The sequence below is a fragment of the Magnolia sinica genome, unplaced genomic scaffold (genome assembly GCF_029962835.1).
Source record: "Magnolia sinica isolate HGM2019 unplaced genomic scaffold, MsV1 ctg348, whole genome shotgun sequence".
In the NCBI taxonomy this organism is placed as follows: Eukaryota; Viridiplantae; Streptophyta; class Magnoliopsida; order Magnoliales; family Magnoliaceae; genus Magnolia; species Magnolia sinica.
In genome coordinates this window covers 46,343-168,070 of record NW_026682814.1, presented here as the reverse complement: position 1 = coordinate 168,070, position 121,728 = coordinate 46,343, and the positions used below count along the sequence as shown (strand labels likewise).

General features: G+C 40.1%; 6 protein-coding genes and 2 pseudogenes across 8 annotated transcripts; 7 read left to right on the top strand and 1 right to left on the bottom strand.

Moving 5' to 3' along the window:
- The first annotated feature begins 10,372 nt into the window (after positions 1 to 10,372).
- On the top strand, positions 10,373 to 14,826 carry LOC131236262 (probable LRR receptor-like serine/threonine-protein kinase At3g47570; annotated as a pseudogene).
- Positions 14,827 to 18,607: 3,781 nt separating this feature from the next.
- LOC131236261 (signal peptidase complex subunit 2-like) lies at positions 18,608 to 19,241 on the top strand. Its single transcript, XM_058233384.1, has 2 exons — positions 18,608 to 18,868; positions 18,975 to 19,241. The coding sequence occupies exons 1-2, from the start codon at positions 18,764 to 18,766 to the stop codon at positions 19,239 to 19,241; spliced, it is 372 nt and encodes a 123-aa protein (XP_058089367.1). The 5' UTR covers positions 18,608 to 18,763.
- LOC131236244 (signal peptidase complex subunit 2-like) lies at positions 19,242 to 24,880 on the top strand. Its single transcript, XM_058233372.1, has 2 exons — positions 19,242 to 19,359; positions 24,429 to 24,880. The coding sequence occupies exons 1-2, from the start codon at positions 19,306 to 19,308 to the stop codon at positions 24,759 to 24,761; spliced, it is 387 nt and encodes a 128-aa protein (XP_058089355.1). The 5' UTR covers positions 19,242 to 19,305; the 3' UTR covers positions 24,762 to 24,880.
- Positions 24,881 to 25,459: 579 nt separating this feature from the next.
- Positions 25,460 to 43,563, top strand: LOC131236245 (probable LRR receptor-like serine/threonine-protein kinase At3g47570). 2 transcript variants are annotated; one of them, XR_009166648.1, is made up of 2 exons: positions 25,460 to 25,657; positions 27,492 to 27,989. XR_009166648.1 is itself a non-coding variant. In XM_058233373.1 (2 exons), exons 1-2 carry the CDS (start codon positions 25,621 to 25,623, stop codon positions 43,041 to 43,043), a joined length of 291 nt encoding a protein of 96 aa, XP_058089356.1. In that variant the 5' UTR covers positions 25,478 to 25,620; the 3' UTR covers positions 43,044 to 43,563. The 2 variants fall into 2 exon arrangements, 1 of the variants encoding a protein (XP_058089356.1); XM_058233373.1 differs by lacking the exon at positions 27,492 to 27,989 and adding an exon at positions 42,790 to 43,563 and having other exon boundaries at positions 25,478 to 25,657.
- Positions 43,564 to 56,396: 12,833 nt separating this feature from the next.
- Positions 56,397 to 62,154, top strand: LOC131236260 (LRR receptor-like serine/threonine-protein kinase EFR). Its single transcript, XM_058233383.1, has 7 exons — positions 56,397 to 56,598; positions 58,248 to 58,377; positions 58,514 to 58,789; positions 59,753 to 59,839; positions 59,927 to 59,987; positions 60,362 to 62,051; positions 62,132 to 62,154. Exons 1-7 carry the CDS (start codon positions 56,397 to 56,399, stop codon positions 62,152 to 62,154), a joined length of 2,469 nt encoding a protein of 822 aa, XP_058089366.1.
- On the top strand, positions 62,048 to 64,576 carry LOC131236248 (receptor kinase-like protein Xa21). Its single transcript, XM_058233376.1, has 2 exons — positions 62,048 to 63,042; positions 64,050 to 64,576. Exons 1-2 carry the CDS (start codon positions 62,193 to 62,195, stop codon positions 64,430 to 64,432), a joined length of 1,233 nt encoding a protein of 410 aa, XP_058089359.1. The 5' UTR covers positions 62,048 to 62,192; the 3' UTR covers positions 64,433 to 64,576.
- A 48,701-nt stretch (positions 64,577 to 113,277) lies between these two features.
- LOC131236252 (uncharacterized) lies at positions 113,278 to 119,358 on the top strand. 2 transcript variants are annotated; one of them, XM_058233378.1, is made up of 6 exons: positions 113,278 to 113,409; positions 117,618 to 117,832; positions 117,920 to 118,222; positions 118,308 to 118,487; positions 118,587 to 118,868; positions 118,942 to 119,358. In XM_058233378.1, the coding sequence occupies exons 4-6, from the start codon at positions 118,452 to 118,454 to the stop codon at positions 119,212 to 119,214; spliced, it is 591 nt and encodes a 196-aa protein (XP_058089361.1). In that variant the 5' UTR covers positions 113,278 to 113,409; positions 117,618 to 117,832; positions 117,920 to 118,222; positions 118,308 to 118,451; the 3' UTR covers positions 119,215 to 119,358. The 2 variants fall into 2 exon arrangements, with proteins under 2 accessions (XP_058089361.1, XP_058089360.1); XM_058233377.1 differs by lacking the exon at positions 113,278 to 113,409 and adding an exon at positions 116,924 to 117,478.
- A 608-nt stretch (positions 119,359 to 119,966) lies between these two features.
- Positions 119,967 to 121,728, bottom strand: part of LOC131236251 (FACT complex subunit SPT16-like) — a 2,198-nt pseudogene continuing 436 nt past the window's right edge.

The window sequence follows — 121,728 nt, the reverse complement described above, 5'->3', positions numbered from 1 at the left end:
TTAAAGCTTGAGAAGAAAAATAAGATGCAAAAAGCAGTGGGGCATTGAACGTCTACCATCGAAACTCTTTTTGGGGTCACAGAAGTTTTAAATCAATATGATTTTTTTTCCCTCTTCATACAGGTATTTGTGACCTTATGAACATATTGGATGGAAAATAAACTTAAATAGGCCTAGGAAGTTTTGGATCAATATGTTTTCACTTCATCCAATTGGGAATGACCTTATAAACATTTGGATAGCATACAAATATAAAGTGGGCCTTATATGAAGGTTTTGTTGCTACCGGTGTTCAATCCTATACAACACATAGTGACAATCCTCCCGCTGAGAGGAATTGAGTGACTTATGATGATATTTTAGTTTTTTATTAAGTATTTTAGTTTATTTCAATTAAATATAATAATTTTATTTTTATTTAATAAAAAATAATTTCTTTATAATATAAAACATTTCCAAACGAGAGATAGGGGCAAATGTGTCCAATTAACATATTTCAAACATTTATAATGTTTGTTAACAAACAGTTTGTTTCAGATTCAGTAGTTAATTTTTAGACTTCAACCATAATTATCAAATAAGTTTTTTTACTTCAAATTTCATATTCAAACTTTAGATTTCAGATTCTGGCTTCAGATTTTAGATTCAGTCTTTAGACTTTAATTTTAACAAATGGGGACTTTTTGTGAGAATTGGTGGGAAGCACCATTTCCCATTTCTTTTTTTGTTGAAAAATCAATAGATTTATTTTCCCACCTCTGTTCATAAGAAATTCCAATTGAATAGAAATGAATTTTTCAAGAGTTAAACCACTCATCACTAATCAACTCAGATGTGTCATATATGCAAATACACCGTCATCTTCTTTTTTGTCACATATGTGCCAATGTGCCACATGTGCCAATATCTATCTTCACTTGAACCCCACGTGTACAAAATGCCTTGCATGTGTGCATATGCCGACTTTTTATTGGTCATCTGCCACCATCCATCCTTCACTTGTGCCCCAAGTCCCGTTATACCACATGGGACATTGTTTATCTCCAATCACTCTGTGTACTGTTATATGTCACAACATATATACCACATGTGCCCATGCGCTTATGTGCACATGTGCCACCATTACCTTCAACTACTAGCATGTGTGAAATATGTCAATATGTCAGCTTATGTGACATGTGTCTTCTTACAACTTCAAGCTCAGCTCATGTGTCATTTGTGATATGATTAAGCTTTAGCACCTACAAGTGCCCGATTTAATCTCTGAGCGTTCCATGTGTCACATTTTAATCTGGCACATGCCAACAACTACCAAGGAAAATAAATTATTGACCTAACAATAAACTAAAATATATATTGCAAATTTTATTAGTAAAACTTATTTAAAAACCAACATTGAAAACAAAATATCATTTCCTACAATTTTCTAAAAATATGGTTTCTCAGAAAATGATATTTTCTTTCCCATGCTTTCCACACATCCAAACCGGTATTAAGAGTATTTTGGTCCACACCATCTTCCATGAGCTTTCTATGGTTGGACGAGGAGACTGGAAGAGGCCACCTTCTCCACACGACAGGGTTCCACTACCAAAGAGATTACATGTTAAGCTATGATTGGAAAAGGAGATTGTGGACCCCACATTAAGATCCTACGCGCCAAGCACTTTCACACCTCCATTTCTTTCATCCTAGGTTGGATGGTTGTTTTCTTAATTTTGATTTGTTCATATGATGTGTGGTTTTGATTGTCTAGTTAGTTTAGTAAATTTCCTTATAGTCATACAAGGTATGTCAAATTACCTTAATGACCCTTTTGATCTCGATCGCACAAGGGAAAAAAAAAAAAAAAACCGGTGGTAAATGGTAGGTGACCTCTTTGGTCAAAAGCGCGTGGGTGACTAAAGAGTAAAGACCAGACAGAGGAATCACGAATATGAGCTCAGTGCGGATCCTCCGTTCCCAGCACACCCTGGCTACCCGTGTCCTGTAATTTAATTGGTCCAAGTCATTTGTACTGATGTACATCAGCATATTAATAAAATAAAAAATAGTTTACAAAATACCGCTTAATTTGGAAGAAAGGTTGGGAAACGGATTGGCTGCTCCCCCTGCGGGCTGGTGGTCAGTGCTCCGTGGGACCCACCATGATGTATGTATTTCATCCATTCCGTTCATCCATTTTTTTCAGATGATGTTAAGGCTTTATTCCAAAAAACGAAGGTATATAAATCTCAGGTGGACCACACCGCATGAAAACAATAGTGATTGGATATCCACCATTAAAATCCTCCTAAAGCCTACTGTACTGTTTATTTGACATCCAATCTGTTGATTAGGTCATACAGACCCAGATGAAGGGAAAAAACAAAGATCAGCTTGATCCAAAACTTTTATGGACCCCAAAAAGTTTTTAATGGTCCATGTTCATTCAACACTGTTTCATGTAATGTGGTCTAGTTGAGATTGGGATATATCTCATTTTTGTTCTCATGTAATAAAATGATCTATAAAAATAGATGGACGGCATGGATGAAACACATACATCATGATGGGGCCCACAGAGCACCAACCATCAGCCTTTGGCTGGTGGCAGGGGGTAGTCAATCCGTTTCGAGAAAGGTTACGTCTGGAAACGCAGATTTCCTGTGCAAGACTTTCGTAAGAAGTTCCTACGTTGCGAACCAGGTGAGGCCCACTGTGATGTTTGTGAGAAATTCTCCCCGTCCATCCGTTTTGTGAGTTCGTTTTAAGAAATGATGCCAAAATTAAACGGTTTCCAAAGCTCAAGTTTTCATGATTTAGTGGGGCTACTACTATGGGTTTCTAGGGAATCAAGCCCTTTAATCAAAATATCCACGATGTGTTGCCCCAAGAGTTAAAATATAAAGCAGGTCCGAGCTCTGGGTGGGCCACACCATCAGTCAACGTGAGGACAATGTTCACACTTAAACGGGCTTTCGTGTGTGGGAAGTCAATTGCGTCTTTGCATGAATTTCTTGGTTTAATAGGTGACTGAGAAAAGGTGGGGTCTGACATGGTGTTTGGTATTTCTGGAAATCTGTGCCCTTCATCGGCTTTTCAAGGTCATGTTAGGCCATGGGTCCAAATATGAAGTAGATCTAAGCCCTATGTGGACCACACGATTGATTGCAGTGTTCCCACACCTACGGCTAAAATAACTTGCATTGGTTGCCCTACATGGTGGTAACCATATTTACAAATTTGTCATCTAATTCTCAAATAACTTCTGTTATTCATTATATCGGAATGCACCATCTAATTGTCTTGAAATTGGGCAGATATTCCTCGTTTTTCGTGTTTTTTCTGTCGGTCAAATTTGGGTCCCGATCTCCCAAAGATGTCCAAGATACTCTTTTAACTGGCTAACACACACCATGCTTCAAGACCGAGGTTGCACACATCTGGTTGAAATATTACCCGGTGGTTTGATCATATAATCTAAGATCTTTATAGTGATTGAATTATCCTAATATTCTGATGGCCCATTTGGGGAATCCAAATATGATGGATAGTCAGATGACATGCTAAAAATAGGAAGACTTGATAATTGGTATTCTAGTCATGTATCTAGGTGATTGTACAGTCAATATTATAAATGGATGAACACAATGTGGGTTTATGGAGTTATTAGGGGGTAAAATATGTGTATCATTAGGTTTGAGTGTCTTGTTCACATGCGTAAGTTTCTCATATTATAGTTCTGATGGTGGGTTAAGCATATTCATAGGTGATGAGAAAGATGAACGGATCAGAATCTTAACTTGATGTGTGTACGAGCAGATGTAGAGATCAAGTAGCTAGTTTATTACGATCGGGTTGTCCAAAATCAAAGTGGACGATTAGATGTCTCTATCTAGCAGTGCATCTTTGACTGAGTTGTTGGTTATGATGGACAAGTATGAATATTTGGTTATATAATTATCTTGTCTTAAAATCAATGGTCAGATTGCCTGATCTAGAACTGGGCATCGGTCCGGGTCGGACCGGATTGGGCTTAACCCAGTCAGATCCGAAATTCTAATAGGATGACCCGAAATCGATCTGATCCGAGACCGAGTCCAGGTCATTTGACTCGGACAGATCCGTTGCTTGATTAACTTGACCCGATCCGAGTCTGACTCGATCAGAGAAACCGAGTCGAATCGGGTTGGGCACTATTCAGATCATTTGATATGGTGTAGTCCACTTCAGTCGTCAATGTATCGTAACTTTTTGTTCAATGCCTAAAATGATATGTCAAAATGGATGAACGGCTTAGATAACATATATACATGAAGGTGGGCACCACATGACTATAAAAAATGCATATCACGCTTTCTCTGATGTATTAATGTATTACGTTAACATGCATGCAAAGACTTTCTTTTCACGCTAAGTACGTTACTTGCTTTCTTGAGTTTAGTAAGTTATATGGGTCTGATCATGGGATGTGTTATATCCAAATCGTCCATTCATCTGGCGAGCTCGTCTTAAGGCTTGAGACGAAAATTAAGACAGATCTAACTATCATATGGACCACACAAATTGTTTAACGGTGAAAATCATTCTCTGTTGCTATTTGTGATGTGGTCCACATGATCGCTAGATATTATTCATTTTTTGAACAATGCTTTATAATGGTCTCTAAAAGTATATGAACAGTGTAGATATAATAAATAGATCACTGTGGGGCCCATATAACTTTGATATCCTTTGAACCGTTCGTACAACTCGGAGCTTGAGGAGCGCCAGTGCTCGTATTGGCACAACACGTAACTATAGCTAGCACCTGCACACAGCTAGCGTCTACAGGCTACAGCTAGCTACATAGCTGTGTGCAGTACACCGACAAATTTACTTGTCATTGGACACAACAAACTCTGTTGGGGCCCACCTTGAATGCTTATGATTTATCTACACCATCCATTCGTTTTTGCAGATTATTTTAGTGGTTAAACTCAAAATTGATGCATATCCAAAGCTCAAGTGGACCATACCATAGGAAAAAGTAGAAGGATTAATAAAAACTACTTTGGATCGAGTAGGGTCGGATCTGTCTGGATCCAATCGGATCAAGTTTTCGGGTCGGGTCGGGTCGGATCAGGGCCAATCCGAACCTGACCCGAAAAACTATTGGATCTGGATGATCTGAATCGATCAGGCCCGATCAGACCGTTGGTTCTGTTTGGAACGATACCGAGTCAGGTCTGGCCAGGTCAGATCCACCAGATCGGGCCCAAGTTGCCCAGAATGGGGATTATTTCCAACGATTAGATTCGTGTTAGGGGATAAATGTAAGGTTATAATAGCTAGATTGGTATCGTACATATATACATAATAAGTTACATTTTATAGTAACACTCGAGAACTTTCAATACTCGGGTATTGAAAACGGGGTGTTACACAAAGTGACGAAGTTCCACTAGACAAAATGACAGGATTATGGGTCAAAGTGATGGAGTTCTACTAGACAAAGGGATGAGGTTTTCATACAAAGTAACATGGTTCCACCAGACAAAGTGATGAGATCTTATTTGACAAAGTGACAAGATTAGATGACAAAGTGACATGATTCACTAAACAAAGTGATGAAGTTGCTAGACAAAGAGACAAAATTCTACTAGACAAAGTGACGGGATTATGAGATAAAGTGTCGTGGTTACAGTAGACAAAGTGATGAGTTTTATTAGAAAAAGTGATCGGGTTGCATTACAAAGTGGTGAGGTTCTACTAAATAAAGTGACCAGGTTGCTGGAAAAAGTGTAGTGGCTTCATAAGACAAAATGATAAGGTTGTCGAACAAAGTGACGAGATTCAACTAGACAAAGTGACGTGATTATTGGACATAGTGACGGGTTCCACTAGACAAAGTGATGGAATTGTAGACAAAGTGGTGTGGTTACACTAACCAAAGTGATGGGGTTTTATTAAATAAAATGACGAGGTTTTACCAAACAATTTGAAGGGGTTCTATTGGGTGAAGTGATGGGCCATCCTCAGGGTCAAATAGAAAATTCAGATCATCTAGTCCGACAGTGTAGATGGGTCACCAATCGAAGAACATAGACACTATACGTTAAATTTCTACCAAGTGGAAATAGGGGAGAGGAGAGTTTCCTCTTTGGGCGGCATTAGGTTAAAACCGGTTTGACCACGGGCTTGGCTCGGTGAGCCGCGGGATCACGCAAGCTGTGCACTTGCAACCACTGTGTGGTGCCCACTACGCTGTCTTAAATTCAGACTGATCATTGGGTTTTTCTGGGTCTGCTAGGACCCCAACCCATTCGTCAAGTAGAACCAAAATTTAGGTGGGCCATACTGTTATGTTTTGGGTCGCGGATGTTGATTTCTTACAATTTGTGAATCAGATGTCGTTCCTTATTGATCTCGATAGTTATAAGATCTCCTTGCCTGGATGGAATGGACACCAGTGATATCCTCATTGATTAGATGACCTAGTAATTACGTGTTGGATTGCTTAACCCCACTTGTGGGCCTGATGGACTGTGGATACACCAACGCAAAATTTGGGTTATGTGCATAAATTTTCAGGGTTCTTGAGTGTAGTGGGGAGTGTGCGCATTTATTTGTGTCACTAATAAAATAAAATTATTTGATGATGTTCTAAGATATTCGGTGCTCGAGTATTGGTAGCCCAGAGTGTTAGAAGAGAACTCCGTCACTTTAGCTAGTGTAACCACACCATTTTGTCTAGCAATTCCATCACTTTATCTAGTGGAACCCGTCACTATGTCTAGCAATTCCATCACTTTGTCTAGTGAAACCCGTCGCTATGTCTAGTAATATCATCACTGTCTTGTCAAATTCTATCACTTTGTCCGACAACCTCATCACTTTGTCTTATAAAACCATCACACTTTTTTTGACAACCTCGTCACTTTACTTAGTAGAACCTCGCCACTAATTTGTTAGGCAACCTGGTCACTTTCTCTAATAAAATCCGTCACTTTGTTTATTACAACCACGCCACTTTATCTCATAGTCCCATCACTTTCTTTAGTAGAATCTTGTAGTCTAGCAACTCCATCACTTTGTCTAATGAATCATGTCACTTTGTCAAGTAAGACTCCATCATTTTGTCTAGTGGAACCACATTACTTTGTCTCATAATCTTGTCATTTTGTCTAGTGGAACTTTGTCACTTTGTCTAGTGAAACCTTGTTACTTTGTCCAACAACTTCGTCAATTTTTCTTGCAGAATCTCGTCACTTCGTCTGGTAGAATCTTGTTACTTTATCCGCTAAGCCTGTCACTTTATCTAGTGGAATTCCTTTATCTAGAAATCTAATCACTTTGTCCAGTGGAACCCACAGCGTGCGTGTGTAGGGTGTGCATGCGTGTGTAAATTTTTATTTTTTTAAAAAAAGATAGGGCCCACCGTGATGGTTTTTGCAAGATCCACTATGACTATTTGTTATTAAGTCTCATATTGGGTATAAAGACAACAAATCGGATCGAATTGTGATTGTCATGGGCCGCACTAAAAGAAATGGTTGGGAGAGATGTATACCCTTAATTTTTAAAGGCTCCACCTTGATACTTGTATGAAATCCACTTCAACCACTAAATTGAAAAAAAAAAAAAAAAAAGGACGACACTTAGGCCTGTGCCCTAAAATTATCTGGACATGAATCGCTTGGGCCACACCAATGGAAATAGTTTGGCATAGCCCTTTACATTATGTCCAAGTCAACGTGAATCATAAATGGAATTGATTTTTGGGCCCATGGCCTAACATGGGGTGAAAAACCCAGTGGTCGGAGTTTATTTTACATAAATATCACAGTAAGTCCGACCTAATCCACTAATTAAATATTTGCTCTTGCAGGTGACTGTAAGAGATGGCATGCATGTTGCCTAGGGTAGCATGCATTGTGGACAGTTGTGCGCTACTGGAAAAGCTTTGTAGGCCCTACCATGATGTATGCTTATTATTCATACTATCCATCCATTTTTATAGATCATTTTAGTGCATGAGAATAAACTCGAGGTTGATCAGGATATCAGGTAGACCACACCACAAGAAACCAGTGATTGGATGCCCACCGTAAAAAGACTTGGTAGCTATACAAACGTTTTGGATCAAACTCATGTTTGTATTTTTCTCTTCATTCATGACTTTCTTTCTTTATCAAGAGGTGGGATGGCAAATAAACATTAAAGTGAGCCTTAGGATGTTTTTAATGGTGAGCTTTGAATTACATAATGGTGTGATCCACTTGAGATTTGGATCTACCTTATTTTTGTGCTCATGCCCTAATATGATGCGAAAAATGGATGGACAGCATGGATAAGATACGTCTATCATGGTGGTCCCACGGAGATTATTTAGTAACACAATACCAACATGAGTGCTGCTTGCTACACTGTAATTTGGTTTTGAAAAAGTAATGCAACTTTGTTGCAACCCCGGTCCAAGATGTGAGTGAGACCTGAGCATGGGGCATACTTTGATGTATGTATTATATATTTACGCCGTTTATTTATTTTGATAGCTCATTAAGGAATGGAAAGGAAAAAAAAAAATACTCGAAATTGATGCAAATCTCAAGTTAACCACACCGTAAGAAATAGTAGTCACTGTTAAAAAATTTCCTCGGGCCACAAAGGTTCTGATCTAGCTGATATTTGTATTTTCCCTTCAAGTGCTTTGTGTGACCTCATCAGCAACAGGTTGGATGACAAATAAACATAGCCGTGGACAGTACGAAGTTTTTGATGGTGGCCGTTCGGTGACCAATGTTTCCTGTGATGTGGTTTACCTAAGATTTGTATGTTCTTCAATTTTTTGGACAATGAATGTTAATAAAAAAATTTGAAAAAAAAACACGGATTGAGGGCATGGATATATAAACCATACATCGAGGTGGGCCACGATCAGGTCCCGCTGAAGTCACCGATTCTGGGTGGCAGCCACATGTCCTGGAATCAGCTAATGGAAACGAGCGCGGATTAGATACTGACAAGGTCAGTTGCCAAATCACTACTGAAGTAACGTCAGCAAACTCTGTGGACCCCACCATGATGAATGTATTGTATCCATACCGTCCATACACTTGGAGAGATCGTTTTATCGCATGAGAAAAAGAATGAGATAGATCTAAAGTTCAAGTACACCACACCATAGAAAACAGTGGGACAGTGACATCCACCGTTCAAAACTTCTTGAGGGCCACAAAAGTTTCCGATCAAGCTTATATTTTTGTTCTCACTTCATATATCTCTATGTTAACTTATGAATAGGTTGGATCCAAAAAATACATCATGGTGGGCCCTATAAATGTTTCAGGTGTGACTCATCCCACAGTTCTCTGTAGTGGGTCCACTTGAACTTTAGATCTATGTTCTAAAATGAAAACGGTTCATTTTTGGCATTATGTTCTAAAATGAACTCACAAAACGGATGGACGGGTAGAATTTCTCACAAACATCACAGTGGACCCCACCTGGTTCCCAGCCCAGGAGCTTTCTGCTAAAAGTCTTTCGCAGGAAATCGGCTTCCCGGAAAACGCAACCTTTCTGACTACTGGAGCGGTATATATATACTGGAGCGGTATATATATATATATATATATAAATAAAAGAAGTGTGTCAGTACTAGACGTGGACCAATTAAATTCCAGTGTACGGGGAGCCAGCCAGGACGCGGATTGCCTGCTAAAGGTTTTCACAGGAAGTTCTTGAGCAAGGATGGTGAGTGGGACCCACCGATAATTTTTTGAGAAATCCACTCCGTCCATCCGTTTTGAGATCTCATTTCATGACATGAGACCACAAATCAGGAGAATTCAAAACTCAAGTGGGTCTCACGAGATGGAAAATTGGGGAAAGAAATTCCCACTGTTGAAATCTTCCTAGGCTCCACCTTGTTGTTTATATGTCATCCAAACCTCTTTTAAGGTTATTCCCATTTGGATGAAGTAAAAACACAACAAATTTAGGCTGATACAATACTTTTATGGCAAGTAGAATGTTTCAACGGTGCTCATTGAAAACCGACTGTTTCTTCTTGTGCGACCCACTTTAGTTTTGAACCCTGTTGATTTTTGGTCGGATGTCATGAAATGATCTCGCAAAACGGATGGACGGAGTGGATTTCTTACAAACATAGCGGTGGGTCCCACCCAGCATCCTTGCGCAGGAACTTCCTGCGAAAGGCTTTCGTAGGAAATCCGCCTCCAGCCAGGGTGCGCTAGAAACAAAGGATCCCCACCACTCATATGAGCTACTAGAGCTACAAATATTGTAGGTGAGTACAACTCATCACTGCATTCCTGTTTTTTTTTTTCTTCATCATCCCATCTCCTATCCACATAATGGAATTCCCACCTTCCAATATCAGGGCATTATGGTTATTTATCCTTCCATCAACCCCTGCTCACCCTCGGTATTTACATTGAAAAATGAGACAGATATACTCGCATTCAAATATGGTATTTCCAAAGATCTCTCGGAATCTTGAGTTCATGGAACGATTCTCTCCATTTCTGCAAATGGGTGGGAGTCACCTGCAGTCGCCGCCATCATCAAAGGGTCACGAGCTTGAACCTTGGGGACCACAGCTTGGTAGGTCATTTATCACCTCACATTGGAAATCTCTCTTTCCTGAGAAGAATCGATCTGTCCACCAACAAATTCCGAGGCAAAATCCCTCAAGAAATCGGCCGTTTGTTCCGTCTTCAGATTCTCAACCTGACTGATGATTCACTCCAAGGAGAAATTCCATCCAATCTGAGCCACTGTTCAGAACTCGTAGCCATTAGCCTCAAACGGAATCAGTTGGACGGAAAACTTCCCACTGAGCTTGGCTCTTTGTCAAAGCTCATCTCTTAACGTCTACACCAACAATCTCAGTGGAAGCATCCCACCTTCGTTGGGGAACCTTTCCTCTCTCACTACTCTTTATCTAACATATAACAATTTTGACGGGCAAATTCCAAACCAGCTTGGTCAATTGGCACGCATTATCACTTTTGAAATAGGTCCAAATCAGTTATCAGGTGCGATTCCACCATCGATTTATAATCTCTCATCCATCCAAGTGTTTAACGTGGCAATTAACCGGCTACATGGAAGCATTCCCCCCAACCTAGGCCTTTTGTTTCCACACCTGCGTGGGATTCTTGTAGGTATAAACCAATTCACTGGAACGCTGCCAATTTCATTGTCCAATGCTTCAAGTCTCAAATTAGTTGATTTTAGCTACAACAGTTTTAGTGGACATGTGCCTTTGAATCTAGGAAGTCTTTCGCGTCTCTACGCTTTTAATATCAAGAAAAATCAGCTTGGAAGCAGGGAAGGTGATGACCTGAGCTTCCTCACTTCACTGACCAACTGCACCCATTTAAAACTCATATCTGCTTCTCGTAATAATCTCTCTGGTGAGTTGCCCAGCTCCATTGCTAATCTCTCGACACAGCTAAAAACTCTGTTTTTAGGAGACAACAAGATATTTGGAATCATTCCCAAGGAAATCGACAATCTCATCAACTTGTATGTTCTGGATCTGGGAGGGAATTCTATGAAGGGTACCCTTCCAGATGCTGTTGGGAAGCTTAACAAGTTGCAAGCCTTGAGTTTCCGTCGAAATAAATTTTCAGGGCAAATCCCACCTTCAATTGGCAACATCACAGGATTAAGCTTTCTTAGGTTGGATGGAAATGATTTCCATGGAAACATACCATCTAGTTTTGGAAACTGGGGATTTATGGAAGAATTTCTCATTTCTCAAAATAAACTCAATGGCACGATACTCAAACAAGTCGGCGCAGCTCAAATCAACCTGTCTCGTAATTCATTCACTGGGTCTTAGAGAAATTAGAAAACATTCGGGAAAAGGACGTCTCAGAGAACAAACTATCAGGTGAAATTCCAGATACGTTGGGAAAGTGTCAAAGCATGGAGTTGCTTTATATGCATGGCAACTTGTTTCAAGGAACCATTCCAGAGTCTCTAAAGAATTTAAAAGGAATCAAAGAGCTAGATCTTTCGCACAATAACTTGTCTGGGCAGATTCCCAAATATTTTGAAGAATTTCATTTCTTAAGAGTATTTGAATTTGTCATTCAATAATTTCGAGGGTGAAGTGCCCAGAGGAATCTTTAGAAATGCCAGCGCAATTTCAGTTGTCGGAAACAGCAAACTCTGTGGAGGTATACCAGAACTACAATTGCCAGGGTATCTTAAGCAAGCTTCCAAGAAACGAGGAAAACCTCTTGCTAAAAGAGTAAAAGTCACAGTTATTACAGTGGTTTCATCTTCAATTCTCTTGTCGTGTATCATTGCAGCTCTTTATTGGAGAAGAAATTCTCCAAAGAAAGCTTCTTCTCCATCTTCCACACAGAATCAGTGGTTACAAGTTTCTTATGCAGATCTCCTTCAAGCAAAAGATGGATTTTCTTCAGCTAATTTAATTGGTGTGGGAAGTTTTGGTTCTGTGTATAAAGGAATTCTAGAATGCTTTGAAACACTTGTTGCAGTGAAGGTACTCAAACCTTCTACAGCAAGGAGCTTTTAAGAGTTTTGCAGCTGAATGCGAAGCATTAAGAAACATCCGGCATCGAAATCTTGTCAAGATCTTAACGGTTTGCTCGAGCACCGATTTTAATGGCAATGGTTTCAAAGCTCTAGTGTTTTGAGTACATGCATAATGGTAGTCTGGAGAAGTGGTTGCATCCAAATGTAGATGAACAACCACAACTGAGGAGTTTGAATCTTACCCAGAGGCTAAATATAGCCATTGATGTGGCTTCAGCATTAGATTATCTTCATCATCATTCCAAAATACCAATTGTTCATCGAGACCTAAAACCAAGCAATGTTCTTCTCGATGATGATATGGTTGCCCACGTGGGTGACTTTGGTTTAACAAGGTTCCTCTCTGAAGTTGCAGAAGGTTTCTCCCAAAATCAAACTACCACATCTGGGATTAAGGGATCGATTGGGTATATTCCTCCCGGTAAGGTTTTCAATCCATTTTTTTAATTCATTCATCTTGCAAAATGATTGGTAATTTCCATATAATAATATTATGTTGAAGCTTGTTGATAACAATATGCATAAATTAATCTAATCGATGGATATTTTTAGGTACATTAGTGTGTGCCTATATATATAGTTATCTAATGTCTTGAATTTTTTTTGCAATAGAGTTTGTTGATGCCAATAACATATGCCATACCTTATTGGAAAATTTTAGAAAAATTCTTGTTGATTGTTGGATAATTTTAGAGGTTGCTACTCGATGGTATTGAGGGTTCTTCGATGTCATCGACTGGTTATTGATGGTTATCAATATCATCAAAGGTCCGATCAAAGAGGTGTGCAGAATTGCTTAAGTGTGCCATTTGTTTCCTATTTCAGTTACGGTAGTATATATACAGGATATGATTGGAATTAGGGTATAAATTAGGGTTCTCTAAACATGTTTAAGGGTTTGAGAGGATTTTTAAGAAAAAAGGTTTGACCATTCTTTCTTGGAGCTTTGATTACTAAGATTTCATCTCTTGTAATTTTGTTTTTTTTTATAGCGCATTGTCGCTTTGTGCCGTAATTTTTTCCCCACTTCAATTCGGATTGCTTTATAATTGAATATGTTTGTACAATCATGATTATCTTGTTAAATTTCTCCTTGTGTGCTTGATGTGAACCGAAAATCTGAACGGTCCATGTGATGTAACACCCATGAAACTCTTAGTGCGCAACTTTTACCTTGATCCAAACTTTTGGTGGGCCATGGCAAAAGAAAACAGTTTCCTCTCTTGATTTACATCTCTCTTTGCTATGGCCCACCAAAGTTTTGAATCAGGGTGAAAATTGGTCCGTAGGGGTTTCATGGGGTGCTTCATCACATGGACTGTTTGGATTTTGAGCCCATGATATGTGTGTAAGCGGAAATGTTAATTATTTAAATGAAATATTTCCTTTCTCCCTCTCAATATCTAACCACTATTTTTATCTTTCTTTAAATAGATGCCTAACATTCAAATATGTGATATTTGTAAATCGTAGAGTATGGGATGGGCGGTAAGGCATCCACACATGGAGATGTATATAGTTATGGGATCCTTCTACTCGAGATGATCACTGAAAAGCGACCAACCGATGACATGTTTAAGGACAATCAGAGCCTTCATCACTTTGCAAAGTCAGCTTTCCCTGAACAAGTAATGGAGATTATAGATCCAAGACTTCTCTTAGAAGATGCTGAAGCAATTCAAGACAGTGAAAATCGTAACAATTTGATAAATAGAACGCATGATTACTTGGTTTCATTGGTCAACGTTGGTGTGTTGTGTTCTGCAGAATCACCAAAGGAACGAATGAAGATGAGAGACGTTGTTATGAAAATGCATGCAATTAGAGACTTATATCTAGAGGTTGGGATTCACCGACAGAGAGAAAATAGGCCCCTATTGTTAGGTGAGGGTTCATCTTACCTCTGTAACTACTAATATTAGATTAGTAGTTACATTGAAGAAGATTCCGACGTAAAATAAAATAGTTTGATATTTTTCTTAAGAAACTCTAGATATATATTGCTTAGTGTTTGAAGCTAAGGGGAAGATGTTTTCTTCTTCTTCTTCTTTCTTTTTTTTTTTCTTTTTTTTTTTCTTTTATATATCTTGTTTTAGACAAAGGATGATTGTATTAGAAATATAATAATAGAAAATGCTTATAAGAATAAAGAGAATATTGAGTACTAAGATACTGAATCCTCACAAAATTTTATATAACCTATTCCAAAAATACCATTATAATCTTACCAAGTATTCATCAATGGCTTTGCCTGTTGATCTGGAAGGTGTGTGTGCATGAAAGAGGTGGATATTGAAAGAAATAGTATCATTAGCAGCCCATAGTGTCCAAGCTGTTTTGGGCCTAGCCTACTTTTGTGGGCTTTAAAACCTTGATTTGGGCTGGGCTTGAGCTTTTCATATACCATTGGGCCAAATCTAGGCTCAATTTTTGGTCTAATTAGTGTATGGTTGGACTCATGCCTAGGAATGCAACTCGATTAAAGAATGGGCATTGATGGAGACTTTGCCCATTCCCACTTGCCCTTGCCGTATTTTCGGTCCAAGGAACATTCGTGGTAGGAGAACCCTATTTATGAACTAACTCAATGGGTTTGAATCCGTAGCTCAATGGCATACAACTTGTGTTTCAACGTTGAGGTCATGAGCTCAAGTCTGGCCTATGAACTAGCTAGAGCAGTAATTGGCCCAGTGAAACATGTCCAGATCTAGCCCATTAGCCATATATCTATGTAAATGCCCAAAAAGACCTAAATTAGGCTTCAAAAATCATTTCAGTACATGAGGTGGCTAATTTAGTACATGAGGTAGCAGGTTTAGCTGATCTAACATGATAGAAATGTATTAAATGTTGGGAATATTGCAGAAGCAAACTCGAATTCAATCCACCAAGAAAAAATCAAACGCAAACAAAAACATACTCAAAAGACATAAATTTTACCCGGAAAAGCCTTCTTAAGAAAAAATCACAGTACAAAGTGATAAACAATCAACCATGAAATAATATTACAGGTAGAGTTGTACACGAGTCGAGCCGAGCCTAGTATTGCCTAGCTCGTGCTTAGCTCGCACTGCCCGAGTCCAGCTCGTACTCAACTCGGTTCGGGCATCGAGCATGGATGCCCTGCTCGTGCGCTACTCGTCCGAGTACGAGCCGAGTTCGAGCAGATATCGAGCCGAGTCGAGTCTGGGTTTTTGAGTCGAGTTTGAGTTCGAGTCAATTTCTAACATATATTAACATATTAACAATTTCTATATTAACATATTAACAAATTCTATGTTAACATATATTAGCTACATTAACATATATTAACAAATTCTAGCTATGTTAACAATTTCTGATATCAACCTATATTAACAATTTCTAGATGTATTAACAATTTCTGATATTAACAATTTATAGAAAAAAATTAATAAATCAACACCACACAATATTCCAAAAAATAAAAATAAAAATCAATTTCTAACATATATAAACAATTTATACAAAAAAATAAAATAAATCAACCCCACATTACCGGGCGAGCTGCACCAGGAATGACCGACACCATGCGTGCAGGGCAGGGATGAGCGGCATGGACGACCTGCGACAGGGACGAGCTGCGGCACCGGGTAGGCCGCAGGGACTAGCATCGGACAGGGGAGAGAGAGAGAGAGATAGAGAGAGAGAGAGAGAGAGAGAGAGAGGGAAGAAGAAGGATGAACCGGACAGCACCGAACAGGGGAATGAGAGGAGAGAGAGCAAGAGAGCGAGAGAGAGAGAGAGAGAGGGAATGGGTTTTGGTTTTGAATGGGCACTGGGAGGGAAGGAAGGGGCGTAGGGTTTTTTCGAACGGGTGAGCTGAAAGCGACTAGAGTAAGGGGCGTAGGGTTTTTTTGTTTTGGGTATATATACGAGTCGAGTACGAGTCGAGCACCGAGTCGAGTAGTGAGTCGAGTATTGCCCAGCTCATACTCTGCTCGAAATCAATTCGAGTATAAAAAATCAACTCGTGCTCGACTCAAACACATGCCGAGTCGAGCAAGTAACCGAGCTTACTCTACTCGTGTACAACTCTAATTACAAGAGCTATAGAACTTACAACAATGAGAACTCTCTTCAAATCACTCAAAACCCTAACTTTTGTTCTATATAATCCTTAAGAACATTTTAACATTCACTAAGAATACTCTTAAGTCCCAATTGCACCTGATATATATTATCACAATTTGAATTGAAAATAAATTGCTCACTTATACAGCTCTACACGCGTCGTCAATTTATTGACATCGATCAAGCAATCATTTATTCGATTAAAGATGCATATTTGATCAATTGAACAGGCCAAAAACATTTCGATGAAATTGAGATATTTTTCTAATTACTATTGATCGATCGACCCGATCATTGATGAACATGTCCAAAGTGTCAAAAGAGCAATCTATCTAATTTTAGAGAGGTTAGATTGATCGAGTATTACTATCAATTGATCAATGTCTTCTACATAAATTGAAGGCATCCATTCAACATCCGACCGCTAATCTTGAAGCCATGGTTTGACCATACCTTAGATTCGAAGCGGCGAGCAGCACAAAAGGGCATATTATAAGGAGGCCTCCCTTTAAGAAATCCATAAAGTTAGATCACGTCTAACCAAATCTAAGTTGACTCTGACAAGTCACATCAGACTCGGCCAGATCTTAAACCATTGGTCAAGCCTAGCCCATAAGCTAGCATTGCAAATGGGCCAACCTATAGCTTGTCCAAGTCCAGCACCCCATGAACCATTAACCCATGTCATTTCCTGCATGACCTGAGTCGACTTGGACCAGGCCTGGCTTATAGGATCAAGTCGGATCAAGTTCGAGCTGACTCGGACGAATATCATAGGATTCGTCCAAGTCATAAAACCATGGTTCGAGCAGCCATTGTGCCAGCATCTAAAATGGGCTAGCCTATATCATGTCTAAGTCTAGCCCATGGCATGGATCAAGGTCCATGCCCTACATGACCCAAGTCAGGCTCAAGTTAGGAACTACGAATCTCAGTCACCAATGCCAAGCTAGTCGCGCCAGGCCATGCATAACCCTCAAGCCCGCATCCAACTAACAAGCCACAAAGATCAAGGCAAACCAAACCCAAAGCTAGGTGGGCCCATTTCCAATCCGGCCAGGTAGCTGATGTCAAAGCCCTGTAGTCCCCATCATGATGTATGTGTTTTATCCAAGCCGTTCATTCATTTTTCTAGCCTATTTTAGGACATGAGCAAGGCATGTACAAAGCTCAAGTGCACCCCACTACAGGAAACGGTAGGGATTGAATTCTTACATTCATAAACTCCTTAAGGCCACAAGTGTTTTGGATCAAGCTCATTTTTGTATTTTCCCATCATCCAGGTCTTATCTGACCTTATGAACAAGTTGGATAGCAAATAAACTTTATGATGGCCCTAAGAAGGTTTCAATGTTGGCTGACCCCACTATTTCTTGTGGTGTGGTCCACATGAAGATTTGGATCTGCCTCATATTTTGGGCTCATGCATTAAAATGAATATATAAAAAATGGAGGGCCAACATGGAAAAAACACATACATCATGGTGGGGCCCACAGCTTTCACACCAACTAATTGGCTGGTAATGAGGTCACTGGCCAAATCAAATCTTTTATCGTACTAAGTAAATTCTGTTGGGCCCACCGTGTATGTTTGTAATTTATCCATTCCATTCATCCATTTTTTCAGCTCATAGCAGAGGTTGAGCTTAAAATCCAAGCATATTTAGACCTCCAGTGGACCACACCACAGGAAACAGGGGAAATAATAATTTCCACCGTTGAAACCTTCCCAGGGTCTTTATTTATCATCTAGCCTTTTTCTCTCTCTCTCTTTTTTTTTTTTTTCTAATCACATAGACATGGATGAAGGGAAAACACACTTATCAGCTTGATGCAAAACTTGTGTGGCCCCCAAGAATTTTTCAATAGTAGGAGTTCAATTGACAATGTTTCTTGTGATGTGGTCCACCTACGCTTTGGATATAGTAAAATGGATGGACGGAGGGGATAAAATGCATAAATCACGGTGGCCCCACAGAGTTTACTCAGTACACAATCCGCTTCCCAGCCCTAACGCGCTCCTTCCTCCGAGCATTGCTTGCGTGCGAGTATTCCGTCTTCGGACAGTGGAAATAGGAAAGGCTAGAAAGAAGGAAGAGGATAGAGAGAGATGGCGAGCAACGGCAGCAATTCATCTCCCAAAACCAACCCTAAAAAAGCTAGTCTGATGGATCCTCATTCCATCAAACACCTTCTCGACGAATCCGTCTCCGAGGTTCCAAAACCCTAGACCTCATCCCTCTCTTTATCTCGATTTCTCTCTTGCATTTCTAGGGTTTTCAGAGACTTTAGATGAGGTTCTAACTCTTCTCTTCTTGCAGATCGTCACCGGCCGAGGACACACCGAAGACGTGCATCTGAGCAACATCAGATTGCTTGTGGGAACGGTCATCATCGCCATTGCTCTCGTCGCGCAGTTCTACCTTAAGAAGTTCCCGGAAAACAAAGATTTCCTCATCGGATGCATCGCATTATATCCTTCAAAACCCAATTCTTGTACATCGCTCGGAGAACAAATCATCTTATTTTCAATGTTTTTGCAGTGTAATCTATCTATTGGAAATTGGATTTTTTTATTTTTTTTTTAAATTTTATTTTTGAGATCTTTGGCTCCTTTTTGGCAAGTATATCGTCTTCAGCGGATTGTTGCAGATGATCATCTACAAAAAGGAAAAGAATGCGATCCTTTTCACTTATCCTCTTCCAGTGAGTTCTTCTTCTTCTTTCGGATTTTAGGAATACGTCAATTTTTTTCTTCTCTGTCTATTCTCTGTTCTTTTTTTTTTCTTAAAAAAAAAATTATTCTAACAATGGGGAAATATGCAATTTGGGTTTGAATTATAGTAGCATTTTCGCATGGGTAGACCGTTCATCTGGTGGGTCTTATCGTAGATGCTTGACGCTGCAAATGTACCTCTATTGGATAATTTGAGCTATTCAATAATTGACTTGCAAATGGATGGGTAAAAGGAACATAAGAGAAGGCCAAGGGGCAATCTGCAATAGACAATTACCATTAATGAGACGGATGTAATTGTTTGATGGGGGTTTGATCCATCACACATCCATGGTGGGGCCCACCAAATGGAGGCATGTTCTGCCGAACATTGTGTGATTCCACCATTATCTTCTAATTCAATTGTGAGATTGATAGAGTAGAACTTTGTTTGATGCAACTTATACAGTATTCAGCTATTATATATAAACTAATGAAATCAACTTATTTTAAACACTTTGATTGTTATCAAAGCAGTAAGATTTCTAACACAGGTTCAAAGCTTCTAGTTGTGAAAGCTCCCATGGTTCATGCTCTAGTTAATGCTATTGGATTGGTGAGGCATGCTGAAAAGCCCAAGTTTTTGACATAAAAATCATGTCGACTTGGGAAATTGGATGACTGAATTTTGTAGACAAACTGATGGTTGTGGTGTAGAAATTTACAAAAAGCAAGGCTAGGAGGGTGATTGGCATCAATCAAGAAGATGATTGTAGTGTTCAGATCAGGGAAAGGTTAATTCAAGAGATTCACAAATTTTGGCTAACCTACACATTGGATGTCCAAGCCAACCCAACTCTACAGAATCTTGTTTTCCTAGTTCTGATCGACAACAAAGCTTCTCAAGATGTGTTAAGACAAATGCAACTCCAAGAGCAACTATATAAAGTATTACGTACTTGCTTCCAACAACAACAAAACAAACTAGATTCCTTATCATATTAACCAACCAATAACCCAATGGGAGCAATTTTACCAAAATCACGAATCTTCCTATCTTTTCAATTATGAATCTTGCTATCTGGATTATGGGTCATTTGCAATCCCAATTGCTATTTCGACTGATCCACAAGTATGGTTCTATTTTGACTGATCCCTGGTGATCTCGATCTATATTCACGGTGAAGAGATTTATATGTTGATTTATGAAATAGAATGCATATATAATATTACACATGTGGGCCTTGTAATAATAATATTCCTTATTTCATCTATAAATTGCAGTATTGATTCTTGTATAAAACTATGTTATATACCGAGTTATGTGCCGGAGCAACCCACATGATGCCACCCCTAGCATACAACCATTGGAGGAAGTAGTGTACTACTTGCTTGTTCCTATACCATGTACCGAAATGAGCCGTGGTCTAGCTAACACAAAGACACTTGAAACTAGGCCCAACAACTCAATAACTTGTATTAACATAAACTTGGTAATGACTTTTCAAAAGGGAGGTATATTGATTGTTTCAAGTTTTGTGATTTGGAAGAAATCCATTGTATTGATATCCTTTTGTGTTTCGTTGTTTGGAGTGCGTTGATTCTTGATGGAAGGTAGATTGTGAAGTAAAAGAATTTTCTTTAATTTCTTAATTTGATAATGGATCAAACTTGTGGTTTAAATGCTCAAACTCAATTCAGACTTGTGCTTGATTCCATGCTGCCTCGAACTTGATTCATTACTCAAATCAATTTATTTCAAGCTTAAGAATTGTTAGTGTGAAGTTGTTGCCTTTGCAAATTAGACAAAATGCTTGTACTCTATCTCTATGCGAATTAGCCATGGGTAAACAAAGTCTCTAGCCTAAAGGTGATATCTTGGATCTCCGGTGCAACTTGGTTATCAAGTCAATGAGACATTGACACTTGAATCGTAACGACATGGACAAGAGTACACCCACAAGAATATTTGAGTAGACAGGGATACTTTATTGATATCAAACTTCTTCTTACAATACTCAAGCAAATATCACATAGGGAAAATTTTGGAACGCCTACCTCCTACCCCACCCCCTCTTTTGTATACCCTAAATGAATCTTCACTGAGAATTCCCCTAAACTAAGAGATTCATTTCAAACCAATCTAATCTACCTAAGATGGTTGGACTTGTACTACATCTACGACGAATCTTCTTCTTTGGCGAAAGCTGGTGGTGCAACCCTATGCATCATCTTGGCACAACCTTTGTTGGGAGTCAACTGTAGATGATGTCTCTTTTGCTTGCACTTTTGTGGGTGCCAACTTATTTGTTATAACTACAAAGTTCTTTGTGGATCCTCAAATATTTGCCTCACTTTTCGTGCCACAGTCATCTTTTGCAAAAGTGCTTCAATTCAAGTACTGAGACCTATTTGCATGTTTATCAATGTGGCCGCCACTATCAATGGATCCACCTATCAATCCATTAATGAATCTAAGTGTAGGTCCAACGTTTTTGCATCTTCAGATGTCAACTTTTCCTTTGACTCTATAGATCTCTTCATCATTTTCTACTTCAATTCTAGATTATTTGTCACATTCCAAGAATCAAAGGATTCAATCATTGGTGTCTTCATAAGCTGGGGTCACTTGTTATTGGTTGGGACCTTGGTGGGGATGTTCCCTTACGTGTCCATGTACTCCAACTTCGGTCCTTGAATTCCCTCCACACCAGAACTCTACTACTTGAATAGTGAGATTGCCTGCCGCATGCACGCCTATCCCACATCGAAGCTCCTACCACTTTGCGTATATGTAATATTCTAGGGTTTTTTTTTTTTTTTTTTTGGGGTGTAGCATTGTTTAGGTTCTTAGTCTGTGCAAGTGGGGCCCATGGGAACTCTTGGATCCGGGATCCAAACCATTGATATTAGGGACCGGGGGCCCCACTAGAGATTTCTGATACACTAAAAACTCTGAAATGGAAAAATCCTAACCCTGCAATGTGTGGCCAAAGAATTGACAGTTAAGAAAGAAAAAAGAGCAATAATTCGCATTAGACCCAAGAAACGGCCAAATATTCTATTGGTAAGACCCTCTTGGGAGTGCAGTCAATGCATTCTAGGTGCATGCCTAGGCGCTTTGGCCCTATTGCACCCTGCCTAGACTCTGGGTGAGGCGACTGGCTCATGTATCAGCCTAGGTGCACCTAAGCATGCCTGCTGCACCGGTGTTTTTTTTTTTTTTTTTGAAATGTGAGATACCCTTATGGGCACCTCATAGGTATGGTTTTTCACCACCCAATAAGGGTGTGAATAGAAAAGAAATGGCTTTTAAGCCCTTTTGCAACAACTTATCTCCTTTTATGTTAAGGTCATCGCCTTGGACTTCTTGAAAGCAGGTTGAGCTTTAGTCATTGTCAGACAAGAGATAAACTGAATTGGGGATTTCAGGAGAATTGGAAAACATAGGTTATTTGGGGATTTTGAATATTGGATTATAGGGTTTCAAAATTTTAGGGATTTTGGCAAATTGTAATTTTAGATTGGTGAATTTGGGTATTCGGGGAAAGTGGGAAATTTAGGGTTAGGATTTGGGAAAGTTAGGATTTAAATTTTGGGAATTTGGGGGAAATTGGGAATGTGGGGTTCCAGGTTAAGAGGAATTCATGCATTGACTTTTGATTATTTCAAAAACATTAACTTATGTCCATAAATGATTAAATATCAATGTTTATATATAAAATTAAAAAATGTGCCTGGAATCTCTAGGCATGTGCCTAGGCCACTTGGACATTTCAGGTGCTATAGGGGCAGGTGCTCCTGGCGCCTTCAACTATACTGCCTCCAGTTTCAGGGATTTTCTGGTGCATGGGCCATGCAGAGTTCGACCCATCATATCAACAATTTGGACAACTGAACGATGGCCCTAAGGCTCCGCCTCTACAATTCACCCATATATTGATAATGCCTCATTCCATGAACTATATAATAGAGACGTGCATGTATGTCCCTTCACATGTGTATCTCCAGATGTGGCATTCCTATGGCTGTTTATGAGCAAACACAGGTATGTGAATATGTAACATGATGCCAATACCACTTTTAAGGGGATTTTCTTCTACTAGAATCCACCATGTCAAGTGGGAGCCGCAGATGACTCAAACTCATAGAAACAGTTGTATAACTGTCTCCAGCGTGGTAGCCCCAGGAGGCACCATGATAAAGTTCCCTTGCATGTGTGAAGCAAATGGGGGCTCCCATAGAGCGACTCCAGAAAACGGCCTTAAAAATTGGCAACCATGGAGTTACCCCGTGAGCATTTTGGGTGGTTTTGATAATTGATCCCTAATAAGATTCCAAAAAGAAGTTGATAATTGGTACCAAGAAATAGATGGTGAGAGGTGGGTCCAGCTCCATGGCTTAGTGGTGGACAGACTCTATTTCGACATTGAGACCATGGGATTGAGTGCCCATGAGGGGTGTGTGTGTGTGTGTTAAAAAAAAAAAAACGAAGGCAGGGCAAGAGCTCAACACCAAAGAGGACTTGAAACACACTAAAACACTGAGATCAAGGTACCACTTGTAGTACCACACCATGTTTCTGCCAACATGCCTCCAGTGGAGGACATCGGTACCATGAAAATGGTAAACCCCACCATGAGATCACCTGGCACAAAAATCAGGCTCGGTCGCTCAGGTGGGCCACACTGTTGGAATCAATGGACAACCAATGGTATAACTCAACATAGAGTTGTGGCCTACCTAGTGATTGGATCAGCCTTTATTTTTGTAAAGGGCAATCGTCATGGTGGGACATAATGTTTTCATGGTACTGACTTTCTAAACAAATGGTATGTGGCAGGATAGATGGTACAGTGCCCCAAGTTGTGGTATTGTTGCCTATAGATGATCAGATCTGATATGTAGGATCCTAAGGTGGAACCATTTGATGAAATTTCAGAGGTTCTAGGTGTCTTGGATTCTCCATGAAACTATGTTGCTGATGCTCTCCCTCCCTCTTCTTCTTCTTCTTCTTCTTCTTGAGATTTGAATTTTCAGTTGCAATTGCTGTGTGCAGGGATCATTCAACAGCACTGGACTGGTAGTATCTTCCAAGCTGCCAAGATTCTCTGACTTGTATACACTGTCTGTTGCCAGTGCAGATCCAAAATCTGTTTCTTCCAACAAAGCAGTCCATTTCACAAAGAGTTTTACCAAGTGGTTAGTTCATTTGATATATTTTCAAATTTCTCCTTCCAGGGATGGAATGCCAGAATCCTCGTTTTGGCATGGAGCTATTGTACTACGCATGAGGTGTATCTATTGTAAGCTTGGGTTTTCAGTTTGTACAAGTGGGGATGCACGTCAGAAAAGAAAAAAGATTGTACAAGTGGTGATCACAGTCCAATGATTCCAAACTGTTGATATTATGGGTTGTATTGTGAATTCCACGTGCACCAAAAATTCTCCCAAATTGGTCATGACCGTTGAATCTTCCGTCATTGCTCTGTTGTATTTTTGTATGTGGACCATTTCTTCTTCTTCTTCTGCTTCTTTCGTTTTCTTTTTTTTCTTTTTTTCGTTTTTTTTTTTTAATACTGTCTGCCTACTGGCAACCACTAAATATTATAGGACTTCCCCATATTTGGCATATGGCCAACCGATATGGGATTTCCCCGTATGGGAGATACTCAGTATATGGGCTATCAATACCACAAAAGGTTATAGGATTTCCCCATATTTGGCATATGGACCAACAATATGGGATTTTCCCGTATGGGAGATACTCAGTATATGGGCTATCAATACCACTAAAAGTTGTAGGATTTCCCCATATTTGGCATATGGACCACCAATATGGGATTTCCCCATATGGAAGATAATCAGTATATGGGCTTATCAGTCACGAGCTGCCCCATGGATTTGAATCGTGGGTTCATTGGTCACTTGTACAAACAGAACCTAAGCATGCCATAGATTTTCTCAAGCTGAGCATTGTTTAATGCCTCTTTTATGTTGCATGGATTGTTATCCCATTTTATACAAGAATTTGACTGAGAATGAGTAGAACTATTTGATCACAATCCATGAGTATGGACGAGTTTATGCAAGAGAGTATAAATCATTGGCATTCATAGATCCAATTGGTAGAATTTGAATGTTTCTTTGATTTGCGGGTTTACTCATGATGGGATTCTGGTGGAAGGTCTGTTCTAGAAGGATGTTGGCAAACTGATTGATGATTATAGCGGAGATTCTCGAAAGAATAAATGAACTCAAACAGGACGAATAGATATGACACAACAGGTCAGACAGCAGTTTGCACTCATCCCTTGAAAATTTCAAAGCAATTCTAATTCTACTGGTTTTAAAGAACTCGAGTTCATAGGATTCATGGCCAACCATTTCTCTGGACATCTCTTTGAAAACAGAAATGAATATGTAACTTCTCTTTCCTACCGAGGCCATTTTAAACCTCCACACCTCTTAAATGGGGATGGCCACAGGCAGCAGCCCAGGTGGTCCACCTTGCTCCCAGGCCTGGCTTGCCATGTCCCATTTTCAGCCTAGATTTTTAGGCTTGCGGCTGAATTTAGGCCCCATATAAAGAGCCTACCCAGATTCTATATCTTTTGTTCAAGCCTGGGCCAACCCCAGAGGTGCAAGGCTGTTTATATGACTGATCAGTCATGCTAACCCATGCATAGTAAATATTTTGAATTGGCTTTTCATCTGAATATTTAAGGCCCATTTCAAGATGGCTGTGGTAAATGTGTCTACTGGCAAGGAGCCTCATAAGCCACATTGGTCAAATGTCCTCCATGCAGTAGTCAGGCACATGCCAAAACCATTGATCAGTTGATCATGGAATTTTGGCATTTATTGCAGATTGTTGAGTTGCTCGCTCCTTAAATGTGGATTGTTACTTTGCCTTTGCTCACCTTTTGCACCATCAGTCCATCTGTTGATAGGCAGCTGTTTGGATTACTAGGATTATCTCAACTGTCATGAATTTTTGGGACACCGATTGGGTACTACCCCTGCCATTCCTTATCTAGGAATGGACAGGGCTTTGAGGCCACCGTGATGTATGGGTTTTATCCACACCGTCCATCTATCTTGCCATGTCATATTAGGGTGCAGGCCCAAAAATGAGCGGTTCCAAGGTTCAAGTGGATCACACATCGGGGATTAAACACCTATTATTGAAAAAATTTTGGGGCCACAAAAGTTTTGAATTAAGCTGATATTTGTGTTTTCCCTTCATCCATCTCTATGTGACCTTATGAACAGGTTAGATGGCAATTAACCATCACGGTGGGCCCTGGGAAGGTTTCAACGGCGGTTCTCATTATCACTGCTTCTTCCTATGGTGTGGTCTACTTGACCCTTGGATCTACCTCATTTTTGGGCTTGCACCCTAAAATGATATGGCAAAATGGATGGATAGTGGATAAAACTAGGGGTGTACACGAACCGAGCTTGCTTGGTTAGCTCACTCGACTCAACTCGAAAAAGCTCGATTCAACTAGGTTCAAAGCTGAGTTCGAGCCGAGTCGAGTTGATTTTTTGAGCTCGAAAATGAGTTCGAGCTGAGTTCGAGCTAGCCCCATCTCGACTCGACTCGGATCGAACCCAACTCGAATCGAACTCGGATTGAACCAGTTCGATGACTCGGTTACTTTGATATTGATGTTGCTCACCAAGTGTTTGATGAAATGACTCAACGAAGTGTGGCTGGTGGCAAGGAAGGTTTGTATATGAAACAAATAACTTTTTTTTTCTTGGTTTTTATGTTGCTTAGAAGTTGTTTGATAAAATACCTGTAAAATCACTGTTGTTGTTCTACATATAGTGAGATTTTGAAGGTGCAGTCCACGTGTTTGTGAAAATGCTACACAGGTGAACTCGGCTCGAACTGGCCCGAGCTGCTGACCGAACCAAGCCGAGCTGGCCAGTCAGGCTTGGCTTGAAGACCGAGCCGAGCCGAGTCGAGTCGAGGACAACTCGACTCAGTTCGACTCGATGTACACCCCTAGATAAAACCCATACATCATGGTGGCCCCTCGGAGCCCTATCTGTTCCTACCTAGGGTCGGGCAAGGGTGGTACCCAATCTGTGTCCATTTTTTTGTGCGCAGCTATTGAGGGGTCATGCTAAGATCCATGTGATATGGAGTTGGAATGCAAATTGCGGTGGTGGTTCCTTCGAGTAGCTGAATCCAAGGTTTGGATTTTTTTTGTTTTTTTTTTTCCTTCGGGTTTTATTAACCTCGCTACCCACTATGGTGAATGTGTTCATTGACCCATCTCCGTCGGATTTTGTGAACTCCAAACGCTGCAAAAGGTAGTCGACAATGTTGATTAATTGGATGCTGGTGTGGCGATGGCTAGAATTTTTCGATTTTAGCACCAAATTAGACTGATGAATCATGATATTTGCTGCAACCAAATGCACCCTTAACGTAGAGTTGCATTAAAATGTTAATGCCAGGAACATCGTCTTGAGCATGCTTCTGTTAGGATGGAATAGGCAAGGATGCCAATGTTTTTCTTTTTTTTCTTTTTTAGAAAGGTAAGGATGCATATATATGCGGATGGTATTCAGATAGAAGTTTGTATGAATTGGTATTCCTTTCTATCCTATCCTTGCAGCTTCCAAATGCAGCATTAGAGTGTATCACAACCTGGTGTTGAGCATAGTGAGTTTCAGAGTGACTCAGCTCGATTTCTTGCTGAGTCAAGTTGACTAAGTTCTGAGACGTGTTGAGTTTCCGAGTTTTAGAACTATGGTATAAGAGACTATTCTGATATACCCCAAATAACTAGCGGAAATCTATGGAGTGCACCTTTGATGTGGATCATTCGTTATGTGGGCCTTATGTGAGCCGTCCATCATCTAGATCATTCATCATTAATGGTTGACCTTTGATGTGGAGTGTCCATTATATGGCCGACCTTAATGTGGGTCATCCATCATGTGGGGCCCACTTTCAATGTTCATTATGCATAATGTGGAGCTTACTTTTGATATGGATCATCCATCATGCGGACCCCACCTTTGATGTGGACCATCCATCATCTAGGGTCACCTATGATATGGACTATCCTTGAGAGGGAGATAAGTTGGTTTAGGGTTGGAAGTTTAAGCAATAAGCTAATTTTACAAAGGTGGTCACCAACCATACAATTAAAAAGCTACAAATTGTTGGATGTAGGCCGGTGGGCCCCACTGGTGAGCAATCACTAGTGGGTGGGTCCCACATGTTTAGGCTTTCTCCAGCCTTTTCCATTCGGTTGAGATTTCAAATTCAACTTTGAATTTGAAATATAATAAGAGATAGGGATTTGACCGGATAATATGGTTTCATCCTATCTCATCCGATCTTTCCCTCCTTTCCTATAAAAAAAGGCCTGCGCTCTCTCTCTCTCTCTCTCTCTCTCTCTCTCTCTCTCTCTCTCGTATCAAGAAATACGATAAACCGAGAGTATACAGAGAGATACTGTGTGCACTATAGTCTGTCCATCTTAGCTTGTCCTTGGGACGATTTGATCCATAGATCGCAATCCGAGGCCACTATATACCATAGGATCAGAGGTGTGAATAGTTCCATCTGCTCCAGTAGTAGATAGGCGGGCCGTTGGAGCACCGTTCTTCTGCTTTGTGAGGGTTCCAAACTTCGTGTAGACCGTCAAATCTTGAGGGCTCACCTTCTGCGCATCCCTACAATGGTATCAGAGCATATTTAATGGCGGATCTCCGATTATATTCATTTAAAAAGGTAAGTGACCTAACCTTTTTTTTGGATTAGAATCTATGACTTTCGAATGGTAATGGATCAGTATGTATACGGTGGATTAGATTTTGGATACACGCATGAGGATACATGTAGCATATGCATGTATCCTGACTTTAAATATAATCGGCATAAATGTATACAGGTATGCCATATGCTTGTAAGCTCGATTAAGTTTCCATACACATTATGCATCATACCACGTGCGTGTACATCACAGTCATACCACATGCGTGTACATTACAAATATGCATCACAAATATGCATCATACCACATGCATGTGCATCTCACACAAAAAATAAAAAATAAAAAATACAGCAATAGTTGTTGTATTGAACTATACCACTAAAATTATAACTGGTGACGTATCTCACCATACATGAATGATTGGTTGATGTACATGCACGTGTGTTGGCTTCTGTACATATATGTGTCACGTGTCACGTGTGTTGGCTGACGTGTCACATGTGATGGTTGATGTACATGCACACGTAATGTGATTAGCTGGTGTACAGCATGCCATAAATGATTGCACACTTGGGAATCAGATTGGCTAGTGTACATCAGTGACGTACACAACTAAGACACGTTATGTGTTTTATTTACGTTGACAGAAATAGAAGTTGTATTCACATGGGTTACTTGATATGTACCATGATATGTACTGTATCCAATCCGACCATCCAATTAGACCCACAACATCGTGTTGGTGGCCCACCGAATAAGATGGCCCATTCACGTTGATACGTGCATTGAAGTGCATTCACATTAACAAGTGCTTGTGAATGTGGGCCCTATGGACCATGATTATAGCACATTAACGTGTCCTTTTTGAGTCTTTAAAGGAAACATATATATTATTGCATGGACCATGATCAGACCGACACGATACAAAAACATAGCTACTGCGGATTGGCTGATGTGCATAAAACCAGCCATGTAGTTGTTGTATTCAAATACACTGCTAAAATATAGCTGTCGTATGAAGAAGAAGCGGATTGGCTGCTGTTCAATCACACCAGCTATATTAACGTCAGCAACATATGTAGGTCTGATCACATGGTATGAGTAGTATCCAAACCGTCTATCCAACAGGCGAGCTCGGATATAGGTTAAAACAGGCAAATATAATTATAAAATGGGCCACACTGTACAATGAACATCTACCATTGTGGTGATGAGGGCGGCTGACTTGGGTCCGTAGGATAGAGTCCTGTCAGTGTTGCTGGCTCGGCTGTTCTAAAATGAGCGGTTGAGTCATGTAACTTGGGCGAAAGCCTAGGCTACTTGGTTCCTAGTGTGGACGGTACTACGTTAACCTGGGCTACGGGTCCGTGCTGGCTCAGGCCTAAAACGCCCAACGGTTTTGAATCAGGCGTACCACCATTTTTTTTAAAGATGGTCCTAAGCCATATAAGCTAGAATGGTGTGGCCCACCTGAACTTTAAATCGATTTTTTTTCTCATTATTTCATGCTGCTACTTTATACTTGATTTTTAGATTTGATCAATTATACATGCAAATGAATGTTGTTTCTTTTATAAAATTTTCTTCATTGTTGATCAAGAGTTCATTAGTGATCGAAATGATCATCAACCATGATGATCAATGTTGATGAAAGGATCCATCATCAACAATGATCATTAACGGTGATGATCAAATCCATCACTAATGGTCATGATCACAGGTGAAGAAAGAACTCTCCTGATATCTTAGCACTTCATTTTTCTTTCTGATGATGATGTTTATATATGAGAAAATATTTGGCTTGATGTGTTTAGATCTAAGCCCCATATTTATTTATTTATTTATTATTATTGGAAATTGTAAAACTTAGTGCTTAGATACTCCCTATACACATAAAAATAGGTTGTGCATAACCTGAGTGGGAGTTTATTCTCCTCCACCAAATGATGCATGCAACTAAGTAATGGTAGGTTGCACGTTATATAAATTTATTCTTATAAAAGCATTAAATCTCATCTTAAAAGGAGAACTTGATTGTTCTACACCGCCCATTCGGGTATGTGGACTTTCAGATCTCATTAAGATGCGTTTACTACTTTTATACTTTGAAAATTTGTATAACACGTAGAAATGCTGATGATTAGTGTCAATACCTTAGATCATAGCTAAGTAGTGATACTCATGCAATGTAGAGATGGCCACCAAAGCGTTAATCGCTGAACAACTGAAAGGACAACATTTCGACGGCAACAACTACGAAGACTGGTCCCGCGCGGTGCGATGCCTTCTGGACGAGGACGACATATCTCACACACTCGATGTAGTTCAAGAGGAACCCATCCTAGCTGAAAACGGAAATTTACAAGAACATAGGGTTGCGATGACTCGCTATAATAAGTGGCGAAAACAAAATCGATCAGCCCGTAATGTCCTTCTTAGCACTATGCACAAAGAACTCATACCTACGTATGAAGTGCATGAAACCGCTAAGGGAATCTAGGAAGCACTGACAGATGCCTATGCGTAGAAGTCAGATGCGAGAGTTAGGGCAATGGAATTAGAATTCCAGGAGTACAGGATGCCTGTCGGCTGCCCCATCAAAGATCATATTCGTAAGATGGAGCAAATGATAGGTGCCCTTAGGAATATTGGGTGTAAATTGACTGAAAATCAGAAGATTATAGCCATACATCATTCTTTGCCTGAATTTTGGGCCCAAATCAAAAGAATTTTGAACCATACTGATTTTATCACTACATTCAGAGACTTTTGTGGCCACTTGGTACGTGAGGTTGAAATGAATGAAATTTAGCCAGGTTCGGCCAAGGCCTTTGTAGCAGAGACCTATAAGCGAAAAGCTAACAACAAACGGTTCAAAGCTCATAAGAAGGCGAAGAAGAATAATCAAGAACAGAAGACCACAACACCTCCTCCAAATCTCAAGAAGGGGAATGGAAAGAAGAAGCAGAAAAAGACAAATATAATTTGCTTTGTCTGTGAAAATTCTAGCCATTATGCTCGACAGTGTGTCTATAAAAAGACGACAATTTCTAGGTCATTAGATACTTTATATGTAGGCGTTTATTCTGAAATCCTTTCCATTGATACTATATCTAAAGAGTGGATTTTGGATTCAAGCGCAACAAAACACGTGACATGGAGTCGTCAAGGACTCGAGGAATTCTGGCCTGTAGTCAAGGGAAGTTACAAGGTGTATATGGAAAATAATGCTGTCAAAGATGTACTAGGAATTGGCGTTTCTCATCTCTGTACGCGCATAGGGCGAACAATAATCCTCCGTTATACTCTTTATGCACTGGGGATGCGTCGAAATTTAATTTTTTTCTAGGTTATTATTTGATAGTTTTGATATTTAATTTTTCAGGAAGAGAGTTTTTTTGAGATTGAATAACCTCATCTTTGCATGGAAAAATTTAATTTCAGATTTATTTATTCTGGACATAGATTGTGATAATGCCCCTCTTGCTTTATCTGATATATCGAATAAAAATGTAGTATCTGAATCTCAAAAATGGCACGCGAGGTGAGGTCATATCGGAAAGGATCGTATGACAAGACTAGTACGTTCTGGTCTGTTAGACTCCTTATCCAAAATTGATTTGTCATTTTGTGAACATTGTGTGTCCGGGAAGACATCGAAGAAACTATTTCCCAAAGCGGCTAGGTCCAATGACACACTAGAGATAATCCATTCAGATATCTTTGGACCCTTTAATGTACATGCCAGAAACGAATGTCAATACTTTGTCACTTTTATTGACGATTACTCGCGCTATGGATATGTGTATCTCATTTCACACAAATCTAAGGCTTTTGATTGTTTTCTTAAATATAAAGGTGGAAAATCAGCTTGAGAAAAAGATTAAAATCCTTCGATCTGATAGAGGTGGTGAGTATACATCTGAAACGTTTAAATCATATTATGAAAACGTTGAAATTGTTCGACAGTACACAATGACTTACACTCCACAACAAAACGGTGTTGCAGAGAGAAGGAATAGGACACTATTGGACATGGTTAAATCGATGATGGCACAAGTCAATCTCTCTACCACATTCTAAGGAGATGCACTGTTAACAGTCATCTACGTCCTTAATAGAGTCTCATCCAAATCCATTCCTAAGACTCCATATGAGATGTGGTCTGGAAGGACTCCTTCTTTAGCCAACCTACGCTCTTGGGGATCTTTGGGATATGTTTTGCTACCTACTCAACATAGAGGTAAACTTGATAGTAAAATCATTGAATGCATGTTCATTAGGTACCCTATGCATTCAAAGGGATACGTTCTAGTTTATGAGGACCATGGACGATGGATTGAGATAGAATCCCGAGACGTGACCTTCGTTGAAGATAGATACCCAAGCCGAATGAAGCAAAAGGTTCCAATAGAACTTTTTGAAATATCCGATGTATCTCAAGAGAGTGGGAGTGCTACTCCTTAAGATGAAGATACTCCTATAGTTCACCAGGACAATGAGAGGACATCTCAGCAGGCTCTTGAGTTACGTCGAAGCGAAAGAGGATTGATTCTCTGAAGATACTTCGATATTAAGGGGCAAACATTCTCTTGTATTGCAGTTGATGATGATGAACCTTATTCGTATCAGGATGCATTATTATCTTCTAACTCGGCCGATTGGGTAAATGCTATAGATGAAGAGATCGCTTCCATGGAGAAGAATAAAGTCTGGGAACTTGTTGATCTGCCTTCCAATCGCAAAGCGATAGGTAATAAATGAGTACTTAAGATCAAAAGAAAGGTAGATGGTATAGTGGACAAGTATAAAGTACGATTAGTTGCTAAAGGTTTTACACAACAAGAAGGCATTGATTACGAGGAGACCTTTTCACCTATTGCAAAGTTTTCCTCAATCCGCATGATCTTGTTCATTGTCGCAAGTTTAAACTTAGAGTTATATCAGATGGATGTAAAGACCGCATTCTTAAATGGTGACTTGGATGAAGAGATATACATGCAACAACCCATGGGTTATATGGACAAAAAGCATCCAAAGAAAGTCTTCAAGTTGTTAAAATCTATTTATGGGCTGAAACAATCTTCAAGACAATGGTACATGAGGTTCCACTTGGCCATCATCACTTTTGGATTCACGATGAGTGAAGAAGATCATTATGTATACATGAAATGGTCTGGAAGATCTTTTCTGATATTATTTCTATATGTAGACGATATCTTGTTAGCTGGTAATGACATACAATTGTTGATATTGACTAAAGGTTGGATATTCTCGAACTTTGAGATGAAAGACCTCAGTGAATCTAATTTTATTCTTGGGGTAAAAATCATCAGGGATCGCCCTAAGAAATTTTTAAGCTTATCTCAAGCAACCTATATACAAAAGATCTTAAAGCAGTTCAGGATGGAAAATTCAAAAGCTGTTGAAACCCCTATGGATAAAGCTACCAAGCTAGACAGGAAATCGTGTCCCCAGACCGAAGCCGAGAAATTGGCTATGTCCTCAGTACCTTATGCAAGCGCATTAGGGATCTTAATGTATGCTATGCTTTGCACCAGACCGGATATTAGCTATGCAGTTGACATAGTCAGCCGTTATCAGAGTAACCCGGGATAGTCTCATTGGCAAGCCGTCAAACGTATATTTCGCTATCTCAGAGGAACAAAAGATCTAATGTTGTGTTATGAAGGCACAAGCCTCGAGCTCAAAGGATATTCAGATGCTGCTTGGGGTAATGACGCCAATGAGGGAAAGTCTACTTCAGGATATGTATTCTTACTCGGAGGAGGAGTTATCTCATGGTCGAGTAAGAAACAGACATCCACAGCTCTTTCATCTATGGAGGCTGAGTACATTGCATGTTGTGCTGCAGTTCAGGAGTATGTATGGGTTCGCAGATTTCTATTAAGTCTGAGTGTTGTACTGAGTGTTAGTCAGCGTATATCGCTGAAGATAGACAATACTTCTACCATTGACTTGGCAAAGGACCCTAAATACCACCAGAAATCTAAGCACATTGAGATCAAGTATTATTACGTCCGTGATCAAGTGAGAGATAAGAAGGTCGCCCTCAGCTACATTCCTACTAAGAAGATAATGGCTGATCCCATGACGAAACCTATAGCTAGAGATCTATTTCAGGTTCACGTCAGGCAGATGGGATTGAGGAAAGCTTGACTGATGTACTTGTTTTGTAGTACCTTTGATCTTTCATTAATGAATATTATATTCCTTTTTATTCAGTATTGAACACTAATATAACTAGGTATGAAGATCATCAGCATTTACCTTGAAATCATGTAGGATTTCTATTTTTTATCGGCAGGCCGGTCACCCACTCGCACGGGTTGACTAACCTTGAATGTACAAGAGAGGTACATTTGGAGCTATATTTATACATTGAGGTATGAACTTCCATTTATTGTGAATAATAAAGGATGAGGATATGAGTGAGTCGTATCTGCCTACAATCTTATAAAGATTAAAGATGAGACTGATAAAGTCGAATAATATAATTGCACCATTCCGTTACATGCGATCAATGTTATGGCCTGAAATTAAAGCCAGGTTATGAGGTTATGAGATGAGTCGTACCTTATGTAGAATGACTTGCGTATTGTAGACTCGACATTCACCTAGTATTGTCTACTTTACGACGTGGATTGTAGCCACGTGCTGGGACCTATTACCTACAGATTGCTTTGATTCGATCTAATCATTGCAACATGCGAGTAGCCAGTCCCGTAGGTGACTCTTTGTGTCCTTAGTCCTCTTGTGTATATGAGGATGAGATTAAGTGTTGCTACTTTAGTGTACTATGATGAAAGGTTCTTGATTGGCCAGACTCAGTTACCCTAGGAAAGCAGCTTGATTAATTCCAAATTATACATCTGCGTGGAGAAGATCCCGTGACAGCTACACCAAGTTTCTAGAACTATAAATACGCACTTAAAGACTTATCCGCCGGCAGTATCGAGTTATTTTTTATTAGACTTTTGCAAACAATATTTTTCTTAAAAAGCATATATATATATATATATATATATATATATATATATATATATATATATATATATATATATATATATATATATATTGCTTTGAATTGGTTTTAGTCGAAGTTTGTGAAAAATCAAGTTTTCAGAATAACTTGATAAGTTAGATAAGTGCGTATGTTAGCCGAGTACTCCAGGTCGGGAGTCAACTCCATCCGGTGTGGTCATGCGGACTTAGACAGGCATTGCAAAGCTTGGGTTATTGACTACTAGTCAGGTGGTCACTTAGTACTTAACTACCTCTGAGAAGATTATGGTGATCCAGCTGGTCCCACGCCTCTGATTCTTTTAATCGTGATGTTTGATTTTTTTATTGTTATTAGGCAAGTTAGATGGACAAATCTTTTGTGCCTATCCCACAATGTGATTGAGTGGGGGATGTTGGACGTAGGCCGGTGGAGCCCACTGGTGAGCAATCACTAGTGGGTGTGTCCCACATGTTTAGGCTTTATCCAGCCTTTTCCATTCAGTTAAGATTTCAAATTCAACTTTGAAAATGAAATATAATAAGAGATAGGGATTTGATCGGATAATATGGTTTCATCCTATCTCATCCGATCTCTCCCTCATTTCCTATAAAAAAAAAGGCCTGCGCTCCCTCTCTCGTATCAAGAAATACGATAAACCGAGAGTATACAGAGACATACTGTGTGCACTATAGTCTGTCCATCTTAGCTTGTCTTTGGGACGATCTGATCCATAGATCGCAATTCGGGGCCACTATATACCATAGGATCAGAGGTGTGAATAGTTTCATCTGCTCCAGTAGTAGATAGGCCGGTCGTTGGAGCACCGTTCTTCTGCTTTGTGAGGGTTCCAAACTTCATGTAGACCGTCAGATCTTGAGGACTCACCTTCCGCGCTTCCCTACACAAACAAGATCCCTCTTATCAGAAGTTGCTGGTAGACCCCACCTTTTCAAGTTTTCCAACAACCATTTACATGTTATTTGAGGTTCTAAATAACTTTGCTGTCAACTCAGCGTCAAATCAGCTAGTTTTTTTAAAGCTCATTTGAACTTTTAGCTTCCAAAATAAATACTACCAAAAAAAATAGATCAAGTGCTTCCCGGACGCGGATTAGATACTGACAGGTTGAGTAGCGAGAGTCGCTACTCAAGTGACGTCACCAAGTTCCGTGGACTCCACTATGATGTATGTGTTGTATCCACAACGTCCATTCATTTGGAGATATTATTTCAAGGCATGACCCAGAGAACGAGGTAGATCCAAAGGTTTAGTGGATCCCATCAAAGAAAACAGTTGGAAGATTGATGCCCACCGTTGAAACCTTCCTAAGGCCCACCATGATGTTTTTTCGAAATCTAACATGTTCAAAAGTTAACAAAGAAATTAAAGAAGGGAAAACACAAATACCAGCCTGCTCTAAAACTTTTGTTGCCTTTTTAAGTTTTTTACGGTGGCATCACTCTCCCTACTGTTTTTTCTAATAGGGTCCACTGGATCTTTGGATGTGACTCGTTCTTTGAATCTTACCCTAAAATGATCTTTCCAGATGGATGGACCGCGTGGATACAAAACATACATCATGGTGGGGCCTACAAAACTTGGTGACGTCACTTCAGTAATAGTCTCGCTACACAACCTGTCAGTAGCCAATCCACGCCCGTGCTTCCCAGCCTCCTTACGGATACACCCATCCCAGTGGTCCCATGATGGCGAATTTACGGAACCATGGAAAACAACACCTCGTGACATGTGTGTGTGTGTGTGTGTGTGTGTATATATATATATATATAGAGAGAGAGAGAGAGAGAGAGAGAGAGAGAGAGAGAGAGAGAGTAATGCTCACACACAACTAGTTGGACGTTACATTTTCGTCCAACTAGCTATGCATTTAATGAAAAAAATCTTAATTAATGTAAGTAAATGCTTCCATTACATAATAATTTCATTTTAGCATGGAAAAGCAGTCATGGCTAGGTGGGCCCATCATTGTGTTAATGTAAAATCAACTCCGACCATCACATATGTCACTCCATGTTAGATCAATAGCTCAAAATTTAACCCCATCCGTAGTTCAAGAGGACCACACGATTGGAATCAATGTATATGTAAAGATTCACCCTCCAAACAGTTTCACTTGGTGTGGCTCACACGAATCATGTATGAACCTAAATTTTGGAGCCTAGGCTTACTTTTGGTGTGACATTTATTACTTGGAATAGATTTCACAGTTTCGTCATGATGGGCCCTGTAAAAATCAAGGGTAGATGTCTCTCTCGTAGTTATTCTCATTGGCGTGGCCCATCTGAATCACGGGTTAGCCTGATTTATTGGCACTAGGCCTATTACTTGATTATACATCTAATGGTCCGAGAGGATCTCATGTGTAGGTTAGGCCTATAAAAAAATTCAGGGGTGGGAGTCCATGTAGTATCTGTTTCAAACACACTACCGTTATGCGTAATTTGAGGCGGTAGTTAATGCTGTAATGTTGGTGGTCGCGGATTAGCTGCCGAAGTAATGTCACCACATTCTGTGAGCCCCACCATGATGTATGTGTTGTATCCACACCGTTCATCCATTTGGAGAGATCATTTTAAGGCATGAATCAAAGAATGATATAGATCCAAAGCTCAGGTGAACCCCACTACAGAAAACAGTGGGAACAATGACGCCCACAGTTGAAACCTTTATAGGGCCCACCATGATATCTATTTCAGATCCAACCTGTTTATAAGTTAACACTTAACACAGACAATGGAATAAGGGAAAACACAAATATCAGCTTCATCGAAAAACTTTTGTAGCCTCAAGATGTTTTCAAGGGTAGGCGTTCAATTCCCAATATTTTATGTGGTGGGGTGCACTTGAGCTTTGGATCTGTTTCATTCTTTGTCTCATGCCATAAAATGATCTCTCCAAATGGACGAACAGTGTGGATACAACACATACATCATGGTGGGTCTACAAAACATTAGGATAGGCCTGGGAAGTTTTTAATGGTGGGTATTCAATGTCTACTCTTTTATGTGTTGTGATCCACTTAAAATTTGGATCTACTTCATTTTTAAGATCATACACCGGAATGATGTATAAAAACTGTTGGATGGCGTGGATATACAGCGCATACATGGAGGTGGGCCCACGGTCAGTTAAGCAGCCCACTGCTTTGTTACCAGGTAACACTGATACACTCCCCCACCAATCTCGGGACTGTCCGACTTTTTTGGGAACCAACCGATCCAAAAGGTCCACCCTTTATATTTGCAGAGGGCCTACCGTGATGCGTACCACCAAATCTACTCCGACCATTGAATGTGTAATCCTGTGCAGGGTACAGAGCCAAAAAAAAAAATCATAATAAGTGATTCAGGTGGGCCATATTAATAGAAACAGTTGAGAGACGTCCACCTTTGATTGTTATCAGGCTCACCTTGATAAGCATGTGAAATCCATTCCAACCATTGGATTCCACACCAGATTCGAGGCCTGATGACTAAAATGAAGGCTCATAAATGACCATAGTGGAGCCATACCAAGGGAAACAGTTTTCAAGGTAAGCATTCTTTGTAGATTGTTTTTAATCGGGTGGTCCATCTGAACCACTGATGGGGCTGATTTAAGAGCCCTGGGTGTAGCATTGGGTAACTTAGCTAATGGCTGTGGTGGATTTTACATTAACGCCGTGGTGAAGCCATCCCAAGCCAGTAACGTCTTTTCCTCTTTAAAGTAAGTATCTTTTCCATGGGCATCATTCGTTAACATTAATTAGCATTAATTTGTCCAACTAGTTGTGTGTGAGCATTTCTCATATATATATATATATATATATATATATATATATATATATATATATATATATATATATATATATAAAGCGCTTGAATGCATGTTACCTTCCCATGAGGTCGAGTGTTGGCAGCCTGTTATTCATGGGATGGTAAAAATTTTAAACAAACGTGACATTTTATAGGAAAACTGGAGAAACAAAACCGGTGCAACCGGTTATTAAAATACCTCTCTCTCTCTCTCTCTCTCTCTCTCTCTCTCTCTCTCTCTCTCTCATTTTTTGCAAAAGCCTTGTGCCCACAGTTGAAACCTTCCTAAGGTCCACTATGATGTTTATATGAGATCCAACTTGTTCATAAGTTAAGACATACATGAAAGAAGGTAAAACACAAATTTCGGCTTGATCGAAAACTTTTGTGGCCCTTAAAAATTTTAATGGTGGACGTCATTCTATCCATAGTTTTCTTTGGTGGGTCCATTCGAGCTTTGGATCTGACTCATTCTTTGTCTCATACCTTTAATTGATATCTCCAAGTGAATGTACGGTATGGATATAACACATACATCATGGTGGGTCCCACATAATGTGGTGACATAACCTGTCTGTAGCTAATCCGTGTCCACACGTTCATCCATTTTTTGAGATCATTTTAGAGCATTAGACAAAAAATGAATCATATCCAAATCTCAAATGGACCACACCAAAAATAGCAGCGAGAATAATGATTTTCACCGTTAAAAAATTCGTAGGGCCCACCAAAATGTTTATTTTCCATCCAATCTATTAATAATATCACAAATACATGAATGAAGAGGAAAAACAAATTTCATATTGATCTGAAATTTCTGTGACCCCTAAAAGGGTTTCAATGGTAGACGTTCTATATTCCACTGCTTTCTGCAGTGTGGTCCAATTGAGCGTTATATCCGTCTTATTTTTCGGCTCAAGCCTTAAGACGAGCTCGCAAAATGGATGGATGGTTTGGATATAACACATACCTCATGATGGGACCCACAGAACTTGCTAACGTCAATACACCAACTATATAGCTGATGTGTGGTACACCAACCAATCCGCTTCTGCTTTGGATTCCATTGCGCTTAGGGGTGTACATCGGGCCAAATCGAGTCAAACTGGGCTCAACCCAGCCTGCACTTCAAAGATGAGCGGTGAACTGTCTCAGAAGTAAAGAGATTGACAGAGAGAGAGAGATTAGAGAGGGAGAGAGAGAGATAAAGATTTTTAGGGTTTAGGGTCGGGCGGCGTTCTCACTTATCTGTCTCAAATGGTTAGGGTAAGGATTTAAGAATATATATATATATATATATATATATATATATGTATATATATATATATATATATATATGGCCGAGTCGGGCCAGGTCAGGCCAGGTCGAGTCGGGTTTCGGACCGAGTCGGGTTTTGGACCGAGTCGAGCTGAAGAAAATGGCCAGTCCCGGACCGAACTCAGTTCTGGGTCGAGCTGAGTCGAGCTTTTTTGGGCCGAGTCAAGCGAGTTAACCGGGCTAGCCCGGTTCGTGTACGCCCTAATTGTGCTTTTTAATATGGAAGTGGGCATATGCGGATTAGATATTGACAGGTTGAGTAGTGAGTCGGCTACTAAAGTTACGTCACCAAATTTTGTGGGCCCCACTATGATGTATGAGTTGTATCAACACCGTCCATCCATTTTGAGATATCATTTTAGGGCATGAGCCAAAGAATGAGGCAGATAAAAAGCTGTAGTGGACTCCACCACAGAAAACAGTTGGGAGAGTGATTCATACCATTGAAACTATCCCAAGGCCCACCATAATGTCTATTTGAAACCCAACCTGTTCAAAAGTTAAAAAAGACATGAAATAAGAGAAAACACAAATATCAGCTTGATCTAAAACTTTCATGGCCTTTAGAAGTTTTCAACGGTGGGCGTCATTGTCCCCACCGTTTTCTGTGTTGGGTCCACTGGAGGTTTGGATTTAACTCATTCTTTGCATATTGCCCTAAAACGATCTCTCCAAATGGATGGAAGGTGTGGATACAAAACATACATCATGGTGGGGCCCACGGAACTTGGTGAAGTCACTTCAGTAGTGAGTATCGCTACTCAACCTCTCAGTATCTAATCCACGCCCGAAGTGGATAGAAACAATGTGAATTGAACTTCTATCATTAAGAAATTCTCAGGGTGGTCAGGGTTGCACTGTGTTCGGTAAGGGCCAACCGTAGTGTTTGTGAGAAATCCACCCAAGCCATTAGTTTTTGGAGATCATTTTAGGACATAGGGCCGAAAATGAGCTGGATCCAAGACTCAAGTGGGTTGCACTAAAGGAAAAGGTGGGTAAGAAAATTCCTATCGTTGAAACCTCCCTGGGTTGAAAGTGATGTTCCAATTGCATCTATACCATTCATAGCAATATTCCTACTAAGATGAACTGAAAACACAAATATTATGCTGATTTAAAACTTCTGTGGCCCCACAAATATTTCAACTGTGGATGTTCAATCCTCACATTTTTGGCCCATTTGAGTCTTGGATTGGCTTAATTTTGGCCTCGTCTTAAAATGATATGGAAAAACAGATGGATGAGGTGGATTTCTCAGAATAAACCACGGTAGGCCCCACCTAGGTTTCTAGCACAAGGCAAGGTAACACACACACACACACACACACACACACACACAGAGAGAGAGAGAGAGAGAGAGAGAGAGAGAGAGAGAGACTAATTCCATGGTCTCAGAAATTCAGAATTTTGGGAAAGGCAGATATGTTAACTATTTAAATGAAATATAAACTCTATTTTTATCTTTCTTTAAATAGTTGCCTAACATTCAAATATGAAACGTTTGTAAATCACAGAGTACGGGATGGGTGGTAAGGCATCCACACATGGAGATGTTTACAGTTATGGGATCCTTCTATTGGAGATGATCACAAGAAAGAGGCCAACAGATGACATGTTTAAGGACAATTTGAGCCTTCATCACTTAGAAAAATCAGCTTTTCCAGAGCAAGTAATGGAGATTATAGATCCAAGACTTCTCCAAGAAGATGCTCAAGCTATCAACTTGAGAAATATTCTTGAAGCAAAAAGCTCGCAACAACTGGCTTGAAGAAGGTGACCGCAACACCAAATTTTTCCACCTGTCTGCCACAGATAGATCCAGGAGGACCAGAATTGGAGAGATTCAGTTGGATACAGGCACGGTCACTACAAAGCTAACGTTGATCAAGGAAGCAGCTGTGAACTTCTTGTCCAACCTATTCCAATCGGATTCTCAGGTGCAGACGGAACATCTGTTGGACATCATTCCTCAGATTTTATCTGCTGACGACAATAGACAGCTTATGGAAATTCCATCCATCGAAGAGGTCAGGAATGCAGTAATGACTATGCCTAAGGATGGGGCCCTTAGGCTGGATGGATTCTCTAGAGCCTTTTTTGTGAGCAGTTGGGAGATTGTTGGAGCCGATATCCTCAGGGCAGTCACTCACCTATTCCAGGGAGGCAATCTGCCTAGAGCATATACCACTACATTGATTTGTTTGATCCCGAAAGTGTCAGCCCCCAAAAGATTCTCCGATTTTAGGCCCATTAGCATGTGCAACTGCGTGTACAAGGTTTTTGCCAAAGTAATTACGAGTAGGTTGGCCTGATTTCTCCCGAAATTGATCTCTAATTAGAACAAGAGGCGTTCGTGAAAGGAAGATCAATTGCATAAACTATTGCACTAGGCCAAGCGTTATTCAGAGATGTTGACCATAAGGTCTGTGGCAAAAATATTATTCTCAAATTGGATATGGAAAATGCATATGATAGAATCAAATGGGTTTTTCTAAAGCAGGTTTTACAGCGTTTTGGCTTCAGTAATTCATGGATCAACATGGTGGAGAGATGTTGGAACAACAACTGGTTCACGGTCTTGATAAATAGGGAAGGTGCAAGCTTCTTCAAATCATCCAGAAGAATACGTCAGGGAGACCCTCTATCCCCAAGCCTCTTCATCCTAGCAACAGAGGTGCTAAGTAGAGGCTTCATAAATCTAGTGTCCAATAGTAGTTGTTCTCCCTTTAAGCTCTAGCAAGGATGCAAGAAAATTCTTCACCTCCTGTATGCTGACGACACAGTCTTTTTTCTCAACGGCGGGAGTGCTTTAATTAAAGCTGTGGCAAAGTTCCTGTCCTCCTATCAATCTGCATCAGGTCAAAAAATCAACTAGAGGAAAAGCTGCTTCTATCACTCCTCCAATCTCCCCGCTAGCAGGGTGCGGGCGATAGAAAGAATTCTTGGGATTCCTAGTTCTACTGCGTCGTTCTCATACCTAGGAGTCCTGTTAATCAAAGGTAGGAGGACCAAGAGTACTGTGTACCAGCTGATGATTGACCAGATAAAGGCAAAAATCCATGGCTGGACAGCTAGGCACTTATCCCAGGCTGGTAGAAGTACACTCATCAATCATGTTCTTTGCGGCATTCTTGTTCACACAATGGCGGCAACTACTATTCCAGCTCAAGTGTTGGCGACACTAGAATCAAAACTTACAAATTTTTTATGGGGCTGGCATGATGGTAAGAGGAAACTCCACTGGCTGAAATGGAACAGAGTCGCTTTACCTAAGGAGGAAGGTGGCCTGGGTATTTGAAGATTAAAGGACGTGATGAAAGCGCTCAGGCTAAAGATGGCTTGGTCTGTTGTGCTCCGAAACGGGTCTAGTATCTGGGCTGAATTTGTTTCTTCTAAATATGGTCTCGCCTGAACTGATCAAGCAGGCAACGTTCAACCTACGTGCGCATCCCCCTTATGGAAGCATATAGTTAAAATGATCCCTCTCATTTACAGCAACTCTTAATGGCACGTTGGGCAAGGTGAACTAATTTTTTAAAACTGCAATTGGTCAGGAATCGGCCTCCTGGCAGCGTCTGTTCCCCATCCGATCCCTCCTAATATCCTCTAACTCAACGTTCATGAAGTGATGCACCAGGATGGTATTGACATGAACTCTCCAACGGTCTTCCTTCTTCCAGGAGAGGTGGTCGATCACATCAGAGCGGGGGGTTTCTGCACATCTTTTGAACCAGATTAGTTGTTCTGCCCACACGATCGCTCTGAAAACTTCTCAGTTAAGTCTGGATGGGAAATCTACAGATCGAGAGGGCTGGAGATGTCATAGGCTAAAAGGATCTTTTATGCCGAAATCCCCCTCAAGATTTTAGTTTTCATCTGCAGGTTGATTCTGGGGGCTATTCCTGTTGATGAAAGGATCCAGAGGAAGGGTGTTAACATCGCCTCTAAATGCATTTGCTGTGAAACCGATCAAGATTTTGCCCCCCCAATCAAAATCCCTTAACCATCTTTTCATCAGAGGTGCGCTAGCAGATAAGGTATGGAAAGCTTTTAACGCCCTCTTCAACCTCCATATCCTCCCTCATGGGTCCATCAGCGATAGGCTCAGGTCATGGTGGAATGTCCTACTTCCGTGCGGTACTTCATCCCGCTTACGCCGAATAATTCCGTGCCTAATCCTATGGGAGATATGGAGAGCCAGAAACGCTGCAAAGTATGAAGGTATCAGCCCGAGAGTGGGCAAGGTAGTGGATCAGATCAAATGGTTGATGTCCAAGGTGAGTAGTGGTCTCCCTGGCCCCAGGCCTAACAACCACTCCGAGTGCTCCCTCTTTCAAAGTCTGGGGATCCCTGCCTGGCCCTTCCCTACCAAAACTGTGTAGTTTGTCAAATGGTCCAGACCCAGCGCAGGGTGGGTGAAAGTGATAGATGGCTTTATTATTGGCAACCTAGGCCCATCGGGGGGGTAGGTACAAATAATAGGGCCGAACTCCGGGCTCTATATGATGCTATGTCCCAATGAGTGGAATTTGGGTATAGTCAGGTAGAGCTGGAATCCGACTCTAAATATGTGGTGGATGCGCTCAATGGGAACTCTTCTCCAACATGGAAGTGGGGATATTGTGGGCCAGGATCAAAAGATTGAAGAGCAGGGGAGTTTTTTCGATATCCCTCATCCCTAGAGAAGGGAATGGCTCGGACGATGACTTGGCTAAGGCTGGTGCGACGAATCAAAATCACTCGGTCTTTGAGACTGCTAGAGACCTTCGGACATGCATTAGAGGCCTGTATATGTTAGATAAAATAGGTCTGGGCTCCGTTAGGGAGACTTGAAGTTGTCCATAGTAGCTTTTGGGTGTTGGGCCTGTACATGGATATGATAGGCGGTCCCGGGTTTCTGTTTTCCTGCCCGGGAGGCCCGAATTTCTGTTTCTTCTTCTTCTTCTTTTAAAAATATATATATATATATATATATATATATATCAACTTGAGAAATAGAATGTATGGCTACTTAGTTTCATTGGTCAGGATAGGCATATTGTGTTCTGCAGAGTCTCCAAGGGAACGAATGAAGATGCAGACATTGCCACAGAGATTCATGAAATAAGATACTTATATCTTGGGGTCAGATTCACCAACGTGAACAAATAAACCTCTATTGTTATGTGAAGTTTCTTCTTATCTCAATAACTACTTGGATTATATTACCAGTACTTTCATTGAAGAAGATTCCAACATAAAATAAAACTGCATGATAATTATATATACAGTTACTACTGTTTAATTCATGGTCAGACCTACTCGGAAAGAGGTATCCAGTGCAGCTAATATGTAACCTATTCCAACCAATCAAGTGCATGCAGCATCCAACCCATCTAATAGGTTAGCCCACCATGAGTATTATACCTTGTGCGGAGATAAGCTATAACCACTCATGAAGTGGTCCACACTTGTATCTATCTCTTTATCAATGGATAGAAATTGTTTTATTTGGTGTGACCCACTTGATAAGTAGATAGGGCTGATTTGTATGATCCTCATAGTGGGGCCAACCTAATCTTCATGGTGGAGCCAACCTGTTGGAAGGGTTAGATGTCTTGTGTACTTGATAGGTTGGAAGTTATCTAGACCCTAAATGTCCAAGGTGCTGCATGCAACGAGCATATGAGCACTGATCAAGACGGATGCAATTGACCAACAGAGATTTGGCCCATCACCTATCCACTGTGGAGGATCGTGCAGGCAGGCACTATACCCTCATCTTGTTTTATGTACAGTTCCTTGTAATAAATACACCCAGTGGATCCGTGACGATGGGACCCACTATAATGTGTGTGATTTTGATGAAGAGCGGCTCTATGACACTTTCATAGCAAAGATGGAACATATAAGGCCCAATCAAAGGTAGAAGTGATCAAGACCGTCAGAACCTTAAAACAATTGTGTTTTTCAACATATCATACATGATTTTGGGCAGGAGAAACTACTTTAGCCAACCAACCCCCTACGTTGTGTTGCCCATGTTAGATTTGTGAGATTCCATCAAATCAATGGTCAAAAGTACATTTTATTTTTACTTTTACTATTAATAGTCAGTTTTAATTTGATTATAATTTTTTACTATTTGAGCTGTAGGAGTCATGCCCAACATGTAAAGGGCTTAGAAAAATTAGGAGAATAACGTGGTTAGGCCAAATTGGATACTCACTATTTTTTGCCGAAAACCATGAAGTCTAGTAGGTATAGTTGGTCACATTTTAAGGGTGTTTGAGTTGAGTTTGAGTCTAAAACTAGAGTCCTAACTAGGTTTGAGTTCAGTATTTAAAAGATTGTAATTTCTTTTTTTTATCATCAACAATTTATTTTGAATTTATTAAAAATTATTTTTATTTTTATCATAGTAGATTCGAGGAATCTCTATGAGTACAGAGAGCTCTGTGGATCCAGAGTAATTATTTTCTGAGGAAGACCGTGATCGAACTCATAATGTACCTCCCCCCGTCAGTTTTGTGTTGTCCATCATTCTTCTACTTCTTCTGTCTGTTTTTTTTTTTTTTTTTAGCTTGTTAGCACACTTCACTGTTAGCCACCCCCACTAGGGAATCCAAAGTGGCCACACCACACAAAACAGTGGTGATTGAATGACCGATGTTAAAAAATTTCTAGGGTCTATCATAATGTTTACGGGCAGTCCAACTTATCTTATCGATTATGTCACACCGGCTTAGATGAAAGGGAAACACAAATATAAGCTTTCAAAACTTTTTCAGTACACCAAGAAATTTTTAGTGGTGTGTGCTCAATCACACCTATTTCCTATGGTGTGGTCCTCCTGAGATTGGGATCTACTTTGCTTTTGGGCCAATGCCATAAAATGATCTAGAAAGATGAATTAACAGCTTAAATATTAAATACATGCATTACGGTGGGCTCCACAATTACTCCAGAAATCTTGGAATATATTCGGACGCGGATTAGCAGGGTAGCGAGTCTCAATACTGAAGTGACGTCACCACATTCTGTAGGCCTTACCATGATGTATGTTTTGTATCCACACCTTCCATCCATTTGGAGAGATCATTTTAGAGCATGAACCAAAAAACGAGGCCGATCCAAAATTCAAGTGAACCTCACTATAGAAAACAGTGGGGACAATGACACCCACCATTGAAACCTTCGTAAGGCCTACCGTGATGTTTATTTGAAATCTAACCTGTTTATAAGTTAATACAGACATGGAATAAAGGAAATTATAAATATTAGCTTTATAGAAAACTCACGTGGCCCAAAGATTTTTTTAATTGTAGGCGTTCAATCCCCTCTGTTTTCTGCGGTGGGATACACTTGAGCTTTGGTCTTTGGATCTGCTTCGGTCATTGCTTCATGCCTTAAAATGATCTCCTCCTATGGGTGGACAGCGTGGATACAACACATGCATGATATTGGGGCCCACGGAAGACGGTGACATCACTTCAATAGCAAGATTGCTTCTTTGGAATTCAGTAGCTAATTGGCGTCCAATACATTATGATGCATGTATAAACAAAAGTCCGTGGACGCAACTCCTATGGCCATTCCCGTTTTGGATTGATGCTTGAAAGTTGTCCACATGGGCCGTGTAAGGCACTTCGTCCAAGTAGATTTGGTAGACTCACAAGACTTTAGAACCTTTGGTTCACATGAGCCTTTGTCTACCTTTTTTCTTGGTGTGGATGATACCCATACATCATGGTGGGCCCACACAGAACCTGCCTCAACCTATTGCCCTGGAGGCAGGGGCATGACGCAGTCGGCTACCCTTTGTCACACGTCTGATCTAAAAGTCAAAGTCAATAAATCAACGTTAACAAGTTAACAAGGACACTTCCAGTCGAAGAAATATTTTACAAGGAGACAGATCGGATATTCCATTTTTTCAGTCCAACGAAAAGACTATCTTGCGACACATGACAAATTGCATGACCCGAGCCCTTTATTAGGTGCCCAAATAGGTATGTCCGCTCCTCAGGTTGACCATGTGTCATATAAAAAAACAATGAACGGATTTTTTTTAAAAAAAGGTTTGTGAGAGGCCCATATTGAATGTAACTATTGTGTGACCACCATATGGTTGAAGGTGTTTTTTTTAAAAAATAAATAAATAAATAAATAAATAAATAAAAACACATGCACTAACACCCCCACACACCCACAGACTCACACCACATTGTCTGACCACCGGGGATGGACGTCTCTAGCCACGAAAGGGCAGTTCTATGGGAGGGCCCACCATGATGCATCCGTTTATTCATACCATCCATCCTTTTTCTCATATCATTTTAAGGCATGTGCAATAAAATCAGGCAGATTCAATGTTCAAGTGGACCACACCAAATAATAAACTTGGGTTGCATTAAATGCACAAAGGATTAAATACAAGAGTTAGAATTATATGTGGTGTGTTCCAATTGAGCGTCGGATCGAACTCAGATTCTACGCTCACACCTTAAAATGATATAAGGATCCCCTATTATTTTTATGCTTATACCTTAAAATGATATAAGAAATGGGATGCCACCTCATGGCTAGAGACGGCCGGGGTAGGAAGCAATCTTGGATGGTTGAAGGTTAATGGAAAAGAACGGGGTCTTCTGCAACACCTGTTATAGGCAACGCCTGAATACTTAAGATTTTTGAACTGACCATCTTATATATGTAAAATCCACTCCGTCCCTCATGCTCTATCTTGGATTCTAGGATTTTGAAGCAAGAACTCACTAATATAAACAACTCAAGTGAGCCACACCACAGTGAACAATGGAGATAGGATACTGATCATAGATTTGTGTGTAGGGTCACCATGGTATCTTTTATCAAACCCGTTAATCAGGTCTAAGGTCTCGTTTGACATCTCTACTCTAATCTAACGAGAACTTTTCGAAAAGGAGCTACTCTTTCCATTCTAGTTCTTTTTTAAATAAGTTCGTTTCCTAAATTACCTTTTCAAAACAATAAGGGCGTGTTTGGCCGGACCGATCCCATGGGATTAAAAATTACAACAACTCCATTATTAAAAGTAATCCAGACCACTGTTTTGACGAATCTCATAATAAACTGATGATGCCCCAAATGGCATGAGAATGGATAGATACAACGTTCATGTTTAAGACATTTAGGGTGTCTATTATGTTGGATATTTGATGTGGGTCATTCATCATATGAAGCCCACCTTTGATGTGGATCGTCCATCGTGTGAGCCAAATCTTCAAAGTAGGCAATCCATCATGCGAGGCTTATCTTGAGAGTAGACCTGCCATTCATCATTAGGTGTTGACCTTTGTGGATCGTGCATTATTTGAGGCCCACTTTAATGTAGGTTATTCATCATGTGAGGCCTACCATCAATGCTAATTATCCTTTATGTGGGCCCCTCAATGTCGGCTCATTACGTGGAATCTACATTTGATGTGTTCATCATGTGGGCCCCACCTACCTTCGAAGTGGGTCGTCCATCATTTAATTTTTCAAAAAACTCTGATGAGAGCATTTCATTAATATTGCAAATTTACAATCCAAGCCTTTCGGGTGGGAAACAGGGCAAAAAACCTGCCCCACCTATCATATCCTATATAGAGGATGAATATTGACATTCTCTAATAGAGCCTAAACCAGTTCTATCTAGCAGATAGCGGCCCTTAACCAGACGTGGCATAGAAGATGTCTCATTATGCCTCACTAAAGTACCTATCAGATTGCACCTTATTGCCCTCCTTTGCCAATCCATTCGCCGGACCCTTTACTTTTCTAAGGATGTGAGAGATCTTAAAGGATCCCTTGCGGCCACTTTAAATATGGGTTATTCATCACGCAAGACCTTGAATGTGGACTGTCCATTAGGTGGGGTCCACTTTATGTGGACTATCCATCACAAGGGCCCATATTTTGATGCGGGCTATCCATCTTGTGAGGCCCACTCTATCCATTATGCGGGCCTCCTTGATGTGGAACATTCATTAAGTGGGGCCCACCTTCAATATGAGTCGTTCATCATGTGGGTCCACCTTTGATGTCCATCATCTATCATGTGGATCCCACCTTTAATGTGGACCATCAATCAAGTGGGGCCCACTTAATGTGGAAGGTCCATCGTGTTCAGATACACTTTGACTTGGGCCATCTATCATATGGGGCCCACTTAATGTGGATGGTTCATTATAATGAGCCACACTTTAATGTGAGCCATCCATCATGTAAAGCCTACCTTCGATATGAACCATGTATTATGTGTACCCACCTTAATGTGGATCATTCATCATGTGGGGTCACCTTCAATATGAGTAACTCATCATGTAGGCCCACCTTTGATGTCCACCATCCATCATATGGGTCCTACCTTTGCTATGGACCGTCCATCATGTGGAGCCCACTTGACACGGATAGTCTATCATAAGGGCCACATTTTGATGTGGGCTATATCATATGAGACTCATGCTAAAATAATTTTGCAAAATGAAAGAATGGCTTGCATATAACACATGCATCATGGTGGAGCCCACATAACTTTGCCACGTCAACACGTCTAAGGAGGTCACGCCATCCGCCTCCGTTTCAAGACGGTTTTGCTTGTGCGTCAAGTCGACGTTCTCCACACGGTTTCCATTACAGGGAGCTCCGTTTCAACACGGTTTTGCTTATTCGTCAAGTCGACGTTCTCCCCACGGTTTCCATTGCAGGGTGCTTACCTGTCAAGCAATGGTTGGGTAAGGAGACTGTAGATCCCACGTGATGGTCCCATGCGCCGAGCACATCTATGCCTCCATTTCTTTCATCTTAGATTTCTTTATTTTGATTTGTATATATTTAAATGGGTGATTTCCATATATGTATTCTTAATTTCTAATATTTAAATGGAGATAATATTGTATGGTTAGACATGAAACTATCATATTAACCTTCTGACAGAGATCTTACAGAGAAAAGAATGACGCGATAGATCAAAGGTAGGTGACCTCTTTGGTCAAAAAGCATTCGTGACTGAAGACCTGAGAGAGGAATTATGAGATATATGGCATGGCTTTTCTCAATTGACTTCCGACCGACGTCTCTGCTCACTGGATGAAGACGACTGACCAGGAAAATCGCGTCTAGTTAACAGTCAACATCAAATAAGAAAATTCTTCCCCAATAGCCAATAGCCGCCGGTATCGTGGATTCATTCATGTGTGCCATCTACATGGTAATCACTGCTAGTTAATTTATACCCTATTTTTAAGAAATTTTAATCATACAATACTTAATATTATTTGCAACAACCTTGTGGGAAGCCTGTTACCCTGCAAGTAAAATAAATTTTAATCATACAATACTTAATATTATTTGCAACAACCTTGTGGGAAGCCTGTTACCCAGCAAGTACCTCTTAGGATAAGCTTATTCGGTAAAAGTTATGCATGTGGCCTATTTTAGTGTTTGTATGGCCTCCAACCTGTCCAGCAGGTTCTCCCCCATTGAAAGTTGGACACCTTAATAATCTGGCTGATCCAACCATTGACTGAGCTAGCTACCACGTGAGTTTGGGTTTTTGGGGTGGATGTTCATTTTTATTTTTATTTTTAATTCAGTGTGGCCAACGTAAACATGGGATTAGCCTGTTTTTTGGAACAATTGATTATTCTGGTGGGGCCTACTTAATGCATACGTTGGATGAGATATATATACACCATTGTAGTGTAGGGAAGCGCGGAAGGTGAGCCCTCAAGATCTGACGGTCTACACGATGTTTAGAACCTTTACAAAGCAGAAGATTGACACTCCAACGGCCCGCCTATCTACTACTGGAGCAGATGGATCTATTCACACCTCTGATCCTACGGTATAAGTGGCCCCGGATTGCGATCTATGGATCAGATCGTCCCAAGGACAAGCTAAAATGGACAGACTATAGTGCACACTGTATCTCTCTGTATACTCTCGGTTTATCGTATGATTCAATGCGAGAGAGAGCGCATCCCTTTTTATAGGAAAGGAAGGAGAGATCGGATGAGATAGGATGAAACCATATCATCCGGTCAAATCCCTATCTCCTATCATATTTCAAATTCAAAGTTGAATTTGAAATCTCAACCAAATGGAAAAGGCCGAAAGAAGCCTAAACATGTGGGACCCACCCACTAGTGATTGCTCACCAATGGGCCCTACTGGCCTACGTCCAGCATCTCTCACTCAATCACATTGTGGGATAGGCACAAAAATTTGTCCATTTAACTCACTATATAACAATCAAAGATCAAACATCGCGATCAAAAGAATCAGAGGCATGGGACCAGCTGGATCACCGTAATCTTCTCACATGGACTTAAGTACTAAGTGACCACCTAACTAGTACTCAATAACACAAGCTTTAAAATGCTTGTCGTAGTCCGCATGACCACACCGGATGGAGTTGACTCCCGATCTGGAGTACTCGGCCAACATACGCACTTATCCAACTTATCGAGTTATTATCAAAACTTGATTTTTCACAAACTTCGATTGAAACCAATTTAAAACAATACTTTTATATATATATATATATGTTTTTTAAGAAAAATATTGTTTGCAAAAGTCTAATAAAAACAACTCGATACTGCCGGCGGATAAGTCTTCAAGTGTGTATTTATAGTTCTAAAAACTTAGTGTAGCTGTCACGGGATCTTCCCCACACAGATGTGTAATTTGGAATTAATGAAGCCGCTTTCCTAGCGTAACTAAGTCTGGCCAATCAAGGACCTTTCGTCATAGTACACTAAAGTAGCGACACTCAATCTCATCCTCATATACACAAAAGGAGGGTAGCTAAGGACACAAAAAGTTACTTACGGGACTGGCTACTCGCACGTTGCAATAATTAGATCAAATCAAAGCAATCTGTAGGTAATAGGTCCGAACACGTGACTACAATCCATGTCCTAAAGTAGACAATACTAGGTGAATGTCGGGTCTACAATACACAGGTCATTCTACATGAGGTACGACTCATCTCATAACCTCATAACCTGGCTTTAATTTTAGGCCATAACAATGATTGCATGTAACGGAATGGTGTGATTATGTTATTCAACTTTATCAGTCTCATCTTCAATCTTTATAAGATTGTAGGCGGATACGACTCACTCATATCATCATCCTTTATTATTCACAATAAAGGGAAGTTCATACCTCAATGTATAAACATAGCCCCAAATGTACCTCTCTTGTACATTTAAGGTTGGTTAACCCATGTGAGTGGGTGACCGGCCTGCCGACAAAAATAGAAATCCTACATGATTTCAAGGTAAATGCTGATAATCTTCATACCTAGTTATATTAGTGTTCAATACTGAATAAAAGGAATATATTATTCATTAATGAAAGATCAAAGGTACTACAAAACAAGTACATCAGTCAAGCTTTCCTCAACCCCATCTGCCTGACGTGAACCTGAAATAGATCTTTAGCTATAGGTTTCGTCATAGGATCAACCATCATCTCCTTAGTAGGAATGTAGCTGAGGGTGACTTTCTTATCTCTCACTTGATCACGGACGTAATGATACTTGATCTCAATCTGCTTAGATTTCTGGTGGTGTTTAGGGTCCTTTGTCAAATCAATGGCAGAAGTATTGTCTATCTTTAGCGATATAGGCTGATGAATACTCGGTACAACACCCAGACTCAATAGAAATCTGTGAACCCATACACACTCCTGAATTGCAGCACAACATGTAATGTACTCGGCCTCCATAGATGAAAGAGCTGTGGATGTCTGTTTCTTACTCGACCATGAGATAGCTCCTCCTCCGAGTAAGAATACATATCCTGAAGTAGACTTTCCCTCGTCGGCGTCATTACCCCAAGCAGTATCTGAATATCCTTTGGGCTCGAGACTTGTGCCTTCATAACACAACATTAGGTCTTTTATTCCTCTAAGATAGCGGAATATACGTTTGACGACTTGCTAATGAGACTGTCCCGGGTTACTCTAATAACGGTTGACTATACCAACTGCATAGCTAATATTGCTCTTTGTCAAGAAATTTATAAAGATATAGGCAGCAAGGTTCGAGGTGGGAACCTTGTCTTGAAGCTTGATTTGGAAAATGCCTATGATAGGGTCAAATGGAGTTTCCTGAAGAAGGTCATCCTCAAGTTCGGTTTTGTAGCAGCTAGGTCAGAACGGTGGAATCCTGTTGGAACAATTACTTGTTTTCTGTCCTTATCAATGGCGAAAGTTGTGGATTCTTCCAATCCTCTAGGGGGTTAAGGTAGGGCGACCCTCTCTCCCCTAGCCTATTTATCCTGGTGGCCGAAGTTCTCAGTCGGGGCTTCTTCAAGTTGGTCTCCAATGGGCATTGAAAGCCATTCAAACTAAAGCAAGGGTGCATTCAGATTTCCCGTTTGCTTTATGTAGATGATACTTTATTATTCCTAAACAGCTCCTGGAATTCTCTTGATGCGGCCCACAATTTCCTCTCCTCTTTTTAGGCGGTTTTCGGTCAAAGGATCAATTTGAGGAAGAGTTCCTTCTACTACTCCCCCAAACTGTCCACTGCCCGAGTCGGAAGTATAGAAAGAATTCTGGGTCTTAGTAAGTCCATTTCAAGCTTCTCTTATTTGGGGGTTTCCATTGCCAAAGGGAGGATTGTTTGTAGCCTTTTAAAGCCCTTGGTAGATAAAGTGGCTGCCAAAGTCCATGGCTGGAATGCCAAAATCCTCTCTCAGGCAAGCAGGTTAACCCCCCTACCCATCTCTTCCTTGCAGGGACTCATGCATCTGCTCTCTGGACGTTGTTTGGTGTGCAGTGTGGTATACCCCCCCCCCCCCCCCCCCCCCAACTCTGTTGAGAGCAAGCTCACCCACTGGAGGAACGCAGCGGCCCCAAGCTGTGCGTAAAAAATGGTCAGGACTTTGTTTCCACTTCTCATCCGGTGGGAGGTCTGGTGATCCAGAAATGCAGCTATTTATGACAACTGTCCCATGAACATTTGAAGGTCCGTCGCCTATGTCAGATGGTGGGCAAATTTGGTAATTGGTGCTATACACATGGACAGCCTTGACAGGCCCCTCGGATCCAGTCCCGCTAGGCTGTCCAGCTATATGAGACGTTTTACCACAATCCTGGTTAAATGGAAGCAGCCATCCCCCGGGTGGTTCAAATTAAATGTAGATGGTTCAGCATTAACCCTGGTCTCTTAGGCGGGGGTGGCATTTGCAGGAACAACAACGATGCCTTCATCTTCGGTTTCTCCGTGGCCTACGGGGTTGGTTCCAACAACCTAGCAGAACTTCATGCTATTCACGATGGGATGGTGTTATGCTTAGAGAAAGGTATGCAAAGAATTATGGTAGAATCTGATTCAAACTTGGTGATTGCAAGTCTCACAAACTAGTCTAATAGTCCGTGGAAGTGGAAACCCTGGATTTCACAGATTAACTGACTACGCAGGCAGGGCAATTTTTCCTTCTCTCACACACTTAGAGAAGCTAACGGCCTAGCGGACCATATGGCCCGAGAAGGGAGCCATCGTCAACTAAACGCGCTTCATTTTCACCATAGGTCGCTCCCACTGGAAGTCCACGGGCTGATATTTTTAGATAGGGTCAAGCTAGGGTCTCTCAGAGCAATCTATTCAGCCTAATTCCTTGTTTTGTTGTTTCTCGTTTTGCCTTCTGCTTCTATTGTAAATAGGGATCGTCCATGAATCCCTACGATAGGCCCTCTCCATATTTTTTTAGTTTGAGGGGACCTAAAACATGGTGTAGTCCTTTTGTAAAGCCTCTATTATCGTCTGAATAAAAGGAAAGTTTGAAAAAAAAAAAAAAAGCAGATTAACCCTCATCTCCTCAATTCTGAGTGGAATTTCAGTTCATTCTCTTGCAGCCACAGTCATTCCAAAGAGAGTGTTGGATATATTAGAGGCCTCCTTTGCTAATTTCTTCTAGGGTTACCGGGAAGGTAAGAAGAAATTTCACTGGAAAAATTGGAGGTCAATTGCTCTCCCCAAAGCCGAGGGGGGCCTTGGAATCAGAAAATTAAAAGAGGTTATGGATGCGCTTCATCTAAAAATGGCCTGGGGTATCAGATTCGATTTAGGTAAGAGTCTTTAGGCTAAATTTATGCAGTCCAAATACCTGTAAAACGAGCCTAACGAAGTCCCCGTCAAGATTGTTTCTGGGGCCTCACCGATCTGGAATCGTTTGGTTAAGCTATTCATTATTTTAGTCAGGCACGCCCAATGGGAAGTGGGCTGAGGGGACCTCATCATGTGGGACTGTAATTGGACTGGGCTGGGCCCCTGGGACTCATTGGAGTCAATTCATATTCGGCCCAAGTAGAGGACCTTGCAGGTGACAGATTTTCTAGGGGTCGATGGGCTGAGGATGGACGCCACTAGCTCTCTTCCAGTAAGGGTTGTGGCCCATATAATTCAAGGGGGACTTTGCACCTCGCCTGGGGATGACCTTCCTATCTGGCCCTTTGGCCTTGCGGGGAAATTTTCAGTGAAATCAGCCTGGGACATTGGCAGATCGCGCGGGCAGGAGAAAAACTGGGCGAAGTGGGTTTGACATCCAAGGCTCCCTCCAAAAGTTTCAACCTTCCTATGGAAATCCATCCATGGGGCGTTGTCAGTCGATGCTCGCATTCAGAGTAAAGGGATCTCCCTCGCCTCTATGTGTGTTTGCTGCAGGGACGGCCAGACATCCAGGCCTAGCTCAGAAACTATCTCTCACCTTCTCCTATTTAGCGAATTGGCTAATAAGGTTTGGGATCTTCTGGCCAGATTCTTTAGGATTTCCATCGGTTCCCATCTCTCAATTGAGAGTCGGCTGATCTAGTGGTGGCTTAGGCCTCTTCCTTTCATCAAGGTTCCGATGGCTCTCCGTTTAGCTCCTGCCTTTGCTGTTTGGAAATTTTGGAGAGCTAGGAATGGCGCTGTTTTTTATGATCACCCTATTTCAGCTTCGGCTGTGTTCAGGAAAGCTTTATGGTGGTTGGATATATTCTCCGCTTCTCGCTCCAAGGTCCCCTGGCAGCCTATCTATCTTCCTCCTGTCACCTCGGATTCTCGGCAAAATAGGCGTTCTTTCTCCCCTTCGGCAGTTGAGGTCGTGAGATGGACTAGGCCTCCCAGGGGCTGATTTAAGCTGAACATAGACGGTTCTCCTCTATCCAATCCGGGGCCTGCAGGCGGTGGCGAAATTGCAAGAACAACAATGGTGAGATGGTATTTTCGTTTTTCAGCGGTTACGGGACGACTTCAAATAATTTGGCTGAACTCCGGGCTGTTTGGGATGGTTTGAAATTCTGTATTTCTTCTGGCATGGACAGAGTTCTCCTGAAATCGGATTCTAAGTGGGTGGTAGACTGCATATCCGGGGAGTCCTCCTGTGACTGGAAATGGGTTTATTGGTTGGCCAGGATCAAGAGTCTCCTTGACAGGGGATCCTATCGGATCTCTCTCATCCCTAGAGAAGCAAACGGGCCTGTTGACGGCCTGACCAAAGAGGGCAGCAGAACGTAGACTGATTTTTTGTTCCACAATGTCTCCTCCCTCCCTCGGCTGATTAAGGGTCGTATTTTGTTAGATAAAACTGACATCGGATCTATTAGAATTGTTAACAGGTCCAATGCCTATAGGAAATGATAGGCGAGCCTGCAATTTTGCTGCATTCCTGCCGGAATGGCCTAGGTTGTGCACATCCATGTTTCTTTTGAATATATTTGATTGTTCAAAAATACACCGTCAATCACAAGAGTTCCAACACAAGTAACAAAATAGTATATGAGTGGCAGACTGTCAAGAGTGCTATGGGTTTGGGTACCCATTTAGGTGAAATCCACTCATGTGAGTGTGTGTATACGTTGGTGTGCAAAAAGAAAAAAAAAAAAAAAAAACACCCATACATCATAGAGAATATTGTAAAGTCTTTCTTAAACCACTAAATTCATTTAATGTGGCCCAATGAGATATGCACACCACGATGGATCCCACACACAAATGAAAGGTTTCAAAGGTTAGTGTCCCCTTCCCAACTTTTGCTTGTTTGTGGCCTGATTTTTGGGATCAGGGACAAACCCATGGGTGACACAACTGATGGACGGATTGGATCTTATGAACATATATAGTCCTTCCCTCCATTCCAACACAAGTCACGCGTCCCTTATGCGTGCGAGATTCACGCTAACATTTTCTGATGCAATAATAACGGTGGACGGCAATAATAATAATAACAGAGCACGTAATTTATTTATTTTTATTTATTTTTAATTTTTAATTTTTAATTTTTTTTAAAGATTTCATTGATGAGGCAAAATATATGCACGCAACGATGGATCACATTATTTCTACATATCTACGGAGCGCCATTAAAAATAATAATAATAAATAAATAAAATAATAAAATAGAGGATGTTCGGGCGGAGACCAGAGACAATAGAGCCACGTAATCATGTGATCTTCTTTTGTTACTCTCTCTGCAGCTCCTCAACAGTTGAGAAGTGGACCCTTGTCTGTAAATATGGAGGATCTGCTCCATACTTGGATCCTTCTCTCATCGTCACTATAGCGTAACTAGTTGATCATTTGCTTAAGGGTATTGTAGTCTTATTTTTCGTTCTCCTTTTTTCTCTCTTCCATGAACTTTCTATGGTTAGACGAGGAGACTGCGAGAGTCTACGTTCTCCACATAACACGGTTTCCATCCGCTCAACTGATGTTTGCGTTTTATCTACACCGTTCATCCATTTTATCAGCTCATTTTTTTAATGAGACCAAAAATGAGGCGATCCAAATCTCAGGTGGACTGCACCACAAGAAACAGTGGTGATTGAGTTGTGGGGCCTACGCACCGACCATCAGCCATTGTCTGGTGGCAGGGGGACGGGGAGTAGCCAAACCCTTTCCGTGTAATCATGCCAGTACAGATGACGTGGACCAATTAAAATTGAGACTCCAAAAAATCCCTGTTTGCATGAAAGAGATGATCCGCACTCCTGAGGATCCGGACTCGGCTATAAATAGGGTAAGTGAATACAGTTGATCACTGCATTTGTGTTTTTTTCTACTTCATCTTCCCATCTCCAATACAGATAATGGAGAATCTCAGGGTATTTTGGTCATTTATCCTCTTCCATGCAGTCCTCCTCTCGTCCATCAACTCCTGCTCACCCTCGGTATTTACGTTGAAAAATAATACGGATCAAGTCGCATTGCTCGCATTCAAATATGGTATTTCTGAAGATCCTTACCGAGTCTTGAGTTCATGGAACGATTCTCTCCATTTCTGTCAATGGAAGGGAGTCACGTGCAGTCGCCGTCATCATCAAAGGGTCACGAGCTTGAACCTCAGGGACCACAGCTTGTTGGGCCACTTGTCACCTCACATAGGAAATCTCTCTTTCCTTAGAAGAATCGATCTCTCCAACAACAAATTCCAAGGCCAAATCCCTCAAGAAATCGACCATCTGTTCCGGTTGCAGCATCTCAATCTGTCCGTAAATTCACTGCAAGGAGAAATTCCATCCAATCTGAGCCACTGTTCAGAACTGATAACCATTCACATCAGGCAGAATCAGCTGGTAGGAGAACTTCCTGCCGATCTTGGCTCATTGTCAAAGCTCATTGTCCTTTCTGTCTCAAAAAATGATCTGAGAGGAAGCATCCCACCTTCGTTGGGGAACCTTTCCTCTCTCACCACTCTTGATCTAACATATAACAATTTTGAAGGGCAAATTCCAAACCAGCTTGGTCAATTGGCAGGCATTATTTTTTTTGGATTAGGTGTAAATCAGTTATCAGGTACGATTCCACCATCGATTTATAATCTCTCATCCATCCAAGTGTTTAGCGTGGCAGTTAACCGGCTACATGGACGCATTCCCCCCAACCTAGGCCTTGCTTTTCCACGCCTGCGATGGATTTCTTTAGGAGGAAACCAATTCACTGGACCAATTCCAATTTCATTGTCCAATGCTTCAAGTCTCGAAAATTTTGATATTGTTAATAACAGTTTTAGTGGACCTGTACCTGAAAATCTAGGAAGTCTTTCATCTCTCTACCGTTTTAATATCGCTATTAATCAGCTTGGAAGCAGGGAAGGTGATGACCTGAGCTTCCTCACTTCACTCACCAACTGCACCCGTCTGCAGCTTTTAGGTGCAGCTATTAATAATCTCTATGGTGAGTTGCCCAGCTCTATTGCTAATCTCTCGACACAGCTAAACGTGCTCTTTTTAGGAGGAAACAAGATATTTGGAATCATTCCCAAGGGAATCGAGAACCTCATTAGCTTGTATGCTCTGGATCTGTCAATGAACTCCTTGAAGGGTATTCTTCCAGATGCTATTGGGAAGCTTGACAAGTTGCAAGACTTGAGAATGTTTCGAAATAAACTTTCAGGGCCAATCCCACCTTTAATTGGTAACATTACTCGATTGAGCTTTCTCTACTTGGATGGAAATGATTTCCATGGAAACATACCATCAAGTTTTGGAAATTGGGGATTTATGGAACAATTGTTCATTTCTGAAAATAAACTCAATGGTACCATACCCAAACAAATCAGCGCAGCTCAAATGGACCTGTCTCGCAACTCATTCACTGGGTCTTTCCTGCTGGAAGCTGATAACTTGGAAAATATTCGGGAAATGAACATCTCAGAGAACAAACTATCAGGTAAAATTCCAGGTTCATTGGGAAAGTGTCAAAGCTTGGAGTTTCTCTATATGAATGGCAACTTGTTTCAAGGAACCATTCCAGAGTCTCTAAGGAATTTAAAAGGTATCCAAGCACTAGATCTTTCGCGCAATAACTTGTCTGGGCAGATTCCAAAATATTTTGAAGAATTTCATTTCTTACAGTATTTGAATTTGTCATTCAATAATTTCGAGGGCGAAGTGCCCAAAGGAGGGATCTTTAGAAATGCCAGCGCAATTTCAGTTGTTGGAAACAGAAAACTGTGGAGGTATCCCGGAACTACAATTGCCGGCGTGCCTTAAGCAAGCTTCTAAGAAACGAGGAAAGCCCTTTTCTCCCAGAATCAAAATCACAGTTATTATTGTGGTGGTTTCATCGGTAATTCTCTTGTCGTGTATCTTTGTCGCTCTTTATTGGAGAAGAAATTCTCCAAAGAAAGCTTCTTCTCCATCTTCTACAGAGAATCAGTGGCTACAAGTTTCTTATGCGGATCTCCTTCAAGCAACAGATGGGTTTTCTTCAACTAATTTAATTGGTGTGGGAAGTTTTGGTTCTGTATATAAAGGAATTCTTGAGTGCTTTGAAACACTTGTTGCAGTGAAGGTACTCAACCTCCTACAACAAGGAGCTTTTAAGAGTTTTGCAGCTGAATGCGAAGCATTAAGAAATATCCAACACCGAAATCTTGTCAAGATCTTAACGAATTGCTCGAGTATTGATTTTAATGGTAATGATTTCAAAGCTCTGGTGTTTGAGTACATGCCTAATGGTAGTCTGGAGAAGTGGTTGCATCCAAATGTAGATGAACAACATCAGTTGACGAATTTGAATCTTACTCAAAGACTAAATATAGCCATTGATGTGGCTATGGCATTAGATTATCTTCATCATCATTCCCAAACACCAATCGTTCATCGGGACCTAAAACCAAGCAATGTTCTTCTTGATGATGACATGGTTGCCCATGTGGGCGACTTTGGTTTAGCAAGGTTCCTCTCTGAAGCTGCAGAAAGTTGCTCTCAAAATCAGACCAGCACATCTGGGATTAAAGGATCTGTTGGGTATATTGCTCCAGGTAAGGATTTTAGTCCTTTATCTTTATTCATTTATCTTGCAAAATAATTGGTAATTTTCCATATATTAATATTATGGTGAAGTTTGTTAAGAATGATATGCAAAAAAATAATGTTACCAATGGATATTTCTACATACATTAATACATTCTCCATATATAAGACTAAAAACATTAATAACAGAATTAAACTCTTAATAGAGAAGAAAGGCAAAAAGATAGAAGAATCAAACCATTGTGAATTGTGATTTTAGTTTAGTGACGATGAGCTATGGTCAAATTGCAAATTGAAAGGATGGATTCCTGTGCGGGGACCAAGTGGGCCCACATATGATCAACAAAATTAAGGAATACCCATAGATTGTACATGACCCAAAAATAATTACAATATGGAGGTCATCTATAGAATTGAGAGCATGCACTTCTGTGAATAGCAGGGATCATCCGAGTAAGGTGATCTGATGGCCGTCTACAATTCATAGTAGACCTCTCTTTTATTTTTATTTTTACTTTTATATAAAGATGTTCGACACGCATCACGGTGGGGCCCACACAGGTCGACTTCATGGGAAGTTCCCATGAGCTCGACTGCATATATATATATATATATAGAGAGAGAGAGAGAGAGAGAGAGAGAGAGAGGACCCTCTTATCCATGGATACGCAGTGATGAAATGTCAGATAGCTTAGGCCCTACACGAATTTGTACTGTAATAAGTAATGAATAATTGTTACTAGATTATACCTCTAGTCATGATACACAAATAGATAAAAAATAAAAAGCTGGACTCTTGTTCGATTTATAGATTTTCTTAGGAGGATTATTCGTTATCATCAAGTACATGCTCATAATGTAGGGATTTCAAATATTATGGTAAGACTAATTCCTTATTCTCAGAAATTCTAAATTTTGGGAATTAAATGAAATATTCCCTTTGTTCCTCTCAATATCTAACCACTATTTTTATCTTTCTTTAAATGGTTATCTAACATTCAGTTTTAAATCCTAGAATACGGGATGGGTGGTAAAGCATCCACACATGGAGATGTTTACAGTTATGGGATCCTTTTACTGGAGATGATCACGGGGAAGAGGCCAACTGATGACATGTTTAAGGACAATCTAAGCCTTCGTCACTTTGCAAAGTCTGCTCTTCCAGAACAAGTAACGGCGATTATAGATCCTGGACTTTTTGTAGAAGATGCCAAAGCTATTCAAGGCAGTGAAAGTAATAACAAATTGGGAAATAGAACACATGACTGCTTGGTTTCATTGGTCAGAATTGGTGTATCATGTTCTGCTGAATCTCCAAGGGAACGAATGGAGATGAGAGACATTGCGACGGAAATGCATGCAATTAGAGACTTATATCTTGGGGTCAGGATTCACTGACATGGATAAAATAAGCCCTTATTGTTAGGTCATGGTTCCTCTTATCTTAGTATTATATTAGTAGTTAAATTGAAGAAGATTCTCACATAAAATAAAACTGCATGATTGTTTTCTTATGAAGCTTGTATGTTTGCAATTGTACTTAGTGTTCCATTTTCTTTTCCTTTTCTTTTATCTTGTTTTAGTCAGAAGGAGATTGTATTACAAGTGTAATAATAAGAAATATTTATCAAAATAAACAGCATGTTTGCCGCTAAGACATCCTCACAAAATTGTATATAACTTATTCCAAAAGAGACAATTAAGTGAACGTAGAACCCATCTAATGGGTTAGCCCACCATGAGTATTACTTTGTGCAGAGATTAGCCATAACCACTCATCAGGTGGTCCACAGTTGTATTTTTCTTTTTTATATCAATGGCTAGAAATTGTTTTATACAGTGTGGCCCACTTGATAAGTAGATAGGGCTGATTACTTTGGTGATCTTCAAGATGGGGCCAATAGCAATCTATTGGAAGGGTTGCTTGTCTGGTGCACTTTTTTTTATATATATAAAGTTGATAAGCGACATATATTCCATGTAATTATTGTACGGACACAAGATGGTTGAAGGTTGATCGGAAAGGACGGGAATCCTCTGCAACACCTAATTTATGCAGCGCCTAAATCACTCAAGCTTGATGGGGCTACCATAGGTTTGTGTGTGGGCCACCATGGTGTGTATCTTTCATCAGACCCCTTTAAACTGGTGAGTGTAACTCACCAGGATGAAGTCAACATACAAAAATTAACCTGTTTTAGCCGCAGCTTTACATCGTTTCCAACGGTATCACCAATTGAAACTTTCGTATCATTGAAATTTTTTACCAGCTGATCTTTAACATGTACAGTTCAAATAATGGTTCTCACCTGATTGGCGGAGTGGATTTACATATAAAACTTGGTGGGCTACAAAGCTAGAGTGTAGACGAATCCCAACCGGTGCACTGGCCATCCAACATGGAATACGTAATATCAGCAGATTTAATAATTAAGCCATGGGCCCACTAAAACGAAACAAAAGAACCTTCGACTAGGAACATTCTCCTAACATGACAAACAAATTGATGCAGTGCTACAAATAGGCTCATGATTTGTTGATATCCAAACCGTTTGATCTTATGAGGCCTACTGTGGAAGTGGGAATTAGGAAAATCACCGGAACAATAGATATCTAGACCTTAGATCAGTATCCTCTAACGAGACAGACAGAGCTGAGGTCTAGCATTTTCGAGTCATAAAGAGCAGTGAATATTATAAGATCAACAGTCTGGATCAACATGCCATGGCCATACTTGTATGGAAAAAGAAAGATACACGGTAGCTATGATCCAGGCTTCGTTTATCTAAACCTAATATTGGACTGTCGTTCATCAGACATGCAGACCCCACTGTTTATTTGGGCCACACCTAATGAGAACAAGAAGATTAAATTAACCTTTGATCAACGATATCAGGAGCTCAATGTAAATTTCGTCCAGTCATGGCCCATCACGCAGTTCAAACCATACGATCAATTCTCATGAGAAGGAACTCGGATTGGATATGCCTGCTCTCATCAGGCAAGTCTAGATTAGGTGGGCCAGACAAGGATGGAAGAGGTGGATATTGAAAGAATTTCGACCAACAGTCCATATCAACGTACATTTTGTTAGCTTCTTGATACATCTTGCAGTGTCGCTGAAAACAGTGTCCAAGCTATTTTGGGTCTGGCCCACTTTTGTGGGCTTTGAAACTTTGATTTGGGTCGGGCTTGAGATTTGCATATACTCCTTGTCATCAAACTCGGACGAGTCTTAAACCATGGGTCAAGTCCAGCCCATATGCTGGTATAGCTTGTCCAAGTCTAGCACCCAATGAGCCATGAACTCGTGTCCATTCCCAGCATGACCTGAATCGTACTAAGACAAGGGATGGTTTATCAGATCAGGTCTGACCAAGTTCGTGTCAATTCCATCAGACTCATCCAAGTATTATAACCATGGTTCAAGCACGGCTCATGCGGTGGTGTGGCAAATGGTTCGCCCTGAGCATGAGTCTGCCCATGAGCCAAAGACATGTGTCCATGCCCAGAAAGTGCCAAGTCAGGCTCAGACCAGGCCTGGCTTACCCTCCGAATAGCAGTCACTAATCCGCCAGACTGGTTTCAAAGCTAGCTCTATGGGCGCCACCATTATGTATGTGTTTTATCCCCACTGTCCATCCATTTTGCCAGCTAATTTTAGGGCGTGAGCCCCATGAATGAGGCTGATCCAAATCTCAAGTGGACCACACTTCTTGGGGGCTCAAAAGTTTTGAATCAAGTTGATATTTGTGTTTCCCCTTCATTGACCTCATGAACAGGTTGGATGACAGATAAACATCATTATGGCCCTAGGAAGGTTTCAGTACTGGAGATTATTCTCCCTACTGTTTCCTATGGTAGGGTTCACTTGAGCCTTGGATTGGCTTAAATTTTGGGCTGATGCCCTAAACTTAATTAGCCCATGAAATAATGGCGCGGATAAAATACATACATCATTGGGGAGCCCACAAAGCTTTGACACCAGCTAGCTGGCTGTCATTCGGGTCACCACCCAAACCACGACCGAAGAGGAGCCCAAACCAAGCGCATAGCTGGGTGGGTCCGTTTCCAATTCAGCCTCTTCCTCTCATATATCCGGAAGCAGACTCAACACAGTGTGACTTGACAGTGGGCCCACCTTCATATATATTGTATATTTATGCCATTCATCCCTTTTCCCAGCTAAGGTTAGGACATGAGCCAAAAAATGAAGCAGAGCGTCATCTTAGGTGGACCTTTTTTTTATTTATTTATTTTTAAAGGTTAGCTTGTTAGTACACCCCACTGTCAGTCCACCCTTCATTGTTAGCCACCCCCACTAGGGAATCTCGGGTGGACTACACCAAAGGAAATAATGGTAAATGAGCATTAAAAACTTCTACCAGGCCACAAAAGTTTTGGATTAAGCTGATTTGTTTTTTACTCATCTAGGTCTATGTGACCTTATCATCAGGTTGGATGGAAAATAAACATTACAGTGAGCCTAGGAAGTTTTTAATGGTGGACATTGAATTAGCATTATTTGGTGTGGTGTGGTCCACCTGAGATTTGGATTGCTTCAATTTTGGGCTTATGGCTTAAATGAGTTGAGAAAACGAATGGACAATGTAAATACATGCACTAAGGTGGGCCCCACTATCAGGCGTGCACTGAGTTGTGTGACGCAGGGTGGCACCTAATCCACTCCCTTTATATCCACAGTGCATCAAACCAAAGACAGCGCATTTCAGGGGACGCAGATTGGCTAGTGACCCACCACTAGTCAATGGCTGATGGTTGGTATTCTGTAGGCCCCACCATGATGTATGTATTGCATCCACACCGTCCATTCATTTTTCCAGATCATTTTATAAATTAGCACAAAAATAAGGTAGATACAAATTTCAAGTTAACCACATCACAAGAAACAGTGTTGATTGAGCACCCACCATTAAAAAGTTCTTGGGAGCCACCGAAGTTTTGGATCAAAGTTGATATTTGCTTTTCCCTTCATCCAGGTCTATGTGATCCAATCAACATGTTGGATATCAAATAAACATTACAGTGGGCCTAATGTTGGACCTCCAATTACTATTGTTTTCCTGTGATGTGGTCCACCTGAGATGTGATCCACCACAAAGAAGGACGCGGATTTCCTGCGAAAGCCTTTCACAGGAAGTTCCTGCGCTGGGAATCCAGGTGGGGCCCACTGTGATGTTTGTGAGAAATCCTCCCCGTCCATCCTTTTTTTGAGTGTTTTTTAGTATTCGAGGCCAAAAATGACCCGTATCCAATACTCAAGTGGGCCAAAAACAGGGTAATTGAACGTCCACAGTTGAAATATTCGTGGGGCCAATAAAAGTTTTGAATCATGCTAATATTTGTGTTTTCAGTTGATCCCAGTAGGAATGACATTATTAATGGTATGGATGGCATGTAAACATCACCGTCGAACCCAGGGAAGTTTCAACGGTAGGAATTTCCCTAAATACCTTTTCCTTTAGTACGGCCCACTTGAGTCTTGGATCCTCCTTAATTTTGGTTTGTTCCCATAAAATGAGCTCACAAAACGGATGGAGGGAGCGGATTCCTGAAAAACATCACACGTGGGCCCCACCTGAGTTCCCAGCGCAGGAACTTCCTGCGAAAAGCTTTCGCAGGAAATCCGCGTCCCACAAAGAACATATGCGTCAAGCTATGGTTGGATGATAAGGAGACGGACGCAGTGGTTGGATGATAAGGAGACGGACGCAGTCTCGGTGCTGCCCTGCCTGGCCCAGACAGGGGACGCCGATTTCCTGCTATAGCCTTCCGCAGGAAGTTCGTTCCTGCGCAAGGATGCCGGGTGGGGCTCATCGCAATGTTCGTGAGAATCATACATTTTGTTAGCTTATTTTAAGACGTGAGACTAAAATTTAGATGGATCCAAAACTTAAGTGGGCACACGAGAAGAAACAATGAGGATTCAGTGAGTATCGCTTGAAACATTCTTATGGCCCATAAAAGTTTTGTAGGAGCGTTTCTTTCCTCTTTTCTTTTTGTGTGTGTTTTCACTTCATCCTAGTGGAAATGACCTTATAAAGGGTTTGGATGTCATATAAACATTAAGATGGAGCCCACGAAGGTTTCAACCGTAGTCATTTCTTCCCCCATTTTACCCTCCTGAGTGACCCACATTAGTTTTGGATCCACCTTATTTTTCGTCTCTAATCTTAAAATGAGCTTGCAAAATGGATGAACGGGGTGAATTTCTCACAAATATCACTGTGGACCCACCCAGCATCCTTGCCCAGGAACTTCCCGGGTCCCTTGACAGACAGGTGCTACCATTATGTATAGGTTTTATATATATTCTGGGTCCATTTTGCCATGTAATTTTAGGTTATAAGACTAAAAATTAGGTTACTGAAATTTTGGATCAAACTGATATTAATTTGTGTCTTCCCTTCCAGGTCCATATGAGCTTATGAACAGGTTGGATGGCAAATAAACATCATGGTGTGCCCTAAGAAGTTTTCAATGGTGGACGTCATTAGCACTGCCGCTTCTTGCGGTGTGGTCTTAAGCCTTGTATCTAGCTCATTTTGAGGTTCATAATCTAAAATGACACGGCACAAGGGATGAGCTCCAGTGTGTACAAAAGACATACATCACAGGGGCCTCTCAGAGCCTCATCACGCAAGGATAGTGCCCAATCCACCTCCCTTTGGGAGAGTCGACCTTCTCTACCCGCTTTTCATCACAAACAGCTTACCTGTAAAGCTATGGTTGGAAAGGGAGATTGCAGACCCCACATGAAGGTCCCATTCACCAAGCACTTCTATACCTTCAATTCTTTCATCTTAACTTAGATAGTTGCTTTCTTTATATTGATTTCTACATATTTAAATGTATGATTCCTATATTTTGATTTCTAATATTTAAAGGGAGATACTATTGTATGGTCGGACATCGAATTATCATAAAGGTCTGATAGTGGTCTCACAGAGAAAAGAACGATGTGCTAGATCAAAGATAAGTGACCTCTTTGGTCCAAAGGGACCTGTCAGAGTGTTGGACATGGTGATGGATTTGTGCAAATCCAAAACCATGCTAGCTGTGCGTAACGTGCAAGATCCGTGTGATCTATCTGTGCTGGTAGATTTTTTCTAAGTTTAGATTATAATAGTTGTGTTAAATCTAATAGCTATGTTAAGATTTTATTAAGATTTTTTTTTGTTTTTAACTGCCCCTAGGAATCATCTAGATAGGGGCATTTTCGGTCATTTCACATAAAGAGAAAGCCTATAAAAGGCAGTAGTGTTATACGTTTTGATTTAATTCCAATACGCAGTCGTTCTCTTTTCTTCTTACAAAAGTCTCCCATTCAAACCAAAACCGGCTTCATTCTGAGCATTGTTCTTATTCGTTTGAATGCATCTGTCGGCAATGCCTTTGTGAAAATATCCGCCACTTGTTCCGTAGTATGACAATACTCTAATTTCATCATTTTCTGCTTCACACGATCTCTCAGAAAATGGTATCGAGTATCAATGTGTTTGCTTCTTCCATGATGCACCGGATTTTTGGCTAGCTCGATTGCCAACTTGTTATCCACATATATGACTGTGGATTCTTCCTGTGGATGCTTTAGCTCCTTTAGCAGGTTTCTCAACCAAATTTCCTCACAGACGGTGGACGATGCTGCCATGTACTCTGCTTCACATGTGGACAGGGCGACCACACTCTGCTTCTTCGAATTCCATATGAAAGCAGTCGTTCCGAGATCGAATACATAGCTAGTGGTGCTCTTTCTCTCATCTTGGTCACATCCCCAATCACTGTCTGAGTATCCATACAGCATTGCTTCATCATCATATGGATAAAAGAGACCGAATTCAATAGTCCATTTGATATACCTTTATACTCGTTTTGCAGCTAGCTAGTGTGACTCTTTTGGGGCTTCCATATACCGGCTTAGAAGCCCAACACTATAGATTATATCTGACCTAGTGATTGTGAGGTACCCTAAGCTTCCGATTAGGCTCTTGAATAGGGTTGAATCGACGTTTCTTCCTTCTCCATCTTTTGTCAGCTTTAGGCCTGTTGTAACAGGTGTATTTACAGCTTTACAGTCGACCATCTGAAACTTCTCAAGAAGTTCCTTTGTGTACTTCTTCTGGGATATGTAAATACCGTCGACTTGTTGCTTCACTTAAATGCCCAAGAAAAAAGACATCAATCCACCATCAGTCATCTCGAATTATTTAAACATAGCCTGCTTGAATTCTTCAAACATCGCCTGGTTGTTCCCAGTGAACAACAGATCATCAACATATAAATAAGCAATAAGCATATCACCACGGGCATTCTTCTTTGTGTAGATGGCATGCTCATGTGGACATTTGATGAAACCATTCTCTTGAAGATAACCGTCGATCCGTGCATTCCAAGCACGAGGAGCTTGCTTCAACCCATACAGGACTTTCTTCAGCCGATACACCTTGTGTTCCTCCCCTTGCATGACGAAGCCTTCAGGCTAGACAACGTATACTTCTTCTTTGAGTACCCCATTTAGGAATGCAGATTTCACATCCAGTTGGAAAATCATCCAACTGTGATGAGCTGCAAGGGAGATAATCATTCTTATAGTGTCAAGGCGAGCAACTGGGGCGAAAACTTCTTCATAGTCTACCCCATATTTCTGTTTGTAACCTTTTGCTACGAGCCTTGTTTTATATCGTTCGATCTTACCATCGGCATTCCGCTTGATTTTGTACACCCATTTAAGACCAATAGTCTTTTGACTTTTGGGGAGTGAGGTCAACTCCCATGTTCGATTCTTCTTGATGGCATGAATCTCTTCTTCCATAGCATTTCTCCAACATTCTTCATTCACAGCCTCCTCGAATGTGAGAAGCTCGTGGTCCGCATACAGGCAGAGTAAATTCACTTCCTCAAATTTCCGTATAGATGTCGTTGAGGCTTCTCATTTTAATAGGAACCAAGGGTGAAGGAGAATCGGATGAAGATATGCTAGATGAATTCTGATTTGATGAAGTACTTCCAGAAGAGATGAAGCGTATTCCTGAACTTCTGCCATCCGAAGGGGTTGATGTGGGTGTCTACTCTTGCTTCTCATGTCTCTCTTCTTCATATTCTTCGACCTCAACCTGCTTTTCTTTGGCCGAGTTTTCCTCGTTCCATTTCCATGCTTCTTCTTCACAAAATACTACATCTCTACTTACCACCAACTTATTGGTAGTGGGTTGTAGAGCTTATATGTCTTTAACTCTTCGCTATAACTGATGAAAATGCATTTCTCGCTACGATCATCAAGTTTTTTCCTTCTTGCTTCTGAAACTTGAGCGTAGGTGACACACCCAAAGATCTTAAGGTGCGCCATGCTCGGCTTATATCCACTCCATGCTTCTTGCGGTGTCTAGAATCTGACAATCTTGGTCGAACACCTATTAAGCAGATAGGCAGTACATGCAACTGCCTCTGCCTAGAAATTCTTTGGCAGACTTTTCTCCTTCAGCATGATCCTCGTCATGTCGAGGATGGTGTGGTTCTTCTATTCCGCAATTTCATTTTATTGTGGCGTATATGCTATAGTGTGTTGTTGCTTAATGTCATGTTTCCTGCAATATTCTGGAAAAACATTTGAGGTGTACTCCCCACCTCTATCAGATCTAAGGGTTTTTATTTTAAGACCACTTTCTTTTTCAACAAGGGCCTTAAAATTTTTAAAAATAGTAAAAGCAAAAGACTTCTCTTTGATTACATACACCCATAACTTTTTACTGAAATCGTCAATGAAGTTAATAAAGTATTTATTACTTCCAAGAGAGATTGACTCTAATGGTCCACAGATGTCAGTGTGAACCAACTGCAATGGTTCTCTTGCTCTTCGGGTACTCCACTCGGAAAGGAGTTCCTTTGTTGTTATCCAAGTGTGCACACCTCACACACATGTTCTGGAGCTTCAATAGCAGGTAAGCCATGGACCATGCTTGATGAGGACAGAAGTTTCAGGCCACTGAAATTTAGATGGCCAAAGCGAAGATGCCACATCCAGGAATCATTCTTTACTTTTCCATAAAAATACTTCTCAAGCATTGCATTTATATGGAGAGGAAACATACAATTTTTCGCCATCTGGACTTTTACAATCAAACCTCCATGCATATCTCTTATGGAAAGAGAAGAGTTCTCCATGTGTATGACATACCCTTTTTTTAGGAGTTATCCGAGACTTAGTATATTACTTTTCATGTTGGGCACGTAGTACACATTGGAAATATAGTTTGGAACACCATTCTTCTGAAAGATTTTAATTTTACCTTTACCTTTCACTGGCATTTTTGATGAGTCTCCAAACATTACATCGCCATAAACTCCTCTGTGAGTTCCACAAAAAGTTTCTTGTTGCCGCACATGTGATTACCTGCACCCGTGTCGAGATACCATACATCCTTCTGATCACTACCTTTCTCTTGTACAAGGAGAAGTGTGGAGCTTTCTTGTTCATGGCTTGATGCTTCGGTATAGTTGGATAGCTCGTCTTGAGACACCGGCTTACTCCAACAATCAGATGCATAGTGGCCAAGCTTGTTACAATTGTAGCATTAGATGTTCTTTGTACTTCCTCGTCCATGCATATATCTACTTCTACCATTTCCTCTTTCACGAAAATTGGTATTTTTCTGCTGGTTTTGGCCATGGGTTTGTTGGTATCCGCGCCCTCTACCTCTTGTGCGATTGTTAGCAAAACCTCCACCACGTTATGAACTTTCACGTCCACCATTGTTATCATTCAGAGTCAATCTTAACTCCAAAGCTTGTTCCATCAACATGGAACTGGCATTCTTCTGCATTCGTTGCTCGTGAACTTGCAACGATCCTATCAACTCTTTTATGGAGAGTTTCTCAATATCTTTTGATTCTTCGATCGCCACAACCACATGCTCAAACTTGTTTGTGAGGGATCGAAGTATCTTTTCAATAACTCGGACATCTTCAATCTTTTCACCATTTCTTTTCAAGGTATTGACAGTTACAAGCAAACGCAAAAAATAATCAGTAATATTTTCACCTTCCTTCATGTGAGTCGCTTCGAACTCGGCTTTTAATGTTTGAAGGCGAACCCGCTTCACTCAATCTACACCCTTGAAGATGGTGCCAAGGGTATCCCATGCTTGCTTGCTTGATATTGCTTCAGCAATCTTTTCGAAGGTAGATTCATCCAACCCTTGATAGAAGAGAAACAAAGCCTTATTGTCTCTCTTCCTTTGATTTTTTAGAGCGTTCTTTTCTTCATTGGTGAAGGCAGCTTCTTCTTCCATAGTGAGTTCTTTATACCCATCGGTGACGATCTCCCATAGTTCTTGCAACCCGAACAATGCCTTCATTTGGATGCACCATTTTTCATAGTTGTCCTTTGACAACTTAGGAACCTGTGGTTGGATGGTGCTAGCCATCTTTTCTATTTTTTAAAGGAATGGCTGATTTTTTTTGAAAAGTGAAGGGAGATGGATGAAATAAAAAAATCTGAATATTTTTTAAAACAGATTTTTTTGGGCTGAAATCTGATTTTTTTGAAACCGGATTTTTTTTTTGCTGTAATCTGAATTTTTTAAACAGATATGTGTTTGCTACAACGGATTTTTTTGAAAACAGATTTTTGCTGCAATCTGATTTTTTAAAAACAGTTTTTTTTTTTTTTTTTTTGGTAATCTGATTTTTTGAAAACAGTTTTTTTTCAACTTGATTTTTTTGAAAAAACAGATTTTTGCTGGAAACCTTTTCCAGAAAAAAAAAACTCGGATCTGTGGGTTATGGGCCCACCACAACTGATGGCTCTAATACTACTTTGTTGGGTCTACAACCCAGCTTGTTGTTGACCTGTGGCTGCAGCCACTAAAAAGAAAAAAAAAATGAAACTTTTGTAATAAGAAGAGAGAACGGCTGCTGTAATGGAATTAAATCAAAACATATAACACTACTGCCTTTTATAGGCTCTCTTTACGTGAAATGACCGAAAATGCCCCTATCTAGATGATTCCTAGGGGCAGTTAAAAACAGAAAAATCTTAATGAAATCTTAACACGGCTATTAGATTTAACACAGCTATTATAATTTAAACTTAGAAAAAATCTACCAGCACAGCTAGATCACATGGATCTTGCACATTACGCACAGCTAACACGGTTTTGGATTTGCACAAATCCATCACCGTGTCCAACACTGAGGACCTGAAAAAGAGGAATCATGAGATAGTGCACGTCTTTTCTCAGTAGACTAGGGACTTCTTTTCACACTGGATGAAGACGGAAGTGACCAAGAAAGACATATCTAGCCAACCCTCAAAATCCAATGATAAAAGTGCGACCATTGCTAGTTAATTATAAATACCTGATTTCTAAAAATTTTTAATAATACAATGAAAGTCTAGCTGCCTATTGTCTTGTGATAATGGCCTCCAACCTGTCCAGCAGGGTCTTCCTATATTGAAAGTTGGACGCCACAAAAATCTAGTTGTTCCAACCATTGAGTGAGCCACCATGTAAATTTGAGGCTTTCTGGTTGGTTTTTTTTTTTTAAAAAAAAAAAATTATCTATATATATATATGTGTGTGTGTGTGTGTGTGTGTGTGTGTGTGTGTGTGGGAAAAGGTACTATGCGCTCGACCTCACGATAAGCTCATATATATATATATATATATATATATATATATATATATATATATATATATATATGGGAAAAGGTACTATGCGCTCGACCTCACGATAAGCTCCCGTGAGGTCGAGCTGTGTGGGCCCCACCGTGATGTGTGTCGACCATCAACACCGTGCATTTGATGGCTCCCCTCTAAATTATGGGATATCCCAAAAATCAACCGTATACAAAACTCAGGTGGCCCATACCATCTAAAATCATGTGAAGACACTGTTAAAACATATAAAAGCAATTGGTGGGGCCCACCTGAGTTTTGAATGCTGCTGAAACTTGGTCTGAACCCTCCTCCAAGTGGGACACACACAATGGATGGGCTAGATTTGCAAACCATATCTCGGTGGGCCTAAAAAATGATTATGAATGTTTTAATGGTACACGGCCCCTCCCCACTTCTGTATGTGGTGTGGCCCACACAAGTCACAGATTGACTTGATTTTTGAGACCTAGGCCCACGATGGAATGGTGCATCTGACTGATGGGGTAGATGTTCGAAACGCATCACGGTGGGGCCCATGCAATATAGTACCTTTTCCCTATATATATATATATATATATATATAGTTTTTTCCCCTTTGGAGTGGCTCACATGCATGAACATGTGATAGGCCTGATTTTCACTGCATACAATTATTCTGGTGGGGCCCACTTGATGCATATGTTGGATGGGATATATATGCCATTGTGGGCCCCTACAAGCAATAGTGTATAAGCAAGCGAATGACTTATTGCACATATTACCTCGATGACTAAGCTTATTTTACAAGGACTTGTAAAGGCATTTGTATCTTAGAATAACTTGTGAAACAAGCTTAGTCTACAAGGACTGGTAGAGGTATTTGCATCAACCAATGTGCAAACTATAATATTACAAATGTTTGTATGTGGTCGTCCAATGATTTTATGCACACACATGTCCATGATGTTAAGAATCATGAAAGCACACAGCAGAATCAAGTAAAGTACATGCAATTGCACAAAGAAACTCAAACAAGAACAATTTAAGTTTTACATGAAAAATCTTCCATGAGAAAAAGCCACGGCACAAAGTGATGAGTTATGCACTATAAAATACAGAATTATAAGAAATAAATGATCTTACCGATTCGAACCAGCCTTGAATCTCCTTCAAACCTTAGCTATGCCCTTAAACCGTGAGGAACATTTTAAAAAGCCCTAATATGCATTAATCCTCTCTTGGTCTTGATTACACCTAATATATATATATATATATATATATATATATATACACTATCATAATCAGAATAGGAAACAAATTGTGCACTTACGCAATTCTACATGCAACTTTGATGGGACCTTCAATGGCATCGATAACCATCGAAGACCTGTCAATGGGAGGACGAAGCCTCCTTCGATGTCATCAAGTAGTACCTCTAAAACTGTCCAGCAATTAACATGGATTTTTTAGATTTTTCTTCATAACATCGAACTTCGGTCGATGACATCGACATCTGCTAGAGGGAATTGAACGGTCTGTTGATGTTATCAATAGACCCTTGATACTAATAAATTTAAGACATTAACAACACATAATGGTCTGATAGGCTGCACAAACTCACCATCCAATCCTATGTATACTTAACCTTTGTACCATTCAAAGTGGGGTAAGCTAGTCGAATGGTCTGGATGGATCCATCATTCTTCTACATGTTCCATGGAGGGATAGCTGTGGTATATTTGTGCACCTCAAGCTATACGATACCATCTCAGGATTCTCAAATTTGAGTAGATTGGTCCTGAAGCCATTGATTCTAGCTGACAAAGAAGAAATCCGGTAGTGTAAGAAGGAGATTGGGCATGATGATGCAGTGGACCAGAAATAACAAGAATACATTTTAAAGCCATCTCTCCACAGTGCACATGTCAGAGTTACCTATGAGCAGGGTCCGTTTATGTGCAAGCCCTGGCATGGATGGTTCATGTCTCAAAAATCACTACTATTAGACAATCCAATTCGTGAAAAACAAATACAGTGAAGGGTCAAATATGCAGGGATGAAATGTAGAAAAATTAAAGGATAGGATGATAGGTATCACGCCCAGACTCGGTAACCGGATTCACAAGGAACCCAATGGCCGGTTCTGGCCGTAACAGCCTCCGTAGTACCCCATTCTCGGCTCTTGAAGCAGGTTCCAATCCTGGGATCCTACAAGGAGGATTTCCATAATAATATAATCATTTCCAATACGAGCATACCCAAGATCATAACAAGTAAATCTGAGAATAAAAAAGGCACATATCACAAAATCCACTATGAATTTGAACTTTTACAAGTTATATAAGGTCCAAAAGGACATACATAAGATAATAGAAGAAATAAATGAAGGATGCAATATTGGGTCCTCAGGCTCAGCTCTAGTCCAAACTCTGCCACTGTGACACCTGCCTAGGATCTCCTGCACGCATCAATCGTGCATAAGCTTATAGAAGCTTAGAGGGTGGTGTAAGTGTGTGATAATAGTGCACAGAAGAATAATAGGAGATACAGGAAGAAGACATGCTCAATGAGAATATCACTAGCCTTACCAAGGCTTATCATGAATATGATGCAATGAGTACTGGACGCCATACCAAGGCAATGCATGAAGGGGCTTACATAACCAATACTAATGCGATGCAAGTAATGCCAGTGCTCATAACCAAACCGTATGTCAAGTATATTTCCAATCATAAGGAAATCACCGGGGTCCATTACACTACTAGATGACTGCCGCTCTACAGACCCCGCACAGTCAAACGAGCGTAAGAGACCTCACTACCCGCCTGTGGACAACCAATCACTAGCAAGGCCTGACGGTAGCGGACCCATTCACGAGCTGGTCAGACTCAGCCTAGCAATGTCCTCTTACATCAGGCGAGTAAGGGCACACCCCTATCCAACCGACTACACGACAGTGGGAGTCGCGGCCTAATGGTATAAGGCCCTCGTGCGCTCATATATTCCACCCGATCATGGCGTTGGAGCAGATCCTTGGTACCATGGAAGTTTTGGGAATTTCATCCATGGGCATCCTATGCACCCGGTATGCTCAAGTAACATTTTCGGTGTCCAAACATGGCCATCCACGATGTATCTGTGGAGGCTACAATCCTGATGAAGCAAGGGTGATAATGCTCATATTATGCAATGCCAGATGCATGAATCACACAATCAACTATGCATCAATTCCAAGCATCCAACATGCTCAAGAGGGAATATTAAGTCCCTCGGGAAGACAGCATGCAATGCCCAATGTCACAATCATAACCACACACACAGTGTCATCCAAGCATACAATGATGCACATGGGCCATGAAGATGGGTCTACGCGCATTATGCGGTGATACAAAGTAAATTACATTCCTCTTATCCAAGAAGGAATCAAGACTAGGTACTTAGACAATATCCATAAGGAATCCCACCTCTAGTGGGGGCCCATTTACCTGGGGTAGCCCATAAGACTAAGCATACAACTACGGGTCTAAGTAATATAGAAATGAGCCTAGCAACTGTATAAGATAAGTATCCAATCACTCTTAAATACAATCAAACCTAGAAGGGTCCATAATGGGGACATTTAACCACCATTCCCCAAAAAGGCATATCTACCATGAACTATATGGATAAAAGGCCCAAGGCCTACATTTAAGATAAAAATAAAAGTAACCACATACATATATTTCTCATAATAGGCCATAAAAAGATATAATACTACTTTTAACAACATGGCTCTAAGAGGAGAATTAAGGCCCAAGGCCCAATTCCCAATGGCCATAGAATCCATGCATTAAGTTGGACTTGGTGGGCAGCCCGCATATACAATATACAGCCCAAAAATAGGTTTAAGTTTGGATGAAATGGGCCCCACTACATCAGCCCAATAACTAGCAATTTAAGTAGGCAACCGAGGGCCCAATACTATCCTTACCTCAGCCCACAAGTCCATCAAAATGGTGGAAGTCGGCCCAATGTATGGTTGGGCCAAGCTGGGATGTCCCTGCCCAATCTGGGCTCACTGGATGTCCCAAAATTCTGATCTTAAGATGGTGGTCCTCATAAGATCACTAAAAGTGACCCAAAGAATGCACTGATTAAGCCCAAAGATTATAAGAAAGCATAAGCGTGTAACACGTATACAAGTTCTCAATATGGTGAGCCTCACAGCCAAATAAAGTTGTAACCATAAAATTGTACATCGAAGGCCCTTTAATAAACTTTTGGCCCATTTGACTTCCTGGGCCTGCTAAGGTCCAGAAATTAGTTGAGTATGTGGAAATAATCTCATGAAGGCCAACTATACTCACTGGGGAACCGCACCAGATGGAGAGTGTGTATATATCATGAAAAGATTAAGTAGGCCTACTACTGGATTGTGAGTCCAGCAGCAACCCAAGGTAGAGAGTGCTTCCACAATCGGGCGATCCAAGGCTTGGACGACCTGGACCAAACATGCATTAAGGTAGGTTCTACATACATACACATTGAGCCTTAAATAAATAGCCTAAGGTCTATGGTGGGCCTTTAACCACCCATAGAGAAACCTATGAGCTTACCTTAGGATCACCCAGGAGGACATCCAACCTCAACTGGTTTCCAAGAGGTATCTCACCACTACCCATATAATGAAAGATCTAAGGCCTAAGCAATGTGTGGACTAGTAGGCCATACACCAAGCCCAACTCATAAGCCATATAGTGGGCCCTCAAGTAAGGTTTGGGCCCAACCACAAAGGTCATAATTCCACATATTGTGGTGGGCTTCATGGGCAGCCCAGTAATTCATTTACATGGGCAAGTTTCACATTTAACACAAGTGAGTTGGGCCTCACTTTTGGCCTAAGTACAGGGTCAGTTTAATGGGCAGCCAAGGGCCCGACTTCTTGTGTATCATTGCCCCTAAGCCCCTCACAATAGATAGGAGAGTATAGGCTCAAGATCAATGGGCCTATCCAAAAGAACTGAGTCCACAAGGCCTACTTGCTAACACAAACATGCATATACTATATCACATAATGGGCCCTAAAGAAATGACCCAAAACAAAAGTCATCCAATTCATACATTATGGTGGGCTTGAGGGCAGCCCATAAACCCAAGAATACACATAGGCAAGGCCTATACTGACAGTGTGGGCCTTGCCACATCAGCCCAAAGACTTAACAAGGCCATCCACAATATACATTTATGTGGGCCCCGCAAGTCAGCCCATAATTAAGCATTTCATGAGGGCATCACGGCTAATAAATACACACGGTCAGCCTGTAGACAGCCCGTTGGGCCTGTGAGACAATAAGGTCAGGCCCTGCACGATCTTGGGCTCAAGAAATAGGTTTCCAGCCCATTGGGCCTATAAACTACCAAAAATCTGGTTAAGGCTAACCCCCAACATCACCACAAAGGTGGCCCTTAAGAGGAACTAATTATGCCCAAAAATGTCTAAGAAAAAAAGGCAAGGAGTGTGTGCAATACTCCCTTAAATCTGGTGGGCCACAACAGCTCCAAAACAATCAACTATGGAGTAAATTTGGGCCCCTTACTGGAATTTCAGCCCACCCACTTCCTGGGCCTGCTGGAATTCAGAAATTTATGTAATTCAGATGGGTTACTAGCCCATGGTGACCCACACATATCATAGTGGGTCCCACCGGATGAGAGGGGAATGCACAACACATATTAGAAGTGGGCCATGCCGCTAGAATGCAAGCCCAGCAACAGCCCAAGGTAGGGGCGTCCCGTGATGGGTAGTCCTACAGGCCTGAGTATCTGGCCCAAAACTGACCCAAGTTTGCAGGCCACACCACGATCAGTACAGGGGCCCGATGGCCATAAAAATTTACAAGATGGTCCTCCCATAGGTGGACCACGAATCCTCAAAATTTTGTGATTTTTGGACGGTCAGAAGTATTTTAATTAATTTAAATAATACAGACCATCAAGAAAATCTGGTGAATTGGGACACCTGAACTTGGTGAGCCATTCCAGCACTTGTCACGGTGTACACAGGGCTCCATTGGCCCCAAAACTTTGTAGGTGAGTTCCAACATAGGTGGACCACCTCCCTGTAAATTTTCATAATTTTAAGATACTCAAAACTATTTAAATTAATTTAAATAATACAATCTATCCAGGGTGAAATATTGCTGGAATATAACTGTCCAGAATTTGGGCCATCCAATGGGTGGGTTTTGGGCCTCCAAAATTCCTAAAATTTGGACCCAAGGTCCCTCATCAAGCCTAAAACAAGTTGGAATCCATAAATATGGCCCATCTTCTTAGAAATTATTTTTTTTAATATTATTTTTATGGGACTATGCTGCTGGACTGCACAGCAGAAATTTCTGGCAGTCCAGTATGTTGGCCCACCCTTTTGGATGCCCAAATAGGATTCCTTGGCCCTGAAATTTTGTGGATAGGTCCTACCATGGGTGGGACACCTCCCTACAAAAATTTAGGATTTTTGGGGTAGTAAAAATATTTTATTTAACTCATGTAATTTATGGACAGCAAGGTCCAGATTTTTATTTTCCTGCTGCAGCAATGCTATTGTCCTTGACTTTAGCACCCCATTTGAGTGGGCCCAGGTCTATGTAAATTTGGAAAAATGCAAGGCCAACCTTCCTATACAAGTATGCAGTAAGGTGGGGTCCACAAAGGTGGCCCACCATTTCAAAATCAGGCTGATATTTATGATTTTCCAGCAAACAGTGTAGCTGGACAGTCCAGAAAAATCTGGACCGTCCACCCTCCTTGGCCCACCCTTTTGGGTGATCAAATAGGGACATTTGAAGGTGAGGTTTAGCATACTTTTAGGTGGGGTCCACACCTCAAAGAGAAGTCTAAGAAATCAGGAAAAAGGAGACCACAAACAAGGCCTAAAACCCATACATTACAGCATAAAAAAATTCCAGTAATCTGGACAGCAACATGTTGCTGTCTAGATCAGCCCAAAAATTTAATAAATGGGAAATAAATCATAGATTCCACAAGGTGGGGTCCACCCTGATGTGTCACACAACTCCCAAGCCCAGCACCTCCCCAAGAAAATCCATAAAATCAGGCCCAAAGGCTTTCCAAATCAAGCAGCAAAACTAGGCAGCACAGTTGGGCCTGGGTGTCCAACAACTTGGGCCTGGATGTCCCAAAATTTAAAAATTCTGGTTGCATGGCACATCAGGTGGGCCACATAATCATTACATCCAAACCATAGAAAGTGGAGAAGAGAGGAAAAAATGAAATCTCATCAAGATGGGGTCCATGGAGAATGGCCCCATCAAGATCACATGCATGCAAGTGATGGCTAAAAAAAAAACCTTATCCAAGGAGTGGTGGACCTTCACCATTGATGTGGTGAGTCCTACACTCTCCATATGAAGCAACAAAAGATCTATGAAAAATAAGAACCATGCAATCTATCCTACATGCTCACCCACTTGTTGGATCTTCAAGATTCTTCAACCACCATGCTCCTTAATCTTCAAGGAAGGGGGTTCAATGGTGATGATGGATCTTTGATGGTTAGATCTAGGGGGAAAGAAGAGAAAAGATGGCTGGAAAAGTTCAGCAATGGAGGACATTAGAGAGCATTTGCAAAGAGGAGAAGAGAGAAATGAAGAAAGAGAGAGGGAGATGAGAGAGTTTCTAAGGTTGAAATGATTACTTTCTTAGAAAAAGATGAGTTTTGAAAAGAGAAAATAATCATTGCTCATGGGATAGGGTGGCTCATCATTGCCTAGAGAAGCCAATCTCATCATGGATTTCTTGAGAAAAGAAGCCATCATTGCTAGGCTAAAGGTGGCTTACATGGGGAATAGTGCACATGGGGAAATGTGCAATCAAGTGGGTCTCACCAAAAATGCAATCAACGGTCCAAATAATGTGTGGCCCATAACTTTTGATGGACATGCCGGATTTACGCATGAGACACGACGCTGGAACCGCGGCGACGATGCGGTCGCAATGGCATAGGTCTTGGGTCAATCCGAGTCGGGTCTACGTGACCAAACTCAAGAGTGACCGCAATCACTATCCGAAGGTCGCGGGTCGCCGAAATTTGACCGGTAGGACCGCGGGACCAAAATACACGAGATGCATACTCACACACACACATACACACATGCGAACTCGGGTCAGGTCTCACAATAGGATATTTTTACAATGTAAGCTGTTATGGGTAAATTTGAACCAAGCTGCATCAAGTTAACCTCGGTGTCAATGAAGAAAGCCTCGAACGGGTAACATCTGAGCTGAGGAAAACACTCGGCTCAGGGGGTTCTGGTAGAACTATACGCCGACCCGATCTCCTCGTCATCTCATGAGTATGACCTCAGAGCAGTAGCAATACGTCCAAGCCGACTCTTCCTTCACATCCGAGCCAGATCGTGCTCCACGCTTGACTGACCTGATCCTCTAATTGAACATATTGTCTCACCCGTGGGCTCGGCTTGGGTCACCGAGTAGGATCCGAGCTAGTAGGTCGGTCCGGATGGAGCCTAATGAACGACATCATTTAATGAGTCACTCCAGTAACGCACGACTGAGTGATGCTTGTAGCACGATCTCTGAGTAACCGTCAACAACTGCGCACGTGTAGCCTTCGTGTAATGGCAATGACCGTGCCGAGATTATCGAGTAAGTTTAGCACGACCCTCAGGTATAAATACAGATCATTTCTATATCTATAGGGAAGCAATCTCTAGCACTCTCATTCTACGTTACATGACTAAGACCCAGTTTCCTTAGCCTGACTTAGGCATCGGAGGGTCCCCTGGTTGAGACAGGGTCTCCTTTAACTGTTCCTTTGTGCATGACTAGGGTTCGCTCCAAGCACTAAAGGCTCGGCGGAGGGTGGTACAGATTTTTGCATCAACATAAGCCGTTGGTGGCAATAGTAGTGTATGGCCGGACCATTCAGATGCATTACTCTACCACATAGCTTCACCATATGATGGTACTTTGACACAGGAATGAACGTGATGAGGTCGAGCACCGTCTTCCTCAAGGATAACTACTCTAAATCCACGAAGTTTCTCAGGACTCCTCACATAGACTTCTCGAATCCAAGAGGAAAAAGCAAGAAAAATAGAAATAAATTCTAAAGAAATTCGTAAATTAATTGATGATGGAAATAAATGAGCTTACAACCCTTTAAATATGGATACTAAACCTTGGAAGAAGTTTCGGAATTAAACTACAACTAAAACTCCTAGAAATCGCGACTTACTATAAATAGTAAACTTACTATTTATAGACGATGGTGATTCCTACTAGTGCATATGATTTTTGGCTAAAATAGTAAGTATCCTATTTCGCTTGACCATGCTATTCTTCTAATTATTCTAAGCACTTTTCATGTTGGGTGCAACTTCTAAAGCCCAACGGATGAAGAGTTATACACAAACTAAAACTTACTAAAATAGTAAAAATGAATTTAAAACAAGAATTCGACCTTCAATCTGATGGTATTTCCCAAATTTGGCTTGTGCAACCTCGCATAGCCCAAAATCATACATGGCACATCGGATAACTCATTCTGGTTTGCAAGATACGCTTGTTTTAAGGTCCTGACAGTTCAGATCACTTTTGCCTCTGATCGGGCTTTTTCTGGTCCATCTTGGCCATGAAACTGTCTGCGACCTGCTCTACATCAGTCCCCTCTACTTCAAAAGAACTCTTCCTCGAGTTCTCGTCCTACTTTGGTTCATGATACTTAGTCAGTTCCGCGACGTTAAAAGTACGTGAGATCACTATGTTGTCCCGAAGATCAATAATGTAAGCATTGTCATTGATCTTTCGAAGGATCGCTACCAATCTAATATTCTAATTCTTTAATTTTTTGTACGTCCTGGTTGGAAATCTCTATTACGTAGATGAAGCATAACGTGGTCGCCTACCTCGAACACCTTTTGTCACTGATGCTTGTTGACTTGCTCCTTGTACTTTTCGTTTGAGGCATGTAACTTAGTTCGTACCTCCGCATGAATGCCCATGATCCTATTTGTCATATGTTCTGCTGCAACGCTCATGCCTTGGAGCTTGGGTGAAGGGACCAAGTTAAGTGTGTGGTGAGACACTCGACCATAAATAATCTAGAATGGGGACTTCCCTGTCGAGCGGTTCACTATGTTGTTGAATGCAAACTCCGTTTAAGACAAAGACAAATCTTACTGCTTCAGCTTTTCACTTGAAATACATTGAAGGAGGTTTTCTAATGTGCAATACAAAACTTCAGTTTGCCCATCAGTCTGTGGGTGGTAGGCGCTCTTGAACTGAAGTTATGTATCGAATCGAGTCTACAAAGACCGACAAAAGTGTCTAATGAACTTCGTGTCACAGTCTGAAGTAATGGTCATAGGAACCCCGTGTAGAGGCCTGTATTCTGATACTGCCCCTCGGAGATCTAACAAACATAACAATGTTATACCGCTTTTCCTATATCACATACCAATTGTTGCCAGTAATACCGCTCCTCCACTAGAGCTCATGATTTGTCAAACCCAAGGCGTACACCAAGGCCATTTCTATATAGCTCCTGGATAATCTATTCTCTCAGAGAACTTTAGGGGATGCGCAATCGATTCCCTTTGAAGACAAAACCGTCTTTCATGTGTAGGTCATTAGGAAGGCTTTCTTGGCACTTTAGCCATGCATTCTTAAAATTCTCGTCCTTGGGATATAGCTCCTTAAGAGAGTCGAAGTCGACTACCTCATTGCTCATTGCAATAAGTAGTGATGTATGGCGGCTAAGTGCATCAGTCACCTTATTCTGTTGCTTTGATTTGTGCTTTAGAACGAACATGAATTCCAACAAAAATGAAACCCATCTAGCATGCACACGATTCACGTTAGCCTAACTATTAATAAATTTTAATGCTTAATTGTCAATGTACAGAATAAATTCTCTTTGAATCAGATAATGCCACCAATATCGTAGCGCCTGAACAACTATGTACAACTCAAGCTCATATCTTTACCACTTCTTTCAGGCTTCGCTGAGCTTCTCGCTATAGAATGCTACCGGCTTGCCATCTTGTAATAATACTCATTCAATTCCAACATATGAGGCGTCACACTCAACCTCAAACAGCTTGTCAAAACTAGGAAGAACCAAGACTGGTGTTATAGACAACCGATGCTTGATTTTAGCAAAGCTCTTGTTAGTATCATTGGTCCACTAAAATGACCCCTTTTTCATGCAATCCGTGATTGACAACACGATGGTGCTAAAATTCTTCACAAACCGACGATAAAGTGTCGTCAATCAATAAAAACTCCGTACCTTGTAAATGTTTGTTGGAACCATCCATTCCCTTATGGCTTTCAAGAAACCATAGTTTTAGATAATTTTGATCTTCATATTTTTCCTTCATCAGTTTGATTGACCTTATAAATGAGTTGGATAGTAAATAAACATTATGGTTCTCTTAATAGTGGACCCCTGAAATTACGTCTAATCACCACTGTTTTTCTTATAGTGTAGTCCACTTGAGATATGTATTTGCCTTGTTTTTAACCTCATGTCATAAATTGTTTTGAATAAAAGATGGAAGGCATAGATAAAATGCATACATCATGGTGGGGTCCACAAAGCAATACAGTTCAATATATATCTCACTACTTGCGGCATCAGGAGCGGTCCATCCGTTTAATCCCTTGTCGTGTGGGGTCTACCTTTATGTGTGTGTGTGTGTGTGTGTGTGTGGGAAAAGGCTCTATGCGGTCAAGCTCATGGGAACTTCCCATGAGGTCGAGCTGTGTGGGCCCCACCGTGATGCATGTCGAACATCAAAACCATGCATTTAATGGGTCCCCTTTAAATTATGGGATATCCAAAAAATCAGCCTTATACGGAACTCAGGTGAGCCATACCATCTAAAATCATGTGAAGACATGCCTAAAACATATCAAAGCACTTGGTAGGGCCCACCTGAAATTTATATGCGTCTGAAACTTGGTCTAACCCCTCATCCAAGTGGGACACACATAATGGATGGCCTGGATTTGTTAACCATATCTCGATCGGCCCAACAAATGATTATGAATGTTTTAATGCATTACCCTCCATCTAAAATCATGTAAAGACCATTGTACAACTGATTGTATGTGGTCAGCCAAAGATTTTATGTATATGTATCAATGATGCTCTGATGGACTGCACAAACTCTCACAAGAACATCTCATCAAATGTAGTTTTCAACCCTTTTACCATTCAAAGTGGGGTAAACTAGTTCAATGGTCCTGATGGATCCATCATCATTCCACATATTTCAGGGAGGGACGACTGTAGCCTGAGATATACAATATGGTCTAAGGATTCTCAAATTTAAGCAGATTGGACTTAAAACCATTAAATCTAGTTAACAAGTAAGCATTTCAGTACGTAGTTTAGGAGCAAAGCTGTCTCTCTACAGTACACTTGAATTACCACTAGTGCAAAAAATATGCAGACCCAGCATGGATGGTTCATATCTCAAAAGTCACACCTGTTACACAATCCTATTCATTTGATCAGTGGCCATTATACACTCATTTGATTAGTGGTCATTAATTAATGCACGGTGGAAAATAAATATGGTGAAGGGTCAAATATGCAGGGGATGAACATTAAAAACAAGTTAAGGATAGGTATGTCTCATGGGTTTTATTTTTAAAATGTGAACAAACCGTGGTATTGCCAGTACGGCGGACCCTACAGATACATCACTCTACCACATGGCTTCACGGTATTCCGCTACTTCAAGCTCTATTGTAGCATTTCCCTCTCCAACTTGCATTCCATGGATGAAAATTTTAAATCCATACATGCATGCTACGCAGTTGAGTGCATGATTACTAATTTATAAACCATTATCAAGAGATCTTAGGCGTACAATCCTAGTAAAATAACAATATCACTGTACTAGTATGTAGAATGAATCATATCAACAATGCAATCGGATGCTGGCCTTTATTGGACAAAGAAACATAACGGTTGTGATTGTTTACGCCTCAATCTATCAGAAAAATGTTCAAATAGATACCATACATTTACATTGGAACGTACATGCGATCTACCCCTTCCATCCATTGAGGTGGGACATTAGGGTGTGACCTGCGTTAGTAGTCCCGGGGTGTGAACGTGCATGTGATCCACCCTGTCCATCAGATATAGCACTTCATTTTTCAACATGGATTTCAAAATTCTGAGCAGTCCAGAACTCCACTGGGACCACATTGTAGGGATGAGTGTAAACTCTTGCTTGAAATCTTTAAATTCATGTCATGTGGCCCAAGTAAATTTTGAAATTGCATTATTTTTGAGGGAGTGTATTGGATGAAGCACCAAACATGGTGAGGTCATGATGTTGCAAGATTTGATTGTGTGATATATGTCAGAGATGGAGCCATGTAAAGCATGTTTGAATGTGGTTTGGTCTAGTGCCCACTATGCCAATGTCACACATAAGGTTTGCCCAAATATTGTGACGCCCGAATCTGCTCCCTATTTTTAGAGCATACCTTCATCTTAGTGGAGTACCTCCAATGGATCGGGTGGGAAATGCACATGACGATGCATCCCACACATAATGCAGCAGGTTTTAAAGGTGAGTGTCCCCTTCGTAATGTTTTGCTGGATTGTGTCCTACAGGACTTTAAGATGGGCCTGATTTTTGGGATCAAGGCCAAACTAATGGGTGGCACACCTGACCGACGGGTTGGATCTCATCAACATATAGTCATTCCCCAACACTAACACAAGTCACGATTCCTAGACTCCTTGGGAGTTGCACTAACATTTCTGATGCAAGGAAAGTTGGATCATCGCACGAAAAAGAAATGAAAAATGAAGGAAAATTTAGAACCATAAAATTATGTGATCTTCTATTATTACTAGCCTCCCAATGAAGGAAAACATAGAGCCACAAAATCATGTTATCTTCCATTTTTACTAGCCTCCCGCAACTCATCGATGGTTAAGAAATGAACCCTTGTCTATAAATACAGGAGATCCACTCTATAATTATCTCACTGTCATTTTAGCTTTGGAAAAGACATTTCTAATGTTAATGTAGACTTTTTGTGAGAATTGGTGGGAAGCACCATTTCCCTTATCCTTTTTTGTTGAAAAATCAATAAATTTATTTTCCCACCTCTCTTCATAAGAAATTCTAATTGAACAAAAATGATTTTTTCAAGAGTTAAACCACTCATCACTAATCAACTCAAATGTGTCACACACACACACACACACACACACACACACACACGCCGTCATCTTTTTTTTTTTGTCACATATGTGCCAATGTGCCACATGTGCCAATATCCATCTTCACTTGAACCCCACATGTACAAAGTGCCTTGCATGTGTGCATATGCCGACTTTTTATTGGTCATCTGCCACCATCCATCTTTCACTTGTGCCCCAAGTGCCGTTATACCACATGTGACATTGTTTATCTCCAATCACTCTATGTGTACTGTTATATGTCACAACATATATACCACATGTGCCCATGCGCTTATGTGCACATGTGCCACCGTTACCTAACTACTAGCATATGTGTGAAATATGTCAATATGTCAGCTTATGTGACATGTGTCTTCTTACAACTTCAAGCAACCTCATGTGTCATTTGTGATATGATTAAGCTTTAACACCTACAAGTGCCCGATTTAATATCTGAGCGTTCCATGTGTCACATTTTAATCTAGCACATGCCAACAACTACCAGGGAAAATAAATTATTGACCTAACAATAACCTAAAATATATATAGCAAATTTTATAAGTAAAACTTATTTAAAAACAAACATTGAAAACAAAATATTCTTTCCTACAATTTTCTAAAAATATGATTTTTCATAAAATAATATTTTCTTTCCCATGCTTTCCACACATCCAAACCAGTTTTAAGAGTATCTTGGTCCGCACCATCTTCTATGAACTTTCTATGGTTGGACGAGGAGAGCCCACCTTCTCCACACGACAGGGTTTCAACTACCAAAGAGCTTACATGTTAAGCTATGGTTGGAAAAGGAGATTGTGGACCCCACATTAAGATCCCACGCGCCAAGCACTTTCACACCTCCATTTCTTTCATCCTAGGTTGGATGGTTGTTTTCTTAATTTTGATTTGTTCATGTGATGTGTGGTTTTGGTTGTCTAGTTAGTTTAGTAAATTTCCTTATGGTCATATAAGGTATGTCAAATTACGTTATGACCCTTTTGATCTCGATCGCACGAAGAAAAAGCACCAGTACTTGACAGATAAATGGTAGGTGACCTCTATTACTTTATAAAACCCTGGACTAAAGGCATTCACAAATCCTTGACTGTTGATCATCATAGACCGCTATTACTTTATACACAAAAAGTAAAATAATAAATAAAAGTCGTCAACGGCTCATATTTGGTGAAAAAAGGTCCATTTAATAGATAATTAGGGTCGAAAGCAGTGGGAAGAGTAATTCCTACCGTTGAAAGCTTCTTAGGGCCCACTGTGATGTTTATTTACCATCCAATCTATTTCTAACGTCACATAGACTTGGATATAGGGAAAAAAACAAATACCACGTTGATCCAAAACTTTTATGCCCCCAATAATTTTTCAATGGTTAACATTCAGTCCCCACTGCTCTCTACGGTGTAGTCCAATTGAGATTCAGATCTGTTTAAATTTCAAGTTCAAGCCCTAAAATGATTTCTCAAAATGGACGGACAGTTTGGATATAAGATATACATTATGGTGGGACCCACGGAACCTAGTGACGTCACCACACTAGCATGCAATCCGCTTCCGTTTCCCGTCATATATATGAACTACAAGAGGTACAAATATTGTAAGTAGTACAATTCATCACTGCATTCCTGTTGTCATCGAAATGCATGAAATAAGAGACTTATATATGGAGGTTGGGATTCACCGATAGAGACAAAAAAGGCTCCTATTTGTTAGGTGAGGGTTCATCTTACCTCTATAACTACTAAGATTAGTAGTTACATTGAAGAAGATTCCAATAGTAAATAGACCTGTTTGATATTTTTCTTAAGAAATTCGATATGTATTGTCCTGGTGTTGAATCTAGGGGAAGATGTTTTTTTTTTTTTTCCTTTCCTCTGTTTAATCTTGTTTTAAACAGAGACTTTGTCGTAGATACAATTATTAGAATGGGTAAATAAAAGGGCCAAGGTGCTTCCCTGTCTATCATGGTTACGAGGATGAGGATTCAGATGTTTTAATTTGGTTACATGATTGCCACGTGTAGAAAATGAGTCTGTGTCAAGAACAGCAGGATTCAAGGTGCATCTTGTTTTTTTCACGCTATTTTATCATATATATATGCTGATTTTTCCCCCCCAAAAAAAAAGGATGGGCTTCCTGATACATCATGCAGTGTTACCCAAACGAGCACCCAAGCTGTTTTGGGACCGGTCCATTGTATGTGGGCTAATTTGAATCTTTGATTTAGGCTTGCATGAGCTTCGAATATACTCATTCGACCAAATCTGGGCTAAAATTCCTGGCCCGATTAGTGTATGGCTAGGTTCAGCCTAGAAATGCGGCTCGATTAGTGTATGGGGTTAAGCCCAACCCATAAACTGGCATGGCAAATGGACTGAGCAGCCTGATTTAGGTGCTTTTGTAGCCTACATGAAGAGCAAGGCAACCTGAAATTTTGGGGCACATAATAGGACCACTTGGCATCTCATCTACGGAAATTTGTCTCTTCTTCGTGTGAAAATATAATGTTAGCTCTTTTACTGAAAATAATATTTTATGCGGGGAAGAGCGTGAAAGGATAAAGAAAAAGATCATTGTCTTTCTCAAGTGAATAAGACCTTGAATCCACAAGGTATGGTGGCTATCGACTATCGAATCCACAAAGGTTACGAAAATTCAAAAATACTTTATTGAAATTACCCTATTTCAACCAAGATTACAAAGCTTTAAATAATAAAATAAAACCTTAATTAGATGTGTTAATCCAAATGAACTTAAACTTTTCTAAAATAGTAAAATTTACTAAAAATATAAAGTTTTAATATAACTACACAGAATGATTCCTAGCATGATAAGAAGCAAACTCTAAGAAGACGCCAAAACTAAAACTCTAAGAATAAGAAGTTACGTCCGACCTTAAACTTACTAAAAAAATAGTAAGTTTTTTTTTTAAAACGGGAGACTTGAGTAGAGATAAGTCATTTTCTCGTGAAACAAAGTGACGTCGGTTAGCCCTAGAATGAAATTTCAGTCGAAATTCATAAGTCCTACATCCTGTAACTCATTTTGGATCAGAAGTTATGGTTGATTTAGGCTTATCATAATGCATGTTTTGTATCCACACCTTCCGTCCATTTGGAGAGATCATTTTACAGCATGAGCCAAAAAATGAGGCCAATCCAAAGTTCAAGTGAACCTCACTATAGAAAACAGTGGGGACAATGACACCCACCATTAAAACCTTCCTAAGGCCCACCATGATGTTTATTTGAAATCTAACTTGTTTATAAGTTAATACAGACATGGAATAAGGGAAATTATAAATATTAGCTTTATAGAAAACTTACGTAGCCCAAAGAATTTTTTAATTGTAGGCATTCAATATTCCCCACTGTTTTCTGCGGTGGGATACACTTGAGCTTTGGATCTGCTTCGGTCTTTCGTTCATGCCTTAAAATGATCTCTCCCTATGGATGGACAGTGTGGATACAACACATGCATCATAGTGGGCCCACGGAACATGGTGACATCACTTCAATAGCAAGATTGCTACTCTGGAATTCAGTAGCTAATCGGCGTCCCATATATTCTTGCCCCCACATTGGAGTTATCGTACTGTCATTATGATGCATGTTTAAACACAAGTCCATGGACGCAACTCCCATCACCATTCCCGTTTTCGATTGATGCTTGAAAGCTGACCTGATGGGCCGCGTAAGGCACTTCGTGGAAGTAGATTTGGTAGACTCACAAGACTTTAGAACCTGTGGTTCACATGAGCCTCTATCTGCCTTTTTTATCGGCGTGGATAATACCCCTACATCACGGTGGGCCCCACACAGAACCTGCCTCGACCTATTGCCGTGGAGGCAGGGGCAGGACGCAATCGGCTACCCTTTGTCACACGTCTGATCTAAAAGTCAAAGTCAATAAATCAACGTTAACAACGACAGTTCCAGTTGAGAAATATTTTACAAGGAGACAGATCCGATATTCCATTTTTTCAGTCCAACGAAAAGACCATCTAGCGAGCCCCTTATTAGGTGCCCAAATAGGTATGTCCGCTCGTCAGGTTGGCCATCTGTCATATAAAAAATAAATAAATAAAAAATGAACGGGTTTAAAAAAAAAAAGGGTTTGTGAGAGGGACATATTGAATGTAACTATTGTGTGACCATCAGATGGTTGAAGGGGTTTATTTATTTATTTATTTATTTATTTATTTTTATTTTTATTTTATTTTTTTAACACACGCACTCACACCCCCACACACCCACGGACTCAGCACCACATTGTCTGACCACCGGGGATGCACGTCTCTAGCCATGAACGGGCAGTTCTGTGGGAAGGCCCACCATGATGCATCTGTTCATTTATACTGTCCATCCCTTCTCTTATATCATTTTAAGGTATTTGCAACAAAATCAGGCAGATCCAACCTCAAGTGGACCACACCAAATAATAAAGTCGGGTTGCATTAAATGCACAAAGGATTAAATACAAGAGTTATCTGTGGAGTGGTCCAATTGAGTGTTGGGTCTGACTCGTTTTTACGCTCATACCTTAAAATGATATAAGGATCCCCTATTATTTTTATGCTCATACCTTAAAATGACATAAGAAAAGGGATGCCCCCTCATAGCTACATACGGGCGGGGTAGGAAGCAATCTTGGATGGTTGAAGGTTAATCGAAAAGAACAGAAATCTTCTGCAACACCTGTTATAGGCAACGCCTAAATACCCAAGATTGTTGAACTGACCATCTTATATATATATATATATATATATATATATATATATATATATATATATATATATATATATATATATATGTAAAATCCACTCCATCCCACGTGCTCTATCTTGGATTCTAGGATTTTGAAGCAAAAACTCACAAATATAAACAACTCAAGTGGGCCACACCACAGTGAACAATGGAGATAGGATGCTAATCATAGATTTGTGTGTAGGGTCACCATGGTATCTTTGATCAAACCTGTTAATCAGGTCTAAGGTCTCGTTTGACATCTCTACTCTAATCTAACGAGAACTTTTCAAAAAAGAGCTAATCTTTCCATTCTAGTTCTTTTTAAAATAAGTTCGTTTCGTAAATTACGTTTTCAAAACAATAAGAGTTTTTTTTAAAAAAATAGGTGATGTCATTTTTTAAAAATTACAACAACATTATTAAAAGTAATCAGACCATTGTTTTGACGATTCGCATAATAAATTGATCATGCCCCAAATGGCATGAGAATGAATAGATACAACGTTAATGTTTAAGACATTTAGGGTGTCTATGATGTTGGATATTTGATGTGGGTCATTCATCATATGAACCCACCTTTGATATGGATCGTCCATCGTGTCAGCCAAATTTTCAAAGTAGGCAGTCCATCATGTGAGGCCTATCTCGGAAGTAGACCTACCATTCATCATTAGGGGTCGACCTTTGACGTGGATCGTCCATTATTTGAGGCCCCACCTTAATGTAGGTTATTCATCATGTGAGGTCTACCATCAATGCTCATTATCCTTTATGTGGGCCCTTCAATGTCCACAACTCATGACTTGGAATCCACATTTGATGTATTCATCATGTGGGCCCCACCTACCTTCCAAGTGGGTTGTCCATCAAATGTATTTTTTTTTTTCAAAAAACTCAATGAGAGCATTTCATTAATATTGCAAATTTATAATCAAAGTCTTTCAGGTAGGAAAGAGGGCAAAAAACCTGCCCCACCTATCATATCTTATCTAGAGGATGAATATCAACATTCTCTAAAACTAGTTCTATCAAGCACATAGCGGCCATTAACCAGACGTGGCATAGAAGATGCCTCACTGAAGTACCTATCAGATTGCGCCTTACTGCCCTCCTTCGCCAATCCATCTGCTGGACCGATTGCTTCTCTAAGGATGTGAGAGATGCTAAAGGATCCCCTGCAGCCACTTTAGATATGGGTTATTCATCATGCAAGACCTTGGATGTGGACTGTCCATTAGGTGGGGCGTACTTGATGTGGACTATCCATCACAAGGGCACACATTTTGATGCAGGCTATCCATCTTGTGAGGCCCACTCTATCCATTATGTGGGCTGCCTTGATGTGGACCATTCATTAAGTGGGGGCCACCTTCAATACGAGTCGTTCATCATGTGGGTCCACCTTTGATGTCCATCATCTATCATGTGGATCCCACCTTTAATGTGGACCATCAATCAAGTGGGGCCCACTTAATGTGGAAGGTCCATCATGTTGGGGATACACTTTGACTTGGGCCATCTATCATGTGGGGCCCACTTAACGTGAATGGTTCATTACAATGAGCCACACTTTAATGTGAGCCATCCATCATATAAGGCCTACGTACTTCAATGTGAACCATGTATTATATGTACCCACCTTAATGTGGACCATTCATCATGTGGGGTCACCTTCAATATGAGTCATTCATCATGTAGGCCCACCTTTGATGTCCACCATCCAGGTCCTACCTTTGCTATGGACTGTCCATCATATGGAGCCCACTTGATATGGATATTCTATCATATGGGCCGCATTTTGATGTGGGCTACCAATCTTACGAGACTCATGCTAAAATAATTTTGCAAAATGAATAGATGGCTTGCATATAACACATGCATCATAGTGGAGCCCACATATCTTTGCCACGTCAACACGTCAAAGGAGGTCACGCAATCCGCCTCCGTTTCAACACGGTTTTGCTTATGTGTCAAGTCGTCGTTCTCCACACGGTTTCCATTGCAAGGAGCTTACCTGTCAAGCAATGGTTGGATGAGGAGACTGTAGAACCCGTCCCATGCGCCGAGCACATCTATGCCCCCATTTCTTTCATCTTAGATTTCTTTATTTTGATTTGTATATATTTAAATGTGTGATTTCTATATACTTAATTTCTAATATTTAAATGGAGATAATATTGTATAGTCAGACATGAAACTATCATATTAACCTTCTGACAGAGATCTCACAAAGAAAAGAATGATGCGATAGATCAAAGGTAGGTGACCACTTTAGTAAAAAAGCATTTGTGACTGAAGACCTGAGGGAGGAATTATGAGATATATATGGCATGGCTTTTCTCAATTGACTTTGGATCGACTTCTCCGCTCATCGGATGAAGCCAGGAGTGACCAGGAAAATCGTGTCCAGTTAACAGTCAACATCAAATAAGAAAATTCTTCCCCAATAGCCGCCGGTATCGAGGATTCATTCATGTGTGCCATCTATACGGTAATCACTGCTAGTTAATTTATACTCTATTTCTAAGAAATTTTAATCATACAATACTTAATATTATTTGCACCAACCTTGTGGGAAGCCTGTTAGCCTGCAAGTATACCTCTTAGGATAAGCTTATTCGATAAAAGTTATGCATGTGGCCTATTTTAGTGTTTGTATGGCCTCCAACCTGTCCAGCAGGTTCTCCCACATTGAAAGTTGGACACCTTAATAATCTGGCTGATCCAACCATTGAATGAGCTAGCTACCACGTGAGTTTGGGTTTTTAGGGCGGATGTTCTTTTTCTTTTTTTTTCTTTTTTTTTCTTTCTTCAGTGTGGCGAACGGAAACATGGGGTGGGCCTGTTTTTTGGTACAATTGATTATTCTGGTGGGGCCTACTTAATGCATACGTTGGATGAGATATATATACACCTACACCACTGTAGGGCCCAACAGGCAATAGCGTATGAGCAAGTGAATAGTTAATTGCACAAAGGAGAATAACTTGTAGAACGGGCTTTATTTTACAAGGACCTGTAGAGGGGACGAGGAGTTCCTGGGAAAGGCTTCCTGAGCTGGGAATCTAGGTGGGGCCACTGTGATGTTTGTGAGAAATCAACCCCATCCATCGGTTGTGAGAGCTCATTTTAGAACAAGAAACCAAAAATCAATTGATCGAAGACGCAAGGGAGCAACCCAAGAGGGAAAATTGGGGAAAGAAATGTCTATCATTAAAACCTTTTTGGACTCCACCTAAACCGTATATAAGGGCATTCCCACTGGGATGAAGTGAAAACTTTTGTGTTTTCAACGGTGAGGTAAAATGAGCCTGATAAAAAATCTTTTGTGGCCATGCAAATGTTTCAATGGTGTCCCACTGTTCCCTTTTGTGTGGCCCATTGAGTCTTGGATCGGCCTGTCCTAAAATGAGTTCCTCAACAGATGAACAGGTGAATTTCTTCAAACGTCGTGGTGGACCCACCTAGATTCCCAATGCATGAACTTTCCTGCATCCCTGTTAAAGTTGTACACAAACCGAGGTTAACTCGCTGGACTCGACTCTAAAAAGCTCGATGTGACTTGGTAGTTTGTGGAACGATGTCGCAAGTTGAAGGAACTGAACCTGAAACTTGAAGAGATTTGAACGTGAATCACCTTTAGGAATCAAATCCTCTAATTATATGCCACAAAACTGGTATATGTCCCAACTAATGGACCGGGGAGAATCCCAGTAGACTTAAAGTCTAATGCTAGAATTCACTCAAGGGAGACTCATTTATAAGAAAAAATTAACTCAAAACTCCAAACTACCATTCAATCACCAAAATTGCATAGTTACATACACATGGCCCAATTATGCAAAGGACTAATACAGTTTCAAAGAAGCTCAATATCAAAACATAGAGGTCGATCTGTTTGCTAAATTTACCAGAAAGAAAGAATAACTAGACATTGGAAACCTATTCAAGAGTCCAAAACATACAATAAATCATCAATATACACAATCGTATGGGGAGTCCTGACCTTGTGCGATTATACAACCTTTTCTATCTCATATGGTTTGTGTAATGCCCAAAAAAATAAAAATAAAAACGAGCTGGACTTGAGTCCCTTTTTTAGTATTGGACGGTGCCATTGTCGATAAGATGGCGTTCCATGGTGGCACCTGATATTGCAATGCCACCAAGATGGTGTTCCACGGTCACACCTGATATCACAATGCCACCGTGAATGCAAGGTTATTTTCATCTACAAATAGTGTGTTCGTACAGGATGGTTTAGTTTTGAAAAGTAAGTTTGAAAGCATTCAAAAAAGACAATTTGAAGTCTAAAGCCCGAATCTGAAATTTGAAGCCTGAATCTAAAATCTGAAATTTGAATTTGAAATCTGAAGTCAAAAAACTTGTTTGGTAAGTATGGCTGAAGTCTGAAAATTAAGTACTGAATTTGAAACAATCTATTTGTTAACAAACATCTGAAATGTCTATTATTTTTTATTAAATGAAAATAAAATTATTCTATTTAATTTAAATAAACTATAAAGTACTTAATAGAAAATTAAAATATCACATGGTATAAAAATGTCATTAACCTAGATCCCTGAATTCCAGATCACATGGTTCCCACAATCCGCCTCATGTGAGATTTTATACTAGGCCTAATGATCATAAATTAACCATACACGTCGAATTTCAGCCCTTAGATCGTAGTAAATTAGCTACTTAACCGTTACATCCATTTGTACACTTATCAGATCAAGATTATGACATGTCCATCTTATTCACACCATATGAATATGCTTAACTCACCATTAGCATGTCATATGACCGTCCATCATGGTTGGATCCGCCAAACGGGCCACATGAATATCATGATAAACCGATCATCATTAAGAGCTTAAGGTATAGGCCCAAACTACCTGAAAATTTGTCAAATAAATATACACAAATATTATTTTGAATTACCGAGTGAGCTCGTCCATTTAAAACGGCACGTGGGTCATCTATAGTCGATCAAGGCCTAAACTGGACCGATGGAAAGGGTACGAAAAATGAGAAATGTTCAACAAATTTCAAGACATTCGGACGGCGCACCTTGACATAACTGACATCGGAAGCTACTTAAGAAATGGATGACAAAGTTGTAAATACTCATTACTATTACATGCCACCATTGACACTCTATTAAACTTCGTGGCCCACCTGATCAATATACCTGCTCCATTTCCAGACCTATGTCCTAACTTGTTGTGTCAATCTCGGTGAACAGAGTAGATTATACCACTTCAAACAATCTAGTGAACTCCACGAAAATATTCAAGTTTACGTTACTTCCCTGTTTTCAAATTCGTTACTTCCCTGTTTTCACACGTCATAATTCGTTATGTAAAGAAGTTTTAATGTTACATGTCATGCATTGGCAGATCCTTCGGCCCACCTGAAGATTGGATCTACTTCAAATTTGGGACCATGGGTTAGCACGGGGTGCTGAAGATGGTGAATGGAGTGGATCTTCCGGAAGATCATCACAAGTGGACCTCACTTATTTTAACAACAATATAGAAAAGAAACTCGTCCGCATGCGGTAACAGAGGAAGTGTAATCGAAAGTGACATCCATCGTTGAAACCTTTTTAAGGGCCACTGTGATGTTTTTTTTTACCATCCAACCTATTCATTAGGTCATGTACACATGGATGAAGTGAAAACACAAATATAAGCTTGATCTGAAACTTCTCTAGCTCTCAAGAAGTTTTTAACGGTGGACGTTCAATCCCTACCTTATGGTCCAATTAATCATTGGACCTGCTTCTTTTATTGGATCACACCTTAAATTATCTGAAAAAGTTGATGGACGGTGTGGATCAAACGCATAAATCATGGTGGGGCATAAAGAAGTTTTACAAAGGTTGATTTTGTATTGCGCAAACAATTTAAAAGAAAAAATTTATGTAGTCACTTGAAAGGGGTACTTTTGGAAACAAAAAAAATTTATTTAATGAAAAATCATAGAGCGCATTCCGTGTTCACCGTTAAGCCAGACTCTTATCATAGAAAGAATTTAGTGAAAAACCACTTAGCGCTTTTCATTTTCCATGTTAATAACGCAACCAGATGTACCATTTCATAGTGGGCTACGGGCTTAAAAATCAAGTCAATTCAAGACTTGGGTGGGCCACACTACATACAAAAGTTGAAAGGGGTTACCCTCCCATTAAAACATTCATAATCAGTTATTGGGATCATTGAGATGTGGTTCACAAATCCAGCTATCTAATGTGTGTGTCCCACTTGGATGAGGGGTCGGACCAAGTTCCAAGTGCATCCAAAACTCAAGTGGCCCCACCAAGTGCTTTTATATATTTTGAACATGTCTTCACATGGTTTTACATGGTATGATCCACTTGAGTTCCACGTACAGCTGATTTTTGGAATATTCCATAACCTAATGGGGGCTCATCAAATGCATGGTGTCAATTCTCAACACTCATAATGGCGGGGTCCGCACAACTCGACCTTATGGGAAGTTCCCATGAGTTCGACCTCATAGTACCATTTCCTATATATATATATATATATATATATATATATATATATATAATCGCCATAAATGAACAAATTAAACGAGGCTTTCATGAAATTGTTTTTATGTAATTTGCATAACGTGCGTGCACCCGTACGGTTTACCAGCCAGCAGGAATAAGTAACGTCTACGCAGAAAAGTCTATAGTACGGCACTGCCATGGGACGCTGTCTAGGGACGTGTTTTGGCCGGTGACCGCAACGCCAACCAGCTGGTTGATGTTAAAGCACGGTGGGCCCACCATGATGCATGTCTTTTTATTACACAGGCTATTCATTATGCCCATTCATTTTAGGTCATGAAACCATACCACCAGCCATGAATAGGCAGTTCTGTAAGTGGACCCACCATGATGTATCAGTTTATCCATGCCGTCCATCCCTTCTCTCATAACATCTTAAGATATGTGCACGAAAATGATGTAGATCTAACTTTCAAGTGGACCACAACAAATAATAAGCCCGGGTTGCATCAAATGCACAAGTTGCATAAAATGCAAGAGTCATCTATGGTGTGGCCCACTTGAGCGTTGGATCTGCTTCATTTTTGTACTCATACATTAAAATGAACTGAAAAAAGGAATAGACTGCATGGATAAACAGATATATTACGATGAGCCTGCCCAAAGAATTACCCGTTCGCGGCTTCATAGACCGGGTAGGACACAAAGACTCATCCAAAAGTCACTCCCATCTCCATCCAGCGCAAAAGACATAAGAGTCTAATGAGAAAACTGATGAGATATCCCACATGCACATGGCACACATGAATGGATCCACAATTTTCTTCAAATGAGGGCCTCACTGGAGAAGAATTTTCTCATTGGATGTTGAATATTGAAAGTGATGTTTAAATGACATCCATACCGTTCATACCGTCACCACTACCGGAATGAACCGAAAACACAAGTATTACCCTGATTCAAAACTTCCGTGACCCCATGAATATTTCAACTGTGGAATCCTCACATTGTTAGCCCACTTGAGTATTGGATCCCATTCATTTTTAGTCCCATATCTTAAAATGATCTCACAAAACTGATGGACGGGGTGGATTGGGCACAACTATCATGTTAGGCCCCAACTAGGTTTGCAGCGCAGGAACGTCCTGCAAATCTGCCTCCCCTGATCCATTGGACGCGGATTTCCGGTGGACGCGGATTTCGCAGGAAGTTCCTGTGCTGGGATACTAAGTGGTGTTCACCGTGATGTTTGTGATAAATCCATCCCGTCCATCCGTTTTCCGAGATCATTTTAGTACATTTGACCGAAAATGATGTGGATTCAAAACTTAAGTGAGTCATACGAGAGGATAAACTGGGGAAATAGTTCCATACATTTGGAGAGATCATTTTAGGAGGGCATGGTCCAAAGAACGAGGCAGATCCAAGGCTGCGGTGGACCCCACCACAGAAAACAGTGGTGAGAGTGTTTTAGTCTGAGTCTATCTTATCATTCCACAAATATCGTGTTTTAGTCTGATACATGCCAACAACTGTTAGGTAAAAAAATAATTTAATTTTGCTAAACAATAAACTTAAAAACGTGCCTCAAAGTCTGTATGTAAACCACATTTAAAAACAAATGTGAAAAAAAAAACCATAGAAAACAAAAATATTATTTTCCACAACTTTATGGAAATAAGGCTTTTCTGGAAATACCATCTCCTTTCTAATGATTTCCACAAATCCAAACAAACCTTAAGGGTAATTTGGTCATTTGTTCTCTGCGTCATCATCCTTTCTTCCGGGGCCTATGGTTAGATGAGGTTGACTAGGATAGCCAACCTTTTTCTAATAACCAACGTGATTCCATCTCATCAAAAGAATTTGAATTTGAAAAGAATTTGAATTTCAAAATGACTAGCAAAATCTGCAAGTAGTTAAATAGGGATTCTGCACAGCCCTACAAAATCTGCAATGAGTTAAATAGGGATCCTGCATAGCTCACTAGTTAATGAAGGATTCTGCATAGAATATCTTGCACTAAAAATACTTGTACTGACCTCTATAAAGAAGTACAACTTCTGGCTCTTGTACTCATGTTCACTTTTATCAGTAATAAGAAAGTTTTTTACTTTTCTTCTTGGTATCAGAGCCAGTGTGAGTACTCAGAGCCCCCTACACACAAATTTCATGGCATCCCTTTCACTCAACGTAGGAAACTTCATCACCCTCAAACTTTCCCAAGAAAACTACCCATTATGGCGTGAGCAAGCCCTTGCTCTAACTGAAAGCCAGGATTTGGTCGGACATCTCACAGGTGCAACAGTAGCTCCTACTAAATTCAAACCATCACCATCAACTGATCTTACAGAAGAATTCATTGCTTGGCGTAAATCTAATAGGATACTCCGAGGTTGGCTCATAGGCACTCTTACTGAGCAAGCCCTCGGCTTAGTCATTGGTTTAGAAACTTCGCAAGTTGTCTAGGATGCTCTCAAGGAGGCCTACGCACAAGACTCTCAGGAAAGGGAGTATACTCTTTATCAACAACTCACATATCTTTGCAAAGATGAGACTGTCTCTCTGGCTGAACATCTTCGCAAATTCAAAAGTCTATGTGATAGCCTTGCCGCTATTGGTTGCCCAGTGATGGACAAGGTTAAGGTTTTTTCTCTACTCACAAGTCTTGGTCCAAACTATGAGATCTTTGCCACTATGATGTTCAAACATCTACGTCCAAGCTATACTGAGCTGGTATCTCTCCTTCAAAGATATGAACAAAGACAAATCTTATTTAGAGCCTCTTCTCAAACTCCGCAATATGCCTTCTATGGCCAGAAACAATGCTCTCAACAACAAGCTAATCACAACCGAGGGTTACAAGTTCTATTCAACTCCAATGGTAGAGGTTTTCAAGCCCATAATAACTCACCAAAACCTGCAGGCTCCACTTTTTTTACAGGTTCAAAAGTTTATTACTTTTCTTTTTCCACATGACACGTTTTCATCACAAACAGCCTGCCTTCTCCACTCGACACGGTTTTCATCGTCAACCGCTTACATGTTTAGCTATGGTTGGATAAGGAGATTGTGGACCCCACATGAAGGTCCCATGCGCCAAGCACTTCTATACCTCCCTTTCTTTGTTTAATAGCGCCCGAGTGACTATCAAGGAATTATGAAATCCTTGACCAAGGATAAACACAGATCCTCCATTGAGAACCATCAGTTGCCCGCTATCACTTGGCGCAAAAAAGAAAACAATAAATAAAAGTCCTCAACGGCTCAAAAGCAGGTTCCAGGAGTGCTTGGCAATCAAAATCATTTTATTTATTTTGGTGGAATTGGCGGGACCCGCAATTTGTATCCGCTTCATTTTTGAGACTATGCCTGGCCTACAATAGGTTGTCAAAATGGATGGACGGTGTAGCTGTACAACACATACATTTTGATCGGCTCCACGGTCACGTTCGCGCTCACCTGGTTGGATCCGGGTCCCAGCTAATCTGCCTCGTGTTGGCGACCCGGATCCAGCCAAGTGTGACACTGACCATGGGGCCTACCTTGATGTATATCCATGCCATCCATCCACTTTAATAATTTATTTTAGGGCTCGGTCCAAAAATAAAGTAGATAAAATAACTCAGTTGAACAACACTACAGAAATTAGTGGTCATGGGACGTCTGTCATTAAAAACTTCCCGAAGATGACCGTAATATTTATTTTCCATCCAACCACTTGATAAAGTCATACATACATGAATAAAAGTAAAACACAAATATCAGCATGATTCAAAACTTTTGTTGCCTTCAAATGGTGGGAATTCAATCCAATTGTGTGGTCCACCTGAGATTTATATCTGATTCATTTTTGGGACTGTGGCCTAAAGAAAAAAAAAATGTGAAAAAGAATGGACGGCGTGGATGTACAATGCATAAATCATGGTTTGCCCCACGGTCAGGAACATACCGACGTGTCTGGATCCACCCGAGATGCAGCTAAACCGCATCCCTCTGGACCCAGTTCCCATCACAAAGAGCCCATGTGTGATCAAGTTATGGTTGTACATGGAGACGACGGGGGAGTCTAAATTCTCCATAGGGTTTCAATCACAGATTGCTTATGTGTCAAGCTATGGTTGGATAGTAAGACCTTAGATTCCATTTAGAAAAAATAAAAATAAAAATGAATCAAAGGCAGTGACAACCTCTTTGGTGAAGCACGTGGGGGAAGGAAGATGCAAAAAGAGAAACTATGAGATCGGACTAAGGACTTACTTTTCAGTGGTAATTGCTTTTTTCAATATACATGTGTTTATTTTTTTTTACGTAGAACGTGTCACAGATACATTCATAGCATGGTTAGACCAAAAGAAGGTAGACCGTAAATTAATCGTAACTTTTGATCCGGGTATCATTACGAGACGCACAACCTATCAATTTTACTGAAATGGGTCATCCGAGGTGAACTGACCCATAAAGTGGGTCGCATATGTCCGTTTCGTCACAAAACACACTCTTTAAGATAAAAACAAATTTTTAAAGAAAGTTACTATTTTTAGTAATTCTGAATTTTTTAATATTTTTAATATTTTTAGAGTTTTAGATTTTTCTTCATTTTTAGAATTAACTTGTAATCATGCTAGGACTCTTCTAGTAATAGTTTATTTAAAATTTTTATTTTTAGAAATTAGGCTTTAGAAGAGTTTTATTATAATTAAAATTTTTATCAGACTTAGAATGTTGCTATTTTTGGTAATTAGAAATTTTATTTTTTTTCTATATTAATGGTGTAATAGGGACATACATGTCAGACAATTAATCAATTTATTATGAATTTCTAGAAATTATTCTCTTTTTCCTCGTGGTTTCGAGGCATATCAATGAGGAGTCCAGAGAAGTTCAATAAATTCGGAATAATTCTCTCTCCGAGGAAGACGGTGCTCGACCTCAACACGTTGCGTCATTTTCACACTCGATGAAGACGACAAGCGACTTAGAAAAGTCAGTCTGGCCAACGATCAACATCTAATGAGAAAATTCTTCTTCAATGTATCCTCACTATAAGAAAATTGTGTATCCATGCACTGATGGATGCCACATGTTTGGTGGTCAGTGCTAGTTAATTTATATTCTATTTCTCAGAAATTTTACAGCATTGGTATAATCATCTACACCCACCTTGTGAGAGGATTGTTCTCCTGCAAGTCCCTGATACTAGAATAAGCTTATTTGATAAGGGTTATGAAGGCAACCAATTGTCTTGTCTGCGGCGCCTTCAGCCTGTCCAGCAGGGTCTCTTTAAATGGAAAGTTGGACGCCACAAAAACCTGGTTGATCTAATCATTAAGTGAGCCATAGGTCACACCCTGATCCATAGCTCAAGTGGTGGACTGAGTGAAAGATACCTCGTTTCAACACTGATCAGGTCTTGGCATCAATTCCCTAGTGGGGGTGGCTAACAGTGATGTGTGAACTGGCAGTGTTGTGTACTCGCAAGCTAACAAAAAAAAAAAAAAGAGAGAGCCATAAGTGAGTTTGGGGTTTTAGGTTTTGAGGGGTGGTTCATTTATTTTTATTTCAAATTTTGGTGTGGCTCACATATAGGCTTGATTTTTGTGCATATGATAATTCTAGTGGGGCCCACTTAATGCATACATTGGATGAGAGATATATACACCACTGTGGGTCCCCAACAAGCAATAGTATATAAGCAAGCGAATAACTAATTGTACATGGGAGAAAAACTTGTAGAATGGGTTTAATTTACAAGGACTTGTATACACTACGCCAAATTGGCCAATTTGTGATGTATTTTTGCAACGGTCCCTTGGTTTAGCGACGGATTTAATCCGTCGCTAATGGAAAAAGTCCGTCGCTAATCCTGTTTCTCGAAAATCCATGGAATGTCGCTGAATTTAGTGACGGAACAAAATCCGTCGCTAAAATCTAATTTACGAGGTATTTACGACGGATGTTGGTTCGTCGTTAATAGGCGACGAACTAAATCCGTCGCAAAATTTGATTTTGTATAAATTCCCGCCCAAAACACTGGCACTTTTCCGTTGCTTTTGCGACGGATCATGGTCTGTCGTAAAAGGACTTTTGCGACGGATCATGTTCCATCATAAAAGGACTTCTGCCTTCACATTAATTTTTTTTCTTTTTTTTAAGATTACGGTGGAAAATTAAGTTTTTTTTTTTGTAGTCTAATAGTTGTTTTTAAATAGAATTTCGGTGGTTTAATTGTATATATTTATATCTAAGATTATTTTTTAACAATTGATTGAATGCAAAAAGAAAATTTATTCTATTTTTATATCAAATGAGTGGAATTTTTATTTTTATTTTTTAATTTAAAATTAATATTGAGAAGTTTAAAAAAGAATATTGAGAAGTTAAAAAAATTTAACAATATTTGAGAAAAAAATAATATCCTGAAAAAAGAAAATTAAAAATATTTTAAAAAATGTGAAAATTTTCACAATGTTGAAAAATGAAAATATTTTAAAAAAGAAAATGAAAGTTAGAAATTTGAAAAATAAAATAAAATTTCATATTTTAAAAAATGTGAAATTTTATTTTATTTCACCCAAAATAAAATTTGAGTGAAAAATAAAATAAAATGATATTAAAAAAATCGATACTTTATCAAAAAACAAACATTTTGAAACGAAAAATAAATAAGTTGAATAATTTTGTGATTTTGAAAAATAATTGCAAATGTTCAAAATTCGAAATTAAAAGAAAAAGTTATTTATAAAAACTCTTAAGGTTTTGAAAAATATATATATAATTTTTTAAAAAATTGAAAAGTTGAAAACAACATGATTCTTTTGAAGAAAAAAAAATCGGCATTTTGGAATTTTTGGGAAAAAAAATTAAAATTCGTGAAAATTTTAGATATTTTTTTAAAAAAAATTCAGAATTTGTATTGTAATTTATTTTTTGAAATATTTTATAATAAAAATGATATTTTGTTAAAAGTTTTTAAAGAAAAATTAAGAGTAAAAAAATATACATTTTGAAAAAAATGTTATTTTTAAATGGAAATTGAAATTTATGTGTAAAAAATAAAATAAAATTATTAGGCACATCCACTAATTGAACATTTAACTGTTTTTGGACGATCGATTTAGTCCAGATTGAAAAGTAAATAACTTCACATGTTTAAATCAAATTTCACTCAAATTGTTGATCAATCTTGTATGCCCAATATCTTTCTCATATGTAGCTAGCTTGATTGGGGCGAGTAGTAACTAGTTAAATTGAGGGTATTGATCAGTAAAATAGAGTGAATGGGCTAGACATATAAAATGGGCTAAATGTTGTTGTCAAAATTGTGACCCAACTTATTAACCTTGCAAGAACTTAAGAATTGATGTTAATAAGTTTTGTGGGCCCTATCATGATGTGTGTAGAACATCAACACCGTGCATTTAATGTGCATTATGTTCATCCATTTTTACCGATCATTTTAGGGCTTGATAAAAAAAAATGATAGGGATATAAACCTAAGATGGACCACATCATAGGAAAACAATATTGATTGGATATCCACCATTAAAATCCTCTTCTACGGGTGGGCCCCACTATGATCTAAGTGTTTCATCTATTCCGTTCATCCATTTTTTTGAGATTATTTTACAGTTTTATACCAAAAATTAGTGGGACATAAATCTCAGGTGTACCACACCACATGAAAACAATGGTGATTGGATATCCACCATTAAAATCCATCTTAAGGCCCACTGTACTGTTTATTTGACATCCAATATGTTGATTAGGTCATACAGGACCAGATGAAGGGAAAAACCAAAGATCAGCTTGATCCGAAACTTTTATGGCCCCCAAAAGGTTTTTAATGGTCCACGCTCATTCAACACTGTTTCCTGTAATGTGGTCCATTTGAGATAGGGATATACCTCATTTTTGGTCTTATACCATAAAATTTTCTGGAAAAATAGATGGACGGCGTGGATGAAACACGCACGTCATGTTGGAGCCCACAGAGCACCGACCACCGGCCATTGGCTGGTCACCACTTTTTAACGGGACGCGGATTTCCTTGTAAAGCCCTTGGCGTCCCGCGCAAGGATGCTGGGTGGGGCCCAACACCATGTGTTTGGAAAATCTGCTCCGTTAATCCATTTTTAGAGATCATTTTAGGACGAGACCAAAAATAAGTTGGATCCAAAAATCAACTGGGTCGCACGGGAGGAAATGGTGGGGAAACAAATACTTACAATTGAAACTTTTTGGACTCCACATTGATGTTTATATGCCATCCAAACAGTTTATAAGGTCATTAACACTAGGAATAAGTGAAAATACAAAAGAAAAAAAAAAGAAGCCTGAAACAAAGCTTTTTATGGCCATAAGAATGTTTCAACGGTTCTCACTGAATCTCCACTGTTTCATCTCGTGTGGCCCACTTGAGTTTTGGATACACTTTGTTTTTGGTATCTTTTTCTAAAATGATCTCTATAAACGGATTAACGGAGTAGATTTCCCACAAACATGGTGGTGGGCCCCACCTAGCATCCATGCGCAGTGACTTCCTACCAAAGGCTTTAGCACGAAATCCACGTCCCTGGAATGGATTGGCTACCACCCCGAGCACTAGCCCCGTGGCTGATGGTCGGTGCTCTGTGGGCCCCACCATGATGTATGTGCTTCATCCATTTTTACAGATCATTTTAGTGCTTGATGCAAAAAAGGATAGGGATATAAATCTTAGTTGCGCCACATCGTAGGACAAAAATAATGAATGGATATTCACAATTAGGATCCTCCTAAGGTCCACTGTACTGTTTATTTGACATCCAATTTATTGATTTGGTCATAAAGACCCAGATGAAGTGAAAAAATAAATATCAGCTTGATCCAAAACTTTTATGACCCCTAAAACGTTTTTAATGGTGAAAATTTATTCAACACTATTTCCTGTAATGTGGTCCACTTGAGATTGATATATACTTCATTTTTAAATTATATCCTAAAATGATATATAAAAATATATGGACGGATTGGATGAAACATATCCATCATGGTGGGGCCCATAGAGCCCTCCCCTTTCCAAAGCTTTATTTACCCTTTTATTTTTCGGTAAAAAACTGTGAGTTTTATACAGAATGTAAAATAGTGGTGACTCATTCATGAAAATAGTGGCAATGATATAAAGTTATCCAGACCATTGAAATAATCCGTCTAGTTGTATTTGTTTAATATTTATAATTTTTTATATAATACGATCTTAACCATCCAGAAAATGGTCCTTCTTGCATGTACGATTGTTAACAGAGTATTTGTTATAAACAGTGGTAAACGCACACTGTTTTCCATTTCAAAATTTTATAAAATTCAAAAAAGGATTCGCAAATTAACGAGCGCCTTCTCTCTTTTCACTTTTCACTCCTTACTTCGAGCGGCGAGGCGTCATCGTCCTTCGAGTGGCGCGGCTTCTTCTTCCATCGAGTGGCGCTTGGAGACGGCCATTGCACTGACCCCCACCAACAGGATCCACCTATCATAACTGTTGGTGCTTCTACATTTACTACTGGAAAAGACACATCTACCTTCCAAAAGGTATGTACTCTCCTGATCCTTTTCTCTGTGGGGACCACTTCTTTTTCTTGGTTGGGATCTTCCGATTGGTGTGTTTTTTCGGTTTGTGGTACATTGTAGAGGGGATTGTTGTTTCGACGGTGTGAATTGGTTTTTCTATTTCTGAATGTGTGTGGCTGATGGGGCTGTGATGGTCCACTGGTGAGCGGGTACCTCTATCTGAACCGTCCAAATCCCGATTCAGAGTGGACGATCATAAATACACGATCGGTTGCAGTTGAATGGGTGGTTGAGATGAAAAGCAGTTGATCATTTGGATTTGACAAACATATCTTTGTTAATTAGATGTTTAAGGTTTTTTTTTTTTTTTTTTCTATTGTGGTTGTAAAAATCATTCATCAATATCCATATTCGATGGAGAAAACTACCCAAATTGGATGTTTAGGATGTTATACCCAGATTTTTTGGGGTGTGGTCTATCTTTGGAGAGCGAAATCATAGACTCCACTTTTTAGTCTCAAGGCTCTGGGATAGAACGCATACCTTCAGGCAAGAATAATGCAAGTCCTGTGTGGGGAGTTCTATTAATACTCTGGTAGAGTGTGATGGTTCACATGCATGCACTCAAAATTGTGGAGTACATGTAAGTAAATCAGATCAAACATTCCCAAGTGGACCCCACTGTTGACTGGGCATGACCCCCAAATCAGATTGACCCAATAATCCTGACCTCTAACTAGTGGAGATCGGAGAATTGGGTGAAATTAGGGAGTTTTTTTTTCTAGGATCGCGGTTCTCTAACAATCTTAGTAAAGGTACTTCCGAGATTGACGCCTTAGCTCGGAGGGAATTGTTTGTTTGTCCCTCCTCTGTTCTAAACAGGGGTGAAAGTGGGCCCAGTTGGTGCGCTCAGCTAGCTTTGGTCTGATGGTGAAATTCCAAGGGCTGAACTTGGGCATGAGTTTTGAGGCCAGAGAACTAAGTTGAAGGGACTGTCATCTTGATGTGCATAAAGGCTTGACATGATAGCCTATTCTGGCCCGACTCATTTAATGCCATTCGAAGGCGTACTCAACTAATGGGCCAGATCGGGATTGCTTGTTGGGCTTGACGTGGAGCAGAATGTCTTGCCCACGTGCTAGGCTGGGACCGGCGTTGGCCTGTCTATCTTGGCTCATTTACACCCCTAGTTATAAATGTCAATCTCTTCTTTTTAGTGTGCACAAATTGGGACAGCTCTCGAAGATCTTCCCTAGGTGGGAAGTCAACTGATTCCTGTGAGTTATATAAATTCCTATAACAAATTAAAACTGCTGATAGCCATGTCTTTCTTAGTTTCCAGTCATGCTTTCATCTTATTTTGCTAATTCCCACACGTACCAATGATTCCCACACATCAAGAACATCCAGGCTGCCATCAGATGGACAAATGAGCAGCAACAATCTTATCATCTGCTGCACATCCACACATGTGCCTGCATTGGCCATGTATGGAATTAGCAAAACAAGTCTGTCATATACGACGTTTGCTGTTATCCCAGGCTGGTACCTCAGCCCACAAACTCGACATAGGATGATTTTTGGGGCACCTCCTGTCCATTGTTGGATCCCCATTTGAACAAGTTAGATCCTCTGCCCCTCCACAGGATAGGCATTGTGTGTGTTAGTGATGATCAATCACACTAACATTCTATGCATGCACAAGGAAAATGATAAGGGATCCACCTTTCCTTTTCCCAACATTTGAAATCCATACTTGCTTTGGGTATTTTTGCACCTTTTAATACAAGTTGGTTTTACAAACTCAAGTACTTCCATTTACACTTGTCCTTTTGGTGATGCTGTTAATAAAGATAAACTATTGCAAATGGTGAGATTTGGTGCTGAGATGGTTTTCAGTTTAAGGATAGCACTATGAGAAAGTACAAGTTGATTTCCCTAATTTTGATATTTGACGGTGGGCACTATGAGTTGCTGCTGATGTATTTAATTCTTTCACAAGTTTTGTTTACTGTTTTGTGTGTCTATCATCTGTTTGCTTTATTTTCTTTTACAGGGTTTAGAAATCATATCATGACCTTATAATGGTTGAATGTAAACAATGTGTATTGTTGATTTTAAATCTAATGCAATCATTTCTCGGGTAGAGAGATTTCATGGTATGTTTCATCTTTCAGTTTGTACATGAAGTGAGCCAAGTTCCTGTTCATAAGTTAGATTGGTTGAATAATTCTAACCTGATTGGGCCACTTGTTTGTCAAGTAAGACCATTGGACATATTTCAGTTTTGACTGCCCAATCAGGTTTGTTTTGAATCTTATTTTGGGTTTTGGATTTTGTTGGTTTTTGTTAGATTGATTAGGATTTTCAGATTTTGGTCATGTCTACTTTCATGTATGGGACTAAATAGATTACACCCATCTGTTTAGAAAAGAATATCCCCATCACCATGCTTAATAAAAAGAAAGGAGGATAAACCTGTTACACTTGTATTGAGCATTTTCTTTTTGTTACTACTAGTGAAAGGAGGATTCAATGTTATTTGATGTCATGCACTTAGTTTTGTTTATCTGTTTATGCATGGAGAACAGGTGGTTCTGGCATCTAGTGAGATTGGTTGCAGGAAAACAACTCAGGTTACCAGTTATTTTGAATCATGTTCATTTAGATTACAAATTTTGATGTGATTGTATATAGATTAAGATAATCAGTTACCCATTTAAGGGTTTTTATGTGGCCAGGCATAGATACAGTGCGCTCCTTGGTGCATAAAAATCCTTAAATTATCTCTGTTTCGACAGTTCAAGACCGGATAGAATGTAATGCTTTCATTTTAGCAATTCAAATGCACTTGCCTTTTCTATGCATCTCTCTTTTTCTCTCTAGATATGTTTCTTGCATTTATTTCCATTGTCAAATATCCTCACTTTGTGTTGATACCTGACCTGGGAATCAAATACAAGATCAATATATCTGGAGAGATATGGGGAGATGCTGCCGAAATTTCGGTGTACACATTTAAATTTGAAAATAAAAGCATTACAATCTATTCGGCCTTGGATGGGCGACTGATTTAGTCAGTTAGATAGACACTCATTCGTAATCTAAGTTAAACACATCTTGTACGCATTACCAGAGATGGCTTCCATGACACCATGCAAGAATTGGATGAGGGCAGGAAGGTTAACTGTTGAATACATGGAAGGTGTTGCAACATTTCTAAAGTACGTGAAACAAAATTCAAATGGGGAAGACTGGGATAGCTGTCCTTGTGCCAAGTGTTGTAATATACGTGGGAAGATGACATTAGAAGCCATTTCCGAACACTTGGTTTTTAATGACATAGATCAAATGTACACGACGTGGTTTCTCCATGGGGAACAACGTCTTGAAACAGGTGCGAGTACATCTGTCGATAATCGTAATGAAGATGTGTTGCCTAGAATGGTCGATTTGGTGAATGATGCTTTTAGTCGTTTTCAACCCATTGAGTTAGATGCATGTATGGATGAGGTTAACAATGAAGATGATATTGAACCTCATAATGACTTAGGCGAGGAGGCTCGGTATAGGAAGTTAATGGAGGATGCAAAACAAGCCCTATATCCATCGTGTAAACCGGAGCATACAAAGTTGTCTGTGACAGTGGAGTTGCTTAGTATGAAGGCTATGTTTCATTGGTCAGACAATAGCTTTACAGAGTTGTTAAACTTGCTCAAGAAAATTTTGCCCAACGAGAACTCTTTGCCAGATAATACTTATAATGCAAAGAGGCTGATCAGTTCATTGGGTATGAACTATGAGACAATACATGCATGCCTTAATGATTGTATTTTGTACTAGGACCATGTTGATAAGCAGTGTTGTCCAAAATGTGGAGCAAGTAGATGGAAATTTAAAAGTGTTGTAAGGTCAACTGCCCCACGTGTACCTCGTAAGGTGCTAAGGTACTTCCCATTAACGCCGAGGTTAAAAAGACTCTACATTATACCAGAGATTGTAGAGAATATGATATGGCATTTAAAGTCGGCTCAAGATGATATTTGCATGCGTCATCCAGTGGATTCGTCTATGTGGAAGATTGTAGATGAAAAGTATGCTGATTTTGCTGCGGAGCCACATAACGTTCGTTTGGGACTTGCAACGGATGGATTCAATCCTTTTGGGAATATGAGCAATTCATATAGTTGCTGGCCTGTTATGATTGTTACGTATAATCTCCCGCCTCATTTATGCATGCGGAAGGAGTTTACCATGTTAACACTTTTGATCCCCGGAAAAAAAGGTCCAGGACATGACATTGATGTTTACTTGCAACCGTTGATTGCAGAGTTGCTTGAGTTGTGGAAAGGATCTGTGATATATGACTCGCACAGTAAGAATATGTTCACAATGAGGGCAATTTTACTATGGGTAATACACGATTTTTCAGCATATGGACATCTTTCTGGTTGTAGGACAGGAGGAAAGTATGCATGCCTTATTTGTAGTGAGGAGACGGAATCGGTTTGGCTTGAACATGGAAAGAAGTTTGCATATATGGGACATAGAAGATTCCTGCCATCAGGTCATGACTTTAGGACTGACAAAACCAGATTCAATGGGAAAGAGCAAAAAAGGAAGGCTCCGAAGCGTATGAAAGGTTCAGATGTACTACGTAAAATGAATAATATTGAAACCATTTTCGGAAAGCAAGTGGGAAAGACTAAGAAAAAGTTTAACAATGACCCGAACAACATTACTGGGACGAAGAAATCAATCCTTTTTGACTTGCCATACTGGGAGCATTTGCCCATTCGTCACAATCTGGATGTGATGCATGTTGAGAAAAATGTCACCGAGAACCTCATTGCAACAATCATGGATACAAAAGATAAGACTAAGGATGGTTTACAAGCCTGTCAGGATCTTCAGGCTATGAAGATAAGAAAGTCTATGTGGCCTGAAGAAAGAAACAACAGGTTATTCTTACCCAAAGCTCATTTCACGTTGTCCACATCTGAAAGAAACATGTTTTGTCTAACACTGAGCAATTTGAAAGTTCCTAGAGGATATTGTGCAAACTGGACACATCGTGTCAATTTAGAGGATTGTTAGCTAAAGGCCCTCAAGTCGCATGATTATCACATTGTGATGCAGCAATTGCTACCAGTTTTGTTGATGCACTCTTTTTTGGGAAAGAAGAAGACATTGCGCACCGCCATTTGTGAAATGTCAAGATTCTTCAACATCATGTTCGAAAGTTATTACTCGTGAAGAGCTTTAAAATGTAAAAAATAAAATAGTAGAAACATTGTGTATTTGAAAAATATTTTTCCCCATATTTTTTTTGTTCCTATGACACACCTAGTGGTGCACTTAGTAGAAGAAGCACAACTTGTGGACCTGTCAGATATCGGTGGATGTATCCTTTTGAGAGGTAACATTAATTATCAGAATTTATCAACTTTCTTTTTCCTTATTATTATTATTATTATTATTATTATTATTTATATCTATATCTGATTTTAATGTGTATAGGATGATGAGAACATACAAAAAGTATGTGACGAATCAAATTTATCCAGAGGGTTGTATTGCTAAACGCTACATACTGGAAGAGTCCATGATGTACTGCATGGACTACATGCCTGATAAGATGTTAGGAAGCCATAAGAGAGTGAAAAAGATATTCTATGATGAGGGTGATGATAATGCCGATAATTTCCAAATCAATAAAAAAGGGAGAAGTTATCTTCTTACTAATGTGCAATATCAACAAGCACGCAGATGAGTATTACAACATCACGCTGAAAATGCTCAATGGCTGGGATTTGTTGACAAAAGTCTATGTTTCTATCCTTAATGTTTTTAAATTGTACCATGCAAAGTAAAAATTTAATTCATATATTATATTGTATGTGAATTGTAGGAAGTACAATGAATACATTCATGGCCAAACACGTAAGGGACAAAATAGGAGGGGCAATCCGTCGGTGCAAAAAGAAGTAGACTACAATGCTTGGTTAAGGGAACAATTAGAGAATGAAGAAATGTCACAATTTAAGAAAATCGCTACTGGTCCTAGCTATGATGCCACTTTATACAGTACATACTTAGTAAATGGATATGTTTTTTGCACATCAGACTCAAAAAAAAACTTGACAACACAAAATACCGGGGTCTCTATGAAAACCTTAACTATGTTCAGGGCGAGTGCCAGGGATAAGAACTTGGTAGAACAGGAAGCCACCTACTATGGTATCATTAGACAAATTCTTAAATTAAACTACTTCAGCTTCAAGATAACATTGTTCTACTGTGATTGGGTGCATATCGAAGATACTTCAAATGGATGTTATGTAGATCCTGAAACAAATCTGATATTTGTAAACCTAGGGAGGTTTAGAAGGAATATCAAGGAAGAGGATAAGCCATTTATCCATGCATCTCAGGTGGCTCAGGTCTTCTATTGCAAGGATCCGACAAGAGATGACTGGCATGTTGTCTTAGATGTTCCGAAGCGACTGACAAAAGATGCATATGCATTTGAGGATCCACTAGTGTTTGACGCCAGGTTGATTGTAGGTTCCTCGAGCCCTTCCTTAATAGATGATCCGTATGACCCAACTAGTGAAGATATACAAGAAGGGTCATATGTAGAAATTGTTGAATGTAACTCACGTATTCCGAAGCGGAAAAGAAACTGATCAAGTTTCATATCAGGTTGAAGTAAATTTAATTACATTTACTATATTATATTATTTTCCTTTTCATTCAGTAAAAACATATGCATGTGTATAGTGTCATCTCTTTATAATGTATAGCAACATATAAAATGACTAATGATTTTTTTTTTTTATAGAAATTATGTTGTATGTAGGGCCTTCTAGTTCTGCCCCACTAAGCACCACAAGGATAAAAGTTTCAATCAGTCCAATTGGAGAGATTACTGGAGTTAATAAAAATCAATTCACCTCATTTCTAGGAAATGTGGTCAGGACTTATTGTTCAATTGCATACAAAAACTGGCAGCTTGTGCCAGATACCATCAAGGATAATGTTTGGTCAACTGTTTTGGTAAGCATTTAAATACATGAGTTTTACTTTCTAATGTTTATAATATCATTGTTGTTGACTAATTGCCTCGTGTAATGAAATACGTAGGCTAAATATGATGTTGACGATAGTGACAACTATAAAAGTGCCATAATTAAGCGTGCTAATGATATATGGAAGGACTGGAAGAACCGATTACGAGGAAGTGTCCTGCATATGTATGATAATGATAGAGACAGAAAGAAAAATTGCCCAAATGGTGTCAAGCTAGAAGATTGGGTCAAATTCGTTGATTACGAATCTACAGAGGAGGCGAAGTCTCGTCGTGAAAAGGGAAAGAAATCCAGAAGAGAGATGAAGTTCCCTCACACGACTGGTTGACGGGAGTCTGGTAGGACGGCAGAGTTGATTGTAAGTTTTTAACATAACTTTAATTTCTTTTAATCCAATTTAAGAATACATAATAATTAACATGATTTCTCATTGTAAATTACAGCAACAAAAAAATCCAGATACTCAAATCACGAGAACTGAATTGTTTCTAGCAACTCATACTAGATCCGATGGGTCCCTCCCTTCACAAGAGCTGAGCATCACAACGGAAAAAATAAAAGAAATAGTTGCCAATGACCCGGCTTGTATGCATAATGATTTAAATCACGACCCGGTTGCACAGGTTTTTCATTCATTCTCTTCACTTTGACATACTTAGCTTTTTGAACATTTTTTGTTACTAATATACATGCATTACTAATAATGGCTAATTATCATTTAGGTTTGTGGTCTTGATAAAAGAAGGCGTGTAAGAGGGTTGGGTCATATTCCAAAAACTACCATTATTGCTTCAACCCCTTACATTAATGAAATTAGAGAAGGAAAGGGTGAAATTGTTAAGGTTAAAGCATCGATGATTATATTAAAAGAGCAACTGGAAAACAAGTTCAACGAGTGCAAGAACATGATATTGAACATTGGAGAACGTTTGGTTGAAGTTCAGAATCAAATAAGTACTCTAGTTCAACCAATGCAATGCTCTCCTGGCACTGCTTGTTCTCAGGTATTTTAATAATTAAAGAATAATGTATAGTTACTATTTTATCCATGAAAATAATAAAAATTATTTCTTATAGGGGTTTTATCGATTTGGCGATACCTCAAGTCATCGTGATGAGTCAGCTCCACCTCCACTTCTACGGGTAGAACAAATCTTTCATTTGACAGATATTTGTAGTCGAGTTGTTGCACATGGGCGTCTGATTAGAGATAATGCAGGCATCCCTCCAGATTGCATCAAAGTTATATTGGATGTTGTTGAAGTTCCCAGTGCGAATGTGTTTGGTGAAATTGAGAAGACGTTAGCCAATTGCGATGTGGGTGATGTTCTCGTTTGGCCTAGGTGCTGACGAAAACATAGATATTAAAGGAGTTTACTTAAAACTTTTCCTAAGTCAAGAACATATTTTTGTAATTTGGTCAGGACATATGGATTGTGTTTGAGGTTATTTTGGATATTATTTGACTAAATCTTTATCTTGAATTATTTAGTAGTTTTGCTTGACTAATCTAGTGATTTGTTTCAGCTTATACTGAATTCGGTCAGCTAAAACACTGATAATGCTATGATTTGTTTTGATTTTTTCTTTGCTTATGCGTAAAATGTTCTGATTTAAATATTAAGAACTACGTAATGGCTTGATCCCAATCTTCCAATATTGGGTACGTAGGCAGCTGTTCATACTAGACCGCATCGGTGCAGCCACAAAATTTTTTTTTTCCCCTTCTCGTAGTGTGGATGCATTTTCGTCAGGACTACTTGGCAATAAGAGTGAGGTGGATGTAAGTTCTTGAAACCTTTAATTAATCTTGAATCATTTATGTCTTTAATGCTTCATTTATATGCTGTCGTCATGGTCAACTTGTAACTCCTCAGAACCCGCTTTGCCGTAAAACATTACGGTGCATGACGGTTCCTAGCAGGTTAAGTTGCAAATTATTATTAAGAGTTGGTTGAATATAATTTATTTTTTGTAAATGTTGTTAATAGTTGGATGGATGATGAATGTATTTGTGAATGTAAATGAAAATAAAAAACTTAAGATATATATATATATATATATATATATATATATTGTTATCAATGGAGGATGCCTTGTTTAGGGGGACATGAAATTTTGTAGCTTATGGTATGGTGCCCCAATATTGGTTGTATGTTACTAGTATGTAGTAGATAATACTAGGATGAATAGTAAACATTTTGTTTTGAGTGGAAGACCGAGTAAACGAACTTGGAAGAGACACTTTTTATGCCTTTCAGCTTCAAATTGGATACCTTTTGGATAAACCAAACATCCATTCACCACTAGTTCCTCCAATACATGGTACAATGGGGGTGGGATAATGTCGGTTGCTCCAAATTCCAATACATATACTAAGTGTATGTAATATATATATATATATATATATTCATATTGCAATTTATATATGAAATAATCGTCATCATCGTCATCATCATGTAAGCCATATCCTAATTAATTAGGGTCGCCTACATGAATCCTATTCCACCGTTCCACTCTATCAAGGGCCATACCTTCAGTTAGACCACAGGTCATCGGGTCTTTTCTTACTACCTCCATCCACGTCTTTTTGGGCCTTCCCCTTGCCCAACATTTTGTTCCTTAAAGCGTGGTTGGTCTTATAGCTATTCTATAAAACTTCCCTTTTAGTTTGAATGGTACTCGGCGATCATTTAAAACTCCCAAGGCACATCCTATAGCAATTTTTGCCGTCCTGCCGGCTTGAAACACTCTTGACAGTAGCAATGTGAAATGACACCATGCTGCCGTGGATTGGCAAAAGGACAGCCTCATTCTTTTGGTCGATCTGTATCATTAATTCCCTCGACTGTGGGATATCATTGACATTCTTGTAGGCAATGAGATCGCTTGAAGCTTTTGCAGAACCACGGCCATCTCCAGCTGCAGAACCGGCCCCAGCCAACCTCCTCGCAGTTTCTTCATTCTTCTGTCGGGCCAGCTCAGCTTGATGCTGCCTTCGCAACTCCTCCTTTGACATCTCCTGATTATCCGACCTTAGAGTCGCTTTCGACAAGAATGCCTCAGCTCCATTGGATTCAGCTTTGACCTTTGGACGCTCTTCTTCCTCCTCCTCTTCCTCATTGAATGAGTATGCAATATCCTTAACTAACTTGGAGCTGATTGAAGTCACAACTTTTGCAGCTTTTTCATTAACAATAATGGTGTCTGCAAGCAACAACGAGAACATCTTAGTCTTTGGATTGTTGGTTTCTGATTGCAAGTTCTGGAACCCAAGAGATACATTAAAAACCATTCCAGGCTTCAACACCCGATCGTTCCTGGCATTTAAACTCAATCCCGACTCACGGAATTTGAGACCGATTCCCGTTCCTGCTGACTTTGTAAGATAAGAGGCAAATTCAGGAGCATCCCTCTCCACCACCGAGACTGCTGCTTGGTAAACAGCACTGACCTTATTCCCAGCCTTCAATGCACCTATCACTGCCTCATGGTCCTTGAGGAGAACCTCATAAGCCTTACTCTGCGTTGCATTTGCATCAATGAGAAATGTTCTGGCAATGTTTGAGCAGTAGCTATTGTAGCACTATCCGATTGCGCATATGATCACACTTGTCGAGTCATAGTAGAGATCCTCATCAAAGTGTTTCATCACAGATGAAGTTAAGTATGCAGCCTTCTTCACGTTTGTAAGCTCAGTGCCATCCTTGCCAGCCTTCTTGAGCTTAAGCTTTTGGAGTAAATGGTTGTTTGACAAATATGCCATGCACATTATTACGTAATTATCATTAAGAGAGTTGAATTGGCAAAACAAATGAAAAGAAACTCTTGCAATGTATCCGACAATTGGACTATCAGACTGAG

Excerpts from the sequence above, each read along its gene's own strand:
- LOC131236252 (XM_058233378.1), top strand. The coding sequence starts at position 118,452 with ATGCATAATGATTTAAATCACGACCCGGTTGCACAG. Across the intron at positions 118,488-118,586 it reads ATCACGACCCGGTTGCACAG|GTTTGTGGTCTTGATAAAAG; the intron begins GTTTTTCATTCA and ends ATTATCATTTAG. Across the intron at positions 118,869-118,941 it reads CTGGCACTGCTTGTTCTCAG|GGGTTTTATCGATTTGGCGA; the intron begins GTATTTTAATAA and ends TATTTCTTATAG.
- LOC131236245 (XM_058233373.1), top strand. The coding sequence starts at position 25,621 with ATGAACTCAAACAGGACGAATAGATATGACACAACAG. Across the intron at positions 25,658-42,789 it reads GAATAGATATGACACAACAG|AGTACGGGATGGGTGGTAAG; the intron begins GTCAGACAGCAG and ends TGTAAATCACAG.
- LOC131236244 (XM_058233372.1), top strand. The coding sequence starts at position 19,306 with ATGATCATCTACAAAAAGGAAAAGAATGCGATCCTTTTCACTTATCCT. Across the intron at positions 19,360-24,428 it reads TTTTCACTTATCCTCTTCCA|GGATCATTCAACAGCACTGG; the intron begins GTGAGTTCTTCT and ends TGCTGTGTGCAG.
- LOC131236248 (XM_058233376.1), top strand. The coding sequence starts at position 62,193 with ATGCCAGCGCAATTTCAGTTGTTGGAAACAGAAAACTGTGGAGGTATC. Across the intron at positions 63,043-64,049 it reads TGTTGGGTATATTGCTCCAG|AATACGGGATGGGTGGTAAA; the intron begins GTAAGGATTTTA and ends TTTAAATCCTAG.
- LOC131236261 (XM_058233384.1), top strand. The coding sequence starts at position 18,764 with ATGGCGAGCAACGGCAGCAATTCATCTCCCAAAACCAACCCTAAAAAA. Across the intron at positions 18,869-18,974 it reads TCGACGAATCCGTCTCCGAG|ATCGTCACCGGCCGAGGACA; the intron begins GTTCCAAAACCC and ends CTCTTCTTGCAG.
- LOC131236260 (XM_058233383.1), top strand. The coding sequence starts at position 56,397 with ATGGAAGCAGCCATCCCCCGGGTGGTTCAAATTAAATGTAGATGGTTC. Across the intron at positions 56,599-58,247 it reads GGTGTTATGCTTAGAGAAAG|GAAAGCTTTATGGTGGTTGG; the intron begins GTATGCAAAGAA and ends GGCTGTGTTCAG. Across the intron at positions 59,840-59,926 it reads TCTCTCATCGTCACTATAGC|ACGAGGAGACTGCGAGAGTC; the intron begins GTAACTAGTTGA and ends TTCTATGGTTAG.